The sequence below is a fragment of the Lepeophtheirus salmonis genome, chromosome 4, assembly GCF_016086655.4.
Source record: "Lepeophtheirus salmonis chromosome 4, UVic_Lsal_1.4, whole genome shotgun sequence".
NCBI classification, from domain to species: Eukaryota; Metazoa; Arthropoda; class Copepoda; order Siphonostomatoida; family Caligidae; genus Lepeophtheirus; species Lepeophtheirus salmonis.
The window spans coordinates 24495267-24639445 of record NC_052134.2 but is presented as its reverse complement, the minus strand read 5'-3'; the positions used below and the strand labels follow the sequence as shown (position 1 = coordinate 24639445).

The 144179-nt window shown below is 31.4% G+C and overlaps 2 protein-coding genes and 5 long non-coding RNA genes across 7 annotated transcripts; 3 read left to right on the top strand and 4 right to left on the bottom strand.

The window, feature by feature from the left end:
• Positions 1-32012: 32012 nt before the first annotated feature.
• LOC121117028 (uncharacterized) lies at positions 32013-104618 on the top strand. Its single transcript, XM_071887738.1, has 108 exons — positions 32013-32180; positions 35921-36362; positions 36424-36445; positions 36782-36944; positions 37008-37288; positions 37385-37727; positions 37817-37988; positions 38066-38193; positions 38255-38383; positions 38436-38750; positions 38808-39662; positions 39712-39875; positions 39941-40031; positions 40143-40163; positions 40704-41024; positions 41090-41167; positions 42020-42052; positions 42393-42425; positions 42606-42725; positions 43083-43160; positions 43239-43310; positions 43381-43557; positions 43630-43665; positions 43798-43914; positions 43976-44092; positions 45356-45430; positions 47763-47852; positions 47931-47993; positions 48057-48161; positions 48232-48423; positions 48485-48571; positions 48633-48689; positions 52866-53093; positions 53190-53417; positions 53525-53752; positions 53860-54087; positions 54194-54421; positions 54529-54756; positions 54864-55091; positions 55199-55426; positions 55534-55761; positions 55869-56096; positions 56204-56431; positions 56539-56766; positions 56874-57101; positions 57209-57436; positions 57544-57771; positions 57914-58141; positions 58217-58444; positions 58519-58746; positions 58805-59032; positions 59107-59334; positions 59407-59634; positions 59693-59923; positions 60612-60842; positions 60898-61128; positions 61189-61419; positions 61473-61703; positions 61781-62008; positions 62068-62301; positions 62360-62590; positions 62648-63112; positions 63452-64045; positions 64099-64224; positions 64284-64535; positions 64621-64899; positions 64965-65045; positions 65107-65169; positions 65279-65530; positions 65941-66048; positions 66133-66198; positions 66282-66383; positions 66475-66537; positions 66714-66842; positions 67404-67529; positions 68184-68210; positions 68595-68825; positions 73104-73337; positions 73714-73800; positions 74044-74085; positions 75416-75557; positions 75621-75860; positions 75918-76057; positions 77400-77528; positions 77584-77734; positions 77848-78135; positions 78337-78757; positions 78852-79060; positions 79258-79464; positions 79518-79826; positions 79885-80183; positions 80332-80501; positions 80562-81310; positions 81778-81989; positions 82044-82431; positions 82578-82892; positions 83045-83350; positions 83423-83707; positions 84235-84540; positions 84610-85104; positions 85997-89065; positions 89176-98949; positions 99021-99387; positions 101056-101189; positions 101247-102319; positions 102381-102558; positions 102615-102668; positions 103647-104618. Exons 2-108 carry the CDS (start codon positions 36044-36046, stop codon positions 103736-103738), a joined length of 35319 nt encoding a protein of 11772 aa, XP_071743839.1. The 5' UTR covers positions 32013-32180; positions 35921-36043; the 3' UTR covers positions 103739-104618.
• On the top strand, positions 103830-104757 carry LOC139905249 (myosin light chain kinase, smooth muscle-like). The gene is made up of 2 exons (XM_071888047.1): positions 103830-104444; positions 104515-104757. Exons 1-2 carry the CDS (start codon positions 103830-103832, stop codon positions 104755-104757), a joined length of 858 nt encoding a protein of 285 aa, XP_071744148.1.
• Positions 104758-116026: 11269 nt separating this feature from the next.
• LOC121116320 (uncharacterized) lies at positions 116027-117357 on the bottom strand. The gene is made up of 2 exons (XR_005863820.2): positions 116807-117357; positions 116027-116743 (listed from the first exon to the last, which is right to left on the bottom strand). It is a non-coding gene; the product is annotated as an uncharacterized lncRNA (long non-coding RNA).
• A 2228-nt stretch (positions 117358-119585) lies between these two features.
• LOC121115579 (uncharacterized) lies at positions 119586-120745 on the bottom strand. The gene is made up of 3 exons (XR_005863593.2): positions 120507-120745; positions 120188-120447; positions 119586-120123 (listed from the first exon to the last, which is right to left on the bottom strand). It is a non-coding gene; the product is annotated as an uncharacterized lncRNA (long non-coding RNA).
• A 592-nt stretch (positions 120746-121337) lies between these two features.
• Positions 121338-122074, bottom strand: LOC139905179 (uncharacterized). The gene is made up of 3 exons (XR_011779733.1): positions 121825-122074; positions 121540-121768; positions 121338-121473 (listed from the first exon to the last, which is right to left on the bottom strand). It is a non-coding gene; the product is annotated as an uncharacterized lncRNA (long non-coding RNA).
• An 8449-nt stretch (positions 122075-130523) lies between these two features.
• LOC139905178 (uncharacterized) lies at positions 130524-132124 on the bottom strand. Its single transcript, XR_011779732.1, has 3 exons — positions 131424-132124; positions 131231-131370; positions 130524-131168 (listed from the first exon to the last, which is right to left on the bottom strand). It is a non-coding gene; the product is annotated as an uncharacterized lncRNA (long non-coding RNA).
• A 4008-nt stretch (positions 132125-136132) lies between these two features.
• On the top strand, positions 136133-139946 carry LOC121115580 (uncharacterized). Its single transcript, XR_005863594.2, has 3 exons — positions 136133-136499; positions 136555-138424; positions 138524-139946. It is a non-coding gene; the product is annotated as an uncharacterized lncRNA (long non-coding RNA).
• Positions 139947-144179: the final 4233 nt, after the last annotated feature.

Here is a 144179-nt window from a genome sequence, read left to right as displayed (position 1 = left end):
CTTTGGCAAGAGCGTTAATCGGAGTCCTAGGAGATGACTTTAAGGAACGTTTCAGGCCTACGGGGAATATGGGAGTCCGTTTTTTGTAACTCCGGGATATGTATGATTTTCTTTTATATGCCCCTTCTCCTTCAAGCGATTATATTCGTCGTAAACTGTACTGTTTGGATATCTGAGCATATTTTACATGTAACCTGGGCTGCTTCCCGCGTAAGCATATCTAATTATGGTGTTTAAAAAAACTTGCTTTCATTGTCGTTTGAGATAGACATTGTTCTCTAATTTTATTTAATAGTGACAAGTATTGTTATATGTCTATTTATAAGAACTTTCCCCTACGATTACCAACACCCATAAATGTTGATACAATAAATTAATACTAAAATTATGGAACTTTATCTCAATTTGAAAAAAAAAAAAATCCTAGAGATACCCTAGATATTGCCCAGCCAGCTAACTTTTAATTTATTTAAACATAATTGTAAAACTCATTGTTCTTCCCAATATAAAAAAAGGTTTTATGAACAGAGGACATTTGTCTTGGGATTTGATTATTTGGATGTGATCAGAAGATTGATCATATATAACCAAAAAAAGTTCAGAAATGTGTTAAATGATTTATTAGACAAAGTAATGAGAGTATTATTAAATACAATTTCAATGGCTCTTGATGGTGATGTCATAAAAAGTTGAAGCTATCAGAAAATGGTAACTTTTGCCTAAACTATCTTTATCCTACCCATTAAAAGTTTTACTTTAGAGAGATTTGACTTTATATGATACATAGATATATATTATCAAACGATTTAAACGAGAAGTATAGTTCAGACACTCCTATTTATGTAATACCTGTGCTGAAAAGTCCCGGGCTTCGATGGGGGGTGCTATTGTAATTTACCTCATTTTTTGTTAGTACCAAACTTCAAAGTACAGCTTTCAAAATTTTATGACAATTTGATTTTCAGTTAATGAGTTATTGTGATAAGTGCGGTGCTACTTTTGTTATTTCCAAAACATTTATTCTTATTTTTACTCTACTTCTTGATGGGAAAATATACTGATATGGTATATTGTATTATTTAAAATCAATAGAATATATTTAATACATTTAAAGACTGAAAAGTGTCCTTATATATATCCACCATTGACACTAAAGTAATTGGTACATACACAATTTAAAAACTTATTAGTTAGTATACACAATATATATTAGAACCGGTACATACAGCTATGTACATTACATGGTAGCAATTATAACCACCCAGTCCCTCACCACAATCCCCATCTTGTATAAATCTATAATTATGAGTATGTGCATTACATTGTTTTAAAAAAAAATAAGAAATCAAATTACCTGATGAAATCATTAAAATTAACCTTAACCATATTTTGTTCGATATTTTAAGTTGAAAAAGTATGGGAAACCGACTTAAATTTTGGTAACGTAATTGGTAAGAAAATATTGCTATGGTAACTACAACAGTCCAAAGTTCCATATATTTGGTTTATTTTGAAACAACAGTTTATCATCATGTAGGACCATCGAAATATGGAGACATAAGGGGGGTATTGGTCCACGCAAGTCTTACAAATATGCTTTCTTTTCAAGGTCAAAAGTTCGAATTGTATGGTATCTGTAATTTGCCACAGCTCTGTAAATATATATAGTTTCCCACTTCCCAATTTGTAGAGATGATAGGATACTGAATGATTTTAAAATGCTCATAATCTACAATCAATCAAAAAAGTTATAATAAAAGTCAAATTTGTTTGAGTTTTGAAAGATCTGGTTGAAACTTTGTTGCATCATTTAATAAATATGTGGTGACATTATAAAATGATCATATTAATGTTGTAAAGAGATTATTTTAAACAAATCGGCAGCTTTTTGTTAATTTTATTTTTGTCAAAGGAAAGAATGCTATTTTGATAATATATAGGGACCACAAAATTATTTTAGTGTCTGATTAGTGATCAAGAATGTAAATATGATCCCTTCATTCCAAATTTTTCAACATTACTCTATTTAATTTATGATGGGACTAGTGGTAGTACCCGGCAATATTTGAGGTTAAGTATCGATGAACAGACTAACTTTGCTTTAATGATATAGAAGATAATTTTTCCAGAAAACATCAGTTTTACTCTCTGTTTTTCATGAGCACCCTCAGACTCAGTTACTCAATACTTAGATATTATCTCCTCAAGAATGAAATAAAAATACTAAAAATTTTAGAAACAAATGTGAAGCAGGGAATACTTTAGTCTCTAGGATGCTACCTAGCTCAGTCTTAGTTACGCAAGCTACGCTACTACAAAACCTGATTTAATGTCACATTCAAATTCTTTTATTTATTGAAATATTGTAATATACATATTTTTATTCGAGTACAATTTGTATTTTTTTTTTTTTTTGCATTTACCAACCATCATTCTGTATCAAAGATATGTAATAAGAACACATGGTTATTATATTCACTGAATAACATTTTATTTACGCATAGAAATCAATTATGTATAACGGATCTTTTTGATCAACAAAATATTATTTTTCAAACATTGCTTAGTGTATAGAAGCGAAAACAAGAATAGATACAATATACAGGCCACCTTTAATAATGTTATATTTATAAATAATTCCTTAAGATATTTGAATTACATATTGATCTTAGAGGTTAAATTATGAATCTGGTACATACCTTTGTTTCAGGTATCTATTTTATTTTCAATTAAATTAAAATTATGTTTGTGACAATAAATTAAGTGGAAAACGTTAAAAAACACATTTAAGAAAGTTATTATAAATAATAAGTCGTCTGTATGCTATCATGTGTTATTTATTGATACCAAATATATTTAGAAGAACTTCCTTTCCATGTATTTTAAACAATAAATCTATTTTTCAAAATGTCAGAATAATTATGTACAGTCATGAGCATATGTATTGGCACCCAATATACTTTTTTGTTTTTCCTAAGAAATCTTGATCTTTTAATATCCCAAGTTTTATATTGGGACAAAATAATTTCAGCTTATTATACATGCTTATTAAAAAAATACTGAATAATGTTTTAGATAGCTTTTCGTCAAGATTTATTAGCTTATTTCGATACTAGTATGTGCATAAGTATTGCCACCCTCAAAAGTTTTGGTTATTTTTATGGTCAGTTCTTGATATGGAGAAGTTTGTAATTGTAAAAGAAAAGGTCGGGCATCAAAACTATCTTCTCACTTTCAATGAAAAGTAGTGAGGGAATTCTAAATTAGCCCCTGAACATATACCAAGGTAGTTTTAGATGATTTAGAGAAGAATGGAATAGTTGTTTTAGAAAGAATGACACCTAGAATATTTCACAAATATTGGGAGACGTCCAAGAATGTTAACACGTTAGATCATGTTTAAAGTTGCCAAAGAACACTTCGAGAAGGATATGACCTACTGTTTAAGAGTATTGTGCTCAAATGAAAAAAATATCGAGCTTTTTCGTCACAGCTCTACCCTGTTCGTTCGGAGGAAATCTAGAGGGACTTTCTTTCTTCGTAACAAGATACCTACAGAAAAGTATGGTGGTAGATCATGCTTAGGGACAGCTTTTCTTCCAAAGGCACTGGAAGGTTTGTCAGAGTGAATAGAAAATTAAAAAAGAGGATTATTTAGACGAAAATTTGAAATCTTCCACAAAAAGTTTAGGCCATGCTTGTAAGATGTCTTTCCAACAGGAAAATCACCCAAAGTATTCCTGCAAGTTTGCATCCTCGTGGCTTCAAAGGAGTAAAATTAAGGTTTTGGATTGGCCTTCATTCAATCCAGACCTCAATCTTATTGAAAATCTTTGGGTGAGTTAAAAGAACGGGTTCATTGCAGAAAACCCATAAATATCCATGATCCCATGACCTGCCATTAATATTGAAGATTGTCAAAATATTCCTTCTACAACTTGTTTGAACTTATTGTAAAAAAAATTACTGCATCAATTTTTGAGTCTATAGGATGTTGATGAAACAAAGACTTAAATTTTACATACACCAGATTCCATACAAACATTTCCTGAATTTAGAAAACCTAATTATTTGTCATAATTTTTGACAAATAACTTCCTTATAAATAAAAATTCTATTTTTTTAATTTAAACAAATTCGTTTCTGCACAAAAATAACGTCTCTTGAAGAAATACTATTAGGAGGGACAGGTAACACTATTGATATGCACATATTTCTTTTTTTTAATATAAGAAAGAATTTTGCAAATGACATTTCGATGAAAGTTAATATCACCATAATTGTAATTCACCGAAAAATTCGTAATTGATAAATTCCCAATCAAAAATTGAACATTTCTTTTGCATTTCAGACAAGGCTTTAGATCAAAATGCTAGAGGTTGCCAGCGCCCATTCACTTTCTGTTCCAGAACGGCTCCCATTCCAGTATCAGACGCATCTGTTGTAATAGCTGAAGGTAACGAGTTGTCCCAGAATGAAAGTTGAATACTTGAGGATGAACTGTGTTTTATACCTTGAAAAGCTCTTTCACACTCATAGTTCAATATTCCATTTTTTCTTTAAAACTGGATATACAATCACTGTTCATTTTGACAAATTTTTGATGAATTGTGAATAGAATTGAGCCATGCCTAAAAATATCTGTAAATCATCTTTAGAATTTGGAAATGAATTTCTTGCAATGGCTTCAACTTTCAATTTAAGACGTTTAAAATCCTCCGGTGAAATAGAATGTCCAAGGAACTCAACAAAGTCCCAGAAAAACTCACATTTTTTAAGAGAAAGTACCAAGTGTTTATGAACTGCCAATGTTCATCCCTTGTCTGAGAATCAATCAATATATCATCAAGATACACGAAGGCATTTTTAATTTCCCTCAAAACAGATTCGGTGAGTAGTTGGAATACCTGGGCAGCGTGTTCATGCCTAGTCGGCATTTTCAAGTACTCATATAACGCAAATGGTGTAATGATAGCTGGTTTTACCAAAAAATTTCATCCCTTTTAGGTTGGCCACGAATTCCCTTAATTTTGGAAGAGGATATCGATCTAGATCCATCATGTTATTTAATTGATAACAATCACCAAACATTAGCCGGTTCTAGGATGTTACGCCCCGGTTTTTTCCTGGGGTGTTTCGCCCTCATACATATATTATAGCATAAACGTATCTTCCACATATAATTTAAGATTTAGAATTATTCTCCCCCTAATTGAAGTAATTTGTAAAACATTTTTGCATTCAGAAGTGTAAAATGAGTGCATTTAATTCAATTTCAATATATTTTTAAATAGAATATATAAAACAATTCCAATTCATTATAATAAGAAACAACAATTATATAATATTAATTACTCAAATGACATAATTTGATAATTAATTACAAATAACTTCAAGTTAAAGTAAAGGAAGACATTAAATTATATGAGGAAGATCCATTTACATCCTAGGGCGAAACTACAGATTTCCTTGTTGGATAGGTCAATATCAATCTTGTAGAAATGAAGAAAATCTCCCCTTAAAATAAAGCGGCTTCTGGATACAGCGATAAATTTCCCTTGGAAAGTTCCTAGATTTTCTATATGTACCCTTTGAATTCTAGTACCGAGAACTTCTACTTGATTCCCTCCATAACCAAAGATAGATAGCATTTTCACATGAAATAAATCTTTACAATTCGTCGGGAATATAACAGTTACCTGGGCACCCGTATCTACAAGAAATCTAATTGAATTTCTATTGTCTTTCCTTAATAAGAAATTGGAAGCTTTATTTTATTCCTCGGTCCCATGCAATCTAGGACAAATAGTTTTTATTGAATTAAAATGATAATCAGGACCAAAGCACACAGTTCAATCCAAATTTTGAATTATAATAACAAACTTCTTTAAATTTTTCAGATTTTGAGGACTTCGAAAAAGTTCCAGTAGGTCTCTTCTTAATCAAAGGTGCAACAGTGGAAGAAGAAGATGGATCCTCTACAGTAGAAATAGAAGTGGTTGATACTTCCTTCCCAGCCGTACAGATATCTACTAAAATCTTCGTCGTAAGTGTTGATTGTGCTCTCAAACATCCTTGTTGTTCCTTTGGAGCATTCCTTATTAGTGCCTTTTTAATCAAACTTTTATGTAAATCCTTTAGGTATGCCTCATTCAGTAGACGTTTAACCTCATCTTTGACCTCCATGCTGGAGAGTCCAGAAGTATCAACCATCATGTCGACTATTCTTTTCATTCTTGCAGAAGATTATAGCCCATATTGGACTAATATGGATTTATTCGCTCCCTCATAAGTGAGATTCTCCTCACTAATAGAAATAACATTGAACACCTCACCATGCAATGCTGACACCATAAGACTGTATTTAACTTTGGTATGACAAATCCCCTTCAACACAAAATCCAGCACCTTGTCTCAACGTCTGAAGAACGGAACTTAGGAAGAAGCGAGTTCCGCAACGGTCATTGCTAAATTCACCTCTTCCGTTTTAATTGACCATGCTGGTTTTTGGGGAGACACAGGTGGTGAAGTTAGCCTTCGGGCCATTTTTCGAATCACATTTGAAAATAACCTCACTGAAATGAGCAGACACTGAAGTGTATGTACATTTAAATATATATTTGATGTGTATAATGGGAAAATGTATTTCAAAGAAATTAGTAAAACTAGTTGATTACAAATACGATCTTCAAGGTATGCAAATAGTTATTTTTTTCTTTGTTGAATCTAAGTTATTGTAACAATAATTTTAATTTATTTTCCATATTTTAAAGTAAAATAGATAGTTGATTTATAATACCATTTTTATTTGTTTAAAATATTAATTTGTTCAAATATATTTTTGCAAAAAAATTATCTTTGTTTTAATGTCCTTATATTTATTAAAAAAATGTCTAAATTTTATGTTAAATAACGTTAGAGAGTTAAAGTCACAAAAAGACTAATGAAAACAGGTATATGATCTAGATTATTTTGAAACAAATGCATATTTGTAATCTTATGAGGGAAAAATATTAGTGGATTGAAGTAATAAATGATAATAAAAGTTTATGAAGGCACTAAAAACGTTTTGTTACACGTTCCACATTTATTCACATTTTGTTTAAATAGATTCTACAGATACGTTTAATAAATAATAAACTGCTCATAAGTTAGTATTGAATAATCGCATATTACCACATTTTACAGCATAAATTTAACATTTATAACACAAAGTTTATTAACCCCTATTGTTTTGTATTGTTCAAGGTTGTTTCAGTGGAAAGTTTTTATACATAATCCCACTGCTATACATTCTTAATTTATAAGAAAAATAAAATGCATTACTTTACTCGCCTTTGCTGGTGGACAATAAATATTTTTTCTTTTACCCAATGTACAGAAGAAAACACATCAAAATTAAATACATAGGTATGTACATTCTGCATAATATGTTTGTACTTGTGATGGTGCTCCAACGGACTGTAAAAAAATAGAATTGGATTTCTAGGATTCCATGGGTTCTGTTTCTTATGGGTTCCGTAATCTCACCCGATATGATACATTCTACCCAATTTGACTAAATCAGTACCGGAAAATAATTTATTGAGAAAAATGTTAAAACTTTTAATTTCTAATCAAGATCAAATTGAGCTTGGAACATAATTAACTACATGTTTTTATAGTTAAGATCTATCAATATAACAGCACTCCCACAAAATAAGAATTATTTAAAGGTTTTGATATATGTGTAAATAATATTTATAATTTTTTTTCTCTACATCAACAACTTGTGATTTTTTTTCGAAAACCGATTGATTGATATCTGTTGGAACTGTGGGTTGAATAACTAAAAATATCCAACCCAATGCGGGAATAACTAGGGGTTACCGAAGACTAAAAATCAACATACTCATTTATAGTTTGAAATATTTGATTATACAAGGGCTGAACAGAGGGGTATAGAAACGAAGAATGAAAGTAGAAGAAAAGAGACAGACAGAGGAATTTAAAAAGATTGGGATGTGTCAACATAAAATCAAGAAGAGGAGAAAATTCTAATTTGTTTTTTGACTAAAAAAAAATAAATATACCCAATATTTCATAGACAAGTTATAAAGTTCGTTTTCAAATTTGTGAGATGAGTAAAGATACTTGAGAGTTTTGTTAATTGTTCAAAACTTTTATTTAATTTAAATTATTTATATATGCCCCCATATGTCTTTTCAAATAAAATGTATCAATTTCTCCTTCTTTTTATTATTTGAGAATCCATTAAGTGGAACTTTTAAGGATTAATAAAAATAATTGTTGATATAAATTGACAAAAATTTGTTGAAGAATACAAATGTAATCCATACTCAGTTTTTAGAAAAATCATTTTAGGTTGCTTTTGTCTTGACTGACCACATGTCTAGTAAGGATAGTTATTGTCAATTTCTTCACTTTCCATTAAGTTGTTGTCTTCTTGAATGTTGGATATGCTGTTTTTTCCAAATAATTATTCTAATTACACCTATAACCATCTTTGGGCAATGATAGGCTTCCGTACAAAATTTTAACCATTTAGAATATATCAGTTATCTATTTGCAGTTTGGTTGCAAGGGTTTTTTGATTGTGCTACAATATACAACTTAATTCATTATTAATTTTCAACTATACGAATTTTATTCCCAGCTTACTTATAATAATAATACTTTACTATAGAGATTATGTCAATATTCCTTAGTTGTTCCTTTTTATTTATATATTTTTATAGCATTATGATAAATAATGTATATGTATGTGTCATTATGAATTTAAAAATAAATCAATGGTGTTAAAAACTTCAAAAACATACATGTATGGAAAAAAAACCTATAGATGAGAAGTCTATCTTTTAGTTTAATCAAAAAATTGCCAAACCTAAATTCGCAAGTAAAATATAAAAAAACTTTTTGCACTGGTTTTGTAAAAAAAAGTAGCAAATATCAATATTTGCTACTGTAAAGAGAAACACACTCCTACCAAGTTTTTTTTTTTCGTACGTATAAAACCAAAAAAGTTATGAATAATAATTTGGTCGAAAAAATAACCATTGATAACTAGGTCATTTTGGTAAATATTGCAAAAACCATGAAATAAAATATTCTAGATATTGAAAATAGTTTATAGTAATGTTAGAGTATAAAATTTTATGTCCAAAATCTATCGTTTTGCGGTATTTCTTCATAAAAATTGAAGTTTGATGAAAAAAAGAGGGAAAACATGAAAAATTATTCAGAAAATGACAAATATTTCAGTTAAATATCAATTTTTATGAGTTAAATTTATATCCAAACTAATTTTTTCAAACTTTATTTTATCCATTTTTTTTGCACCTAAAAAAATGAAACTGAAATTTTCACCAATTTCTTTTTCTGTCCATAACTTCTTTGATTTTGAATAAATTTAGAAGACGTCCTTTTTCGTAGAATTGTTTTTCTGATAAGCCAGTCACTTTTTGATTTATAACTCAACCCCTTATCAAGTCTACTTGAGCTGTAAAAAACAAATTTTATGTTTTGGGTATAGAATAAGCCACCTATACATGACCTCCAACTCCCCCCGCACACACACAAAAAGAAGAAAAAAAATAAAAAAAATAGGTAAAGAAAAATAATTCTTTCAAAACACGAGTCAAATTTCGTGAATTCTCGGACTGTTTAATTAGAGACAGAACATTCAATATACGTTAAAAAAAAATAGAAGGGGTCACTGACAAATGATGAAGTGGCAGACCAAATAACCCAATTCATCACAGTAAAAAGCATTAAAGTGGCCTAACCGAAGCCCATGGATACCCAAAACATGATAAATTGCCTTATATTTCAACAATTTCCCCATCTTTTAAAGCAGCCCAATTCTTCTTCAAATATTCTGTCAAAAGGAACTCCCAAAAATGTTCCTTGATTTCTTACTATAAATGGAGCTATTTATGAGTTAGAATTTGAAAGGAAGATAAAGCAATGCTCTAAATGCTTTAAATTTAGACATGGTAGAACAAAATGCAATTAATTTGCTAATGGACGAAAGGCATATTCCCATTGGATTAATAATACACTTTTCTGCCATGAAAATAGCCACACCATACATTTCACAGAAAAGGTCAACTCCAAAGATTCATCGAGTCTTCACGAATAAGACAAAGTTGATGAAACACCAGAAAAAATCCACAAAACAACACAATGAGAATGAAATTGAAATGGAGGATAAGATCCCACGAGATAAAATAAATAAAGCTACAGACAAGATTACAGCGAATACTCAAGACTACTCTGATAATGAGAAGAGGATGGACCCCTCCAATGAATGTGGGTAAGTATGTTTAAAGAGGAAGAATAGAGTAACGAGGGTGAAAGTAGTATATGAAGTCAGATGACAAATGTGTGGAAAACGATAAAGGGGAGGGTAGAAATATAAGGGAGACAAAGGAATAAGAACATACCAGACTTTTTTTTAAAGCTTGATTCGCCTTCATAGAACAAGATCAGGGGTTGTGTCTCCTAGTATAGATAGTGGGCCCAAGCCTCTGATATAATTGTAATTCGACCAGTACAGACTATAATTTATGTAAAACGCTGTTATGGTAGAAGTTTAATAATATCTATCAAAATGGGAAAAAAAAATCACTTTCGATATTAAAAGAATTTCTGACTCAACCTTCGGGGAGGAAGAGACAGGGAAATTAGATATCAAGAAGTTACTTTCCCTTAATCCAGATAAAATATGCCTGCAAGACGTTAGGTCTTCCTTGTCATCTTCATGCAAAGAAGTGTGTACAGGGTGCTTACCCAAAAATTATTGCACATTCTTCACGGGAGATGGTTCAAGTAGAGGCGTGCTATCGTTGTTGTATAAGAAACTGGGTGTACCGACTTGTGAAAAAGAATTTACGTCTGTCAGCGATTGGCATTTGACTAATATCTCTTACGGGGAGATTCAAATAGTTTATTTAATGTGTACGGCCCGAATTTAAAATGCTTAACCTTTTTTCAAGGCTATGATAAACATACAAAAATTAGATTCTACTTCATTATTATTAATAGGAGATCTGAATGTAGATTTGGAAAAGTTAGAGAACCCAAGCCCTAACCTTAATGTACTTCAAAAAATGAATGTAAAGCTAAATTTAATTGATGTTTTTAAAGTGAGAAGACCAGATAACAATATATCCTGGAGATCAGGACACAAGACATCAAGAATAGATCTGGCACTACCTCCCTGGGCGTGTACTTTAGGATATCAGGCGTGGAGTATCGTCCTGAGCCCCCCTCAAATGACAAGTTTTTGGTGATAGACTTCCAATATCCGAAAACCAAAAATAAATTTAAAGTACCTCTATGGGTTCTAAACGACAAGATATTTCATCAATAATTTGCAAACGGCTGAAATTTGTAATACTCGCTGTATTTTGTATCGATGAGTCTCACACGAATAATGAGATTAACTTATGGTAAATTCATTTAAAAAAAGAAAGGAATCAAAGGAACTTAATGTAAACTTAGATAACATGCTTTTACGGGGATATCCTTTTAGGAGGACGTTAATATCGGGAGTTATAAATCTGTATAGAGTCTTCGAAATTGCTATATCTTTTTTTGCCGAAAGATTTTTATTTTGGCAAAAAAAGAAATAGCTCCAAGTCTCCTCCCTTTGGGAAAATACAGGGAAAAATTAGGACGGTTACCAAAGTCTCTTACTAGAGGAAAAATAGTCGTATTACCGAAAAATTGGAACAGTACCGATTTCAACCATTGGAGGTCATTAACAATATTAAATGTTGCATATAGGATTCTAGCAGGTATACTATCAAAACAAATTGAGCCTATTTTGAGTGGAAAGCTTGGTATTGAATAAAAGGAAGGAAAACATAAGATATTTCATAGAATATCCAATTCGCAATTGAAGCAGTGTCTGAAAGAGGATCATATGGAGCCTTGTTCATTGTTGACTTTTCCAAAGCTTTTGACTCTATAAAACATAGACATGTCATGAGAACTGAAATAAAAAAATCTTCCAAATAAATATTTTAATTTAATAAGATCTTTATTGTATAATGGGATATCCACTGTCACGTTAGGAAATCTAGAAGTGAAGAAGATCAAAATAATGAGAAGTTTTCGTGAGGGCTGCCTTGTGTCACCGCTACTCTTCATAGCTGCTCTTAAGGAACTTACGTAAATCTAGGGGTTTTGGGACAACAGAAGTATGCTGATGATATTACATTAATGATTGAGGCAAAGTCAGAAAAACAAACTAAAAAAAGAAAAATGAAATTTTATGGAAGTTTCTCGATATTTTTGATGTCAGAACTGGTCTCAAAATAAACAAGAATAAGACTTCCATTCTTCCGTTGGGTTCATGGAGGACTTCGGAAAAATTGCATGTGGGGACTGTTTTATTACTGAAAGAGCTTTAATACTTGGATCAGAATAGAACAAAAATTGAGTTTCCGACAGACAGACTAATAAAAAGGTAGTTAGTTCCAACAAAGAAACAAGTTGATTCACACATCGAATAACAAATACGTATAAGATATAAACACAAATTATTGCAAGATAAATTACTCCCGAGGCACAGGGAGGGAAGTACAAGAGAAGGCTGGAAGCGAGCACAGCAAAATCTATAATTGTGAGAATTTAATGAAGTATGTAGATGTATTCACAAATGTATATAGACTTCCATGGACGAGGTCTCCTCCTGGATCCTGATCTATAATTCTAGTAAAATCCTTGATGCAAGTAGAGATTTCCATATCTATACACAGCCTGATGATGAAGAAATGGACTGTATACGAATGCTAATAATTTTTGTAACTGACCGTAGCAGTAGTATTCCTTGATTTATTCTCAATGACTTGGAACCTACGTATTAAAATTTGAAGAATTGTTATTGTCTAGCTTGTTTATCTTTTTTGCTTCTAATTTTTCAAAGTAGGAATAAAACGGTAAAAATTCTAGTAACTAAAAAGAAGTACCATTCCCTTTATAATTCTTTAAGGGAAAAAAAAGGTTCAAGGTGAAAACGTTGCGAGGTAAAACAGTAAAAATGCAAAAACAGCAAAAGGCAAAAATCTCATTAGGGAAAACCGTTACAAGGTGAATACTTAGAAGGCAGACACGTTCAAGGCGAATCCTCCTTACACGACTGTGACCATACATAATTTTATACCAAGTTAAATTTAAATTGCACTGTAACTCTTGCCGTAATCCTGATGACCAAAAGACAAACAAACAGGGCCAAAAACATAATCTTTGTTCAATTTCGTTGGCGGAGGTGATAAGATTAAGTAAAATAAATATATTATGTTTGTTATTAAAGGAATAAAGTAGATCTCTGAAATTATATATTCAAAATTAATTTTTAAGCGGAACCTTCCCCTTCAAAGTTTAAGACAATGTAAAAAAGAACTGTAAAAGCATTTTTTTCTTACCAAATCCATGATCAAAATATGTAGATACAATACTTCCTAATTTTCATAATAGTAGTTTTTGTTCCAGTAAGTTATATACCGTAAAATGATAATTCATTGAAAGGGTAAATATATATGACCAATTGTATTGTTTTATTCAAATTTTGTTCGAAAAGCCTTATAGCCTTTTGTTCTGGACTCAGTGTATTATTTAAGATCGACATCGGAGTAATTCTTGTTTATATCCGCGTTTATTTCCTCCTTCCCGTCATGAAATGAAAAGTCGTGAATGATAAGTTGTTCCCATATATTCTTCAAATTGTAGAGGTTACTTTAGAGATTTTCGTTTTTTATTACATAACAAAAATGAATGTTATTTACAACTCTAACTATTGAATCACAGCTCTTGTTGACATCAGCTACCTGTCAAATTCTTCTTCTTCTTCTTATTTTTTTTTTTGGGGCTATGGGGCCAAAGATTTCTTCCAAATTGTTATTTAAAAAAAAAATGTTTGTCGAAGATAAAGTTAATTATAACATTCAATTTTAGCGTCAATATGTGCATCACAGATCATAGAAAGTTATACAAAATTTGATACTGTCTTGCAAAGATAAAATACAAATCAAATTAGGGAAACGCATTAGCGTTGTTATCTTTATTTTTAAATTGTTATGTTTACAAAATTTGTCATTAAATGGGTAAATACATATATTTAATAGTTGTATGGCGTTACTTCGCTAACACAAAATTGTACATTGTATTTTGTTGTTAGCTGTTGGTATTTCTGATTTTTTTCTCCTATACATACAATGTTCTGAACGTTGATCACGTCGTTACCTTTATTGTATAACATAACCTTTCCTCAAAAAAAAAGTCCAAAATCATCGAGTTGTTTGCCAAATAAGTCAATCATACCAACACCTATATATCTATTTTGTATTCCCAGACCTTCAGCACTTTTAAAATGAATTACATATTTATATTTCGTAATATTAAAATTTATAGAGTACTTTATTCGATATGTATTATAATACTGCTTAGTATTATTGTATTGAAGGAGTAGCTATAAATTTATATTGCTATATGGTAGTAAAAATTTATTCATATAAATAATAAGATAACCAATACTTATATTATATAAACGACGAGGAATCAATAATAAGAAATTGTATTCCTGTTCTTCTGGAAACGGAGCATAAGTATAGAATAACATATTACTTCGTTATTTTTCAAAAAGAATATAACATGAAATAGCCAATATGTATCAAGCGAAATGAGGTAATCGACAACTGATAAGGAAATACATAGGGTATTTTTTTTGTTTACGAGGTAACACCGTGTGATGAGTAAAATTTCAAATTACTTACTCTTAAACTATGAAGAATTCCCAACAACTATTGAAAAAAAGGGGTATCATAAGAAGTCACATATGTTTACTTTTCTTACATCAGCAATTCCAACTAGAGTAATGATATTCAACTCTAAATGGGTGTTATTTACTAATATTAGTTTTGAAGCAAGGCTACAGTGAGTGCCGTAGTATTTAGGAAAAATAATACAATCCTTGAATAATAATTATAGTTATTCGGCCAGGGACTACTAGCTAGAGAAGGTTTAAAGACAAAATTGAGTCACTAGTTGATGAAAGTTCCTTAATTTCAATACTCATTATATTTTGAGACGTTATGGAAGTGATTTTATAAAGTTATAAGTAAATTCAAAGTATTAGTTAGTATCATTAATAAAAATCTAATTACTATTTTTATCAGAGCCCTTTGATCTCTAGTGCAATGGAAAGAAATAACTATGTTTTAATATTTTGTTGTAAATTTTCTAGCATTTTTTAATTCGATACTCCGGAATCATACGTATCAATTCGACTTTTTTTTAATGTTATTGAATACTAGCTAGAGAAAGATTTAAGGAGGATAAATGACCAAATCGAGAGCGATAAATATTATTCTTAAAAAATATACATTAAGTTTGTACTACTTTGTTTATATCAATGTTTTTTTATATCTTTTTTATATATTAGTAAATAATATTTTCGATGACATTTTAAAAGAGGAATGGTGCCTCTATAACTAAATGAGGTATAAAATACTAGATTAGGGCAAAAATTCAAATGATAACGTACTAAATAAAAAAAAATAAAAAAAAATATGGGTATCATTCTTCTTTAACAAAACCACAGATACTGGTTTAATAATACAACATTATTATTATTCTATAGAATAACCTAGGATATTATTTTATTGATCTAAAAGATGAATTATTAAATAAGTTTTGGATCGAGAACATAGGTCACAGAATGGTTCCTTTGGTTAAGGCAGTTTGAACATATTTATCATTCGTAGTCAACAGATCTGATTGGTCATGTTCGTAATGTGTTACCCTTAAAATTTCTTACGAAGATTTAAAGACCTTAAATTTGCCCATTTTCAATGTTGATCAAAGGATGATTTTCCTCAACAGGATTTTTGCTTGTTTGTGACCAAGAAAAAAAGAGATAAGATATATGTTTTTCCTCTTATTGCATATTTATAAATAATAATAATTACTAACTTACAAGTTACAAATATTGCAATTTTCAAATATGAAATATCATTAATAGATAATATTAAGAGTAAAACTATAAATTTTATAAGTCATAATAACTCACACATACAGCGGGGGCACACTCCAGTTGATGTTATCTTACGCGACACTCACGTTTCTAAGCAATGATGAATACTTAAATTATCCCAAGCTATAGTGAGTCACACGACCTTGCGGATAATATTTAAATTTTAGTTTACTCTTTCCCTATTCCCTATTGACTCTGATAATGAAGTAAAGCTATCTTCTTTCCTTTAGCTGACGTTAAAACTATAATACACATATAAACCTAGAGATAAAGTAACATACTTACAGGAGTATCTTGACTTACGAGTTTAATTTCCTTGACAAAGCTTACTATGGTGAACTGCCAATCCAAATCCATTTGTCGTCTCTATTTATGCGCAAGAAACTTTTGTAAGTTATGGCCAAAAAATAAAAATATAATTTATTCAATATTACCATTTTTTTATCAATTTGATGTCGTAGGATATGTTCTTAACGAAAATATATATTTAGTGATAATGAATGGGTGACGTAATAGAATATGAAATATAATAATGAACTTGAAAACATTAAGTAATTTAATTTCAGGAATACAGATTCTTCATTAGAAAAACAGGGACAATTGTTCAACAAATAACATTTTAATAAAAGTAAACGGTTGGTCAGCAAAAGAGTAATTGCTAATTAACCTTAATTTGATTTTCTCATTAATATAGGTGGGTTAGTGGTTATTTTTCGACATTCTGGTTGAGGCTTATTTTGTACAATAAGTATTTTGTCATCTGTTCATTATGAGTGAGCAAAAATCCAAGAGGCAGCGCATCTCAGATCTCCTAGATGCTGAGGTTCATGTTGCAATGATTATGGACATTGTGCAGAGTACAAAGAGCCTGATTTTCAAAATGGCCAATTTGAAAAATGATGTAGAAGACCTCTCCAAGAAAGCAGGAAGTAGGAGGGGAGGGCACAATTTAAAGAGGGAACCGGAGTTCCTGTCTAGGTTAGAGAAGAAGATCAAGACCTACTAAATTGATAAAACGCATCACCAATGACTTCTCCGTAGCTGCTAGGCCACTCAGGAGGGCCATGAAGGGCAACTTGGAATTGTGTTCATATACAAGGACCCAACTCCACCTTCTGATAGAGTTATGAAGACAAGGAGGCTCGAGAGGCAAAGAGATGCGGCCCCTTCCTCGCCAGATTTGAATCCACTGGACTTTGCTTGTTGGGGCACTTTTGAAAGGGGAACCAAAAAAAACTCAACCCCCAAATAAGGACTTGCTGAAAGTTTTTACAGTAGTTGTGTGGGACAACTTGTCTGAGGAGTACGTCATCAACCAAGTTTGCAAAGGCATTGTTTACATGTTATGTTATTTTGTTATTTTTATTATGGAAAATAAAAAAATATTGAAGTATTTCTAAAGCGAGTCTACGTTTTGCTGCCCAAGGTGTATATACACAAAATGGATATCAAAGTATTATGTCATGGGTACATTTGACAATATAGATATGTACTTGGTATCAAAAAAGAAAATTCCTGATATTTACATATATTGTAAATTTTACACAGAGATTCTATTTAAAAAAAATGAAAAGTTAGACAAATAAAACTAATCCTCATTTCTAAATATTACATATCACTTTGGCTTTGTAGTTTTTTTTAAATTACATTATTTATATAAAGGGAATGCCAAGATTTTTTTTTACAACTTTCCTCAGTTTACGTAAAAGAAAGCATTATCTCTTTAAACGCCATGACTAGTAGATACAACTGTACCTGAAGCTACAAATATCTACAATATTCTTCAAATGAGTAAACTAATGATGAACCAGTTCAAATCAGCTTATTTGTGATAACACCCTCTTCAGAAGAATTTGAATTTGAACTAGTACATCCCCCAAATTAGGATACTTCTTTATGCTTGTGAGAACTAATTAGTAGGCTCGAAAAATGAAAGTGAGGTGAATCATATTTTGTCGGTCTTTGTTCATTTTATGTAACTGGTCCGTGGCACATAAAAATTTTGGGGGCCCTCGTATAACTAATTTTTGGTCGGTATTGATATAAGAATAAGAGCCTTAGTTTGGTCAAATCATGTACTTGTTGCTCCCAAAATTGAAAAAAATATTTACTATCAAATATTTAATATTAGTTACCATTAGTAGTTTCTATCGAAGTAATACATAGACAAGTCAAAGTGTGTGATTGACTTCATTTGACAAAAGGAGTATGTTGAAAGTATGTTCATAGAGAAAGAAAAAACAGAGATAACACAATTAGTGATGGGACACGAGCAGGTTTGTACCTGTTCAACTTTTTTCTGTTCTTTTGTTTATTTTCAGAAATCTTTTGTTCATATTTGAATAGTGGGGAAAAGGATAGAATAAGTTCCTACTTCTTTTTTGCGAACCCATTCATGGAAATGGCCGGGTTTGCAAAAAGTGTTTGACATCTTCGAGGATTAGCTTGACTAGCCCACAGATTCAAGGATGATAATTTATGCCGGAACTATCTTTTAGACAATTACGAATGTGATACACGGTGTTCCGTTTACTCCAAGCTGTTAGACAATGTCAACTTGGATTAGGATTTTAATCACATGAAAAAACGAAACAACTTTGATGATTTCAAAAAGATTACTTGGGTTAATTTTTTTCTCTATTACTTTTCGCAGGGACTTGTGCTCCTTGTGCAGTAAAGGTTTGATTTTACTCGAATAATAAATACATCTTGATAATTATAGATCGTCATAGAAATCTCTGGGTAGAAGTGGGTTGATCATGTCATGACCCAATACATAAGAGCTTCAACACATATTATCCACGCCATTGATTAATTTGCATTATCAATTGAATCTTAATCACCACTCATTGATTGGTCAACTCTCTGGTCTTTCTTCTTTAGACATTTTTAACTTTCTAATTTATTTATTAGGGGGTTGTCATTATTTTTGTTACAACAGGACTAAAAGCGGTTCGAGGCAACTTTTGTAACATCCACATATTTGATGAATCAACACTCAATCATAACAGTTTTTGGCAAATGATTACACATTCTATGTTTTAAAATTGGTGCAGAATCATTATTACATTGATTACAGCACGAATAATAATCAAATATATTCGTTATTTTTTTCGTGGTCATTCAATAAAGAGTCTGTTCCCCAACATAGTTATTTGGCAAAGTGTCTGTTCGAGAATGTGGTCACTCGTCAAAAGGTATTTTCGCAAAATGATTTTCGGTAAAGTGGCTTTCGGCAATGTACCATAGAACAATTTATTGGATTTCAAGCAAAAGGGTACATTTTTCGTTTTTTTTCGTTTGTATCCACAAGAAATGTTTTCCTATTCAAATGTTTTTGCATCTGGGATCATTTATCTACAAATTATATTTTAGGTTTTTTACAATTATTAAGATTCATCAAGGCAAAAATAACTCTATATCATGTATATGTTGTCCTAAAATATTTTTCAAAAAATTGCTCTACAGGCCACAAAACAAAATATTTAGGATTATCAAGGTCATTTGTGTGTTTTGCGTGGTAAAAGCAAATTTTAGGGACAACATCTCATTTCTAAGATAAAAAGGTATTTATAGAATAATTTTATTTTCCATTTTTTTAAAAATTACATTAAATGTTATCATCAAGAAGATATTTCAAAGAAAGAACAAAAAAACAAAAAAATATTTTTCCTTTTCTAACTACAAGACTGTATTTAAACCTACAAAAGGAGACAATTTACTCTTACCAGGACAATTTACCACCTGTAAGACTGATAGTTATGAATCTTGAAAAAATAACGATTAATTAATTCATTCATAAGCACAACGTACATATCCTAATATGGTAAATACTTGAATTCTAAATCGCATTTTATTATCTTTCTCTTCTAGTCTAAATTATGGCTTTTTCATACTTGAAGATGATTATTAAACATAGTCAGTTTACTCAAACCTTATGGTATATTAACCAGATTTATATAAATGCTTATAAATTTTTTTTAATAATTATATATTTCAAAAAAAAAAAATGATGAATTAATAGTGAGGATAATTTTATAGAGTTATGGAAATTTATGCCATTTTAACAATAACATACCAATCTTGTCAGCCAAGTGAAGACCTTCTAAATCAAGCAGCAGGTGTGAAAGACTCTAGAAAAAATTCAAATATATATTCAAAAAGTCGTGATGGCAAAAAACAGTCTCCAATAGATGTGTTCTTCGCTTTGGCAAACAAATCGAACCACGTCTCAAAATATATATACTTTTCCGCCGTGATCTCTTCATTGACTCTGATTTTTGTTTTTGTTTGATTGTAGCGAGTATTTTTTTGACGTCTGCAAACAGTAAAAAGTCACTTGTGGTCAGACCTGGAGAATACGGTTTATAGATAAGCAATTTGTAGAGATTGAAAAGCTAAATTCATGAAAAGTTGACATCGTTTTCACTGATTTCTGAAACGGTGCATTATCTTGATGAAACAGAACTCTTTTCTACTTCAAATGGGGTCGTTTTTTCTCGATTTCTTCCTTCAAACGTTAAAACAATGCTATGTAATAATTGCAGTTGATATTATACCCTTTTTGAGGTAATCATTGAATATTATATCTGGTGTATCTCAGAACACTGATGATATAAATTTGCCAGCTGACTGTTACATCTTTCCATTCACTGGATTTGGTTTATCTCGTGCAAGTCACTGGACTGACTGTCGATTGAACTCTAGAGTGTAAGTGATCCACGTAATATTCATAGTCACGTATTGTCTACAAAATAATATTATTACAATTGAATTATACTTAAACAAATAGTTGCTTTTGATTGATTGTGAGCTTGCATGGTACCTACTTTGCACATAGCTTTCGTATATCCATATATTCATGGACGATATATCCTACACGTCCCATTGATATATGTAGAGTCGCAACTACATTATGAATTACAAAAAAAAAATCGCCCCCCCCCAACAGATTTCCAATGCAAATTCTATTGGAAGCACTGCAACATTTTCTCATTTACTAGAAGAAGTATACCAAGAAAGACAAAAGAAAGTTTATTTTGATGAGTGCATTAGCTGGGGAACTTTAACGTTAATCCCGAAGAACCGAAAAGATCCTAGATTTAAAGAAAATTTAAGACCCTACGCCATGCTTTAAAAATCTTATAAAATTGACAGTGGCATTCTCTTCAATCGACTCCGTAAAGTCTTGCCACTTATCCTCCACAAGGCACAAAAAGGATTAATAAAAGGGAGACATATGGAGGATTCAATTTGGGGAATAATGAACTCTTTGGACGGAAAAGAAAGAAAAGAAAACATAGAAGTTGACTTCTTTAAAGCCTTTGGGATGATCTCCCACCAACACATCTTGGAGTGATTGAATAGGTAAGGGTCTGGAAGTAACTTCATTCGAATGATCGCTATCTATTTATGAAATCTTCATCCCGAATGTGGATGATGGGGAAACTTTTTCTAAAATTCAGAAGGGTTGCAGACAAGGTGACCCACTAGCCCCTAGTCTTTTCATAATTTAAATAGATCAGATAATAAGGAGAATAGCATCTACGCATAAAATTAAAGATATAACCATAGAAAATATCAGCCACAAGATAGAGGCATACGCAGATGATATGACAACTTTATATTCTGGTTCAGATAGTGAAATTCTAAGTTCCATTGACGAAACGATAAATATCATCGAAGCAGCACAACACTACAATGGGCTACACATCAATATTTCGAAAACTAGCATCTTATCTAACTCTGCCCAAATCTTCAAAGGATGGACAGTAGGGATGGTTCCTGAGGTAAAAATATTTGGCACTACATAATCAATGCCCCTGTCTTATTTTGAGGATAACCTAAAAAGATCGAAAAAAATAAAAGATAATTGTGACAAGGTATACTTGCCTCATAAGAAACAATTTACCCGCTAAAATTCAAATTTGGAATGCACTTTCCAAAACACATACACTTGCTTCGGGTTACTGAGTTCAACGAAAATCTGGTGAAAAAAAATTAATGAACAATGCCAACTGTTCTTGATACCTAAAGAGGCAACACGAATCACATAGAAGATAATCTTATGTCCAAAAAAAAAATACGGTGGTCTTGGACTTCTGTCAATAGAAACATTATGGAAAAGTTTTATCTTTTCATAGTTTAAAAGACTCATAGACGTTGACTCTATCACTAATCGATCTAGTAAAAAATAAAATGAAAGCCAGGAGTAGTTTTACATTCAATGAAGTGAAAGAGAAAGGCCCTTCAAAACTAATAGAAGTCTTCGGATCTATCAATTCATTCTGGAACGGTGTAGCAAATATAAGCAAATTTTTAAGTTCGAGAATCCTTCCTCTAATGAAATTGCAAGAACCAACTAAACAATATCAAAGATTAGATTACATTCAATACACTTCAATCAAGAAGAAAATCGACTTTTTTGACTAAATTTTTAACGAATTCAACGATCTATCTTTGACTAAAGTTTTAGAGAGGAAATCTATTTTAAGGAACATTACTTTTAGAAATAGGGAATTAGGTCCTAAGGATTTTTTTTAAATGTTATGAGATTGAAATAACATATACGCTTATTACAGTTGCCAGATGAGGTGGAAGAGCATTTTTTAAAGACAGATGGAGATAAAGTGGGATGCACTTTGTGAAACAGTATCTAAACACACAACAATAAAAAGTATATCCGATACACTTTTCGATTACTCTTTGTTTTGTATGAAATGAGCGTATAACCACCTATACTCTCACAACAGGTAATATATTTGGAAGATCTCCGTAGAATAGGCTTTGCTTTTTCTGCAAGATTTATAGAGATAATCCAAGTTACTTGCTCGCAGAATGTGAAGAGAAAAGAGAGATCCATACTAAACTATCCCTCAAATTATTTCAGAAGTTCAGTGCAATATTAAAACAGAGTTACTTTTATTTAATTTATATTGGATCAGAACAGAAAAATTTACTTTAATTTTAAATAAATTTAGATCCACAATGACTTTTTATTAAACATAATGAAAAGTATTGAGGGATGCATGTAGTTTTTTTAGTTGTTGTTTTGTTTAATTATTTTTTGTTTATTAAACACATATCATATTTTATTATTCTTATCTAGGAATGACACCCAAAGCCCCCTTAAGTATCCTTAATGTTACAGTTGTATATTGAAATCCCCAAATCTTATTTTTATAATTACTATGAATGAATGTCTGTTTTTATTTCATTTACAATTCTGTATAATGCATTGGAATGGAAATATTTATATTGACGTTTTCCTTTGTAAAACCAGACCTGAATATTAATAAAGTTGTACTTCTGTAAAAAAATAAAATACTTTTTTTACCAAAAAGCAATGCTTCATTCACACAAAAAAAAAAAATATTTATCAGTTTTTTAACAATAACAAAAATCACTGAAAATCCTATATCTCACGAACCAATTGTCGGACAACTGAAAAACTTGTGCACATATCTTTTTAGCTTAATACTAACTAAATAACTATGTAGTAGCCTACGTACTTTTTAGCCAACCAAATGTGTATTAAATATTCAAATTCTATGAAGAAAAAAATATTAGTCAAATTGACGAGAAGTATTAGTCAAGCGTATTTAACTCAAAAGTGCTAGGAAATTTTTCAACAAATGATTCAAGCATCGATATTTCTTTCCATTGCACAAGGGATCAGAGGGCTTTGATAAAAATTGTATTTACATTTACATACCTTGTAGGATGATAAAGTCTTGATGGATGTTCTTCTGTTGGTGTTGCCTTTATTTAGGACCTACGAAGTTATAATTTATTAATAAAATTATCGTGACTTTCACGAGAGGAAATGTTGATTACCTTCCTCAAAGCTCTTCAAAATGAATTTCATGTAGTGTTGGGTAGGCTTAAAAGACTAAAACGGCTGCAGGGGCATACCATGTTAAGTGTAAACACTCTCACGACATCATCATCAGCGATTTTGATAACTTTTGGTGAAGGTGTTTATACCAACATTAGAAAAATATGTCCGAAATTTTTAATATATGCAAGTACAAAGGCCTATTTTGGAGTCCCTCAAAGTTTGTTCCTTTTCGGAGGATACTCAAACTTCAGTGGGAAATAAAAAAAAACGTTCAGACTGATTTTTTTTCCTTTTTTTTTTGCAAATAGATACGCAAGTGTGAGCTTTGCCATTACCATCTAAATGAGGATGAGAGGTTGTTTAAAACCAACTACGAACTATTTCTTCAAGAAAGAGGGAAAATAAGGCAAGGAGACAAATAGGTGAATTCCTCCAGACAAACAAATATTTGAATGCATTACGTAGATTCGGAAATTAAAAAGCTTCGATTAAACCGGAGCTTTGGCTTGTTTTTTATCTTAGAATGTTCAAATAAAGAAGGAATTCCATTATGTAGCAAACAACACCATTCCTTCTTGAGATCTCCAACAATACTAATTCTTCCAAGTGAGTCTCAAGCAAATAATGATTTATGTAAGTACGAAAAATTGGAATATCTTTCTAAGTCACCCATTAATTTAATTAACACATCCCTCACATAGTAAAAATTATTGATTCTATTACTTTGCAAAGTCTTGAGATTTTTGTTGGAGTCTAATTAGCACGTTTGAATTCCTTCCTTCTTTTGGAAAGATAAATATTTTTATGGCAAAAAGTATGGAGTCATTTTTTTTTGTAGCTGATCTATTTTTACAATACACTGCACTACATACTAGAAATTACTACTATGAAAAATATTCAGCAACAATTGTCTTATGATAAAATATAATTACCTAAATCAAGCCCAAAAAAGTACTAAATATAAGGCCTCCTAGACCTTTCAAATAGGAACTACGGCAGCTTACAATTTTAAGGCAATCAGCAACAAGAAGGAAAAAAATGCACATCTTTACTGAGTGCCTGCTCATTCCCTTGAGTACTTTAGGTAAATAGTTGTCAGGTTATGAATACAAGCACAGGCCTTATGAACATGAATGACTATGGTATAGATTGTGTAGAAATTGTGTTAAAACAACTCTGCATAATGTAGAATATCATTTAAATAAACATAAATCAGGATAATATCTTCCTAAAATAAAGAAAAATATGATTTTGGTTACTTTTGACAGCTCTCATAAGTAATAAAATTCTCTTTTGTCATCTACATAAAAATGTACTGATATCATTTTTATAAATAAAACACTTGTGTTTTACTTAACAAATTTTTAACATGAAGAAATGTGACATAAAAAAATGAGTGAAATGGGGTTGGTGGACGCGAATGCGCAAAAGAAAGTAAGCTTTTTTCTTCCAACATAATATAGAAAGTTAAGTGCACCATAATATACATATATAGACCAACTAGTGTAGAATTCATGTAAATACTTACATATGTATAATTTCACATGTGTTTGAAGTAATGTAAGCCTAATTTTAATGCAAAAATATATATTTACATATTTACCTTTATATATATGGAGTTAAGTTGAAATTAATACTATTAAATGTAATCTTTATGTCGTATATATATATATATATATATGTATTTATTTAAAGTAATAAAAAATCTTCTTGGCAAAAAAAAAATATATATATAATACTGTTAAATAACTTTTTCAGTTACCTTATACAAATATTTGTAAGCAATTCTATTGATAATAATTTACAAACCTTTATAAAAGATCAAAGTGAAGATTATTAATATGAAGATTTTTATTAAAAACAACGATATTTTAAATATAAATGTGGAATAATCTAATTATATTCTATCTACTGTTTATCAATAGTAATAAAGATCGTATATTTATGCATCAATCGCAGTTTTGTTCTCATCCCCTTATGCCAAGACAAAGGCCGTGCACAGTATAAACTTTCCTTGTGCTAGAAGCTTCTGTTGTGTTGGATACGATGTAAAGTTTTTTTGCTCACATTCAAGCAAGTATGTACGTTGATTTATTTAGTTAAATGCCCTTCATATTTCCAAAGGATTCTCAAGAGGTTGTGTTAGCCTTTTTCAGAGAGCTTTTTGTCATCCAATATATTAATTACGACTTTAATACTCGTTCTAGTTGTAAATAAAATTGTTTGAAACATTTTTGGTGCGGGTCAACTAAGCTGAAATTCCCGATAAAGCTTAATGTATTGTCCTTGCTCAAAAAAAGTTAGTTTCTACCATCTTTTCCTTGCTCGAGGTTGTAAAACTTTTCTTCTCTTTTTGATATATATTTGGCATTTGATAACTGACTTTGCGTTGACTGACTACACCCTACATAGATTAAGGTTCAAATTGCCAATTTTGTCCTCTACAGATTTGTAGTAAATAAATTAGTAAATATTCGTACATTATTTATTTTTGTGGATTTGCAACGTGTAAGGTATTAATACACAGTCACTAAAATAAACTTAGTTCTAAAGCTCACGCAATGTTATCAATTGGTGTGAACTGTGAACGTCATTTTTAACATATTAACCTAAATTACACAAAAATATCGATAATGGGGGAGTAGATATTATCATTTTTAATAATTTCAAAATTTGTAATTTATAATAAAAATATAGCGTTAATAATGTAACTTTCAAAAAAATATTATCATACTAGAACTACTTTATCTGTAATTTTGACGCCTAGTATTTAGCACCTATTTTGTTACAACGGATGTTATTATTTTATTTCATTTTGTGTTATTGAAAAGATATTTTCCCGCAATTGTTTGAAATAACTTTCAATAAAATAAAAGTAACAAAAACTTTATCAAAAAAAAAAAAAAAAAAATACAATGAGAACATCCATATACTATCCCAGATAAATGCCATACACTCCATGGGTTGATGATATGATAATTTAGACATTTTACTCGTAGAGCCTGAAAAAGCTTTTGATACCATTTTTGAGAAAAAAAATTTAAGCCCGCTCCAAATATATAGCATTTTAAGGGAGTTTTTGGGGAATATAAGAACTACTTTACGAAATTCGCATTCAATATTACTCATAAGGATGAAAACAGAAGGGCATGATTTAACCGATGCTCTAAATGGTTATAGTGTCATAGGGCTCAAAATTTCTAGAGAAACAGGACCCTTAAACTAATTTTAAACACGGATGACCTCACAATTATCTTCTCCAGTGATCTAAAAGTAATCATGAAGTCAATTGATTTACTAATGAAAATTCTGAAGGACTTAGAGGAAGATTCTGGAATTCGACTGGGGATAACTCAATCAATAGCTTTTTGCTTGTTTTCCTAGAAATATTAAGAAACTTGAGTAATTCTTCGTTTTAATCTCATATGTGTTTATAACACTGTTATTTTATCATATTCAAAATTAAAGAACTTTTTAGTTCTTTTTTGTATAAATTTGATTGCATTTGTGTGAATTATTTAATAAATGTTATTACTTATTTTACTATATTGTTGTATATTATAATGAAACTGTATTTTTTTGATAAAATCACTTGTATTTATAAAATAACTACTACTATCATTATGCTATTCTTTTGTTTTCTTCTGTTTAACAGTATTGTACTAATCTCGAATCATAAATGTAAAAAAAATGAACAAGTTCCTATACTAAATTTATAATGACAAAGTTAATCTTAAAACTGTCAAAATATAGTAGTCTTAATATTTGTGAAAAAATTTGTATTAATACATTTTTAAATCTTTTCTTGAGTGATAATATATTGAAAATAAGTACTAACTAAAAAATGTATAAATGATTATAAGAATGAAAGAAAAGAGGCTAAAAATGTGGGTAGCCGGACTTTATGGAGACAGTGGACTATGGAGATAACCAATCAAATCATTTTTACACTGATCTTAAAAATATTGATGAAATTGGTAGTTCGTACCGAAACTTTTTTTTTTAAAGTAAGATTTGGTCTAATCTAGCTGCAGGAAGAAAGAAAGTGAAAAGAATCAGAAAGGAAGAATACAATAATACAGTAATTTGAAATCGTATTGTTCAATTCAAATCAAATATTTTTTACGGATTCATTTGTGTAAATCGGAGCAGCCGTCATGTGGTAGGTGGATTACAGATAGAAAAGAAGCCCACTTAATTCGCTCTGTCACTTCACCAATCCCTAGATCGAGATCAATTCGTCAAGAGTTCCCTGGATGGATGGATGAATGATCATGTTTACAGTCTGCCTATGCGAGTAGTATACATTCTCAACAGATGAGTTGTGAACACGTGAGTAAGTTTCTGATCAAATAGAAAAGTTCAAAAGCAAGTTTCCCTCAAGTGAATTTCTATCTTGTGTCTCCTATTCCATTAGGATTCGTCTCCATCCGAAGATGCCTTGCTATGGATTGTTGTCAAGCAGAGTTTCTTTTAATGAACACGAACTAGTGTGGATATAATACGATGTAAATCATTTTGTTCATACCTTTTATAGGCCCTCGTGTCAAACTATACAGTGAACATAACAATCATAGCAATAAGAACTGTGGAACTGTATCATATGGACCTTCTCACTGCCTCAGGTGTCCACATGGTTTCCCATAATTTCCCCGTCGAGGTGACTTCTGAGTATGATATTGCTAAAGAGTAGATTTTTTTTGTTAAAATTGATTTACCTGACCCAGATTTTTAAATGGTATCTTTTTATTATTACGAATTATGTATATATATTAAATCAAATAGTAAAAAAATACAAATTCTAAAGTAAATAAATATATATATTTCATACTTTAATGCAAATAGCTCCAACATAAGATCATACGTAAATCATTCATTAACAGTCATATATCCTACAATTTTTATATAATTCAACAAATCATAGTTGTTGAAATCTTCGACAATAGTCTTCAATTGATCATCAAATTGAATCAATTTCCTCTTTCTAGGAGAAGGAGGTTGTCGTATAAGTTGTTGGCTATCTTATTATCTGTGAGGGCCTGTTCTAGCATACTATAATCATCTTGCACTTGTTTTCAAATGACAAAAGAGACTCAGTAGTAATAACGAAATCAGGTGTGAGATTTAAGTGTCCAGTTTATATAATTATCCGTATACTGTATATAATAAAGTCCAACTTATAAATGGAATTGATATAAATGTGATAGAGATAAGTGATTTCTGCATTATATACGGTAAGGACACTGAAGGACTCTAATTAATTGCATAGTTTTCTTATGGGACGAAGCATAGTTGATTTTCAAGAATTTCAAAGAAGGAGGTGTGGATGGAGGATGAGAACTCTCTTTGTTCCTCATTGGGTCTTTCTGTCGTTTTATGGAACTCCTTAGTTCTTATATGTAGAAGTATACGATGATTCCGTAAAAGATCTGGAGGAATTTATGTATAAGGACAATGATTAACGAGATCCAAATTCACTATCACAGACCATGTCATGAAGAGGCACTTGTACAATCAACGATACTTCCATTAAAGGTGACGAGATCCACCGAGTGAATCACTTGTTCAAGAGATCTCGCCTTAAGAGTCAAGATCCCTTGAAGAGAGTATCAGAAGACGTTTTAATTAGATATTCCTAGGAATGGGAAGGATAGATGGATGCGGATCCATATATCCGATTACTCCGGAGGAGAGATCCATCCAAATGACCATGAAAGAAATGTCTTTCCACGCAGTTCCGACTCCTCACTTCTCCCACCTGCCTCCTTCTACTGTAAGTCGCCCTTTATATAGTCTCAGGGCAAACGAGTTACAAGGTGAGAACGTCACTAGAACTAAATAAAATAATATATATATAGTCAAATATATTTGAAGACGGATCTGCTAATGTCTAAACAGTCAAAATGTTCTATAAGTTAACCTAAATTATTGGATGTATCCAATGCATCGAGAGATTTCAATATTTTGATGTTCTTGCTGTCAAACCGGATTCGGAACTCATCTTTGATCATACTTTTTATGTAAGAATTTAGATTAGAAATTTGGATAATTAATGAATTTCTAGCACTGTTTGATCAAGTTCATCTAGTTTGGTGTATTGGCATAGTGAGCGTACGTTCAAGGCGTAAACCAATCTTCTCACAATATTCATTTACTTTAGAAAATGGGAAAAGACTCGGAGTTCATTAATGGACCAAGGAATGAGCCCAAAAGTGGATAAGGATAGCTTATCATTGGTTTGAACTCATCAATAAAATGTATAACGGAATTAAAATTGTATAACTAGCATGGCCTAGTTAATTTTAACAGAATAAATAATTTAAAAATAAATATTTGTAATTTAAAGCTATTATTTTGACTAAATGATTATGTCTCAAAATAAATAATTATATATCAAAATATATTGTTTGTTTATTGAACTTCGTTTGAAGACTTCAAATAATAATAATAATGTTTCGCCTATCAAATGGTGAATGTCTTAAAATATATATCACACGTGGGAGGATAAGTTAATCCCATATTTTAAGCATCTCTAGCCCACATACCAAATATAAATTGTATACTCTGATCCCCCTTCGAGGGTGGAAATGACTCTTTTTATAGTATTCTTCCAAGGCCTTAGCCGGATTAATAAGAATATGTTGACTCTAGAAGGTTTAATAATTCAACATTATTGAAAAATTGGAAAGATTTTTTAGGATTTGGCTTAGTATTTCTGATTTTTGGATGTTGACTTTGAGGCCAGACTTTTTACTAAACTTTTCCAACACCCTTTGAACATCACTTAGAGCTTCAATAATTTTTTGTTGTGCTGGTAGTAAATACAGATACATCATTTGCAAGGAGTGACACTTATACAGATCTATTTCCCATTTTTAGACTCTTAATCTTCGTATTCGAGCTAATACTATTGTAAAGATGGTTAATTGCTATCAAAAATAGTGAAAGAACTAGTGGATCACCTTGTTTACAGCCCTTCTCTACAGAAAAGATACCACTCTCACCAGGCAGATCTATCCTGGAGAAGGATCGATCGAGAACACTTTTTATAATCTGAATCAAATGAGGAGGAAAAAATTATAAACTGATTTATAATAAAGCTGTGACTGATAGAATCAAAGGTTTTTTGGAAGTCGATTAACATCGTTGCAAAGCTCTTTTTCCTTTATTTTTCTCTTTCTATGGAATCTTGCAATGACGTCGGAATTTCTTCAATAAATCTGACCTTCATGAAACCCTTTTGCGACAGGGTTCTCAGATATGGAAGTACTTGTGTTATTTTGGAATTAAGTACTCATGTTAAAATTGTGTAAGAAGTGTCGAGTTAAGTAATATGGCCTATAATTATTGATTGATAAATTATTCAACTAAATTTTCTTTTGATAAAGTTCAACTCATTAGGTCCAGAGTTTGACAACATACTACCAGTTAAGTAGCCTTGGTCTAGAGACATCCAAATTAAGCTCTTTCTTAATGTTTGTGCATTTAGTTGTTTTATTCCAAGTATAGATAAAATTGATCTTATAATAATTATTATAGAGAGAAAGTTAAATTTTTATAACTAAATTTTAAAAAGTCAACCTTCGCCCTGATTAATTCTTCTTTTTCCTAACTCAAGGAAATTATAAAAGAAATATTCTTACATAACTTAACTAATGATATAAGTCCTTAAAATAAATTCAGGAGCCAAAAGAAGAAAATGTAGCATGTTAATATATAGCTTGTTGGATGAGAGTGTGTATTTCCGACTACGGAATTATCAAGAAAAGCATTTAAGAAAAATTGCATTTAAAATACAAAATATTTTTTTGGATAACTCTTAAAGTTTTTGCCAGAAATTTTAAAGTTAAACAATATAATAAAATATTATTGTAAATCCCTCTTTTTACAATAGTCCAATGAACCTCCATAAATTTTATGAATATTTGCAACAAAAAAATCGATTTATAAGATGTACTTTTCCTCTTATTACTTCTATAAAATCTTGAAAATAAGACTTTATTAATAGAAAGCTGGCCGAACTCCTAGAAAATTCGGAAGAAAGTTGAAATGATCAACTCCATTACCTATTCAGCTTATGGAAAGGCAAGGCATGCTTTCTACATATAAAAATAAATTAAAGCTAACCCAAGTAAACTTTTGTTATTCAATGAATTATATTTAGTCTCGTTAATTCCGTGAAAAGTGTTGGTGTAATTTTTTTTTTTTTTCCAAAAAGTTAATCTGGATTTTGGAAAAAGAAAAAGCTCTAACACAATTTGGAAATTAGCTACCTTTTTTAAATCATCCACTTTCAAAGAGGTAACCGCTCAACTATTATACTTAATTTCAAATGAAAGTGAAAAAAAAACTGTATGAATAAGGTCAATTTAGAAAGGTTATGTCCTTGTTAAGTTATTTTTTTTATTATTATTTTGAAAAATGTTAAAAAGTTGACCATGCATGAAATAGACAATGCTTAAAAGACATATAATAATGGGTTAAATTGTCTAGCTATTAATTTGATTTTTAAAATATTATGATTGCTTTACATAGGTAGGGCTATATATATATATATATATAAATATTTCAAACCCCTTAAACACAATGTATTTTTTCCAGAATAAGTTCAAAGAGCAATGTAAGAGAAAAAGTTTTTTTATTTAATAACGAACGGTAATTTAATTCTATATTTTTTTTGTATACCTTATTTATTTAATATAGTTTTTTCATTATCTGAAAGACATTCAACAAACTAGTGTAGCCTAAAAAATTAAGTAGTTAATAAGTGTTTTTATCATTACGTCACTTTTATAATATTTAAAAAATGATATCATCCATGGTCTAAAAATAATTTTAAAAGTGAGAAAAATTATTATGCAGTAATAAATGAAAAATACTGAGTTTAAATTATTTTACACATTTAATGAGTATTGTAAAAGAAAGTTGTTGCTTTAACCGTTAAAATATTTGACTTTCTCGTATTAAAACTAGTGGGTGGAGTTTTTCTCTCCAATATTGTATAACTTACATATATAAATTTTTAACAAAAAATGTCGATTCATATACGTAATTTTTATACATATTACATTTTTTTTTAAATATGAATTTATTAAATATATTCTTTTAATTTACGGAAACAAAAATACTACTGAATATATAAATGTTTTGAAAAATGATTTATAATCAAAAATTAAATAAATTTTTTGAATTAATTTATAGTTACGTAATTGATGATTAGATCATCGATGACAAAGATAGTTTAATTATGATAAACATATAAAAAGAGTTTTACCTAAAAATTCAGATTTATGATTTATTATAGAAGGACAGAATGATTTTTCATTTTATTCATAAAATCTTTCGAAATAACAATATCTAAGGAATAAAATAACTGTCGATAGATGACTAGTGTATTTAGATTATTTATAAATATTGAAATTCAATATGTTGCTTACTATTTTTAAATAAAGTTTTCCTTAATTATCATTATTATGTTCTGTGGGATTTACATATGAAAATACAGACAAAAAAAATTAATATACTTTTATTTAAAAAGACACTGACCGTTCACGCAAAACTTTATATCATTTTTTGTGGACTATTTATATTTTGAATAAGTAATCCAGTGATTAAAAGGAGTGAAGGGGAAAGGGGAGGCTTCAAAGAAAGCAATTCATCATACTATCGCATATTTTCTTTGCTATCGTTTTTATATTCATCTCTGTAAAGATTTATTATTAGTATTTTTTTGCCAACAAATAAAATATTTTTTTTTAAATAATTGACCTTTCATGGACTACTAATCCTATTTTTAGAAACATTTATAAGGCTATTGTTCATAAAATATGAAAATTATAGATGAATATTTGGGCAAGTTATATCATGGATACATCAATAATATTTTATGAAACACATTTTTTGATTTACATTACATATGGATAATGATAGTGTGGTCATGGAATTTGGAAATAATTCGAACTATGTAAATAAACAATGAATATTTTAAGCACGTACGTTAATGCATGCGAAATAAATTAAAATAAATAGAAACCCTCATTAAATACTCCCTTTTAAATAAATGACATCATTAAATCAACTATAAAATGAGAAGATCTTTCTACGAAAAATAAACATTTTCTTGGCAATATTCCAGGACATCCAAAGAAAGTTATACTTTTAACTATTATTTTCTTTTTTCTTTTTTGTTCATGAATACTCTGTTTATTAGAAAGCATCATATGTAAATAGGTATAAGGAACGAGGTAATGCAGTGAGAAAAATATTTTTAAATGCCAATTATAATGGCATATCATCCAAATAAATAATGAGACACTTATTAACAATGACGTAATTGAGCATGGGGACTGTTGATGACATTCATTACATTTCGATCTCAAAATAACTATTTAAACTTAAAAATATACAAATATATGATATGTACATTTCCATTATGAGAACTAGTGGCTGTTTGTTACATTAGTAATATGTACTAGTATATGAAGGGGTTCAAATATGACGTCAATGTGGATATTTGACATTATTGGGACCCACAACAGGAGGGTTAGTAGAACAATGCCTCTTTGGAAATTTAGTGACGTCATAACTCTCGTGTTTTAACTAGACGATATGTGTTAACATTATTCCCACTTATAAATAATGTCATGAGTTTTAAATAAAAATAAATTTCGTATGACGTCACTTGTATGAATATAATTAAGGTAAAAATTTGACGTCACAAAGTATCAAATTTGAAAAGCCCTAATTTTCTAAGCAATGTCTTGGTATTATAAATAAATAAATATAACATCTATTGATTAAGGCCTACTAGTTAGAAAATAAATGTTGTCCAAAACTTTTATTGAAATTTAAATCTACTTATTCTTGGAATATCATGATACAAAACTTTAAGTCAAATGTAGACTATCTCCTTTACTCATCACTACATTTTGATTTAATAAATCAAACAAATTAAAAATATAATTAAACCTAATTACTTTATTTCCTCTTTTAGAAAGAATGGGATTACTCAAATTGTAATCTAAATTATTATTAAGCTTGTTGCCGCTTTTTATGTAAGAAAAATTTCTGAAGATATATGACGTCAAGTTCATAAATTAGTTATTGAAATTTGTAGCTGCCTTCATTAATATATGTAATTGAAATATGTATATACCACATTGAAAGAGTTAATTTACTAGATTTATAGACAGCGGGAGCGGCTTTTTAATTGGAAATCTCAACAGTACTTTTTTAGTTTCTTAAAGCTGTTATCATTATAATTTATTTCTTGAAGAACATCTTATTATAAAGTAATAACTTATGCTTGAGCTCATGAAAGACAGTGAAATATGAAAGATGTTGTTTTCATAATGAGCGTAATTGAAATATTGATTAAGTATTAATTCATCCATTTTAAATATATAAATTACATCATTCAATGATCGTCAGAACCTAACATTGGTTCAATTATAATAAAATGGCAAAAATACAGCTGTAATTAACTTTTTGGAAATAAATAATTGAATTAGTATTTGATATTATAAAATCCTATATTGAAGCACAGGAAAATAGGATTCAGAAACCAATTTGGTTAGGTAGAATCATTTGAAATATATATCAATATCATATAAGGAAATAATATTTCAACTATTTCTTGAATAATAGTAGGAATAAATTTATAAACTGAATCATGAAAATTACGCTTTGTAATTAGTTTTTACAACTTTGGTTAATAAATTACAAAATTATTAATATTCATGTCCGTATGACAAACAACTAATGAATGAATCTTTTATGGACGACACTTATATGAAGTTTTATTTTTATACACACCAAAAGGACATTAATCAAATGTCAATAATTTATTTTTATAAAGATTGTTAACATTTGTTTACATTAGTTATCAATGAACAAATGTTGTCTTTTTGGCAGTATTAATCATATATAATACATGAATATTCAATTATGTATTACAAAAGAGTACAGTTTAGTAAAATATTAATGACTTACAAATATAAGTTCTACTATTATGTTTGATATCAATATTCATTTCCTTGCAGGTATCACGGAGCCTCTACAAAATCAAATAAAAAAATATCGTCTTTAAAGTAATGTCGAGGCATTAAGATTAAAGTTCTAGGAATCAATAAAAAAAGTATTGTAAGCTTCAATTATTTATCAAAATGGGTTCTTTACCCAAAGAAAAATTTTCGCCTCGATTCATTCGAAAGCCTCAACTTCGGCAAGAAGATGATGGAAATAGACTTATTTTTGAATGTGAATTAGCGGGGAATCCCAAACCAAATATCACTTGGTATAGAAGTGATGAAGTGATCGATGAGGATGACCGTACATTAATTAAAATTGAAGAAATAAAATCCAATGTTTTTAGCGTTGTTTTAGAGCTCAATGACGTTATTGAGTCTGATGCTGGTCTTTACAAAGTAAAAGCCAAGAACTCATATGGAGAAGTAGCAGCATCAATTAATCTTAATTTTAGCCGTAAGTTAAAAAATTATAACTGAATGAATAATTCCTTAATCACTTTTTGTAATTAATTTAGCACTCGATGCTCCTCCATTACCGTAAGTATCCATTTTTTTAAATATTCATTGATATCATTAATTATTTGTAAAGTTAAAATGCAATACATATACTTCGATATTGAATGTAGTATCGTAATTTGTATCTTTTGCCAAGGGTCAAAAGTATTTTTAAATCTAAACACATATAATCATTTGAAATGTTCTCAATGACTCACTAAATATAAAGGTTCCAAATAAATAAATCTAATAATTTAATTTTCCAAGGATTATTGAGCATGAAGGGTTAAAAATAGAATAAATATTCTTAAAACAAATTCTCTCGGTGGTCGAACATATTCATATACTTCTTTTAAATATAATATATTATATTTATAGGCAAATTGATGGTACTGCCCCAACATTTTCAGAGAAACCTACCATTCAACAAGATGCAAATGGAAAAACACTGATCTTTCATTGTGCAATCATTGCTGATCCAACACCCACGATAACTTGGTATCATAACGGCGTCAAGGTGCAAGATGACGTTAAGTTCCAAGTGAGTATTAAAATACAAAATTTAATAAATTGATTATTTTTATGACTTTTTTAATTTTTTTAGATCGTGAACAAAGTCGGCAATGAGTTCACAGTGGATTGTTCACTTTTGTTAAAAGATGTCACAGTTGAAGATGCAGGAAAATATAAAGTCACAGCAAGAAATGATTTGGGAGAGTCAAATGCAACAATCAGTCTTAATTTCGATAGCGATGAAGCACCTATTCCTTTGGGAAGTGTAAAGCCAACCTTTACAGAAAGACCAGTGATCCGACAAACTGACGATGAATCTAAAATTATCTTTGAGTGCCGACTAGTTGGTGATCCCAAGCCTGAAGTTGTTTGGTAAACTTTATTACCCAACCCCCCACCCTACGCCCATCCCCCAAAAAAAAAAAAGAACAACATATGTATGTTAATTCGTATTCATTTACTATTTAGGTATCATAATGAGAAATGGATTGATATGAAGTCAGCACGGTACAAATTCTTAATGGAGGAAAGTGATAAGCTTTATTGGATTTGTCGATTAGAGATAAATAAAATTGAAGTTGGAGATGCAGGGACTTATAAAGCACATGCCAAAAACGCTCATGGTGAAGGAACTGCCACTATCAATCTTACATTTGAAGAAAGTATGGGAAGTGTTCCAAAAGTACCAGATGGTATCCCTCCTCGATTTCCAAAGAAACCAACTATACGTCAAGAAGGAGATAATTTAGTCATGGAATGCTTCTTGGAAGCAAATCCTTTGCCAGAAATCACTTGGTACAGAGGAGATATGGTAATACGATTGATTAATCTAAAAAAAATATTAATGATATTAGTAGTTATTTTGAGCCATATATATTGACATTGACAATTTATTTACAGTCGATTAGTGAAAATAGCCGACTATCCTATGAGTCCCGAAAAGTCAAGAAACATAAATACATTCTGAGTTTAACAATAAAAAATCCCTCGCTCCAAGATGGAGGATTGTACCGTTGTAATGCCTTTAACCAATTTGGAGATTCAAACGCAAATATAGATCTTAATTTTGAAAGTAAGAGGTTTTTAGTTTATGTATAGATTATTTGTCAAAATATCTCCTACATGTTCTATTATGTTTTATATTGTTAGCTGGAGAAGCGGATGCTTCAATGGTAGCAAAAGAATCAATGGATGTTGATGGTATCGCCCCAACATTCATAGAAAAACCAAAAATAGTTCCTAACGAGACAGGAAGTATGGTGACTATGATGTTCAAAGTAAGAATTCACTAGTTTATTACATGAACGAAATTGATTTTTTATCTTTCATGTTATTTAGATCCGTGGAAAACCAAAGCCTGATATGCAGTGGTTTAAAGGATCTGAGATTATTCAAGAGAATGCAAAATTTCGATATAAATATATTGAACTAGGAAATGATCAATATGATATTCGTTTAGAGATAGAAGTAAGTGAGACCTAATTTAATTTCTACTAAATATTAAATATATATCATATAGAAACCCACTGCAAGCGATGGCGGAGACTACAAATGTGTCATAAAAAATGATTTTGGCCAACTTCAAGCGAAATTAAATTTAAATATTGAAGCAGAACCATCATCTCCAGTTTCGGCTGGAAACTCTCCAACGTTTGTGGAGAAACCTCAAATCATACAGGAAACTAGTTCATGCCAAATGATCATTCGATACAAATCTGTGGAGAAATGTACCGTACAGTGGTTTTATAAAGATACCATTGTTAAAGAAACTAATGAAATCCTCATTCGTTCTGAACAAAAATCAGCATACAATGAATGCATTCTTAACATTATTGTATGTTGTCTTTTTTTCCTCATATAAAGTCGATTAATGTATCTTTTATATTTTTAGAATCTAACACCGGATCATGCTGGAATTTATAAATGTATTGTGAAAAACCAATATGGAGAAATCAATGCAAATTTAACATTAAATGTGCAAGTTGCTCCAACACAAGTTCAAACATCAAAAACCACATCTGAACGGAAAGTTTCGGTGTCGGGAGTGCAGAAGATATCAATGTCGTCAGCTGAACAACAAATTTCTTTATCATCTGATCAGCACATATCTTCATCTTCTGAACAACAAGAACAAGTGTGTAGTAGTAGCACAACATCCACTATGCGTAAAGTGTCAAGCACAGCTACTGAACAAAAAGTATCGAGTTCAACAACAGAGCGTAAGGTTTCCTCTACTTCTGCTAGAGGTTCAGCATCGGAAGAACAACGAAAAATATCCATGGAAAAAAGTGCAACTATAGAACGTAAATTATCATCCACAACACGCAAAATTTCCAAAACGAAAGAAAGAAAGAAAAGTGTTATCCTTCAATGTGCAGTGTCTGGAGAGAAGGATCTTGACGTTCAATGGTTTAAAGAAGGAAGTGAAATCACCACAAATAAACGTGAATCTCGTTTCTCTGTCGAGAAAAAGAAATCAATTGATAATCAAATGTTGATTCAACTTGAGATTAATGAGGCAGACATGGATGACGCTGGTAGTTATGAGCTCGTTGCTAAGAATGAACAAGGTGAGACCCAGTCTCAGACTGTATCACTCAGTGAGCAACAAGTTCAAATGGCTCTTGAAGCAGAAGAAGATGGAGGAGGTGTCAAGAAAAAGAAGAAGAAAATTGTTAAAAAGAAGAAGAAAAAAGTTGTTCGAGATGTTCCAAAGCCTGAATGGTCTTCTTTCCTACGAAACTTGGTATATGATATATATTTTTTTAAATAATATAACTTTTTTTTTTAAACAGATTGTCAAAGAAGGAGAAAACTTTGAATTAAAAGCTAGACTGGAAGAAGATATAGATGAAGGAGATTGTAAAATTATCTGGTATTTTAATGACGCAGTCATTAATGAGTCTGATAAAATTATGATAACATTTGATGAAACTTTCGCTAAACTCTTTATATCGAAGTAAGAAAGTATAACAGTTTGTTTAAAAATCAATTTTTACTCATTCATGGTAAACATTATTTTAGTTGTACTATGGCTAACATGGGTCAATATAAAGTTCGAATTGAAAATGAAAAGGGATCCGATGAAAGCACTGGAAAAGTAACAGTCAAACCAGTAAGTAAAAATGATTATATTCTATGTACTTTTGAAAACTCACAAAAACTTAGAGATAAACAAAATACAGAGCAAGATATTATTACATAAAACCTATAAATGTATTTTTAGGCACCTATGGTACAAACAAAGGTAGAGTAAAAAAAATGAAGAAATGACACACATTCATTTCAATGGTTGATATTATTTTTATTTTTTAAATTTTGTGTTTCTTTTCAATTATTTTTAAATTGCCCAATTATAAAAAATTTGATTCCTTCTCTTTTAAATTTGAAAATTTTCAATTTTGTCTACGATTTTATAAATTGTTTTTTTTACGATCCATTATATATTGACACTCTTCAAATACTTTTATCGATACTGACTTTTTAATTATATATTTACCAATGAACTCATGATTCGCGAAGTATATTAAACATCTCTTGGGTAATCTGTCGCTATAAATCTATTTCAAATATAAACAATTTTTTATGCTTCTATTTACTTTCTTTAAGCAACTATCCTTTAATTCTACTTATTCTAATTATTCACTAACTATTTCACTTTTCCAATGGCTTCGAGGAAAAAAAATGTTCAACTTTCCTAACAAAAGTAACTTCTTCTATATTTACTATCTATCAAATTTTACTTGTTCAGAATATATCTTGACTCACCTGAATCTGCTTCTGACAGAGTGAAGAAAAAAAAGATCTAACTCCACCTCCTCCACCAGAGGAAAAAAAATATAAGATAGAGTTTAAAAAGAAAAAGACATCTGTACCAGAAGAACCCAAAAAAGAAGAGCCCAAACCTGAGGATATGTTTAAGCTCCGTAAAAAATCCTCTATTGCACAACGAAAGGTCCCTCCTCCAAAAGAGGAAGAGCAGGCCCCAGCTTTTGCTGGTCTCAAGCTAAAAAAGTCTGAAACGGTTAAGAGAACATGGGGAGATGATTCTCTCGAAAAAGTCGAATTAAAACATCATGAATTTGAAGTAATGCCTGAGGAAGAGGACGTAAGTTTAAATTTTACCGTTTGTTTCTAAGTAAACATTGAATTCTTTGATCATTGAAAATTTAGATTGAACTGGATACTAGTGTCATCTTAACTGATCGTATGGATACCGATGACCTGAAAAAGACAAAAAAGAAAAAAAAGGTATGGCATCATCAAAATTCCATTTTTGTATTGATATATGTTGTGTCTAATTTAATGGTATAAGCTTATATGCGTATACATTCAAACCTGTTCTAACAGTCATTTTTTTAAGCGTGCTACAGCAATAAGCGTCCATATTTCAAATTTAGAACTGTTACAAAATAAGAAAGCTAGTTTATGAGGTCATCAACACTAAGTGGTCACTTTTTCAATTTCCCTTGCCTGTTGCTAAATAACATTGAAGAAAATATAAATTAGTATTCCATAGTAAATACAAAAAATAAACTATAAATGGAACGCACACTCTTTTTTGGAGAAGACAAGTCTAATTTGAATGTTTTTTGTTAGTACAATATTTTTAAAACGAGAGAGTATTGAAATAAAATCTCTGAAGAAATTCAAAGATTTTTATTAATCTATATCTAAATTTTATATTATCAGAATTATAATTAATAAATATCATTATTATAATTTCTTAAGACGTTCATTGCACGATTGTTTTAAATTAATTCTCTTTTCATAAATATCTTAATTATAGAAAAACACAAAAAAAGTATTTTGTTGGTAAAAAAACTGAACGATTTATAGGCTAATTGTAAAAATATATGAGCCTTTTCTTTTTACAAAAAAAAAAAAAAATGATAGCTATAAGTTCTATAATTAGTACAAGCACAATATATATAAATACAGCCTTACATATTTTAAAATAGCAAGTGAATCATTTTGAAGTAAAAATTTATGTTTATTCATACTCTTGTTTGTTTTGTTTTTGTCAACTTGTTAAAGTCAATTTTATTATTATTCGTACCAATCCACAAAAATGTTTTTTTTCATTAATATCTATTTTTACAGAAATCAACAGCTGGAGACAATTTCACTGATGAGGTACGTTTTAATTTAACTTTATTAATTGCAGTAATATTTCAATACCCATATTGATCAAATTAAAACAATGTGCAAGAAAAACAACACATGTATCGGAACATTAATGTCACTTGAAACCTTAACTAGCACAAAAAAATAATTTTAATGAGGCAGAAAATTGCCCTTTCACACTTTGTATAATTACATATATTATAATAGGAAGTGATTCATTTTGGAGAAAGTGTTTTGTTTATTCATATTCTTGAATAAAAACAACTTGTGAAAGGCAATTTTTTTCGTAATTTGTACCAATATACTCCATTTTTTTAGTGTTTTTATTTATTGATATGTATTTTTACAGATTTCAACGGCTGGGGACGATGTCACTGATGAGGTAAGTCATTCATTTAACTTTATTAATTACAGCAATATTTCAGTATACATGTATTTTATCATTAATTTCATGCCAACCCACCACATTTTATAGTATCGTATATATGTGCAATTAAATATATATAAGCAAAATTTACTGGTTATTATAATTGTTATGTATCAACTGTTGTTAAACATTTAGGTTGAGAAACAAAAAAAAACAGTCAAATTCGATTTTGAACCACAAATCGAAGTATTTCATGATGTGTATGGGGATAAAAAAGCTGTGAAAATCATTAAGAAAAAAGTTCAAGTGAGGCGGGTAAGGACGGTCCTTCAACTTGATCTTATTTTGTATCATTCTTTCAAATTATTAAATGATTTCTTAATTCTACTTTTCCAATGTACCTGATTATAGGATACTATTTCTTTTGGTCTTTTTTTTTTCTTTTTTAACTTTCTTGTCTTTGTCATTTTTTTATAATTGTACATGTTTTTAACAATTAAAAAATCGAGGCATTAATCCATGCGTTGTCGAAGTTACTCCGTATATTTTAAACAAGAGTAAAGCACATGAACGCTTTGCCATTTTTATTTTTTTTTCCTTTACCCTAAAATGTAATTTGTCTTGTTCCATTCACTGTCTATTGTTCAATTTCCAAATTTTTACTACACCTAGAAAAAGTCTATAGAGGAAATTGAATTTCAAGAAGATAAGCCATTTTCACCTGAGGAGCTAATGCCAGACTCAGGAGAGGTAGGTAAAATTTTATTTACTTACTTCTGTTCTTAAATCATGTTTTTTGTCCATGTCTTACTTATCAATTATGTGTAGGGTGAAGCAAATACTATCAAAACTGTTAAACATATAGTCAGAAAGGTTTTAAGGAAAAAGGACAACGACGAAGTAATAAAATCAAATATATATTTGATAGAATTAATCAAATAATTATAAATTTATTTTATACTTAACATAGTCTGAGGAGAGTGAGATAGAAAATGAAGAGGTTCCAGGGGCTTTAAATCTTGAAGAGCTACAAATAGATGCTCAACAAGGAGATTTCAAGTCCAAACGAGTCCTTAAATCCAAAAGAGTAATTAAAAAAAGAGTTCGAAAAGCTACAGGTCCCACTGAGGATGAGGATTCTCAAATTGTAGGGAAAATTGTTCTAAAGCTTTTAAAGAAATAATATAAATATTTTTTTGTTTTCCTTTTATATACTTAGATAGGAGGCGGAAAGGATGACATTGAATTTTTTGAGGTGGGTGATAGATCCAAGATTGCATGTTTATATTTTTAAATGCATGGACATTTAGATTAAATATACATAACATATCGATTTAGTGACGTAATTGTCAAATAGATGTAATTATAACCATATTTATTTTATTAGATGGAACAGGAGGTTCAAGGTGGACAAAATGATGACGATATTAAAAAAAATGTAAAAATAACTAGAAAAATTATTACTAAAAGGGTACATCGAAATGAGGATGATGAACCATCAAAAGTAATTATTTGTATCCATATTGATTGAATGAATATGATGTGATATTTTATAACTTTTATAGGAAGGGGTACCCATCGTTGAACTTGCTACTGATGATTCCCTCTCTCTACAACAAAAAAAGACAGTTTCTAAAACCAAAAAGTTGGTTCCTACAAGTCAAATTGATGGAGATAATCAGGTAGCTTATCCTTCCATCCCACCCCCAAATACTCTTAGGTAGTGGTTCTCAAACTGTAGTACACGTAACACTATAGTCCGAGATAAAATATTGTACTTTTTGATAACGAACAAATAAGGTAAACTTTTGGAAGAAGGAAAAGAAAACAACATTGAAGCTTTATGACAGACTTCTTTATTGATACGTTTTCTTTTCTTTTTCAAAAACAATTTCCTTTTGGTACTACCATGCCCTGCAACCTGTCCCTAAAGACACTGCATCACTTCTTTATGAAGGCCTCGGACTTGGCAGTCTACTGCTACTTGACAAAGGCGCTGAGGTCATCCAAATTTCGATGAGGGGTAGCACATACTCTCTTCTCGACTACAACCTAAATGGTGTAGTCGAGGGTGGACAGTCTGGAGAGGAGATCCATTATGGTTTAACAAAGTCATCAATTTATGGCCTCTATTGACCCATTCGTCCTTGGTTGCAGTTACTGATTTCTTCTTAAATAAGAGGCCTTCCCCCAAATCCTTCGCATACCTCCTCACAGTCTAATAACAGACATTGAGAGCCTTGGGATGCTGCTTCATCAAGTTGTCCTAGTCCTCCATATTCCCGATTTACCGTTGTCTACCTCTAACAGAGGACCTCTTAAGGCTCTGACCTAAAGTCACCATGTTTTTAGTCTTATAAACAACACACTGGGAGCACCCTACGACCTTCATGATCTCCTTGAAACTCAATTGGGCCTGAAGCTAATCTGAGGCCCTTTGCCTTTTCGCCTCCATGCTGATAATACTTGATTTTTGAAAGTTTTTAAATATAGTCTATTAACTGGTATAGTCTTTATTTTTAATAAAAGAACTATGTATTTTAGAATATTTCCCTAAAGTAATCCAGTTTGATTTAAAGTCAATTCCACGATTTAACCACGCACGCTGTAGTAGTATGTGAACTCTCTATAGGGTATACGTAGACTCGTGACTATCCCATCACAAAATTTTGTCGACATACAAATTTGAGATGACAAAATTAATTCAATAAGTTATGTTACAGAAATAAATATCATATTTTTTTATTAAAAAGGTCATCCAAAAAATTATATTTTTATAAAAAGAAAATGTCATAATTTTTTTACCGTGACATTGAAACAAAAATTGTCAAATTATAAATAATACTTGGCAATTTTGATACTCTCATGAACAACGAAAAGTTTGAGAACCACTAAAAAAAAAGCTATTATTATTTCAATCAAAACCCATTTTAATGTTTTTATAGGATGCCCCATCATCAGACGATGAAACTTTACAAATCGTTGAGGATATTACTGATGATTTCGAAATACTTCCTGAGGTTAGAATAAGCTTGTTGTTTACTTCCATCTGAAACGCATGAACACATATATTTAATATATGTATTTATTTTCTATATTAATTATCCCTTTTGCTTATATATCAGATAATATATAGTTGCAAACGACAAATAAAAACAAAATAGAACTTGACAATCGTCAGGTATCACATTTGAATAAAACATAATAAATTAATGAAAACTATAGATAAGTTATTAATTTAGTCACTGAGGAATAAAGTAATAAATATTCCTCCTTTTCTTTATTTTTCTTGAAAAAATATTTGAATTTTTAAGTCAGTTCCATGCTTGAGGTATGGTTAATTTAAAGTCTTTTGCATTAAAAAAAAAGATTTTTTAGGGATCAAACAACTATATTAAAATTGACTAGGAAGTTGCTAACGCAAATCTTTTGAAAAATTAACAAGAATATAAGTAAATAACTAAAAAAATACTGCATATTTTGGCTCCATTTTTCAAATAAGGTAAAGTATACTTCTTTAAAAATGGCAGAAATTGATCCTGAAAATATATAGTCTATTAAAAGTTTATTAGACATAAACTAATTTCAAAAATAACATTTGTATGATACAGTTTACTTTGATCTATAAACTAACAAATATCTAATAAGATTTTATGTAATCAAGCTACCTTACTAAAAAAATCTTTTAATGAAGCAGGAAAGAATAAAATATTTAAATAATATAAATTAAATTTATAGGATTCATTTAAAGAAAATAGTGAGCTAACCGCAAGGGCAACAAACTTGATTTCACAAAGCATTATAAGGAAAAATGTAGAAGTAATCCTATTATTCAGAATTGCATGTGAGTGATAAAATAGATTCAATACCAGTCTCCTCGATGGTTCGTATCCCCCTTTTTTACTTTCAATATTTTCAAGGGGTAGCAAGTTGATATAATTATTTTCAAAAAAACTAGGTCATTAATTGTTAATGAAAATTCTCAGAAGGAATAAAATATCATAAATCATATCATAAATATGTTGTATAAGAGTGACAATAATACAACATCCCCCTCAGTTAAAATCGAGCCAATTGTACAAATTTAATAGTATTTTAAAGATGGAATCATACCCATTTATTATTTTTCATTAGGGTGCTTCAATTAGGGGTGTAAGATTGGATACCTTAGAAGTCATGATTGATGTAAACAAAAATCTTAAGGTAGATACATTAAAGATACGTTCTTTCAATTTTATTCAACAAATGTTGGATAGACTATTGAAAGTTACAAAAGTCCCTTTTTCTATACCATTAAAAAGCTACAGCCCCAAAATGTACGTTACAATTTTTATGATATAGTGCATATTATTTTGAAAAAAATCAACAGTTTTCAAAAAATTTCTTTCAAATATAGAATTAAAAATTGATTTTGAAGAGTAAAAGTATTTTTTTGGAGAATTTTTTTTTTGTCAAAATGCAGTTAATTTTTTAATTGTTTAAGCTGCAACTTATATCATTTCAATTATTGATCTTTTTGTTGTCAGATGATATAATTTCAAAAATCAAAACTTACTCCTTGTGAATTAATTCAAGCTCAGTAAAAATGCAACAAATGCCGTGTTATTTATTCTTCTTTAATATTTTAAAAATAAATCATAAATATTTTATTTATTTACTCCTTGCAGAAAGTATGTTTACTATTCAAAGAAGAAACTTGAAGAGTGAGAGTTAAGATACCTAATTTATAATTTTGATTACGGATCTTGGTATTATATAAATATTAATATATTTTAAATTGCTATATTACATTTGAAGTTATTAAAGTTATGGTCATTTATTTCTCCAAAAAATATTTTGCTTAATTTCAGAACTCAAACTCGATTTTTTAACTGTTACAAGCATCCCTGGCTATAAGATTTATTTAAAGGGTCACATTCAAATCCAATTATAATATTTAACTATATTAAATGATATCAGAAATATGTTGGTTTGTACTATTACACTTTGACGTGCTTGAGTCAAACCAGTTCTGGGCAATTGAGCCAAAAACAAAAAGTGTTGCAATTGTCCCCTGTCATCTTTATTGAAAATATTATATTATTGCACAATGTGAAGTTTCTATTAATTCCATGAATTTGTAATCAAGCACTAGCAATTCTAAATAAAAAGATATAACATTATATAGGTCTACCTTTCAAGCATGGAATAATTTGATTAGAAATTCAACATAAATGTCAAATAAACTTCCCCTCCTATATTTTATTAGTATAGTTTTAAAGAGTTGTTTTATGTTTTAAAAGCAAGAGACTAAATAATTAACACAACTATAGATATTTTAAATTAAAAGTAATATGACTTTTAAAAAAATAGGATACACCTATAATAGAGGAATCTGATCAAGATCAGAAAATAAGAAAAGTTCGAACCGTTAAGACTAAAATCATAAAAAAGGATAGCAAGGTGAATAAGAGCATGTTGCATGAAACTAAATTATTTGTTGATTGATATTCATTAATCTGAACGAATTACTTTTGTTAGGTTGATTTATTAGATGATAAATTGCAAATTGAAGAGATTGAGCCTACAGAACTGGAGATTCAGGTTTTTTTATAGTTGATATTAAAATAAAAATATTCACATCATCAAATTTATATATATGATTAGGACATTCCATCTGTAGAACAGCAGACATTAGATGATCAAGATGAAAATCAAAAAATTAAGAGACGTATAGTTAAAACACGAATTATAAAGAAACAAAGTCAAGAGGTAAATAAATACCTAAATAAGGCAAATTTTGATCAGTTTATGTTCTCTTTTTTGCAAAACTATTCATTAGGAAGGGAAATACTCTAAAACAGAAGATATTGATCAAGAGCTACAGATAGAACCTTTTCATCGAGATGAAAAGGAGAGTACAACTAGGATTGTTAAGAAAAAAATTATTAAGAAAAAGATTGGCTTACATGAAAAGGAGGATATTGAGGGCGAAGAAACTGAAATCACAGAAACTACAGAGAGATCTGAGCAGGTTTTATTAGAAAAAAATTAAAAATATATTTATATTTTTAAATACTATATCTAAAAATTAGGACTTTCAAATGTTTGAATCAGAGCCTAAGCATGAGGATCATCAGAAAAATACTAAAATCATTAAGAAAAGAGTTATCAAGAAAAAGGTATTTTATTGGATGTTCATAACAATCAGCAAAAACAAATATAAATATAATAAATTTCTAGCCTAGTGAATTTGGACCAAAAGAGGAAACTTTCTTAAATGAACCTTCATTAGAATCTGTGAGTTTATATTTAGTTGATCATATTGCATTCGATTCAATGTTTCAATGTGTACAGTAGTACAAAAACCAATTGATAGTTGCTTAAACTTACATACAGAAACTTGTCCATCGTTATTTTTTTGTGTTTGCCCTTATTTTTTGTTTTATTTATGCAAATTAGATTTTAAATAATCCCATATATGACATGGGAATCGTGTGCAATTACTATATTCTAAATCATGATACAATTTTGCTAAAAAAGCTGAAAATCTAAATATTAAAACTAATAATAGTTACAAACGATAGATTCGTTTGTATCATTGATACTTAAATCCAAAAATCAATTATCTTTATTAGATAAATCAATCACTTAAAATACAAAAAGCTTCAAATTTTATCTCTCGAAGACAAAACTAGATATATTTACAAAACAAAACACTTGGTCATAAGGTTAATTTCAAGGATAAGTTTTCATACGGAAATTAGAGTTTCAAAATATAAAGTGACGAGTTATAATTGGTTTTTAGAGAGGAAAATAAGGAAACAGTGATTAAAGTATTGTGAACAAAAATTAAAAAAGTGAGGTTATTTTTGATGCAATCACCAAAAATATAAAAAATAGGCATAAATAAGAATCTATGGTGGATAAGTTGTAAAAGTTTTGTTGGATTAAAAATCATTTGCTCGAAGGAGAGTTTATTGATTACTTCATATTCAAAGATATTAATAAACAGTGCATATTATTTGAGAAACCAAAAAGGTGAACACAATCAGATGTGAAGTCCATAATATCAGTCTTAGCAAAATATATGATTCAACCAATAAATATGTTTCAAACGGCATCTGTTTCTAAAAAATCGTCCAAATTACACATGGAAAGAATAGGAAATAATTTAGATTACGTCACTAATATTTATTAGTCCAATATGACTAAAAAGATTATAAATTTTTTCATTAGTTTTCATCAAACATTGAGAAAGTAACATAAATAAATCCTAGTCTTCAAGAGGAACAATAATGTGTTATATGGTACAAAAAAAAAGTTCAAAAAATTAACAACCTAAAAGAAAAGTTACTCACAAATTATAAGAGAAAACATCCAATACACTCTAACTATATATGAATCAATACTTTTGAATATAGAATCAATTAAGTATATCATTTAATCAAGATTACATTGAGAATCTCTCCTATATATCAGTATTGATAATAAGAATGCAGAGAAACTGCACAAAAAGGGAGTCAAATATCATATTTAATGAAAAGTCTCAAGAATTAAATAAATTGTTGGAGTAATGTCGCTTCATATATTATTAATTAAATCTTTTTAATGAATATCAAATTATAATTTGATTGTTGAAATAAGAAAGTTTGAGAACTAAATAGAATGTTCAATATGGAAGATAATTATCTCAACACAAACAATATATGAAGGAACACAATCTTTATATAAATAAAAAATAATATATAATAATGTTCAAGAGTATAAAAAGTAAAAATACATCAGAAAATACATAAACTAGGTTTAAAAATCCATTTTGGTTTAAAAATAGTAGTAAAAAATGGAACTTGGTCCGTAATAAAATATATAGTGAATAAATATTTACTGTATTAGCATGATCCTAGAATAAGAGCACTAAGGAATGTTAAAAACTGTTGTATTGAAAGCTGATAATTTTGTTGAAGATACTATTCCATGTGAAATCGTCCAAACCAAACATAATTTCTATTTGTCTAGAAAAATCAAATCCGACTCCAACTCAAAAATAAATTAATCCTCAATGAATAAGTACTCAAAAATGATAGCGAAGGAAGTACTTAAATTTCTACTATGTTCCGTATCATATTTAAAATACCAAACCGAAGAATAAAAAAATATATATTATATGCCTAAAGTGGTATAATATTTCCAAATTTCAAAATAGTTGATGAAACTCTCAGATTTTGCAATGTGAAAGATCACTTTAAGAGTTTTTCTCAAGTCTTAAATATATCAAGAATTTACTTAGTTTTAAAAGAGTAAATAGTGAAGATAATTGGTTATTCGAAAAAGATACAATATATTTTATATGAATTTTAATATTTCAACATAGTCTCCTTGTAACTCCACTCACTTCTTCATGCAATGTAACTCACTTCTCCGTAACCAAGAGAAATAGTACTCGGCGTTTTCATCTGTGAAATAATTGTTCACCTCTTCATTCGACGAAAATCTTTGTCATCCGAGTGCAATTTTTAAATGGGGGAACAAAAAGAAGTTACTTGAGGCTAGATCGGGCGAGTAAGGCTGATGGTCAAGCAGTTCAAACCGTAATATCTCAGCCAAAAAAAAAAAAAAAAAAAACTTTTCTGCATTTTTGGAGATGGTTCCCCCATTGCATTCCATTGTTTGGACTGTATTTTTGTTTCTTACATATAATGGTGTTTCTAAGTTTTATCTACAGTAATTAATCAGCGACAAAACAGGCAATTATTGTCCCTAAACTCTGTCAACAAAGCGTTAAAAATGTCAATTGGAACATGTTTTTGGTCTAACGAGAGCATATGTGGCACCCAAAGCGCAGACAACTTTCTCGTGACTAAAAATTGAGTTAATATGTATGACAAACACGTGCTTATGACACTCTCATTCTCAATTTGATTCGGCACTGTATGGTGAACTTTGGCGATTTTTTCGTTGGTAGTTTCAGTTTTTGGAATTCCCGAACGTTCATCGCCTACCAAGCTCATACGGAAACGGTTAAATTCAGCTGCCCAAAATTTCATGGTAGTAAATTATGGTGTAAAGTCCACATACACAGAATCCAACTCATTTTTGATTTGTGTAAGCGTATTGCCTTTCAAAAATAAATATTTAATTACAGCTTAATATTCGATTTTGTCCATTTTCACAAAAAAATATCATCAACTGACTCAAACAACTATTACATAAGAACTGGACGTCCAAAATGTCTGAAACTTTGATGAGTAACTTTCAACAGATGATAAATAGATATGACTAGCTTTTATTCAAGAGTGACACCATCTTCACATTGAGGTAGGAAACTTTTCAAACCACCCTCGTACTTACTAGAGAAAGAAAAAATCCCGATTTGAATGTAAATCCAGAAATGTAACATAAAATATGAAACAAGATCACAATTAAATTATTTCACTTACTATAGAAGACATATCAGATTTTTTCTACAGATACCTTCCAAAAAAAGAAAAAAACGTTACCGTATCAAAAAGGTAAAAGAACAAAAATTTATAGAAAAAATATATTAAATTAGTAAAAATATTGCAGTGCTTAAAAAAAAAAATTACTGATTAAAAATAAATATGTATTGTCTAAAAAATATGTTTAGTTCTATTCAAATGTAGAATAAAAAAAAGATTCGAACGAAAACTTTCAACAGTTTCACCTAGCACAAAAATGAAGTATTATCACTTGAGCTTATTTAAAACTGTTCAAATTAAATATATTTTAACTAACCTTGTTTTCAATGAGAAGCAAGAGAATGTGAAAAACCACATAAGGAATAGATGCACACACATTTAAAAAATCACAAAATATTACACCTTTTTAAGTACTGCATTTTTATCAATAAAAAAAAAACATTAATTTTCATATTAATATACAGAAATATTAGTAAATAGTAAATGCTGAAAAAACGTATAGTTTTGAGGGTAAACTCATCAATTTCACCCAATATAAAGTTAAAATGATGGGAAGATAAATGTTCTTAACTTATTTGAAAGCTCATGTATTATAAAACATATATACTAATGGAAAAACTAAAAACATAAAGACTACAAAATAGGCAGATACCCAAATTTAATTTAAACAGTATTAAAAGGTAGGAAACACTTAAAGGTAATTAATCTTAATCTTAATTAATCTTAAAATTTGGTATGTCAACCAATATATAATTGGTCTAAATACATTGATCAAACTTGAATCAATGTAAATGAGAATCATATCTGAAAGTCAAGGTCTTTTAACAACATCGACACTTACAGAAGAAGTTCGAAACATTGCAACAACAACAGAAGGAAAAGAGCACATTTTAATTGAAACAATATCACAAGATAGCAAAATGCTTGGGGTAATAAATTCTAAAACTTGGCATGTTAACCAATATTTATAAGACAACGCATAATAACAAGATAAATGGTATAAATCGATATTTACATGAAAATGAATTTATTTTAGTATAATCCAAGTGTTGAGGAAATGTCAAGTTTTGAGGGTGAAATTCTGAAAGTTTCTCCAAAAATGAAGTTAAATGATAATAAATTGACGGCTCTCAACATATGTGAAGAACAAAGTCTCTATTCAACATTGACACTATTGGAAGAAGTACAAACAATTGGGACTACAACAGAAGGCAAAGAGCCTAATTTAATTGAAACAGTTTCACAAGATAGCAAAACACTTGGGGTAATTAATTTAAAACTTGGCTTGTTAATAAGTCAACGCATGATAACAAGATAATTGGTCTAAATCAATATTTACATGTAATTGAATTTATTTTAGTATAATCCAAGTGTTGAGGAAATTTCTAGATTTGAGGGTAAGATTCCCACAGTTTTACCAAACATAAAGTTGGATGATAAAAAGTTGACTTCTCTCAACATATCAGAAAATCAAGGTCTTTTTACAACATCGATAATAGTAAAGGAAGCTCGAAACAATGAGACTACAACTGAAGGGAAAGAGCCCAATTTAATTGAAGCAGTATCTCAAGATAGCAAAACACTTGGGGTAATTAAATTTAAAACTTGGCATGTTAACCAATATTCAAAGGACAACGCATTATAACAAGATAATTTGTCTAAATTTATATATACACATTCTTGAATTTATTTTAGTATAATCCAAGTTTAGAGGAAATGTCTAGTTTTGAGGGGAAAATTCCAACAGTTTTACCAAATATAAAGTTGGATAATAAAAAGTTGACTACTCTCAACATATCTGAAAATCAAGGTATTTTTACAACATCGACACTAGTTGAAGAAGCTCGAAAAATTGAGAGTACAACTGAAGGCAAAGAGCCCTGTATAATTGAAACAGTATCACAAGATAGCAAAACACTTGGGGTAATTAACTTTAAAGCATAGCATGTAAATCAAAATGAATCATTCAATGCATGATAAGAAGATAATTGGTCTAAATTGATATTTACATGTTTATTAATTTATTTTAGTATAATCCAAGTGTTGAGGAAATGTCTAGTTTTGAAGGAAAAATTCACACAGTTTTACCAAATATAAAGTTGGATGATAAAAAGTTGACTGCTCTCAACATATTGGAAAATCAAGGTATTTTTACAACATCGACACTAGTTGAAGAAGCTCTAAAAATTGAGAATACAATTAAAGGCAAAGAACCCTGTTTAATTGAAACAGTATCACAAGATAGCAAAACACTTGGGGTAATTAACTTTAAAGCATAACTTGAAAATCAAAATGATAAGTCAATGCATGATAAGTAGATAATTGGTCTAAATTGATATCGTCATGTTTATTAATTTATTATAGTATAATCCAAGTGTTGAGGAAATGTGTAGTTTTGAGGGTAAAATTCAGACAGTTCCACCAAATATAAAATTGGATGATAAAAAGTTGACTACTCTCAACATATCGGAAAATCAAGGTATTTTTACAACATCGACACTAGTAGAAGAAGCTCAAAAAATTGAGAATACAACTGAAGGCAAGGAACCCTGTTTAATTGAAACAGTATCACAAGATAGTAAAACACTTGGGGTAATTAATTTTAAAGCATAGCAATTATATCAAAATGAAACTGTCAATGCATGATAAGAAGATTATTGGTCTATATTGATATCTACATGTTTATTAATTTATTATAGTATAATCCAAGTGTTGAGGAAATGTGTAGTTTTGAGGGTAAAATTCAGACAGTTCCACCAAATATAAAATTGGATGATAAAAAGTTGACTACTCTCAACATATTGGAAAATCAAGGTATTTTTACAACATCGACACTAGTTGAAGAAGCTCAAAAAATTGAGAATACAACTGAAGGCAAGGAACCCTGTTTAATTGAAACAGTATCACAAGATAGTAAAACACTTGGGGTAATTAATTTTAAAGCATAGCATGTAAATCAAAATGAATAAGTCAATGCATGATAAGAAGATAATTGGTCTAAATTGATATCGTCATGTTTATTAATTTATTTTAGGAGAATCCAAGTGTTGAGGTAATGTCTAGTTTTGAGGGTAAATTTCCGACAGTTTCACCAAATATAAAGTTGGATGATAAAAAGTTGACTGCTCTCAACATATCTGAAAATCAAGGTATATTTACAACATCGACACTAGTTGAAGAATTTCGAAAAACTGAGAGTACAATTGAAGGCAAAGAACCCTGTTTAATTGAAACAGTATCACAAGATAGCAAAACACTTGGGGTAATTAATTTTAAACCATAGCATTTATATCAAAATGAATTAGTCAATGCATGATAAGAAGATAATTGGTCTAAATTGATATCGTCATGTTTATTAATTTATTATAGTATAATCCAAGTGTTGAGGAAATGTCTAGTTTTGAGGGTAAATTTCCGACAGTTTCACCAAATATAAAGTTGGATGATAAAAAGTTGACTGCTCTCAACATATTGGAAAATCAAGGTATTTTTACAACATCGACACTAGTTGAAGAAGCTCGAAAAATTGAGAATACAATTAAAGGCAAAGAACCCTGTTTAATTGAAACAGTATCACAAGATAGCAAAACACTTGGGGTAATTAACTTTAAAGCATAACTTGAAAATCAAAATGAATAAGTCAATGCATGATAAGTAGATAATTGGTCTAAATTGATATCGTCATGTTTATTAATTTATTATAGTATAATCCAAGTGTTGAGGAAATGTCTAGTTTTGAGGGTAAATTTCCGACAGTTTCACCAAATATAAAGTTGTATGATAAAAAGTTGACTGCTCTCAACATATTGGAAAATCAAGGTATTTTTACAACATCGACACTAGTTGAAGAAGCTCGAAAAATTGAGAATACAATTAAAGGCAAAGAACCCTGTTTAATTGAAACAGTATCACAAGATAGCAAAACACTTGGGGTAATTAACTTTAAAGCATAACTTGAAAATCAAAATGAATAAGTCAATGCATGATAAGTAGATAATTGGTCTAAATTGATATCGTCATGTTTATTAATTTATTATAGTATAATCCAAGTGTTGAGGAAATGTGTAGTTTTGAGGGTAAAATTCAGACAGTTCCACCAAATATAAAATTGGATGATAAAAAGTTGACTACTCTCAACATATCGGAAAATCAAGGTATTTTTACAACATCAACACTAGTAGAAGAAGCTCAAAAAATTGAGAATACAACTGAAGGCAAGGAACCCTGTTTAATTGAAACAGTATCACAAGATAGTAAAACACTTGGGGTAATTAATTTTAAAGCATAGCAATTATATCAAAATGAAACTGTCAATGCATGATAAGAAGATTATTGGTCTATATTGATATCTACATGTTTATTAATTTATTATAGTATAATCCAAGTGTTGAGGAAATGTGTAGTTTTGAGGGTAAAATTCAGACAGTTCCACCAAATATAAAATTGGATGATAAAAAGTTGACTACTCTCAACATATTGGAAAATCAAGGTATTTTTACAACATCGACACTAGTTGAAGAAGCTCAAGAAATTGAGAATACAACTGAAGGCAAGGAACCCTGTTTAATTGAAACAGTATCACAAGATAGTAAAACACTTGGGGTAATTAATTTTAAAGCATAGCAATTATATCAAAATGAAACTGTCAATGCATGATAAGAAGATTATTGGTCTATATTGATATCTACATGTTTATTAATTTATTATAGTATAATCCAAGTATTGAGGAAATGTCTAGTTTTGAGGGTAAAATTCCGACAGTTCCACCAAATATAAAATTGGATGATAAAAAGTTGACTGCTCTCAACATATCTGAAAATCAAGGTATTTTTTCAACATCGACACTATTTGAAGAAGCTCGAAAAATTGAGAATACAACTGAAGGCAAAGAGCCCTGTTTAATTGAAACAGTATCACAAGATAGCAAAACACTTGGGGTAATTAATTTTAAACCATAGCATGTAAATCAAAACGAATAAATCAATGCATGATAAGTAGATAATTGGTCTAAATTGATATCTACATGTTTATAAATTTCTTTTAGTATAACCCAAGTGTTGAGGAAATGTGTAGTTTTGAGGGTAAAATTCCGACAGTTCCACCAAATATAAAATTTGATGATAAAAAGTTGACTGCTCTCAACATATCTGAAAATCAAGGTATTTTTACAACATCGACACTAGTTGAAGAAGCTCGAAAAATTGAGAATACAATTGAAGGCAAAGAGCCCTGTTTAATTGAAACAGTATCACAAGATAGCAAAACACTTGGGGTAATTAATTTTAAACCATAGCATGTAAATCAAAACGAATAAATCAATGCATGATAAGTAGATAATTGGTCTAAATTGATATCTACATGTTTATTAATTTCTTTTAGTATAACCCAAGTATTGAGGAAATGTCTAGTTTTGAGGGTAAAATTCCGACAGTTCCACCAAATATAAAATTGGATGATAAAAAGTTGACTGCTCTCAACATATCTGAAAATCAAGGTATTTTTACAACATCGACACTAGTTGAAGAAGCTCGAAAAATTGAGAGTACAACTGAAGGCAAAGAGCCCAATTTAATTGAAACAGTATCACAAGATAGCAAAACACTCGGGGTAATTAAATTTAAAAGTTAGCGTGTAAATATAAATTAATAACTCAATGCATGTTAAGATGATAATTGATCTAAATTTATATCTACATGTTTATTAATTTCTTTTAGTATAATCCAAATGTTGAGGAAATGTCTAGTTTTGAAGGTAAAATTCCGATAGTTCCACCAAATATAAAATTGGATGATAAAAAGTTGACAGCTCTCAACATATCTGAAAATCAAGGTATTTTTACAACATCGACACTAGTTGAAGAAGCTCGTAAACTTGAGACTACAACTGAAAGCAAAGAAACTAATTTAATCGAACTATTATCACAAGATAGCAAAATGCTGGGGGTAATTTATCTTTAAACATGGCATGTTTATAAATATGCGAATTAAATTAATGAATACATGTTAAGTAATATGAATTAGTCAATGCATGATAACAAGATAGTTGTTATAAATCGATATTTACATGTTTATTAATTTGTTTTAGTATAATCCGAGCATTGAAGAAATGTCATGTTTTGAGGGTAATATGCCGACAGTTTCGTCCAATGTAAAATTAGATGAAAAGAATTTAAGTTCTGTCAATGTGTCCGAGAGTTTAAGTCTTTCTAACACGGCATTATTTCACAGAGATTCCCAATCTTTTAAAAGTTCAACTGAGGGAGTGGAATCTAATGAATTGCAGACTATTTTACAAGATAGTAAAACTATTGGGGTAATATATCCTTTTAATTGCATTATTTGAATAGTATGTTTAAATACGTTATATTTTTTTATCAACTTGATTTAGTATAACCCAAACATTGAAGAAACTTCAAGTTTTGAGGGGGAAATTCCAACTGTTTCACCGAATATTAAACTTTATGAGAAGAACTTATACTCAGTAAATGTAGCTGAGAGTCAAGATATTCTAGCCCTTTCTCTTTTTAAGAAAGAAATACAACCTTTGGAAAGCTCCAGAGAGAGAAAAGAACCTAACACTCTTCAAAATGTTTCCCAAGATAGTAAAACATTCGGGGTATTTCCTTATAAAGCATGCTATTTATGAATAATTTTTGCTAAATTTTAAAATTTCTGGCTTCTTGTTTTTAGTACAATCCTTGTATTGAAGAAATGTGTTCTTTTGAGGGTAAAATACCCACTATTGAACCGAATATAAAATTAGATGATAAAAAGCTATCATCTATAAATGTCGCCGAACGTCAAGGCTTTTTAACGACTTCTACTTTACAAAAAGAATATCACTCATTCAAAAACTCTTCTGAAGGCAGAGAGCCCAATTCATTAAAAAAGATTACAAAAGATAGTAAAATAATTGGGGTAATTTAGATGCATGTGTTATTATAAAACTAAATTGATTATTGTCTATGATATGTAGTTCAATCCAAATATAGAGGAAATGTCGAGTTTCGAAGGGAAAATTCCAACTATTGTACCCAATATGTTATTGGATGAAAAAAAATTATCTACAGTTACTGTTGCAGAGAACCAAGGTCTTTTATCGACATCAAAAATTCAGAAGGAATCCTGCTCTTTTGAATACTTGACAGAATTAAAAGAACCCGATTTATTTGATACTGTTTCACAGGATAGCAAAACTTTAGGGGTAAATGTTTATTTTTGTCCATTATAACAAAACATTAAAATTGAATTATTCATGTTTATGTAATTAAACTTTAGTACAATCCAAGTGTCGAAGAAATGTTTAGTTTTGAAGGGAAAACACCAACAGTTACTCCTAATGTTAAATTGGATGATAAGAAACTAAGCTCAGTTAATATTGTTGATAGTCAAGAACTTATTTCAACCTCCTCATTTCGAAACAAAGTGCAGTCGCTCGAAAGTACTTCTGAAGGAAGACAACCTAATATTCTAAAAACTATTTCAAAAGATAGTAAAACTCTTGGGGTGTGTATTCATTTTAGCATGAAACGATTGAGATTAAAAAGTACGAATGATTATATGAAAATCAACGTTTAGTTCCAGCCAAATATTGAGGAAATGTCAAGCTTTGAAGGGAAAATACCTTCCGTTTTGCCCAATATTAAATTGGATGAAAATAATTTAGCTTCAGTTAATGTGGTACAGAATCAAGATTTTATGACAATAGCAAGATTTGAGAAAGAGCCACATACGTTTGAATGCTCAAAGGAAAGCAAAGTATCTAACATCCTTGAAACAGCATCACACGATAGCAAAACGTTAGGGGTAATTGTAAAATAATAATGCATGATTTATGTATGACAAATATTGTGCCTTAATTTAGTATAATCCAAGCTTTGAAAAGATGTCTTCCTTTGATGGAAATTTGCAAACCGTGTCACCAAATATCAAAATGGATGATAAAAAGCTTCATTCACTAACTATTGCACAAAATGATGGAATTCTATCAACACATTCACTTCAAAGAGAAAAGGAGATTTTACTTGAGAAAACTTCTCAAGTTATAGAACCTAATAATTATGAGACAATTCAAAAGGATAGTAAAATTATCGGGGTAAATCAAATTGCTGTTTTTTATTTTCCTTGCAATGGCATGGTTGTATTTATTTAAGTATGATGACAAGTTTAAAATAGAATTATTTTGCATGAATTGTTTTTTGGAAGCATCCATTGTTTTACAAAATTCCACGATATATGTGTTTATATATATATATATGAAATAATGCTTGAATATATTTAGTTCCAGATTGCTTATTTCAATTAAAATTAACGAAAAAAATATTTTTTTTAGTAAATATACTTTAATAATATTGTATTTTTTAACTTATGTTCTTTATAGAGATGCTTATGTATTGCGTATGTTATTATTTTGGTACATTATAATTATTTAATATATACTTTAATGCTTTAATTGAGCATGTATAAGTTATAAATCTCATATTTCTACACGTACAGGTTAAACTGAAATAGTATGCAAAATATAGCCATTACCTTCAAATATTTACAATACAAAAGATGAAAATAGTATTATTTGATGGATAATTGAAATGAATTAGAATTAATTATTAAATCAAATTAAAATGTTACAGTTGAATATTTTCACTAATTTTTTAGTTGTACTGCATGTAAGCATAATATAAAATTTTTTTTTTTTTGCATGTTGCTCGATAACAACTTAAACCTGTAAAAAAAACTTAATCTTTTTGAATTTATGAACCAATTATACATTTTTATTCAAATAGTATAACCCTGATGTTGAGACCACGTCAGGTATAACATCTCAATCTGAAATTTCACTATCAAGACCATCATTAAATCAAACAATATTGCCATCTCTTGAAGTTATTTCTACGGATAAATTAATTAACACAGGAGATGTGCCAAATAAGAATGAAATTTATGAAAAGAGTATCAGTGAAAATATAGAAGTCAAACAGTTTGAACAAGCAGTTAGGGCCACTCAAAGTTTAGGTGTAAGTTGAAAATTGTTATTAGATAAAACTGTTATTGCTTTATTTTTTTCGTTAGTATAATCCAAGTATTGAAGAAATGTCCAAATTAGATCAAAACATTCCAAATATATCTCCTAATGTCACGTTTGAAGATAGTTCAAATCCTACAATAAATATTGCCATGAGTGAAGATATTCATAAAGTTGAACCTCTTGATGAGTTTAAAAAGGCGGCAATGGGACAATCTGTTGAAGGTCAAGAGCCTCATATTCTTAGAACTGTTGCTCAAGATAGTAAACAATTTGGGGTAGGTGTTTATTTAAGAATATTCTAGAGAGTTTCAAATCAATATGTTATTTATTGATAGTTTCATCCAAATATTGAAGAAATAAGTTTTTTTGATAAAAGTCCAGAATCAATGCAGTCGAATTATGTAATGGAACAATCAGTTCTTCCTTCTGTTCAAATTTCTTCCAGTGAAAAAATTAACGGTATTTCTTATTTACAAAGCCAAGATGAAGTGGAAATTAAGAACATAAATGAAAATTATGAGGGCCGCGTTCTTGAACAAGTCACTAATAAAAGCCAGTTTCTTGGGGTGATAAACTTACTACTTAAAATAAGTCAAATTATTTGTAAAATTTCATTTAGTTTCAACCGACCATTGAGAAAATGTCAGACTTGGATGAAAAAATTAAGGGATTCACACCAAAAGTGATTTTTGATGACAAATCTAACCCTACTGTAAATATAACCGAGAGTCATAAAATACAGGATACTTCAGCATGGATAGGTGCAAAACCATTAAATCCAGAACAATTGATTGAAGGTCAAGAAAAAAAACAACTTGAATCGGCAGAACATGATAGTAAATTATTAGGGGTAAGTTGTAGGTTTCGGTATGATGCATGAATAAACTTACTTTAAATAATCATGATAACTATATCATATGTGTAAAGTTCATTCCACATGTTGAAAAAACCAAGACAATTGAGAAACAGTTGGAGGGTGTGTTTTCAAAACCAGTTTTAGAACAACCTCTTCCATCTGTCGAAATATCTTCCTTGGAAAAAATTATGGATATATCACACTTACAGTGTGAAAAAGGTATTGAACCCAAAAATATTCGAGAAATTTACGAAGAACAGATTTATGAACAAGCTACCAGGGAAGCAACAAACATAGGGGTTAGTTAGTATAATGAAGTTTAATTTGGCAACTCAATTCATTATTATTATTTAAATAGTACAAGCCATTAGTTGAAGCTATGGATGAATTCGAAGCAAAACAAATAACATTTACTTCTGAAAGAAAATTGGAAGAAAATTCAAATTTAGCTATTACAGTAGAACAAAACAAATCTATCATTAATGCTAAAGAATTTCAAGCTGATAGCTTCGCAGGTCTAGGAGAAAATATTCTTGAGAACCAAGAAAAACTGCAATTAGGGACTGTGTCTAAAGGAACAAAAATCATTGGAGTAAGTTTTTGTTAGGATTACTTGTTGTACAAAATTATATGAAAAAAATTGTTTTTAGTACAATCCAAACATAGAAATGACATCAGATATTGCAGAATTCACAAGTGGTGTTGTTCCCTTATTTAAGTTGGATGAAAATACACAAGAAACCATCAAGATAACTGAAAATAAAGAACTCCTCTCAGCAAAAGATTTCGAATCTGGAAAGGAGGCATTAGCAGAGAAAGCAAGTGAATCATATCAATCTGTTTTAAGTGGATCAGTAGTTAAAAAAAGTCAACAATTTGGAGTAATTAATAATGGGTTAAGTAATTTCAGTAGAATGTTTATCATTATTTTTTTTTAGTTTAATCCAAATGTGGAAATGAGTAGAACAATACAGCAGACTGAAGTAAATAGATATTCAGTTGTGCCACAGTTAGAAGACTCAAATTGTTCTTTGATTAATATAACTTCAAATCAAGAAGTTATTGATCTTCAGAATTTGCCAAAAGATTGGTGCCCAGAGGGAGAAATTATAAATCCAAATTTAGTTACAGGACAGCTTGAAACGATTCAAAATCAAACTCAAATCGTAGGTTTTGTACCAAATCAAGAAAAAATGAACCATTTAAAGGAGAAACAAAGCCCCAGCATGGAAGTGGTAGAAGAATCTGTGGATACAATGTTACCTCTTAACGTTTCAACAAATGCAGAGGTGATTGATGCTAAAGAGTTTGATGGAAAAGAAGTCTTTGGAGTGAAGCATGCGGATGAGCATTCCACTGAAAATTCTAGGAATAGAGCAACAAAAGATACAATTCAGTTTGGGGTGAGGAGTAGACAGATATTGTCATTTTTTTTATGAATGAATTGCATCTTGTTGACGAATGAAAGCGCATGCGCGTATAAGATCTGCTATTTAAAAATGCATAAGCATGATTTATATTTGTTTGATAATTATTTGATTTATTTAGAATGGTCTTCTGTTATAGATATTTGTATAAAGTAGTATTCATTATTTCACAGGAATGTCGCATGAAAAGGACTTAGCTATAATTATTAATAGACGAACTGCATGTTTTATTGCATGAAAAATGGTTAGAGTTCATTTTTTTATGCATGAATATTTGTAATCGATAGAGAGATAAATAAACTTTTATTGAAATAGTTTTCAACTAAAACAGAAGAAACCGGTAATATAGATCCCTCAAAGCCTTTTGGAGCACAACAAATTAAACCTACGGAAGAGATATGCCCCGTTGCAAATGAAAAAGCAAAGGTTAATGTTCCACGTTTGGGGAGTTGTGAGCCAGAAGATGTATCAATAAAACGAAGAAAATCAATTAAAAAGAAAATTTTCAAGGATAAAGTGTTTAAGAATACAACCATTGAGTCAGAAGAACCACAGAAAAAAAAGAAAATGTCAGTTCCGACTGTAGATGATGAGCAATTTGATAGGGAAGATGAATTTGAAGAACCTGAAAAACTTGAAAAGATTACTGATTTGTCTGAAGACGATACTTCTCCTATAAAATCACAACAAGAGTCGGAAAATGAGATATCGGATAATACATCTGTGGAAATGAAGGAAGATATTAACTCAAAGTTTGTCCAGGGAAAGTCTGTTAAATCTAGGAAACCTGAAGAACAAAGAGTAGAGACAGAAAAAGAAAACATTTCATGTGAAAAAGTTTTTGTATCTGAATTCGACATTACTTCTGAACAGTATGAACAATCCCTTCATGATAAATCCGACAAAAAGGTAATATTTGTTGCTGTTTTATACATACTACATAACTATGCATTTATACATAGACGAAAGGAGATCAGAAGGGTGAAAGGAATAAGAAAAAGTTAGTACAAAAAATTGGAGAAAATGTAGAATTTGGTACAGTAAAACTTAGAAAAGTTGAGTCTGAAAAAGTTCCAACAATAGAAGAGGTAATTTATGAATCAAATGTATCTCATTTTTAAGGTGTATTATAAAATATATATTTAAGGTGGAAAAAGAGTCAAAGGTTAAAGTAACAAAGAAAAAAGTTATTAAAAAGATAGTTAAAAAGAAGGAAATGTCTCCTGAATCGGTATTATCTGAGAAACTTGATTCTATAAAAGATGTAGAGTCAGCTATGGAAGATGAATCAGTTCAAGAGCCTTCAATTAAGAAAGAATCTGATAGTTCTGGTCCTTCAGAGAAAGAAGAAGAGTCAAAGACAGATAAACCAATGAGGGATGAGATTGCTAAAAAGGAGGTAGAAGTTGCATGTATTTTTTTTAGTATATACTGTATACTAATATACATTCCAATTTATCATTTCCATAAACAATTAAATATAGGCTGAGAAAGTAGAAAAACAGATTCTGAAGAAAAAACCGATAGCAAGGAAGTCAGTAGAAGAGGAAATTGACTTTACTAAAATTAAATTAGCATCGCATAAATTTGAAAAGAAACCAGAAATTGAAGCTCAAGAGCTAGTCTCAGATGTATCAGTTTCTGAAGAGGCTCCAAAAACTAAGAAATTGCCAAGAAAAATGCTACCTAAGGAAAAACCTAATGAGCTTCATAAAATAAAACTTAAGAAACATGAATTTGAGAAGCTACCACAGACTGAAACAGTAAATAACTTATAAATTAAATTTATTTTTATCTATGAAATTCGTTGGGTACTTATGTATTTCAGTTAGAGAATAAAACAAATGTTAGGGTGTCAAAGAAAGTCACTGATATAAAGATTGACACAAAAAAGAAGAAAAAGAAAAAGGTTGTTTATTGTTCATTAGAGTATTAAATTAACTAATTATTGTTCAAAAATAAATACATAGGTATCTATTTCTAAAGACGTTCCACCTGTCGATCAAATAGTAGAGGGAACAATAGATGATACTGTAAGTTAGTTATTTGCACGCCTTTTTTTTTTTAGTGTAGAAAATCTTTAGTTTAATACTAGGGGCATTATTAATACGAGTATTAACTTGTGTATTATTAAATGACTAGGTTGAAAAAACTAGTGATTTTATTGTACTACCTGACAAAACAGAGTATGCTCTTAAAACAAAACACGATATAGAGGACAAAATAGAACTACCAGAGTTCATTTCAATTCCTTCCACTCAAGGAGTGGAACCAAAAGTTGAAACAGTATTAGAGACAGGCAAAGATGAATATGCTTTTGAGACAGCAACTCCAAAGGATACAAATACTGAATCTCATAGGCCTGTCAGCATTCAGATAGAAAACGTTGAGGAAGTAATTTACTAATTTGATATCATTAATAGAGATGTGAAAAAGAGCAATTGACGTAGAGCTGTTATTAATTTATTTCTCCTTCCAGATGCAAGTTTTAATCAAGCATATCACTACTTTAACAAAGTAAAAAGTAAATCCCTATCAAATAAATATTTTGTACCATTTATTCACTGCAAAAGTTTAGGATCAAAGCATAATTTTAACTAATTTTTTAATGTTTACATATATTTATTTAAAAAAATGTTATAAAAAGAAAAAATATATATATATAATACAGCTTGACAAGTAATAGGATTTTGATGTCATCTACACTTGCGGGAACGGGCTCTTTTTCCCAGCTCTAATAATTAATATAGTTTATGTTTAATAATTATATTTGTGTTTAACTAATACTACAACTATATTAAAAGTTTGTCAAATTGCAAAAATTAACTCAAAAGGACAAGTTAATTCCAATAGTTTTAACACAAGAACCATTCATGGAAAATGCTGATACCAAAGATAAAATTATAGTTAAGGTATAGATAGTTTTTACAATTTATCCAGAAAAATATTCTTACTTTTTATTATTTATTTTATTCAACAATTAATTTACGATACAGAAAAATGTCAAAAAATCCATGAAATCATCTGCTATATCAAAGACTGCAGTGGATGATGAACCACAGGTGGGTTCATATTATTTATCATAAGACAAGATATATGTTATTTATTTGTTGAATTTGCTGTTTTTATTTTTATTTTGATATAGCCATTAGTAGAAGAGCCTAAAGAGGAAGATATAGCAGAAGCTATATCTGACTTAACTATAACTGAAGAAACGGAATCTAAGGATATAGCATCACCAACTCAGGTACAGAAACTAAAAAATGATGTTTTAATTTTTTTTTAATTGCTCTTCATGTGTTTTCCTCTGTACCCATCCTTTCATGACTATCTAATAGAAAAATGTAGAAATACCAATCGCAATTATCGAAGGACCGGATGAAGACAAACCCCATGAAGCGGTTAGTTGTCCCATCTAATGCATGACTTCTTAATATGATATTTTATTTGCTCAAGTTAAGATCAATAGAGCCAACATAGTCTACAGTTATTATCAAAATTCAAAAGTTCCTATTAATTTTCTTATTTTTATTAAATTCTTTTTTCCTCTGTTTCATTTCCTTACCTCTTTTTATAGCCTCAAGATGATACATTAAAAATAACAGAGTTAGATGGCGGAGTATCTTCCCCAGATGCATCCGTTGTTGCAGCACCTAGGGAAGAGAAAAAAGTTGCTAAAAAAGTTAAGAAGAAAGTGGTTAAAAAGGTAGATAAATATATCATTAGATAGAAATCAAAGTTATGTCTATAGTTGTAAAAATATGCTCTTACAATGGGTAAAAAAAATTTCCCTAGTAATTGTGAGCAGGCTTTTTTAGTTTTCAAAACTTTCAAAATCTAAGTATAATGTTACCACTAGTACGTGTTCTTATCAGGATCCGAGATTGATCAGTTTAGGACTCATTTGCAGGCCTGAACTGGACAGAACTATAGTCTTCAGTGCTAAGTAAGAATTGACATAGCATTAGTTATAAGAGTCAGTCCTTGTTAGACTCTGATTAGAATTGAATAACAACATCGTAGCCATTCCTGCCCATTTTCTTGCTAAATAGGAAGTGGTGTTTGTTTTTATTTCTTTCCTCTTGTAGTAAATCTAATAAAACATCATCACAGCAACCACTCTCCTACCAAACATTTTCCAAATTGTCTGGGTAGTTATGACATTTATATGGTGATTTTATTACAGACCAGCAGAGCATATTTTTACAACTCTAGCTAAATCGGTAATGAAATGAAAACACTATGATATATCCAAAATTACTTGTAGAAGACAAAAGAGAGTAAACCCAGTGATGATTGGCCGACAGTATCACAGGATAGTGAAGACATTAGACGTAAACCTTCAATAGCATCAGTAGACACTGTTGATGAACAGCAGTCTCTTGTGGACGATGTAAGAATTAATAGTTATACATATTTAGTAGATTTTGCAAGTAGACTAAAAATTGCACAATTGTTGAAAATAAATCTGAACTGCATGATAAAACATCTGTGTAGTACCTATACATACATACATGGTTAGAGTAAACAATATTATTTCACTGGTATATTTTAAAATAAGTGTGGTGAAGGTAAAAACACCCTCTAATCGCCCTTTTATTTTCAAATAAATTAATGGCATGAAATGTATTTTTAGCTATCCATTCTGTTTTAATAATTTAATATTTTTTTCAGCATGAATCACTAATGGTATAGTATGAATAGTTTTAATACAATATTCTTATTCATTTTCAGGCATATTTATAACTAATGCATACATTGTAGTCATAATAACAAGCATGTATGTAATATTACAGACAAAAAAATGTTATGACTCGACAAAATTTTGTTATATTTTTGGAGTATTTGACAAATTAGACTAAATATTCAATATTTTTATAATATTAGACTTAATTTTAGTGTGTGTGATCTACATATATTATGAATATAATAAATAGTTATATATTTTTTTTTAATGTATGATGTATTTACGATAAATTTGTCTTATTTTATTTCCTAAAATCTTCGATTTCGCTAAACTAATACTTCCATTTTAAATATATTTTAGGAACCTGATCCAGAAACAGAAGAAATGGTAAGTGTCCAAATTCGTAATCAATATATTAGCTATTACTCTATAATTTATATTTATCATGCGACAAATCCAATCTTCTCCCATCTTTTATTTTCAAATCTTTCTTACTTTCTTCTTTCTTTCAAATATTTTCTCTCAAAATATCGCAACCTTTCCTTCTCTTAACTCTATTTTCATCTTTTGTTTCTAAATACAGGGGCGTCGGAAGTAGGGAAAAGGGTATAGTATTTAACCTTCAGTATTTATAATTTTATAAAAAGAAAAATTATAATTCCATTTTTTTAAAACGAAAGAAATATGTATCCCCCCTCTAATGTTCGATAACTTCTGACGGCCTTGTTATATGACATCACATATATTTATTACATATTAAATCAAACATAGATACAAACTCAAGACGATGATGACACCATCGTCGATGATGTAGTTGACAATCTAGACGGTCAACAAGACTCAAAACATGTAGACGAATCTCTTCCAAAAGACTCTAAAGGTGATGATCGCCCTAGAAAGGGTTCGATTATCCCTGACATTGTTCGTTCTGAAGAACAGATGTCAGACAAGGACAAATCCGAAATGGACGTTAGTTCAATCGCGGATGATGACTCTAAAAAGGTAAGAACATTCATAAATATATGTATAAAGTTTTGGTCCTTAATTTATCTATGAATACTAAAGATAAAATATACTTACAGTTTGAGTATGTTTACAAACTGAAGCTGCCATTTCTAGTATGAAAAAAGATATAATGAGTTTTAATATAAATAACACAATTGAACAAAGCTTTATTTTTTCAAAAATCATTTAACTGCTATTGATATTTAATTCTAGTAGTACTTAACGTGCTGATTACGAATCTGGTTTTGTTGTTTCGCATCAAATCTAGTTTTTGAGAATTTTCAATATGAACTATTTAAGTATTTTAACTCTTTAATAGGATGTCACGATCAGTAATCTACATAAAATATACTTTTTCCAAGCAAAATTGATATTAATCCTAAATATAGGCTTATTTGTCAAGTATGATCGATTAATCTTGAGAATATGCAAGGTAGACAAAACTAACTTATTACTTGACAAAAAATAATGATTTTAATTTGTTTCTAAACAAAGCATTTGCTCATACCATATCTAGCTTAACAGCAATATTAACTTGATTTTATTTTTGCATAAATTGCTCGAGAATAGTATAATAATAAATAATATAATTATAAAAAATTTATAATTGTATTGATTTTTTCTTTATCTACAATAATATAATATATTTTATTTCGAATTATTTTATTTATACATACAAATACAAAATCGCTAATCCTCCACCTTTTTAATCTGTATTTAATATATATGTACGTTCTCCCTTTTTCGTTTTTTTGGATTTTTAATTTAATGCTGCATTTCGAATCTACAGCCCATCCTTTAAAAAAACTTTGAGACATGGGGAATCGATCTTGTTTTATGAAAAAAAGACAACTTTTTAGCGAAAAAAACAAACTTCCCCTCCAGAACCCAAGAATTTGGTACGAACAAAATAAAAGGTACGTAACTCAGAATTCTGAACAACTTTTTTTTTATGATTAAACTGTTTGTGATATAAATACTCAGGTTATGCGTTTTTATGACCAGATAAAAATTCATGTACTATAATATTATATTATAGTTGATGTCACTACATAAAAATACATAGAGTATATAATTCAAAAACGGAGACAGATAGTTAGACATAAAATAAAAGTTGTTCAAAATTCTGAGTTACGTACCTAAGGCTATGTCATTATGATCAAGCCATATTCCAGGGCTAAGGAAGGTAAGTTTGTTTTTCGCTATTAAGTTGATGTTTGTTCATTAATTAAGATCAATTCCTCGTCTCTCAAAGTTTTTTATCATATGAGTTTTTCATATGAAAATGTATCGAAAAAAAATTACAAATCCAAAAACGAAGTATTATACGATTGAGAAATGGGAGAACGCATATTGAATACGAATTAAAAAAGCGAATTAGATAAATGAAGAAAGAAGAGGATTATCGAGTTAAACTTATTATGTATCTTGATTATGGGTCAAGGAGGTAATTATTTATGATTATAATGTCAAAGGGATGGAAGGACTTCAAATGTTGTCTATCTACAGATTTTACTAAATTCTGGAGTTATTGAAACCATTAATAAAATCATTCGAAATAAATATGTAATCCTTCTTTAATATAATGTAATTGAATATTACGAAATTTTAAAACAGTCACCACTTGAAACTAAGAACTGTTCTGTTAAAATCATATATAATAATTTTTCCTCGATTAATTTATGTATCAAAAATATTAAAATCAATCAATAATGTTGTTGAAAAAACTAAATTTGAACTATGTATATCTTTGGTAAATTAATATTCATTATAGAATTAAAATACTCATTATAGAATTAAAATAGTCATTATGGAATTAAAATACTCATTTTGGCAATGATATTAGTTTCCAAATGAACTAAGAAAAATTTTGAAGGTCTTACTTTTCAATAGTTATATCATTTTCCCTTAAATGTAAAATGCCTACATTTACGTCATTCTAATTTATTTTTTGTTGATTAAAAGTGTAATTAAGTTGCTGTTATAATTATTTCATCGGCTATATATTTTTTTTAAATGGCATTGAGAGAACTAATAGGTTAAATATTCATATTATTTTGTACAGGGAAAGGAATTTTTTTTAATTAATAAGGAAATACAATGATATTTGTATTACACATAATAGATTATTCCTGCAGATGCAAAATGTATATACAATTTTGTTATAAGTAAAAACTCAAATATATATTGTGGTGCAAAAGTTACCATTGTTACTTTTGTTGAACTAAGGAAAATTTTTATACAAATAATGAATGAAAGACAGTTAATTTAGGGATTTACATTCTAAATTAAATTTGTGTATACTCATGAACGAGTAATTAACAAACTGAAATGGAGTTTTTTAATATACTTTCTTAAGAATTAGACAATTTTAACCCAACTATATGTATTTTTGAAAAAAAATAAGGCGTGAATAATTTTTTTTCATTAGATTTTCATTTTTTTAAGCTTTATTTAAACATATTTTTAGTTCGATTTTAAAATAACTGAAAAGTGTTTTTATCATTCTTTCTTTGATATACTCGTCGGAGTAATTTAAGATAATCATTATTATTATATATATATATCGAAATTTCAATTCATATTTATTTTTTTCTTTATTAACGTAATAATTACGTCAAAAAAAATAAATAATAGTGCTATATTTTTTTAGTTGCAAATTATACCCTAATTTCAGTGGAACGAGACAGAGTAATATTTTTATTTCAAGTTGTGGCTTACATATTGAAACATAAGTAATTTTTAATAATTGTTTGGAAATAATGATTTTCTTTTTGAAACATATAAAAAATTAAGATTCAATTTTCGTACAACCATATTAAGGTCCTTGAAACATTGTTACAATTGTTAATAATTATTTTTAAATTTAGTACGCCTTATATGCACAAATAGAGGCTGTTTTCATAAAAAGAAGGTGTGTAAAGTAATTACACCTGCAAATACTTGAGCAAGAGTAGAATATAGTCACATAACTTGGGTGGAAAGAATAATATAGATATATTTTTAATAATGAAACTCATTTCCAACGGAGGCGGAGCAAATTGACCTTTAAATTGAAAAAAATATTATATTAGTCAAAAGGGAAAAAATTAGTAGATATGATTCTGAGAGAGCAGGTCTTAGTTTCAATTTGACATTATCTCTTTAATGATAAGGTCTCTCTATTAAACTGGCTTAAATATTCATACATCTATATAACTTTGAGGATTAGTAATTGGGATATGGGTTCATTAGGGTTTTTATAAATACAAATTAGGGTAAAATAATAATGAGCTCACGTGGAGGATTTCATAAACCGGTAAGACAAATACACATTTTATTGAATGTAAATAATTTAATTGTCGAAACTGACCATTCGGATAAAGTTCGAGTAGTTTTATATCAAATACTAAACAATTCTATCACATAGTATTTGAGTTGTTTCAAATGCCAAACTTTACCAATAATTATACTTACAATACTTCTAACTTACAATAACAATTTGGTGCATGGAATCTATATTGCAAAATTATGTAGTTGTATATATATACATGGAATGTATTTCAACACATAAAAGTGAAAAATGTTTAACCCCAATCAATGCAATTTTTAAATATATATTTCATGTGTGAGAAACGCATCTTTAGCATAATTATATTTTCATAAATGTTAAGTTACACATTCAATCAATCCTATTCGTATAACCACCTGTTTTAAGAGTGTCGCTGCACAAAGCTGCCATATACAGTTTTAAATTTGGAATTGCTTGAAAAATAGGAAACCTAAGTCAAGAAGTTACTTTTATTAAGCAGATGCCTTTTCAGTTTTCCTTGCCTGACTGATTCATATAGTTTTAACTATAAAACTACTGTTTTAGCTATGATTTATCATTACTTTAATAACAAATTAGAAACACGTCAAGGAATAATGTTATAGTACTTGGCATCAAAGAATTTTTATAGAAGTAACTTCTAAATAAAAGAAAAAATGACTCAATATTTCTGAAGTATCAAAAGTAACACAAGGTTAAAGAGCTCTTTATTATAAATTTTAATCAAAATAAGCAAAATATAATATGTTGAAAGTTCTAGAGTTACTCTGAATTATGTAATACAACAAACATAGGTGTGTTTTAATTTAAAATAATGAGTTTACAATTATTTTTTTGGGTGATAAATGCACTATCTTCATATCAAGTTATAAATGTTTTTTTGTTTTGTTTTTTGGTAAAGGTGAAGGATATTTGTTAAAAAAATTAATTTAATTTTAATATAAAATATATACATCAATTTTCAGATACCACCTAAAAACCGTTCCCGTGACAACGGGAATGATCTTCTAGCTTCTAAGGGTTCAACTTGCATATGGGGAGTAACTCTCAAACCTTTTAGGAATAAACCTAGACCAAAGGAACCAGAGCCTTTGAAGGAAAATGTAAAATTAGAGTTAGCCTCTGAGAGTATTGTTATTCCTGATAGCAAAAAAGTAGTGAAAAAGGTTAAGAAAGTGAACAAATCAAAGGACAATGATGTAAGGAATTTTTTTTTAATTTGCTTGTGAATAAGTCTCAAATGAGAAGAACTAAAATAGGAGTCTAAAACAAGATCTAAAATAAAACTTGCACGATTCATAAAAAAGATACGCAGTAAAAAAGATTATAAATTATACAATGAAATTTAATTCAAGATTATGTATAAAGTCTAAATAAAGTTAAACAGAAGCATTCATGTTTAATAATGAAATAAAGATTAAAATATTTCTCTAAACTCTTTAAAATTATAAATTAGGGCTAAATTTTGCATGTTGCATCATGAAAGCGTCTATCCATATGAATCTCTATTTATTATATCCTAATGCATACGTTTTTTTTTCTTATTTTCTACCTTGCATGTAATTAAAAAAATAGGTACCTATTAGAAAGAAGTCATACAAGGAACTTCGGGATGAACAACGCGCTTTGGAAGAGGCACAAAGAAAACCAAGTGTTGAAGAGGTAAATACAAATAATAAATCATTTGAAATATTTTATTCCGATAATATGTGAGGGCCGATAGGCTTATTAATGTATGTAGTATGAGATTGGAAGTCTTGAACAAATCGAACAAGGTTTCTTTCACCTTTTTTTTTTTTTTTTTTTTAATTATCATTTGAAATGATTGGATTACCAATCTGTAATCTAAATTTCAATGCGCCTTTTAAGCAAATGAATAAATTAACTATGTATTTAATGATGTAGGGATCACTTAAAGAAAATGCTCCAGGTGGATTTCTCGATCAGGTAAAAGCAATTAAAAGTAGCCAAAATGCATGATTAGAAACTTATTTAAAAATATAAAGAACGTCATTAGGATAAATATTTATGCATGGTATACATGACTCTAATCACGAATAATTTGAGCTCATTTTCTCCCCTATTTTACACTTCATAAATTTAGTATCCCAATCTATTATATAATTCAATCTATCTACCTACTTACATATTTTAATAATTATATCATAAAACATTTAACCTCATATCTATAAATATATACCTCTGAAACTATGTAGCTAATCAATATACACCATTAACAATTTTTTTTTGCAAATAATTCTTATTTACAGGAAGCACCCAAGGGACCCAACTTTAAAATTGTTAAGAAAGGAGTGAGTTAAAAAATAAGTTTTTTATACTTACATTAAATGTTTATTTTTAATAATATAAACTTGTTTTTTTTATGGATGATATCTATAAAAAGAGTATGACATTCGACTTTTAAACTCGTACTAGTATGGATGTATTTACAAGAAGTAGTTATTGCACTTCAAGAACTATTACTTTCGACGAATTATATAAATATAAATATTTTTATCCACAAATTATCTTACAACTCTCTTTCTATTGTCTATTTGTCTGTTTTATTTATTATTATACAAGGTGGATCACAAATACTGTAAAAAAAAATTTAAAATTACACAACTTTTATAAGTTTAACCAAGCTTACTTAAAACAGTTTTTTGGTAATCCTTTATATACGAGAGAAGAGAGAGTCAACAGAAGCAAAAAGTTTCTCAATTTTGAGATTTTGAAATCTGATCCATTTTCGTGGTTAGGATCTTCAAAAAGCCGCAATCAAATTTGGATGAACTATAAACCTTCCATAATTAGGGAAAGGGGCATAATTGCCATGGATGTTGCCCTTACCTTCTGTGATGCCTCGCTTAACTGACTCAAAGCTGTAATTTCTGAAAATATGACCAATTGGATTTTTTTTTCCTTACTTATATGCACTATTTTAGGCTTTTAATTACAAATAGAAATACAAAATGGATATAAGACTCATTTTTCAGTATTTAGGGTCCTCCCTATATATATTTTATGCTTATAAAATACATTATGAAAATATTGATTTATTTACCATTAAGTCTTCAGTATACTTTGATGTGTCTTACTAATAGCATATTGCATGCAATTTACTTTATTTTCCTTTACAAAATCTCTTGACTTTCTTTACATTAACTTTATCAATATATGTCCATAGTTTTGAATTTCTATTTATCAATTTGTCAGTATGGCTTTATTTATTTATTTGTGAATTATTAATTTATACACAATTCCTTAATGTCAATAGAGACGTTCAAGTAAGGATACAGGAGAATCTGTTTCTGAGTGGGAAATGCGTTTGGAAAAGCCTTCTATTCCCCTTAAAGCCATCGGTGAGCCTGGTCCCCCAAAAATTGTCGAAATTCAAGAAAAATATAGTGCCGTGGAAGGTATGTATAAATATAAATATATACTTGTACATACAATGGATAATTTACTAATTTATACATCAGATCAAACTGCATGTTGCTACATGTTTGTGGCGGGTAATCCAGCCCCTACCTTTAAGTTCTTCAAAGGATCCCAAAACATAACAGAAGGAGGCAGATATAAACTTGTATCTGATGGGGATAATAATAATATGGTAATGATGGCTATCACTAAAGTAAAAGCTAATGATGAGGCCGAATACAAATTAGTGATTGAAAACTGTCATGGAAGTGATGAAAAAACATTTATGCTCTTTGTCTCAGGTATTAAATGTTTAAACATTGTCATGACTTAATATATAATTAAAATCATCGTTATAGATGCAAGTGGAATGGACTTTAGATCCATGTTGAAAAAGAAGAAATATGCAAAACATGGAAATGACGATGATGGTCCGGACTGGGGATCACTGAAGCATAACGAAGAGGACCCAGGTCCAGTACTTAAAAAAGTTGAAAAGGTAACGATTTTTCTTTCGATATATCATAATAATTAATTATCTTCATTAGATGTATTTGACCATTGTTAATTTATTGTCTAATCATGTACATCTACATATTATACTCATTGAACTATTATAATATTTAAAAATAACAAAAAGGATGAAGAATGGAATTATATTTCAAAGGGTGACAGAGCTCATGGAAATAAGAATTCATCGAGTAGTAATGTAGGAAGAAACTCCAAGGGGAAGTGTAATAGAAAAATAACTATTCCTAAAGATACCCCCGAGAATATATTCAATTTAAAAAATATTCTCAAGCATACTAAACTAAAATCCAGACCTCCTAGGGACTCGGTAATATTATTTTGTGTAAATTTTTGATGTGTCTCATTCATAGTTTCATAATGGTTCAAACCTTTATGTAAATAGATTTGAAATGATTATCAATTTTTCATAAACCGTTTTTAAAAGAGTGTAGAAATCTTAAACAAGACTTTAGACGATAGATGTTGGTAATTAGTATTCATTCGAATAGTGCATATAATCTTGAAATATTTTTATACTTGAAAGGGACCTATTTGTCAAGCAAAGAAGTCAAATTTCATGGAATGGCCACAATTACAATCGGTTAGGGGAAAAAAGGTTACAGTTGAGGTTAGAGGAAGTAGTTTGCATAGATGTTCTCCCTGTTAAATGTTTAAATAGATGTACTTTATTTTATTCATTATTTGGAATAAATAGATAGATATATTTGATTTATTTCTAAATTATACTTTTAAATAATATCTTAATCTTTTTTCCAAATTGATAAATTTTGTAGTTAAATGAGGGAAATGCTAGAAGATGTTCGGTTCCAAGAAGGAGGCAAAGCCTCGCAGAAGTTATTCTAGACTGGCCGGAGCTTAAACCTTTCAAAAAGAAAAAGGTTGATTAGTAAAACAGAAAAATATGATATAAACACATATTTAAAAGACCATAGTGCTTCAAATCAATGAAAAAATATTTAAAGAATTACTAACATAAAATAAAAAGGAAATATTATATTTAAAAAAGATATTTTGATATTACTTCTAGGTGAATTTAAAGTTGTTATTATGAAAAATATCATATAATATTTATTATATTTAAAAATATAAAAATATTGCATTAATTAATAGATATATGTAGTATAAATTGCATGTGTGTACTCTTAATTAAATATTCAAGAAAAAAATGTATTAATAAATATTTAAATTTAATTTTCAGGATCTTTCTGAATATTAATATTAATTGTTTCTTCTAAAATTTTAAAACGATGATACACTACTATTAGCATGTTTAAAAAATAGCATAATTGATCTTAAAATACTGTTTACAGAAATCTGATGAATGGATTGAACCGTTAAAAGATACTTCTTGTAAGGCTGGGAAGGACAAGAAGGTCATTTTGAAGTGTCGGTTCAGTAAAGAGAATTGTAAAAATGTAAAATGGTTTTTCAAAAGAGATGTATGTTATATAAAAAAAGTTTTAACTGAACAAATTCATATATGTATTTTCTCAGGAAATTTTCCAAAGTCAAAAGTACAAAATGTCCGTAGAGGAAGAAGGATTTGTTCATACTTTAGTGATCAACAATCCAAATAATAAAGATTTGGGCAAATATATATGTGATATTGGTGGAATAAATACTTCATGTTACATAGATGTTGAAGGTAAGGCATATCTAGAATACAATCGACATATATAAAAATATATATAATATTTGACAACTACTTTAAATTATGTTATTTCATCTATGTATTTCTTTCTTATTGGCAATTTTTAGAAGCCGATCCAGATTTTAAATTTACTAAGCCATTATTAAAGAAAAATGAGGCATTTAGAACAAAAGAAAAGACGCTAAAGTGCGCTGTAAATAGTACAAAAGCCAAGATTAAATGGTATAAAGGTGATAAGGAGATTATCATTGACGATGACAAATATTCCTTGAAATTCGATATCCTGGGTAATATTTCCCTCACAATAAGTAATTCTCAGAAGGAAGATATGGGCACTTATAAGTGTAAAATTGAAGGAACTAAGCAAATCACGAAAACTGTTTTATCAGTTGAAGGTATAAATTAGTTGACATCAATCCTGAGTAGTCCTGCATGACTAATTGACTTCCCCATTGAATTCAGGGTTGTATTTATAGTAACAGCATGCATTATAAGAATTTAAAAGTGAAACATATTCACATTTATTAATAAATTTTGGCAGGCTTACATAACTTAGAGAAAAATGTATTAATTTGTCTAATTTACTTTCGTTTTAGATGAAGCCTGTACATTTACTAAATGCCTTAAGAGTCGGAGAGAAGAGGAACATAGTACATTCGATATTGAATGTGCTGTAGAACATGACTATTTCGAACCAACATGGTGGTTCAATGACATTGAAATAACACCAACCACCAACAAAAACTTTGATCATTTTGAATTTATTTCTGAAGAGTTTACTCGTATTCTGCGTATCAAGGACTGTCCCATGGAAGCCGATGGTACATACAAGTGTACAACAAATGTAGATGAAACCCAATGTAAACTCATTGTGATCTATAAAAACAAGTTCATTAAAGAATTAGAAGATGTAACGGGTTATGAAACATATGATGCTACATTTCAATGTCAAATACAAGATGAACAAGCTGAAGTACAATGGTACTTTAGAAATGAACTTGTGCAAAATTCAGAGAAGTATGTATTTTAAACTATATGTATCTTATTTTCTTCAAGTTATGATATATTTTAAAACAATATGTTCTAATCAAATTGTATTTGTGTGCATAAGGTTTGAAGTTAAAGCTTTAGGTCAAGGAATTCATCAGCTAATCGTCAAAAATTGTTCGTTTGATAACAAAGGCGCTGGTGTTAATGTAACTTGTGGAGAAAGATTAAAATCTCACGCTAAGTTAGATGTCAAACATGCTGAAGAAAGACCTGATATTGATGCCCAGGATCAAGATTCAGCAGATGGTCGAGTCAAAGGAAAATATAGAGGTATTTATGTATTTGTCAAACTACTGTTGGCTTGAGGCAAACAGAGTCTATATTTATATCAGTTTTGTTTCGTTTGATATGAGTTTTAAATTGTTTTCTTAAAATACCATTATTACATATGACCCTACTTGTTTACAAAACAAATCCATGCTCTAATTTTGACTTTATTATCAAATTCAAACCTTGACAAATTCAAGTTACGGGAAGAAAATCAACCGTTGTTGCTAAAATTTTCAATGAAAATGGAATTGAAATACCAAAATCAGAATACGAATTAGAACTGGATGATGAAGAATTTGCTTTTAAACTCAATAATCACTCACGAGATCGATGTGGGAAATACAAAATTGTTTTTTCGAACGATATGGGAACATCCGAAAAAGAAATTTATGTTAATTTCTTAGGTATTTTTCCCTTTATTATTCATAATACATTATAACAATATTTAATTATTTAGATAAGCCTACACCCCCCTTAAAAGTAAAAGCAAGGGAAGTTTTCAAAGACAGTGTTACTTTGGAATGGGAGCCACCAGAGGATGATGGTGGCACTGATTTACTCTTTTATGTCATAGAAAAAATGGATTTACGAGAAAAAGGAAATTGGGTTGAGTCAGGAGAAGTTTCTGCAGAAGAATTAAGCTATAAAATTACATCTGGCCTAGAAGAAAACCAAAAATATCGATTCAGAGTAAAGGCTGTAAATAAAATTGGTCCATCAGATCCTGGAGACTTGGCTCAGCCTATCTTAATTAAGGATCCATGGGGTATATAAAATATTCTATCCTTATATTAATTATATGTGAATATGAATATGTTTTATAGATCCTCCTGGTCCGCCAATCAACGTTGAACCAACAGACTGGGATATTATGAGAGTTGATTTACAGTGGGAACCTCCTGAATGGGATGGAGGATCCCCTGTACTACAATATCTGATTGAATGTCGGGAACAATTTTCTACTCAGTGGGTTAAATGTCATTTGACCAAAAATAATGGAACCAAGACCTCAATAACTGAAGTTCAAATTACTGAAGGATTGGAAGAGAACAAAAGTTATGAATTCAGAATAAAAGCAATAAACAAGGCTGGCGAAGGAGTACCAAGTGAACCAACAAAATTGGTATATATGGCATACTGACTTATTATATTTAGTTTCGATATTCATTAAAAACTTTGCAATTAAATTAATTGTATGGAATCTAAATATATATATTTAATTTAAGTTTAAGGAAAACGTATCATAATTACTCTTTGAAAAATTTCAACAGATAACTTGTAAATCACGTTTCTTGCGTCCATTCATTTTTGGAGATGGAATGAGGGATATTGTGATTAAATGTGGTCAAACATTGAGTTGGGACATAAGCTATGGAGGTGAGCCAGACCCGGAGGCTCAATGGTTTCTCAATGATAACCCCATAGTACCTGATGATGAAAAGTAAGATTTATTATTATGGAATTAAGCATATACTAATATTATTTTTTCAATGCTTTATAGGATAACGATAGCGCAATATACAAAAAACATAGTCATAACAATTCGAAAATGCCTTAGAAAAGACCAAGGAACTTATAAACTAGTTCTAACTAATTCATCTGGTAAATGTGAAGAGGAAGCAGATGGTGTAGTATTAGGAAAGCCAGCTATGCCGTTAGGTCCTCTGATGGTCCTTGATTTAAGAGAAAAACATGCCACTTTAAATTGGAACTATCCAAAAGATGATGGTGGTACTCCAATCACACATTTTTCTATTGAAAAAATGGATATAGACACTGGTCGATGGGTTCCTTGCGGAGAAACTGGGCCAGATGATGATACTTTTAGAGTTGATGGTCTCACTAGAAATAAGAAGTATAAATTCAGAGTAAGAGCGGTAAATAAAGAAGGTGAATCTGATCCACTTGAGTGTGAGGGATGCTTTGAAGCCAAAAATCCATATAAAGAACCACATCCTCCACGTGATGTAGAGATAGATGACTATGATAATGAATCCGTTACATTAAAATGGTTAGCTCCAATATCAGACGGAGGAAGACCAATTACTCACTATGTAATTGAACAAAAGGGAAAATATGATTTGGACTTTGTTGAAGTTATGAAAACAGAAGATCCTTCGAAGTTAGAAGCAACTGTAATGGGACTAAAAGAAAAGCAAACATATGAATTTAGAATTAAGGCAGTTAATAAGGCAGGTCCAAGTCTACCTAGTGAACCTACTCCAAAACATATCTGCAAATACAAAAATAGTAAGTGATTATTTAAAATTAGGAAATTGAACAAATATAAATTTACATTATGCATGCTGATATGCTTATTTTAGTTTTATTTTATGGCCTTTTAAATCGTTAATCAATTTCTTGTACCTATGTGTACTATGTGAATTTATGTGGATATTGCTCAAATTTAATATCTTATATACAATATACATACCTATAATTGTGTTTAGCATGGTATTATAATTTCGTAAAAAGCTTTAAGAAATATTATAGAAGCATGTTATTTAAGCTAAAAGTATTATTGTTAATAACGAAAATCTTATGTTTCAGGTGCATGGAATGTAAACAAATATGAGTTTTGTGAATATTCTTGATCTGTATTTGTGTGAAATGTGTGCCATTGTTTTTTTATTTCCATTTGCTATTATTATATTTACAAATTTTGAGTAATTTATTATTTTAGTGAAATGCGAATGTAATATGTATTTATTTTCTAGGAAAGCCAAGTATTATAAGGGATAATTTGCGAATTGCTACAATTAAAGTTGGCAAATCACATATTTGGTCAGTTGATGTTATTGGTGAACCAATTACTGACAAAACATGGAGACATGAAAAAGAAACAGATGTTATAAAAGATCATGAAAGGATTGCTATCACCAATGAGGACTATAATACAACTTTTTCTATTAAAAATGCTCTCCGAAAAGTAACAAAAAATCTTAATATTTAAGTTTTTATTCTTTATATTTCTTGAATTTAGGATACGGGAAAATATTTAGTCAAAGCCGAGAATGTTAATGGATTTGATGAAGAATGGGTTGAGCTGGTAGTATTAGGCAGACCTGCTTGCCCTGAAGGTCCTCTGAAGGTTTCAAATGTTACAGCAGAAGGATGTAGACTCAGTTGGAAGCCACCTCTTGATGATGGTGGTATGCCAGTACAAGAATATGACATCGAAAAATTCTGTCCCAAAAAGAAACGCTGGATTAAGATCGGAAAAGTATCAGGAGAAAAAGATCCATTGAACTATGATGTATCTGGATTAGAAGAAGGAGAAGAATATCTCTTTAGAGTTACAGCTGTCAATGACGAAGGGGAATCTGAACCTCTAGAAGCTGATGCTGCTGTCAAAGCCAAAAATCCGTGGAGTAAGTTACTTCGTTTGAATTTAACTTGTTTATATATCCTTAAAAAGTTCATTAAAACTTTCTTGATCATGCTTTTTTATATCATAATTAATAATTTTTAGTATTCACTATATTATGTTGTATTCTATATTATCAAATTTGTTCAGACAAACCTAGTCAACCTGACACTCCTGAAATTGCTGACTACGATAACACAAGTGTTGATCTAATATGGAAAGCACCAACTAGTGACGGAGGATCTCCAATCATTCATTATATAATACAAAAGAAACTAAAAGGACAAAATGATTGGGAGAATTGTGGGGAACATAACACAGCTACCGGACAAGAACCTTTAACTTATAAGGTTGAAAGTTTAAAAGAAAAGACACAGTTACAGTTTAGGGTTATTGCAGTCAATAAGGGTGGAGAATCTCCGCCCTCAGATCCGACTGGAATGCATAAAGTTAAACATAGAAAACGTAAGAAAAATATTTGATAAGGAACTAATTAGTAATGCAAAATTGTAAAACTTGAAAGATATAACGTTGAATTCATTTTAATTTATATATATTTTTCAGCAAAAAGAGAAACTCAATAATTTATTTTTTTGTTCTTGATATTTATGAATTAGTTAAACCACGTATCGATCGAACAAACTTAGTTCGTACAGTGGTAAAAGTCGGTAAAGATATTATTCTTGATGTTGATATAATTGGAGAACCTGCACCTGAGATCAAATGGGTTTATTATGATAGTAAAATTGCAATTGACGACGATAATATTGAAATAGTAAATGAAGAGTATAATACTAAATTCGTAGTTAAAAAATCAGTTAGAAAAAATAGTAAGCGCTACAAAGTAACTGCTACTAATAAACATGGCTCTGATGAAGAAACTGTTGAGCTCGTCGTTTTAGGATGTCCTACTCCACCTATGGGTACTAAATTAAATTGAAATTCTTGTACCAACAACTTTTAGTAATACATAATGCATGATTTTAAACAATTAGGCCCACTAGAAGTAAGTGATGTGACAAGTAGTGGGTGCAAGCTAAAATGGAAGCCCTCTGAAGATGATGGAGGAAAACCCATAACAGGATATATAGTCGAAAAAATTGATAAAGCTACTGGAAAATGGACTCCTGTTTCCAGAACTGATGCAGATGTAACTGATTGTAAAGTTAAAGGGCTTCAAGAAGGGCATGAATATTTGTTTAGAGTAAAAGCTATTACGGACGAAGGAGAATCTGAACCACTTGTGGCAGATGCATATATTGTTGCCAAAGATCCATATGGTAAACAAATGTAGCTTTGTTCAACACATTGTACATAGTACCTTTGTAGGCTTTGAAATAATCATAACTGCATGCACTTTGATATCATACTATCATTTCAGCTTCGCTTACAATACTAATTCGTTCGCTTCACAGCAGAATAATTTTATTTCAGCTTCGCAAAGAATAATCTTGCTTTATTTTTATATTGATTAGTAGTTGCTTCATATGTATTATGAATCTGATAATTGCTTAATAAACATTCTTCTCAGTTTTTGGCTTATTCACCTGACTCAAATAGAGTAAAACATTGCATTACGTCTAATAATCATAATTTAAGAGTTTATTTCCCAGTGTTATTAAATATAGTTGTAGATAATTTTATATTTGTAAGTATTTCAGTGAGCTATACTTCAACAAACTTTACTTGTTATAATTACTGGTTAAGATCTTTTGCTTCTTGAATTTATTTACATACTAACTAAGTCCATGAAAAAATTAACATCACATATATTGCTGAAGAGTGATTTGTATTCTTTATTTTCAAGGCTTACCTGATCCACCAAGAAATGTACAACTTTGCGACTGGGATGCAGATCGAATGGATCTACAATGGGACTTTCCTCTGTCTGATGGAAGAGCAGCCATTCAGCATTACTTGATTGAAATGCGAGAAGGTAAGGCTGAGGGTGCATGGACTGACGTTGGTAAATCAGATGGCCCCAAAAGGTTTTTCTCAAAAGGTGGACTTGTAAAAGGAAAAAAATATCAATTCAGAGTTAGATCTGTTAACAAGGCTGGACCATCAGAGCCTTCAGAACCAACTCCTCTTGTTGCCGCTAAACCCAGAAAATGTAAGAATTGTTTATATATAGAAAACAATGCAATATTATGTTTCGTATAAATTATTATTATAATTACAGTGGCACCTATTATCAATAGAGATCAAGTTTTCAGAGATAAGATTTGGTGCCGAAAAGGCCAAGCATTAAAATTGGAAGATATAGATATTGAGGGAGAACCAGCACCAAAGGTGACTTGGACTTTCAACGGTCTTGACCAATCAAAATTAAACAATGTTACTATAACAAATCCTGAGTATAAGACATCCATAGTCATAAAAAATGCGGAAAGGAAAATGACTGGAATGTATAAAATTACAGCTGTAAATGAACATGGAAAAGACGAATGTGAAGTAGAATTTATTGTACTTGGACCTCCAGGACCACCAGAAGGGCCATTAGAAGTATCTGATGTTCATAAAGAAGGATGCAAGCTTAAGTGGAACCCACCTTTAGATGATGGAGGAAGTCCAATTGAATGCTATCTTCTTGAAAAAATGGATATAGAAACCGGAAACTGGGTGCCATGTGGCCAAAGTAAGGATTGTGAATTTGACTTACACGGGCTAGAAACTGGCAAAAGACTCAAATTTCGAGTTAAAGCTAAGAATGAAGATGGTGAATCTGAACCATTGGTTGGTCCATCTGAAGCAATACTTATAAAGGATCCATTTGATCCTCCTGGTCCTCCTGGATTGCCAGACATTACAGATTGGACAGAATCATCTGTAAAGCTAAAATGGGCCAAACCACTTAGGGAAAATGGAGCTCCTGTAACTAATTATACAATGGAGTATCGGATTTTTGGTACAGATGAATGGGTTAAGGGACCAAGAGTCAAAGCTAAAAAGTTCCCTGACGGTGAAATAACTGGATTGGAGCCTGGGAAAAAATATGAGTTCAGAGTTAAAGCAGAAAACAAGGCTGGTCTCGGTGATCCAAGTGAACATACTAATCCTCACTTCATGAAGGCAAGATTTGCTCCTCCTAAAATTGATAGAACCAATTTGGATACAAAAACTGTGAAAGTAAATCAACAAGTTGTAATTGAAGTTGATGTAACTGGAGAGCCTGCACCAGATACGGCATGGTTCTTTAATGGGGAAGAAATCAAAAATACTGACACTAAAAAATGTGCTCACAGTTCATATCATACCAAACTTATGCTTGTACCAGCAAAACGTGAAATGATCGGTAAATATACTATTACAGCAAAGAATAACTCTGGAGAGGACAAAGCTGATGTGGAGATCATTATAAAGGGAAAACCATTGCCTCCTGAAGGACCCTTAGAAATTTCTGATGTTACAAAGAACAAATGTAAACTTAAATGGAAGAAACCAAAAGATGATGGAGGAAGTCCAATTGAATATTATGAAATCGAAAAGCTAGATCCTAATTCTGGAATGTGGGTACCTGCAGGTACATCTCCAACATGTGAAGCTGAAGTAAAAGGATTAGGGGGAAGGAAAAGAATATAAATTTAGAGTTAGAGCTGTGAACAAGGACGGTGAATCAGCTCCTTTAGAAGCTGAGGACTCCATTATTGCTAAAAATCCATTTGATCCACCAGGAAAACCAGATAAGCCTGAACCATTGGATTGGGGTCCAGATTTCGTTGATCTTAAATGGAAATCACCTAAAGATGATGGAGGATCACCAATAACTGGTTATGTAATTGAAATGAGAGATAAAGATAAGAGAGCATGGAAAGAAGTTCTGAAAACTAATGGAACAACTTTAACAGGTCGAATTGAATCTCCAGCAATACAAGAAGATCATGAATATGAATTTAGAGTGATAGCTGAAAATAAAGCTGGACTTTCCGAACCTAGTGATCCTTCTTTCACAATTAAGGCACGAGTTCGATTTTTAAAGCCAAGAATTGATAGATCTACTTTAATTAAAAAGGTTCTGAGAGTTGGACAGTTGATGAGAATCGACGCTGACTATATTGGAGAACCAGAGCCAACAATAACTTGGTTCTTTCCTAATGGAGATAAAATCAAAGGAGATGACCGAAATATTTTGGAGACCGATGATTATCACACTTCATTAGTCATCAAACATGTTGAAAAGAAAGACGCGGGAATTTACAAAATTATTGCGAAAAATGATCAAGGCACCGATACTGCCGACGTTGAAGTTGCAGTTGTTTCAGTCTCTGGCAAGCCTATAGGTCCAATTGATGTTTCAAATGTAACGGCTAATTCTTGTCACCTTGAATGGAAACCTCCTAAAGATGATGGAGGTGATCCAATCAAGTATTATACAGTCGAAAAAATGGATGTCGATAAAGGAATTTGGCTACCATGTGGAGAAACTCTCGGAAAGACGCCTGAATTTGATGTTAATGGATTAACAGAAGGAAGCCTTTACATGTTCAGAGTAAGAGCAGTAAATAATGAAGGGGAATCTGAACCTCTTGAAACCGAAGCAGCTACTTTAGCTAAAAATCCATTTGATCCTCCAGGCCCTCCAGAATCAGTTAAACTTGATGATTGGGATAGAAGATGGGTAAAACTCTCATGGAGCCCACCTTTGAGTGATGGAGGTTCACGAATTACTCATTTTATTATTGAAAAGAAGGAAGAGTTCAGTTCAAAATACTTCAAGCATATGGAAACCGAAACAGACGAATGCAAAATTAAAGTAACTGATCTTACAGAAAATAGTAAATATAAGTTCAGAGTGAAAGCTGTTAATAAAGTTGGCGCTGGTCCTCCATCTGAGCCATCCGAGGAAGTGACTTGTAAAATACGCAACGCTCCACCAGTTATTGATAGAACAAATATGGATAATATTAGAGTCAGAATTGGAGAACCAATAAAACTGAATATCAAAGTAACAGGTGAACCACCAGCTGAAAAAGTATGGTTTCTTAACAATACTATTGTTAAAAATTCACCAATTTTGTCCATAACCAATGAGGATTATATGACTCGTTTCTATATAACTAATGCAAAGAGAGGAGACTCTGGTACTTACATGCTAACAGCAACAAATAAGAACGGAGAAGATGAGGCTGACCTAAATATTCTTGTCGTTGGCCCCCCTTCTAAACCCCAAGGTCCTCTTAAAATTGAAGATATTTTTGCAGATCGTTGTAAAGTTGAATGGAAAGTTCCAAAGGACGATGGAGGATGCCCCATTACTCACTATATTGTAGAAAAATGTGACATAGAAACAGGACACTGGGTTCCTTGTGGCAAATCCTCTGAATTATTCTGCAACATTGAGCCTCTTGAAGAAAATCATGAGTACATGTTCCGAGTAAAGGCAGTAAATGTTGAGGGTGAATCTGAGTCACTTGAAGGACTTGATTCAATAATAGCTAAAAACCCATTTGATCCCCCTGGTCCACCTGGTAAGCCATCAATGACAGACTGGGATTGGGATCATTTTGACTTAAAATGGGAGGAACCTAGATATGATGGTGGATCTAACATTACTTCTTACATAATTGAGAAAATGCTTTCAAATGATGATTTATGGACCAAATGTGGAGAGATCAAACCCAAATTGGAATTTGGAGCAGCCAAAGGTGTTGATTTGGGTGAAACATATAATTTTCGCATTCGGGCAGTAAATGCTGCTGGACCTGGAAATCCTGGTCCAGAAAGTGACAATCTAACATGTCGTTATAAGAAATTGAAACCTAGAATAAACAGAAAGTGTCTAATAGAGCTAACAGTAAAAGTTGGTGAAACTATTCAGTTTGATGTCGATATTCAAGGTGAGCCTCCTCCAGATGTAACATGGTGTAAAGATGGTAAAACACTTACAGATAATGAATTGCGAAGAATCATAAATAAACCTTACAAAACACATATAAATATTGATGAAGCTACCCGAAAAGATGATGGAATTTACTTACTATCGGCAGTGAATATTCACGGAAAAGATGCTGCAGAAGTTCGTGTCAATGTTATTGCACGTCCTGGTATGCCTGAAGGACCTCTAGAAGTATCTGGTGTTCATAAAAATGGTTGTAAAATTGCATGGAAACCTCCAAAAGATGATGGAGGTCTACCAATTAATCATTATATTGTAGAGAAACTTGACACTGATACTGGTGTTTGGTCTCCTGTTGGCACTACTCCAAGAACATCAATTGAATGTGATAATTTGGAACCTGGAAAAGAATATAAATTTAGAGTACGTGCTGTGAACGATGAAGGAGAGTCTGATAACTTGATGTCACTTAAGCCAATTGTAGCAAAGGATCCATTTGATGTACCTCTTCCTCCAAGTGCTCCAGATGTGTTTGATTGGAGTGAAAACCACATGGAATTGGAGTGGAAAGAGCCTATTGATGATGGTGGTGCTCCAATTACAGGCTATATCATTGAAAAAAGATCTCGAAATGATCCAGAGTGGGTTCATGTTCAACAAATTGATGGTAATCGTTGTAAGGGTACTGCAAATCATCTGATCGAGGGTGAAGAATATCAATTTCGTATCATTGCCCTCAACAAGGCTGGCCCTAGTGAGCCTGGGCAGCCATCAAGATATAAAGAAGCAAGAGCTCGATTCAGTAAGTATTAATTTCAAAGTCAGAATTGATATACGATAATTAATGCATTATCATTTTAATATCTTGATTAACAGTTCCTCTATTAAATTAAATCCTTTATATTTTTTCAGTGCCTCCTAAAATTGAACGAAAGCATCTTCATGACATTACTGTATCGGCTGGAGAAATGTTAAAATTTGAGGCTAATATTATTGGTGAGCCACCAGCTGACGTTACGTGGAAAAAAGAAGGAAAAGAAATTAAATCAAAATCAGATAAATCTTTGGTCATTACTAATGTACCTTACAACACAAAGCTCATAATAAGAAGTTGTAAAAAATCTGATGAGGGTTCCTATAATGTTATAGCTAAAAACAGTGTTGGAAAAGATTCTGTCACAGTCAATTTAAAAGTTCTTGATAAGCCAGGTCCTCCACAAGGCCCTCTTAAGGTTAATGATGTTCATGCATTAGGTTGTACATTAAAATGGAAACGACCTACAGATGATGGTGGCTGTCCAATTGATTATTATCAGGTGGAAAAACTTGATCCTGATACTGGCTTATGGATGCCTTGTGGACGAAGTCAAGATTGTTCATTAGATGTAAAAGGTCTTAAAAAGAATAAAAAATACAAATTTAGAGTTGCTGCTGTCAATGAAGAAGGCGAATCTCTACCTCTTGATGGAGATGAGGAAATTGAAGCTAAAGACCCATATGATAGTCCATCTGGTCCACAAAATCTTGAGTTGGTCGATTATGATAGAGATTCAGTCGACTTAAAGTGGATTCCACCTATTGACAATGGTGGTTCTGCGATCACTGGATATCTTATTGAAAAGAAAGACAAGTACGGAAAATGGGAACGTGCACATGAAGTACCTGGAAGTCAGAATAAATGTACAGTTCCTAACTTAGTTGAGGGAGAAACTTATGAATTTAGAGTGAGAGCAATTAATGCAGGAGGAATTGGAGATTCATCTAATGTTGTCGGTCCAGTTACTTGTAAACCAAGAAATCTTCCTCCAAGAATTGATAGAAGCACACTACTGGAAGTTCATTGCCATGCTGGAGATTCGTTCAACTTTGATGTCAATGTGTCAGGGGAACCTGCTCCAGAAACACAATGGCTGATGAATAATAAAGAAATTGAATCGTCTGAAAGTATCAAATTAGTACATCATCCAAATAATACTAAGATATTTGTTAGATCGGCAACTAGAAAAGAGAATGGAACATTACTTATCACTGCCGAAAATGTAAATGGTTTTGATTCTGCAGAAATTCTAATAACTGTGATTGATGTTCCTGGAGCTCCCATGGGACCACTAATGGTAAAGGATATGAATGCAAAGGGTTGTACACTTGAGTGGAAACCTCCAAAAGATAATGGTGGTATGCCTATTCAATATTACATCGTTGAAAAATGTGACGAATCAATGGGAGGTCGATGGACACATGCTGGTCAAACAGATGGGCCCCTTTGCGATTTTGATATTGATGGCTTAACAGAAAATCACAGATACAAATTTAGAGTCAGAGCAGTTAATAAAGAAGGAAAATCAGAGCCTTTAGTTACTTCCGGTAGCTATGTTGCTAAAAATCCTTATGAAGTCCCAAGTAAACCTGGAAGACCGGATGTCATTGACTTTGATATTGATTGGGCTGAACTTGAATGGGATAAACCTGAGTTTGACGGAGGAAATAAAATTACAGGGTATATTATTGAAAAGAGAGATAAGAATAATCCAAGATGGGAAGTTTGTGGATCAACTGAGGGTCCTGGAACAACTGGACGTGCGAAAAAAATAATTGATGGAGTTGTGTACGAATTTAGAGTAAAGGCAGTGAATAAAGCTGGCGAATCTGACCCATCCAACCCATCCTACCCACATAGAGCAAGAGCAAAAAATTCGCTACCAAAGATTGATAGAATGGCGATGATGGATATAACAATACTTGCAGGTACACCCCTTACTATTAATGTTCCCGTAGATGGGGAACCTCCACCAAAGAAGAAATGGACAAAGGATTGTAGTTCATTGGAAGACGGCATTAGAGTAACTATTGTCAATGAGGAATACAAAACGTCAATAAGAATCAGTGAAAGTAAGAGATCTGATAAAGGAATATACGAACTTGTTGCAACAAATATCAATGGAACAGACAAAGCAATTTGTAATGTAACTGTGTTAGACGTTCCTGGACCACCAGATACACTTGATGTAAAGGATGTACACAAAGACTACATGGTTGTTACATGGAAACCTCCTAAAGATAATGGAGGAAGTGAAATCAAACAATACATCTTTGAAAAACAAGATCAATCAAATATGAGATGGATTCCATGCGGAGAAACTAAAAATCTAAGGTTTAAAGTTGAAGGACTCATTGAAGATCATGAGTACAAATTTAGAATTAGAGCAGTAAATTCTCAGGGTGAAGGTGGCCCATTAATTGGTCCAAGTACTCCAGTTGTCGCTTGTGATCCATATAAATTACCTGGAAGGCCTGGGAAACCTCATACTGAAGATTGGGATTCTGACAGAGTCGATTTACATTGGCAAACTCCGAAGTATGATGGGGGAAGTCCTATTAAGAAGTGGATTATTGAAAAGAAAACAAGGTTTGGAATTTGGGATAAGGCTTGTGAGATTCATGGTTCTGAGCCCAAAGGAAGAGTCACTGGTCTGACTGAGGGTACAGAATATGAATTTAGAATTATTGCAGTTAATGAAGCAGGTCCTGGTGAACCAGGGGAACCTTCAGATCCAATTACTGCAGAAGCACGTTTTGTACACCCATCTATTGATTTAACAGCTATGCAAGATATGGTTGTTTGTGCTGGTCAATGCATTAATTACACTGTACCTATTTTGGGATCTCCAAAGCCAGAAGTCACTTGGAAAATTAATGATTCCATTGTCAAACAATCTGAACGTATGGACACACAAACTTCAAGAAGACAAACATATCTGAATATTCCATTTTCTAAAAGAACTGACGCTGGTTATTATACTCTTGAAGTAAGAAATGAAATTGGTACTTCAATGGGTAGAGCCAAAGTCACTGTCTTAGACCGTCCCTCTCCCCCTCAAGGACCTCTTAGACTAAGTGGAGTAACTGCAAATTCTTGTAAATTGAATTGGAATGAATCTTTAGATGATGGAGGATCTCCTATTACCCATTATCTAATAGAAAAAATGGACTTGAGCAGAGGATCATGGGTTGAAGTAGAAATCACGACAGATTTAAAAACAATAGTTACTGGTTTAGTTTTCAAGAAAGAATACTTAATGCGAGTTAAGGCTGTAAATGCGATTGGGGAGTCAGATCCATTACCCTTAGACAAGTCATTCATAGCACGAAATGAAAGTGATGTACCAGATCCTCCAGGTAAGCCAGAAGCATTTGATTGGGACAGAGATCACATTGACCTCAGATGGTCTAGACCAATAAGTGATGGAGGTAGCCCCATTGAAGGTTATATTATTGAAAAAAGACCCAAAGGTACGAATTCGTGGACTGATTGTAAAAACATTAATGGAGACATTAACAAAGGAACAGCTTCTAACCTATATGAAGATGAATTTTACCAATTTAGAATAATTGCTTTTAATGACGCTGGTCAGTCTGAGCCTGGTGAACCAAGTGGATATATTCAAGCAAGACCAAGATACCTTGCTCCTAAAATATTAACTCCTCTTAAAGATATTAATGTTAAGGCGGGAAATAACCTTACAATTGATGTTGAATATATTGGCTCACCTGACCCATCTGTTAATTGGTATATTGAAGGTTGTCCTTTGGTAACTGATGATGAACGAATTACGATTTCTGCAATTGCTCCAGTAACTACTTTCCATATAGTAAACTGCAAAAGAACTGATAGTGGAGAAACAACTATAAAACTAGTTAATGAGTCTGGTTCCGATAAAGGTAGCTTTTACTTTAATGTACTTGATGTTCCTGGACCACCTGTTGCCCCTATTACATATGATGAAATTACTGGATCCTCTGTAACCATTTCCTGGAAAAAACCAAAAGATAATGGAGGTAGTGATATTACAAGTTATGTAATCGAAAAAAAAGATCTTGACCACGCTGGAGGTTGGGTTCCAGCAGTCAATTTTGTTGAACCTTATACATTTACTCATCGAGTACCACGTTTACTGGAAGGTACGTCTTATGAATTCCGTGTGTTTGCTGTCAATGCTCAAGGGAGATCTATACCCTTGGCATCTGATGAACCAGTTACTGCAAGGGCTCAATATGATGTACCTGGCAAACCAGGAAGGCCACAAGCAGTTGATGCTGACATTACATTCATTAGAGTTTCATGGAGAGCACCTGCTAATAACGGTGGATCAAAAATAACAGGCTATGATGTTGAAAGGAGAGATTTACTTGGAGGAAGATGGATTCGTGTCTCCACTAGGCCAGTTTCTTCTACTGAATTTATGGATTCAGATGTTACAGAAGGGCATCAATATGAGTACAAAGTAAGAGCTCACAATGCTGCAGGACCAGGCGTTCATTCCGATCCTTCATTACCAATTACAGCTCGTCCAATGAAAGCAGCTCCCAAACTTGACTTAGATGTTTTGAATAAAAGAATTCGTGTTCATGCTGGTGAATATATTTCTGTTGATATTCCGTTCCTTGGATCTCCTGTACCAAATGTTGAATGGACAAAAGAGGGTAAAAGGATTGTTACTAATAGATTTAATTCAACAGTTTCACCAGATGCTATTACTTTTGATTTACAAAATTCAACTAGACTTGACACTGGGAAATACAAAATTAATGTAGATAATGAATTTGGTTCAGATTGTGGTTACTTAACCGTTACGGTTGTTGACCGTCCAGAGCCTCCAGTTGGACCGGTTCAATATCAAAATATTGACAGAGAAACCGTCAAAATTTTATGGAATCCGCCAGAAGACGACGGTGGGTCTGAAGTTACTGGATACATTATTGAAAAATGTGATTATGGATCTAATGATTGGATTGCTTGTCCTGGATATGCTCCAAAATGTGAATATATTGCTAGAAACCTATTTGAAGGAAGAAAATACGTGTTTCGAATTAGAGCTGAAAATGCTATTGGTGTATCCGACGCTCTTGTTGGTAAGCATATTGAGGCTAGATCACCTTATGATCCCCCAGGCCCTCCCGGTCAACCTCAAATTACATCTTATTCACCATCTAGTGCAAGTCTTTCATGGACTCCTCCTACAGAAACAGGAGGAAGAGAAATTACTGGTTATTTCGTTGAAAAAAGAGAATTAGGATCAAGTTGGGTTAGAGTGAATCAATACCCTTCAGGAAAATTAAATTATATTGTCCCTGGACTAATTGATGGAACCCGTTATGAGTTCAGAATAATTGCTTGCAATGAAGCAGGCCCAGGCCTACCTTCGAGATCATCCGAGCCTATTACTGCTAGTGTTCAAAAGTTTAGACCTGGCCCTCCTGAAGGTCTTAATCCTGATAGAATTACTAAAAATAGTGTAACTCTCTCTTGGAGACCACCAAGAGATGATGGTGGTTGTAAGATAAAAGGATATATTGTTCAGCAAAAACATAAAGATCGATCTGATTTTATCGATGTCAATACATATCCACATAACGAATTAAGTTATACAGTCAGCAGGCTATCTGAAAGACAGGAATATTCATTCAGGGTAATAGCAGTGAATGAAATGGGTCAAAGTGAACCATCTAAGGCTACACCAAATCTTAAGCTAGGTGAACAGCCAAATCAGCCAAAGATTGATTTGGGTTATACCAAGGATATAAGAGTGAAAGCTGGGGAAGATTTCTCCCTCAACCTCAACTTTACAGGATATCCTAAGCCTACTGCTCAACTATGGAATGAAGATACCGATCTTAAGGGGGATTCTAGAGTTATTATGCAGGTCACTGAAGAATTTGTTTCAATTATAGTGAAGAAGTCAACAACTTCAGACGCAGGACATTATAGATTAAAACTTGCTAATGATTCTGGTTATGATACTGCCACATTTAATGTATCTGTTTTAGATAGGCCAAGTAAACCATGGAATATTTATGCAACTGACTTTGCTGGCGAAGCATTTGACTTACACTGGTCTCCTCCTCTTAATAACGGAGGCAGTCCAATTACCAATTACATCATTGAAAAATGTGAACAAGGAAAGTCCTGGCAAAGAGTTAGTAGCTTTGCCACCTCTTGCCACTCACGAATCAGAAATCTAACAGTCAACAAGGAATATGATTTTAGAATATATGCAGAAAATCAGTATGGAATATCAGACCCAGGAGAAAATGTAGAATCAATTAGAGCGAAGCATCCATTTGATCCTCCAGGTCCACCAGGGCAACCTCAAGATATCGGTTCTACATCTGACTCTATTAGTATTCAATGGACAAGACCTAGAAATGATGGTGGCTCTTATATTACTGGATATATTGTTGAAAAGAGACAAGTTAGTGGGAGTTGGAGTAAGGCTTGTCATCAAACTGTTAGTGACATAACTCTGAAAGTTATTGGTCTTCAGGAAAATAATGACTATGAATTCCACGTTGCTGCCATCAATGCTGCAGGACAAGGTCCATGGGGACCAGTTTCAGAACCAATTCGTTGTAGCCCTGCTAAATGTGCACCTAAGATTACAAGTGATCTTAACTTAAGAGATATGACTGTCATTGCCGGGCATGATATTAGTATTACGGTACCTTTCTTTGCTATTCCTCAACCTAAAGCAAAATGGAGTATTAATGGCTATGAAGTGAGTGATGAGAGAGTTAGAATTGAAATTAATGATCATGAAGCACACTTTTACAATAAGAGAGCCAAGAGATCTGACACTGGTAACTATAATATACAACTAATCAACTCAGAAGGAAGTGATCAAGGATCATGTAGAGTTTTAGTAGTCGATAGACCCTCTCCCCCTCTAAAACCATTTGATGCATACGATATAACTCCAGATTCTTGTACTTTATCATGGAGACCTCCTTCAGATGATGGTGGTTCTTCCATCACTAATTATGTTATTGATAAATTTGATATATCAGGGGGTTATTGGACAAAGATATGCAGCTTTATCCGAGGATTACATTATGACGTTTTAGGCTTGGAAGCAAACAAGAAATATAGCTTCCAAGTCAGAGCTGAAAATCAATATGGAATATCTGATCCCTTAGAATTGGAGGAACCGATTACAGCAAAGTTCCCATTTACTGTTCCAGATCCTCCAAGTGCTCCAAAAGTATTAGGAGATAGTCCAACATCAGTGAACCTAAGCTGGGATCGACCATTTTCTGATGGCGGAAGTAAGATACAAGGATATAAGGTTGAATACAGAGAAGTTATTGAAGAGCAATGGGTTGTATGTAGTACAACACTAATCAGAAGTCAAACTCATATTGCTACAAACTTAATCACTGGCTCAGAATATGAATTCCGCGTTAAAGCAGTTAATGCAGCTGGCGAAAGCAAACCATCACCTCCAAGTCAAAGATTTAGAATTAAAGCCAAAGCTACACCTCCTGGTCCACCAGGAACACCAATTATTGCAAAGATTGGAAAGAACACAGTCGATCTGAAATGGTCTAAACCTTCTTATGACGGTGGTGCTAAAGTAACAGGATATATCGTGGAGCAAAAAGAGTATGGATCATCTATTTGGACTCGTTGTAATGATTACGAAATTCCAACTCTTGAGTATGGCGCATTTGGTCTGAACGAAAACATGGAATATGAATTCCGAGTAATAGCTGTTAATTCTGCTGGTAAGAGTGATCCTTCTACTAGCACAGGCTATGTTAGAATTGGGGAAGTGCTAGATGGTTCTGCACCAGATTTTACTAAGTATCTTCACAACGCTGGTGCAGGATTAGGGCAAAAGATTATTTTGGCATGTGTGGCTGAAGGAAAGCCAATGCCCAAGTATAAATGGATGAGAAATGGACGGGACGTATCTGAACAACCAGGACGTATCATAATGACTGAGTCAAATGGAAAATTCACTCTTACAATTACAGAATTATGGGAGATCGATGAAGGAGAATATGTTTGTCAGGCATACAATAGTTTTGGCTTTGCTACGACCAACTGTCGAGTTAAAGTCGGAGCTCCTCCAAAGATTGAACAAATTCCATCTGATTTACACCTTCCAGAGGGTGATAATTCTAAAATTAAGATAAAATGGTCTGGAGACTTCCCTGTCACAGTTGAACTTTTCTTTAATGGTTCAAAAGTTTCTGAGTCAAGTCACATCAAGATGACAACTTTTGATGAGTTCCTATTATTATTTTTGAGAGATATAAAACGAGACATGGCTGGTAAATATACCGTTAAGGTTACAAATGATAGTGGAAGCGTAGAAGGATCATTTATTGTAAACGTATCCGGTCTTCCAGGACCTCCAATTGGACCATTAGAAGTATCGGAAATCAGTAGCCATACCTGTCAACTCCATTGGCATCTTCCTGAGTATGATGGTGGATCTAAAATAACTCATTATGTTGTTGAAAGACAGGACATAAGATTCAAAGAGTGGATCATTATTGCTAGTTTCTGTAAAAGTACACATTTTGCAGTTCAAGGACTGACTGAAGGGCAAGAATATAATTTCCGAATTCTTGCTTCAAATGCCAACGGAAATGGTCCTCCATTGGATGGAATTAATCCTGTCCGTGCAAAACCTCCTTATGATGCTCCTAGTTCTCCTGGAGCACCCAAAATAACGGAAGTAGGAAGTGACTTTGTCAACTTAACATGGGAAAGACCTGAATTCGATGGAGGAAGCCGAATTAAAGGATATTGGATTGAAAAGAAAGAAATTGGAAGTGATCTTTGGCAGAAAGTAAATCAGTTTATTAATTCATCAACTCAAATTAATATTTGTAACTTAATCGAAAATCGCCGGTATGAGTTTAGAGTTTTTGCTGAAAATGAAGCAGGCTTAAGCAAGCCATCCTCTAACTCACAATCCGTTATTGTGAAGGACCCTGAAGATCCTGAAGCTCCTGAAATTCTTACACCACTCAAAAACACATCTTGCGTTGAAGAAAAAAATGCTCGATTTACTTGTAAGATCACAGGTGTACCAAAACCCAAGGTTCTTTGGTATAAGGGAGCAAGAGAACTTTTTGATAGTGGAAAGCATGAAATTACTTCATCTGGTAATACTTACGAACTAACCATTAAAGGGGTGTTCGGGGAGGATGAAGATACTTATAGTGTGAGAGCTTCTAATTCAGGAGGATCTAGTACATCTAAAGCAGATCTTAAGATAAAAACGGCTCCTCATCTAAATGTGCCCCCAAGATTTAGAGATTCAGCATTCTTTGATAAAGGCGAAAATGCTGTCATGAAAGTTCCATTCACAGGAAATCCAAAACCAAGAATAACATGGAAGCGAGATGGAGAAATAATTGAATCTGGTGGTCACTTCCAAGTTAAAACGGAAGAAAGGCATGCTTTAATCACTATAATGGACGTTAATAAATCAGACAGTGGTCCATACTCTATCACAGCTGAAAATGAATTGGGAACAGACTATGCTTTGATAAATGTTCAAGTGAGTGATCAACCCGATCCTCCACGTTGGCCAGTTACAAGTCAAATTGGTACAGATTCTCTTGTTCTTGAATGGCAAGTTCCTGCATGGGATGGTGGATCAGCCATTACGAACTACATTGTAGAAAAACAGGAACTTCCAATGACTTCTTGGACTCGTGTAGGACATACACGATTCAATTTAATACCTATAACTGATCTTGTCCCTGGAAATGAATACAAATTCAGAGTTTTTGCCGAGAATGTTTATGGAAGAAGCAACCCTAGTGATGAATCTCCTACTTGTCAAACAAAGGGTGTACTTAAAAAGAAGCAGCCGAAGACTAAATATGAAGGTAAAGTTATGCAAATAATAACAATCATTTTAACTAGTACTATATATCTCAATTTTGATTTATTCCTTTAGTTGATCCAGATACAGGCAAAAAGATTCGTGGACAAAAGTGTGAAGTCAAGGACTATGACCAATTTGTCTTTGATATTTACTCTAAATTCATCCCACAACCTGTTGAAATTAAGACACAACAAAGTGTATACGACAACTATGACATACTTGAGGAAATTGGTACGGGTGCCTTTGGAGTGGTTCATCGTTGTCGTGAAAGCAAAACTGGACAAGTTTATGCAGCTAAATTTATACCGATATCTCATGCTATGGAAAAGGCCCTGATTAGAAAGGAAATTGATATTATGAATCATCTTCATCATAATAAGTTAATTAATCTCCATGATGCCTATGAAGATGAGGAAGAAATGGTTCTGATTTTTGAATTGTAAGTCAAGCTTTTAAATATATATAATTCATATAACAATTAGTTTCCCCCACTAATATTAAAACATCTGAGATTCACAAATAAATCATCCAATTATATTTGTAGTCCAGTAAATGTTATGTGTATATATGTATGCTTTAATAATATTAAATTTTACATGAATGAAACTAAAATAAAAAATAACATGATCTGCCCCATGTTACAAAAACCAATTTGAGTCTACTCATGGTACATACAAATATTATGTTAATGCATGTTAGACGGTTTTTTCAATGTTTTCTGTGTCTTATGTTCGTATTTTATAACTCATTTACATATGTGGATGTTAATATAGAAAAGAAAATTTTGTTGATATACTATTATTATTTATGTATTATGTATACCTATACATAAATATGTTCATAGGAACACTATCATTACTAGAGATGTGAAAATTGTCAAAATGAAAGATATTTTTTTTAACAGTAAATGGTAATAATCTAATAGATGTTAGTACTTACTCTTATTTATAATGTAACTTTATTTTAAACATTCAAACGTATTAGCAAGCAGATAACACAATAGTTTATAGTGATATTTAGATTAGCAAAAATGTTATGATAAAATTGAGTTTAAGAAAAGAAAGTTAAAGAAAAGTTGTACTCGTACTATCAATCTTTCCATAAGTTTTTTTTATTATTTATTGACCATAACAGATAGAATGAGGCAAAGGAACAAAATAGCGATTCCGGGAGTACTCACTCACCTTAAAAAAACTTGCAACCCTAGTGATAACCTAGTGAAAGTATGTAATATGTTGACTCCCTAAGTTACCATGATTCTTACATCATTTTCCCATTCGACCCTTTTCACATCTCTAATAATTACTATGTATGTATATATGTACATACTAATCTGCGTATTTTCTCTTTCTTTTTTTTTGTTCTAATATTGAGTATCATTTTATAATTAACCGCTAATGCAGACACATATGAAAAGCAACCATAAGTCCTTTTAATAGATGAGTCTTTATATGTCTATTATATAGGATATTGTGTATTGATTGTCTGCTATTAGCAAGCTATTTTTTTTTTCTTTTTTGTCCGTTATATATATAAAAAAATAAACCAATTTTACGATATATAAAATATATATTTTATAAACGTATATATAGACATTCATTTCACTTCTTTTTTTTTTAAACAACAAATTATATTAACTGACATCTATTAATCAAGACCGAAAACCTCACAAAAAAACTACAACTTTTTAAAGCACTGTATTAAAAAAAAAATTATAAAAAAAGGAGATTTTATTCAAATTGAAAAAGAAATTACAGTCGGAATTAAAGCATCGCAGCTTATATAGAATATAACAATAAAATAAAAATCAATTAAACGAAGGGGATGATGAGTTCAAGTTAATTTTAAGAAACACAATTTTAAATTGAAAAAAAGATTTATTCGAGGAATTATGATGAATAACTTTCTTCATTATTTTTTTTAGACTAAAAATATTTTACTACTTTATTTACCAACAAAAAAAATTAATTCCTCGAATTACAATTGGAAAATCCCAATAATTAAACTACTATTTTTTTCTGCGCTGCCGCTGTTCCTGCTTACCTTGTTTTTCCAACTCCTTTTTTAGTGTATCGGGAGACACATTAATGTCTCGAATATATTCCAGCTTGTCCGGAGGAGAACTTTTCGAGAAGATAACTTCAGAAGGTTACACCATGTCTGAAGCTGAAGTCATTAACTACATGAGACAAATTTGTGAAGGAGTAAAATTTATGCATGAACGGAACATCATACATTTGGGTAGTTATTTTCATTCATTCTCAAGGTATTATTTTTAATTTGTTTGTTAACCTTTAGACATCAAGCCTGAAAATGTCATGTGTCAAACTTCAAAAAGCACAAATGTCAAATTAATTGACTTTGGACTTGCGACAAAACTGGATCCAAATGAACTTGTCAAAATATCAACAGGTACAGCTGAGTTTGCTGCTCCTGAAATTGTCGAGAGAGAACCAGTTGGTTTCTATACTGATATGTGGTCCATTGGTGTTCTTTCATATGTTCTTTTGTCTGGTCTTAGTCCATTTGCTGGATCTTCAGACATTGAAACTTTGAGAAATGTGAAAGCTTGTGACTGGGAATTTGATGAAGAGGCCTTTAAAAACGTGTCTGAGGAGGGTAAAGATTTCATCCGAAGATTACTCATCAAATCAAAGGAAAAGAGAATGAATGCCCATGAATGTTTACAGCATTCTTGGTTAACTGGAGATCATTCTCACAAAACTCTTGAGATTGCTCGTGCAAGATTTTTTGCTATTCGTGAGAAAATACGTCAAAAATACGCTAATTGGAATGAATTTGTTCTTCCTTTGGGCCGTTTATCTGAATTCTCATCCCTCCGTAAACTTCAAATGGAGAAATATCGAATGCAAGAAGTTCTCATTGACCGCAAGTGTGCTGCTCCTCGCTTTGTTATCAAGCCTCAGTCCACTTTCGCGATCGAGGGAAATTCTGCAAGGTTCACATGTAGAATTATTTCCCTCACATCTTGTTCCATTTCATGGTATCATAACAACGTTGAACTCAAACAGAGTGTTAAATACATGAAACGCTATATTGGAGATGACTATACATTCATCATTAATCGTGTAAAGGTCGCCGATAGAGGAGAATTTATTATACGGGCAGAGAATCATTATGGTGTAACAGAAGAACCCGTGTTCCTTAATGTACAGCCTTCTCCACAAGAACTACCTAGATATACCCCAGATCCATTGCCACAAAGGAAACGTCAGCCTAGAACATACAAACTATTTAAGCAAGAAAGAAGCACTGCACCCATGTTCACTTTTCATCTACGTCCACGTGTTATTCAAGAAGGCCAAACATGCAAACTTTTGGCTTGTCTTTCAGGACATCCTCATCCTACGGTAATCATGATGATTTCAATTATGGAATAAACTAATCAAAATTATATTTTCTTTTCTCTAGATCAAATGGATGAAAGGGGGTAAAGAATTGGATGCTGGAAAATATCCAATTACACATACAGACGGAGTGATTACAATTGAAATTATCAATGCTCAGCCCAGTGACTCAGGAAAGTATCGATGTGTAGCCAGTAATGACTTGGGATCGGATGCGTCCGAATGTGTGGTCATTTGTGAGGGTATGTATTATCTTTGATTTTAACTGAACTATATTATTATTTTATTTTATTAAAAGGTCCAAATATGAGTGACGAACAAATGTCAATGTCATCTTCTATTCTTTATTCCGGTAAATAAGACATATCTATATACATAAATACAAATAAATAATTTTCGACACAACTTCATAATAATTATGTGCCTGACCTACAGGTAGATCACATCAGCAATAAAAGCTATATAATTTTAAATGTGAAAATAAACGTATGCATCTATGTACCTTAGAGGGTCAATATATTTATTTTCTTTTTTCTTTTTTTATACTCACAGATCACAGATATATTTCTGCTTATAGCGGGAAATAGATGTTCTTTTATCCAAATTATCCTCTCATATTTTTCATTAAAAAATATTATAAAAACACAAAAAAATCACAAAAACATACACTAATGCCAAAATAGTACCTACTACCCTACTTACTCATATTTTTCCAAATACCCTTCTCTCACTCTCTCTCTCTTACTTTCCTTACTTTTGCTGCTGGAGAAACGCTTTGGAAAGCCCATCAAATTATTTTTTTAATTTCGTACATCAGTAGTATGTAAGTTTCTTGGAATCCTATTTGTTTGGGTTATAAAATTATGAAACAGCTTTTATTTATGCTGATTTATACTAACAGAGTTAATCTTGTATTTATATTGTATTAAAGTATCTTTGATCTACATAAAAAAATATTTTCTTCCTTATATAATTTTCTTAATTTGAATGGTTTCATGAATCATTTAAACAAATTATTTTTCTTAAAATATGTATCTATATTTACTTGGTCAATCTTTATTAAAAATTAACCATTAAATATTGTCCCTCAGATATGTGATAATCATTATCATTTGCAATCAAAAGACATTTGCAACAATCCCTTTAAACAAAACAAATATAAGTGCAATGAAGGAGGCAAGTCTTCAGTATGAAATTAGAAGATATTTAGCTTCATCATTGAAAGTTTATATATTGGGTTTTTTTGTTTTGTTTATCTCTTTTTTTTTCCTTTTTTAAAGGTTCCTTGTTGTACTTTGATGATATTAATAGTTTGTTTTTATTTTTCTAGATAAAAGATTCATTGATCACTCTCAGCGAGTGGTGAATAACTTGACAAATGGGCAATTTGATTCTGATGATAACAAAAAAGAAAAAGAATAAAGCGTATCGTCGAACAGATTCAACTGCAAGTGGTGGATCAAGGTCTCGTAATACAACAAGAGAACTGGCTCTGCCCCCAGATGACTCTCTCATGTGTCCTCCTTCATTCATCACAGGTCTAAAACCTGAAATGGAAATACGTGATGGGTGTAGATTCAATATATCTGTCACTGTTAAAGGAGACCCTGATCCTCAAGTAACTTGGACCAAAGATGGTAAAACTCTTTCATCTAATGCAGAGATGGAAGTAAAATATAAAAACGGAGTTGCATCATTTAGTATATCAGAATTATATCCTGAAGATGCTGGACGTTACATATGTAAAGCCACCAATACAAAAGGAGCCGTAGAAACATCTTGTAAATTAAAAGTACTTCCTATTGTAAAAGGACCAATTACGAATGGATCTCATGCCTTGGCTTCACCAAGAATAGCCAAGCATATTCAGTCCTTAGTTGTAAAAGACTCTGATCCAGTCAGATTTGAAGCCACAATGTCAGCACCTGGAGGATCCTCTAAGTTTGATGTTGTTTGGCTTCATGATGAAAAAGAAATTAAGCCTTCAAAGGATTTTGTTTATGGAAATAAGGGAAATACATACACACTCGACATAACAGAAGTATTTCCAGAGGATGCTGGAACATATACATGTGAGGCATTCAATGATGTTGGAGAATGCTTTACAACGTGTTATTTAGTTGTTCAAGTTCCTGGCGAGGATACAAAACAAAAAGGAGTCCCAATCATTAAGACCTTCCCTAAATCCTTGTCCGTAGATAAAAAAACAACCCGCAACCTTTGTTGTCGAGTTTGAATCGCCTCCAACGACAGTTTCCTGGACGAAGGATGGAAAACAGTTAAAGGAAATACCCTTGAAAAATAGAATGACCATAAATAAAAATGTGGCATGCTTAGATATTATGGAATGCTCAAACGGAGATAATGGTCAATACGCAATCATTGCTACCAATAAAAAGGGTGATACCAAAGCTGCTTTCTCCTTAAATGTTCATACATAACTACAACTCTAAAATTATACATTTAAAAGAAAAAATTACTTAAAAATGGAAAAAAGTTTAAAAAAAAAAAAATATTACGGAATACTATACCATAAAACATACCGCTTCCTCGACATTTTAACTCTTTAAAAAGCTTACATAACATAAGTTTTATTAAAAGCGTCGGCTTCACTTCTTGGATTACGTTGTTTAAAAGGAATACTTTAAAAAATTCATCGCTTTATATTTTTTAGATTGATTGTTGCAAATAAATATAGACTAAGTACACGTTCTCTACTCTCCCAGAGAGCTGTACAACCCCAAATTACTTTTTTTTTTAAATAATAATAATAAAAGAAATAAAAAAGGTGGCTAGCATGTGTCACGAATAATAATTAAACTTGCTGTGACTTTATTGACTTTAATACCATCTTTGTTTCTCGCACACATATGAAACTTGCCTTTTTTCTTTCTTATTTTATATATAAAAAGTTTTATAATTATATTTAATTTTTCTTTGTAAAATGACTTTCTTACTAAGGAATCGTCTTTTGCACTTCGGATAATGATAAATATTTTCCAAACGATTTCTTGTTGACAAAGTCATTAAAATGAAAAAATATTTTTTTTTTCTGAAATTAAAACGCACAATTTAACTATATTATTATTAATTAAAAGATACATAAATAAACTGTGATTGTTTATTGTGAGTTTTTATATAAAAAACCATTCAATTCTTTTATCTTTTATTTTTATCATGAATAGTACTTAAAAAATTAAAATTATGATGTTTAAAATTAAGAAAATGCTTTTCATTTTTATTTGTTCTTCATTAAAGAAAAAACTGATTATATGTACAAGTCAACAAATTTTTATTTTTTCAAAGATAGTATAGGATATTTATTTTCGACTCTATTCTCCTGGTTTGGCTTATTGATAAGCTCCAATCTCCATATGACTCATTCATGATTGTTTTTATATCAAAAGAAGTCATTGGTCTAAGAGGCAAGGCAGCAAAAAATGTAAGTTTAGAAAATTGGAGGGGTAGACGTTGCTAATAATTTTAAGTCGTTCATATAGACAATTAAATCATGTAATTTCATCGTTCATATAAGGTAAAAACTTGTCCATTTTGCAGAAAAAGTATCACAACATTTTAATACTAACTATTAACTTTGTTGTCTTCTTATAACAGTGTTAATTTATGAAAATGAGCAATTTAAATTTTTGCATGCTTTTTGGATGCAAGTCACTCTGGATTTTTATTTTCCACCATTTGTAGTATGCAAGAATAATAATACAAAAGTATTGGTCTACGGAATCCCCTCCTTAACAATAACAGGAGTCAAAAGACAGTGGAAACAATTTTATAGATCTAAGTATTCAAGGTGAAGGTTTTGCCCCTTAGCTACTCTTTGACTTCAAACACAAATATCTCACTGAATACTTAACCAATTATATTCTTAAAACAAAAATAATTTTATTCTTATTATATTTTATGATATTAATGGGATACCCGCATGTTCATACAAGTTGTATGTAACCGATAGATATTAATCTCCTGAGTTTGAGTGTGAATAAGCATATTATTAGTCATGAAAAATATGCAATTGCTTAGAAAATTAGGATTTTTAAAGTTAAACTTTCATACTTTCTAACGGCACATTTTTATCTTGATTATTCTCAATTTCAAACAACGAAACCAAACGCATAATATTTTTTACTTAATTCCAGCGCTTAGAAATTATTACGAATTTCTTAATATAAGGATCGTTTTCAACTTTTCAATCAATTTAAACTCCGCATGTATCAATGGATAAACTTCTTCAGGACCCCTTTTGATAATATAGTCGTAGGCAAGATCTCGTGATGGATATTTGGGGATGGATAAAAGATGGAGTTAGATACAGTGTGAGTTGTTCGGGTTCTGAGTCTTTATGGTAACGAGTTCAAATCAAATTCGAGTCCATGAAAAAATAACTCACTTTGATATATGTACATTATACATACAAAATGTTTATGAGCAGAATTTTTAAAAGTCAATGAATTGAGATTAGAAATTATTTAAATATGAAATACTTTATGAATAACTGACTCCTATATTTATTTAATTATATGATGTTTTCTTTGTTTTTGTGGAAACTCATATATTTTCGTATTAATTATAATTAACATAACTAAAAAAATTATTTTAAGACTCATCTTTTTTAGTTAAAAAATTGAATTTTTGATTTGATCTCTATTTTGAATCCAGAGAGATGCTTCTTGCCTCAGTCTTTCTCCCCGAATTCAAAGTAGAGTTTTTGGAAGAATATGAGCACAAATTCCAGGCTCAAAGTTGTCTGACTGAAGAACTCAGAGCCATGGAAGATTCAGAACCTTTGTCAACCAAACAGTGCAGAAGGAAAAAGCTTCTTGTAGACTTTTTACCTAAAGACCAAGTAAACTGACACTTTGAAACAAAAACTCAATCGATACTTTTCTGATGAATCAAGTGGCATTTGTTATATGCTGTTGTACAGAAGAATTAAGAAAGTTTCATTTAAGATGAATACCATCCTCCCAAAAAGTACCTAAAGTGACAGGCTCTTCTCTAAAGACAATTTAGTCCTTAGGACAGACGGCAAATATAGGATAAATATTTCGAGATTCAGCTACTTTTGAATACTAATGACTGTTTATAAATATAAAGGTTTATTATATAAATTAGTTCTAACCGTATTAATTTAAATATAAAATAAAATTCAAATAAAAAAATCCAGTTTAATTAAAAGAAATAGATTTTTATTAATATAAAAAAACTTAACTAAATGAACTAGTAGAAAATAATTTATATATGTCCAAGTGATTAGACAAGGAAATTTGAAAAAGGATAGTTTAGTAAAGGTTAAACCGGATTTCTTATTTTATTCCAATTATACAAAAAGGACACTTATGGTTACTTAGTGTAGTCACGGGCTTGTAACAGGTGACCATTAGACCAGGTTTGATTGAAATAACTATAACAATGGAACTATTATGGAAAGTTTTAATACTATAAATTTATACAAGGTCTGAATTTACTGGATTTGTTGACAAGTAGTCGTAAGAACATTCATTCCTACAAAAAAAAATCCTTCATGAACAAATGAACGATGTATGGCCGGAAGAGAAAAGGAAATATTATTTGAGCTTCTATTTAGTTTCACGAGTGAAATGGACGGTTACCGTAGTTTTTACTCAAACAAATGAGTCTGATGAGGCCTAATGAAGCTTAGCACCGTAACACGCCTTTTTATATTGTATTTTGAACTTATCTTAAGGATTTCTTTTGATATATTGATATGTTTAGTCAAAGGACTCAAAGGAAAGAGCAGACCCTCAATAGAAGAAGAACATGTATTTCCTTCTCCTTACTGATTGGGTTAAAATTTTCAGGCCATCATATGTATTTGAAAGGTCTTTGATAAGTTTTATTTACTGTTTTGTGGGCTTAATTTAACCATATGTTAAATTAAGAATTTACAGTATATTTTTCCAAATGTGTAGTGCAGTGTATTATAAAAAGGATCAGCTACGGATAAAAAGTATCAAGCCTTCTCATGCATGAAAATGTGTATTTTTCCAAAAAAAAACATAAATAGAAGAATTTAATTCCATAAAAATTACTAATTAGACTCCAACCAAAGACTCAAGAGTTTGTCAAGTAAATTAATCAAATAAATGAAAGATTTTTTTACTATGTGAGGGATGATTATCCTTCTTAAATTATTTGATTTATGCCATTTTGGGAATAATTTTTCTGAGGAAGTCTCCAGAAAGACGGTGGAGTATAGTCCATAATGCAATTATGTATTTGAACATTATTAGGTATAAAAATTCCAAAGCTTTCGTTTAACTGAAACTTTTTAGTTGGGAGTCTGTCTCATGTATTCAAATGTTCATTTACCTCGATGAAGTCTTTCTGTTTCTTCAGAAAGACTTCCTAGATTACTTTGGACTGGTTCTCATCCTCATTTAGATGATAATCTCAGAGAAATTCAGTCCTCAGAATCTGTCTCTTTTGTGACAAAGGACCAACATAACGAAGAGCTAATATCGTTTTGGATAAGGATTTTTTTTTAAATATCACTCAATATAGTCCATTCACTAATTACTCCTTGACACGTAGTAACGGATGATTTACTTAATTTAAGTTCTTTGTGTGACACTAATTTCAAGGAGCTTTGAGGAAAGTGACCAACTTAATTTTTAATGAAAGTCAAGATATTTTTATTTAAGAATTATTACTTTCTAGCTCCTAAATAACGACAACGACAACATACGAACATATATCAAGACTTTATCTTCATAAATTGTATATAAACAGTAATATTATATATATCAGAGCCCTGTAATCTCTTGTTCAATGAAAGGAAATATGGGTGTTTTAATAATTTATAGTAAATTTCAAAGCATTTTTGAACTACGAACTCTTGACTCATACTTTATATCAATCTGAATATTACTTTTTTGTTATAGAATGTGAATATTTAATACAAATACGATGATAGATAGTGTTTTTAAATTTATATTGAAATCTGCTTCAACTTATTAATTCGGCTTATATTCTTTTTTTTCATTAAGTTAGAATTTATTTTAGTATCCATGGGTTATAGATAATTTCAAATTAGTTGATTTAAACTTATTCCATCAATTATCTGAATATTATAATATTATAAAGATTAGGGAGAAGGATATTGACATTAAATTTGATTTCCACACCATGCATACAATTATATAATCTACGGAGATAAAGTGATGATGAGGATTTCAACAATCCTTCTTCAGTATTCTTGGCTCTTTAATTGGTTATTTGGAAATTTATCAGAGCATAATGCAGAATAAAAGGACAGTATTAAGTCCTTTCGACGGACAGCTTTTATCCAACTATCCCAATTCTCTATTGACTATTATTATACAAGAAAACAAAACTTGAAATTGAATTGTGCTTTATGATTCAATCTAAACTTTACTTGGATCTCTAGGAAACCTAGGGAAACTTCAGATGAAGTGCCCTTGTTCAAATTGGAGCAAAGGTAAGCAGCACAAATAACGTTCATAAACGTTTATGAAAGGCATACGGCTTCTCTGGAACCGGAGGTTACAGGTGTTTTTTAATACTAAAATGTAAGCCAAAAAGGTGAGCAATTTGAATGAACGTGATAAAATGTTGGTATATCAGGATAACTACAGCAACAAGTAAAGATCTTATTCAATTTACATTAGAATTATTGATCCTTTTTGATAATATTAGAACTAAACGGTTGTATATTTTATATAAATTTTATTCGTTTCTTCAAAATAGACATAAACAAAAAAACTTATTTAAATTTACTTTTCAATATCAAATGTAATGATTTAAAAATCATATTTTTGAACATACCTAATGTTTTACCTAAATATTTTTACTTAATATATTCTAAACATGAATACATTCACCAAATAAACTACTTTTGCAGTATGTTGTGATGTTATGGCATGTTCTATTACAGAGGTGTCCCTTTTTTTTGTAAATGAACTAAATTTTTTTAGTCTGTACAATTGCACAACTTAAAGCTTTGTTCATTTCCATCTGACAGAAATGATGCAGTCAGTGACATTGTAACTTCATTTTCTCTGGGAACTTCATCGACACTGAGGAATAACTCCTTGCAACACTCAAACTGCTTTCTTAAAGCTTCTTCAAAGCTGTTTTAAGATATAATTTTTTGTCCTTAATCTATATTATCCGTTCTGTACTAGATGGATCACATCCGCCAAAACGTAGTGGGGATCCATTTTTCAACGGTCTATACTTGGAACATGGGCTTTGAAGCACTGTCCTACGTCAGTCTCCTTAAACTATCTTCATAAGAGTTGCATTATCCTGTTTGCTTGTTTGTCTTGCTTATTATTAGTTCTTCTCTGTTACACTTGGCCGTCAATCATCTCCATATTCCCCCATGGCAACAGTGGAAGTTCTGAAGTGTGGCATTGAAGGCCGACAAAAATTTTCCATCACTATTTTGTTCTCAAATTGTTGATAGAATACCCATTTCTTGTCATTAACTAGCGTTCTCTCCATGCCCTTCACATCCTTTTTTTAATTAGTGAAAAATACTATGGGAAGATCTTATCTTCTCCTATGGGTGTCTAGTATGGGTACATGCAATCACTACAAAGAAATTTGCAAGGAAAATATAAAACACCATTGAAAGGAAATCACTCTTGGAAATTACTCATACATTTCGATCGACACCAACAGTAGAAATAGAGGCAGTTTTGGTTATTGCTCCTCTTGACATATACATTAAGAAACAGGCTACGAAATCAAGATGGAAAACGAAGCATTTATTACGTTGTACCTAGGTTAGAATTGGTAATCGTCCAAAACGTCGTGTGGATCGGTTCTATAGTGATAAAATACTTATACAAGTCGGAATGGATCAACCAAGTCACTACATAATAAGTAAACGCATTTGGATAGATAATAGTCCAATAAAGATTCCTTACACGATCATCTATACGGACGGGTATAAAGACAAAGACGGAAACACTGGGGCTGGACGGGCCATCCCCAAAAGGTGATGCATCAATTTTTCATTCAATGGTTTAATTGAATGAAGAGGTTTCTGTGTTTCAAGCAGAGATTTTTGCCATAACACAAGTTCTATAAGCTTTTCTAAAGTACGAAAAACACTGAACAATGTAATAATCAGTTAGACTCCTAATCAGCAATTGCTCCAATCTTTAATACACTTACTAGTAGTAAAGAAGTTTTAAAATTTAAAGAAACTATTATCAAGGAATGAGTGAGAAAAATATACATCCAGAATAGTGCAAAGGACATTCTGAGATTACAGGAAATGAATTTGCAGACCATCTTGTGAAGAGGGGTACTGAGAGCCAAAATCAGTTTACTATTGGGATGCCTCCCAGCTACATAAAGAAGGTAATGCAATACTTCTATCAATATTGGTATGACCGATATAAAAAAGATAAAAACTATGAAGCATACACATACTATGCTTAATAACCCGAAGTCGAAATGTATCCAGCTCGGAAGAGAATAACAGAGACTCATTGTACAGGCCTACACTGGGCATGGCCCTTTTCTAGCCCACTTAAGCAAGTGGAAGTAGATAAGCTCACCGTTCAATGTCTGTATGGAAGAATGGCAAGGTGCATACCATCTCATCAATAGATCCCCCACCCTATCCTACGAGAGACATCAAGGCATTAATGATGAAAACGTAGACATTTGTTTTTTTAAATTTATGAAATGTAAAAATAAATATATATTATTGATCAAAATTTTAATGTAAACTAGGTCTGCTGTAGTAGCACAAATACCCCGTTGTTTAGTCTTGTTCGTTGTTTTATATTTGTAGAATTTTATTTTGTGTACGTATGGCTAGCAGTAACAATATTTAACTAATTACAAATTAACGGGCCAGCTAAAAAATACACTAGATTTACATAACTGTTCATACATTTTCTTTGAGTTGGACTCAGAAGTTAAGACACGAGACTAGACTTGGACTCGAAAGACTCGATGCTTTATTGGATTTTTTCCTGAAGACTAGATGTTAATTAAATCATGCCAACAGTAAAGTAGAATTGATTAAAATGAATTACCCAATCTCAGTTTTGAGTAATCCATGATCATATTTATTATAAATATTGACACCTAATGTTAAATCAGTTAATAGATTTTAACTCAATTATTTTTCGATTGGATGTTCATTTTTTTTTATAAATAAAACAAACGTTTGTAAAATTTATTGGATATTATGTACAAAGAAGATTAAAAGGATTAACAGTATGTACCGCAAGACAAAATAACTGAGTCAAGAGATCTCATTTCACAACACCTTGATAATTTTCAGTAATGCTGTTGATTATGAAAGTCCTTTTAGTTCGATTTTCGTTGTAATAATACATTTTCCCATTAATATATTATATTCTTTGAGCAGAGTAGACTTGATAAAGTATAATTGAAAATAAAAGATCCTTTTCAGTTAATTTTTCATAACATAATTTTAAATAATTGAATGTTTCTATCGATATCCACTTGAAACCCACATAATAGATGATAGTTGTATTAAGTATGAAATAGATGGCTGACATAACATTTTTAAACATTTTTTTTATAAAAAGGAGCTAAAATATCTTCTCCGGCTAGAAGGGTTGAGTTGCCAACTTTAACTAATCGGAAGAAATGATATTTTTTCATCTCAAATGAATTGAACTAGCAAGAAAATGATATTTATTTAACCACCGAATGAATAATTTCATTCATTAAAATCTTAATGGTAATATTCCACATTTGAAATTTCAAGTCTCTTTGAACTAGGTTTTAATCTAAATTTAATAACTGGACAACCCGAAATGAATTAAAAATAGTTATCAATGATTTATTAAGTAAAAATTCACTAATTTTGTGTGTTGTGCAAAATACCTGAAGCCGATTTCGTTATGTAAATATTATAAATTATAATATTTTTAAAAACTTATTCTTCTATCCAATTTACTCTTATTTTTGTAAGTACACGATTGATATCTAATTTTTGTTTGTGCTCCGACAAATTTGAGTTGTCATATCTCAAATACTTTTTCTCCCTTAATTTTATTTCATCAATTTTCCGTTTACACCTTACCTTAGCCATTGGTATATATTAGTCATATTGGTTTTATTATCAAATTCTGTTCTTAATCCTAGAGATGTTATAGCATTTTTTAAGGTACGTCAATTTAGTTATCATTTGTTTATCTATTTTCTGTCGCAAAATCTTCATGTTTAAAATAAAGAGATAAAATAACTTTTTTAGAGCTATCCATGACTTGGTTTGACATTCGACCCCGGTTTCACCACCAAAATTTGGAAAATATCAGCTTTCGAATTTTTATAAGTAATATATGTTTTTTAAACCAAAATTTTATGTAAAATTTGCATCTGAAATTAGGAATACAAAATATGTAATAGTTTTTTAGATGACTTAACATCTTAATAACTTATTCTTTCAAAATCACGCAACCTCTCTATTAAAAGTATTTCTGTTTTAATTCAATATGTTATATGTATATACTATTTTATGGTCAATTAGTTATAAATAAATATTATTTTACATGGATTGATTTTTCTTGCTAGACGTGAAATAGGCCATCCAATTGTGTGGTTCCCTGTTGCCAAATTGGTAAGACATATCATTGAAAACTCAATGATAATAAAATAAGAACTTATTTTCATCAAGTTCCAACATCAAGAATGGAAATTCTTAATAAATGGAAATCAGCTGTACTAACAAATTAGATACCTCGTAAAAAATACTATATGTTTATTTTATTGATATTTGATGAGTGTTTATATGCAACTATTACTGTTTATATAGATGGTAAATCAATTGATGGCTCCAAAAAACTTATTTTTTTCTTAATCTTAAACTTGAAAATTTTAAAATAGAAACTAAATGAAAAAATGGAGAAAAAAAAGGCGTATCTTAATAAAAAGTGCTACACCATCTTTAAGATAAAAAACAAAAGTGACAATTAAACAAATTAAGAGAAGATGATACTTCAAATTTGTCGGAGGTTAAACATAAAATTAGATATCAATTGTTGCCTACAAAATAAGAGTAGATTGAATGGAAAATGAAGTTCAATTTCTGTACATAAAAAAATCAGATTCAGGTATTTTCTACAACACAAAAAATTAGTAAAATGATAACTCTCTTTTTATAAAGATAATTAATTACTATATTGATTTAATATCTCTGTTTTTATTTACTTAATGATTGAAAACTAGTTTTAATTCATTTTAGGTTGTCAAGTTTTTGGATTTAGAGTAATAATTTAAAGAGACTGGAATTGTCAAATGTGCAATATTGCAAATAAGATTTTAATCAATGAAATAAGTCAATGGTGGTTGCAGAGCGAATAAATACAAGTAGCAAAGTTTTAAGTTTACTTTATTTAACTAAGCATGAGGACGTTACCGAACAAGATGCAATAATTAGAATAAACACCTTCAATCAAACCATTTCTAATCTAATTCAATTAATTTCTGATGAAAAAATATAATTTATTTCTGAAGCAAAAGATGACAGGATTTTCAAATAAAAATAATAATTATAGAACTGAACAAGAAATAAGTTTATTTCATACTTTATAGTTGAATTACTCTACATCGAGTGATCAATGTAATCATAAGTTATTCCAATTAAAGGTGCATAGCATTAATATCTAAATATAATATAATACATAAATATCTGGAAGTAAAAGTTGAACTTGCATTCACAATTGATTATCAGAATCAATTTGAAATGAAATAAATATCAACCAAACTTCATATGTGCCGTGTCTTCTGTTTGAGTAGTGGCAATAATAACAATTTGTTGCATTAAAATACGCAAAATATGGACTAATGGAATCGCCATAGCTCAGTGACAAGGCACTCGGGATATACATAATACTTTATGTATGTATATGGATTTCCCAAACAGATTCCTAGGTTAGATGGAGTAATTGTAATACTATAAAGTTTACTTATACTTAATCAGTACTAATCCATCTAAACAATTAAAGGAATATTAAAAAATAAAAAAAATATGGACTAATTAATGCTTAACATGCTGAATAATCCTTACTTAGGTTATGTATCCATAATATAAGTTTAAAATTCCTGATGTTAGAGGTACACGTTCAATCAAGTATCGTCTATATATATATCTGTTACAGTAGAAATTGAAATCCAGTAGAATCATTGATCAATAATCAATCAATAATTCCACTAGTAGAGATTACAATCCTTTTCTCTTTTAGGACAAATCACAATTTTACTGAGGGAGATAGTAGCATTGAATATTTGAAGAGGTTGTGTGTTTTCGAAAAATATGAAGCAAAATCATTATTACCTATTATATAATTAAAAGTAAATCATTTAGGTTTAGAATTTTAACCGAAATAAGCTAGATATAAATAAAATCTTTTACGTCTTTCATCTTTAAGGGCGTATGATGGCTAGTAATAATTAACCATTTACATAATATTTCCCAGAAATTACTATAGAGACTCTTTTCTACATACTTTTTTATACACTTGTAGACATTCCCATAATATATATATATACCGTTTAAAGTTCCACATTGTCACAAAATAAAATTATTTTCAAATCTTATTCCCACTTGAATAATTTGTAGAATTTGTGTTGTAAAAACATACTAACAGTTAAGATTTACAAATTCATTCGATATCCCAACCTCTGAATCAACAAAAATAAAAACACAATACATCATTGTAATTATAAATTTATATATATCCATACATTACATAGAAACCCATGCAAAATACAAATATTGCTCTATTTTACAGCTCAAATAATCAGATGTTGAGGTCCTGCTCCCATTGATAAAATGCTGGTGAGTTTTTTTTATGTGATTTCCTGAAGGTAAAACAATTAAGACGGACGAAATTATTTGTCGAAATAAAGTCGGACTTGTTGCTTCATAACAAGGACATTCCTTGAATTAGTGGAGAATATCTCCTGCCATATGGAGTTTTTGAATTAAGGAATAGCTACTCTTGTATTAATTCAAAATGATTATTTTTTCTTTGAAGTTATTGAAGGCATCTATGATGTCCTCTAAAATTAAGTATTGTTCCGTTTCTTCTTTATAACTACTCAAATAGGAAAAAATATTGATCACATTTGAAACCAGTGATTTTTTGTTCAGGACAAATATTAATAACTTTTTGTGGTGATTTTCTTCTTTGAAATATGAATCGGCAAAATGCTGCATATTTTTAAATGTTGGCTGGGTTTCTAGTCTTTTCTTGGAATAAGGTTCAACCATTTGGTTGCAAGGTTACCATCTCTTGGAAAAGAATGAGAGGACATATTTTGATCCTCATTTTCAAGTTCATAAGCAAGAGATCCTCGCTTGAATTTGGTGCTTGAATGGCAACCCGGACAGCAGTAATACAAGATAATAAAAGATAATAGCAAGATCTAAAAAATAAAAATTGATTGTAATAATAACTAATATATATCATGAATAAATATGTATAATACATTTGGGGTTGTGTAGTCGGTGTTGTAAAAACATCATAATACTCCACAGCCATGTAATAACTATTGAAGTGTGACTCAATCATCAAAAATAGTTATCATTGTAAATATTCCATGATACTTCGTAAGTGTAGTAGTAAGTGTAGAAACATTCCATGATACTTCGTAAGTATATTAGTAAGTAAAAGGACACCATGACAGGGCCGGATTTATCATCATGAAGGGGCTGAACCCCTAGACCTCTACGCTGCACTTACAACAAAAAGTGCCTAATAGGTCCAGCGTCCCCTCAACCTCCGCAGAGAAATTGCTGAAAACCTCCAGCATTCTTCTCCCCCTACGCTATGGACCCAGGACGCCGTTAATCCGGCCCTGGAGGTTGGAGTTGACCAATTTTCTGATGCAGAAAGAACTTGATATAATAATTAAAATCTTACCCCTCTCTTTCAATTATAATCGAATCACCTCAAGTGAAAATCTCAAGATACTTTTAATAACTAAATAAAAAAGAAAAACAACGTGGATCTACAAAGGTTGTAAACAAAAACCAGTACGTTCTCTAACTCTATAGTACTCCTTGATTTGCCTCTTTGAGTACATTTCTTCTAGTAAGTAGACCTTGACTAGTGCTGTGTCGTTCGCGATCAATTCGTTCTTTTGAACGACTCTTTTTAGTGAACGTATTGAACCGATGATTTGTTCATTTATATCGTAAGCTTCCCATATATAGAATAATATCACTTAACCTCAAGCAAATATTTCTATCCACTTTGAAATTTTTATTAAGTTATTATCAATATATTCAAGAGAAGAAGCATATATTTGTGTATTGTACGGTAGTTCATTAGCTAGCTACTGTGAGTGCACCCTAATTTTCACACACGAACAATTACAAAGTCACCAACCCGACAACTGGACTATTTTTACGAAAGAACTAATCCAATAAAAGAACTGAATCCTTTACAGATTATTCGTGTTTTGTACATGGGGTCTGGTACACTTAAGTCTATTGTAACTATTGAACGAAACAAATCTTTTACAGCCTCTTCCTCGAGCATCATAATGCCATATCATATCTAAAAATACATTACAGAAGACGGGTTGTGCAGGTTTTCTTAACTAAAATGAAAGGTTATATAATATTGGATAAACTTTAATAGAACTTTTAAAATTCAGCATTATAACTTTAAAATTAAAACATCTCAATCCCTTAACTAATAGTAAATTCAATTTGACACAATTTTATTTTCAAATAGCAAGATAGGTCAAAGAAACGGTTTTTGAAGATTGAAACTTTTAAAACATCTTTTTTCCTCCATACACAATAGATCATCTAAAATATGAGATACCCTAGTACACACGTTAAGATAATTATAATTTATATAAAATCGTGACTTTAAGTATATTTTTATCCTTTATATTTACAAAAACAAGAATTAATATAATCTATTTCGATTCACTCTTTCAGAAGCAAGTTCCTTATAATTTCATAATTAACGATGTCCAATGTCCATCCTAGGCATGGACTTTCTTATTTTGAATCTGACTATTATATAAAAATTATAGTTATTATTATATTAGTAAATGATATTTCAACCTTAAACCTCAAAATGTGAAGATCTCATTATCCTATTCAATCCTCAACTCAACAGATCAATCGACTTGTTGTATTTATTAACCACTAAAAATCATGTTTTATTTCAGAAGGGTCTTGAAACAATGTTTTTACTTCCATTCGTTAATATACAAAATCCTCCCAGTAATATGAGGATGGTTAATTGCTACAAAGAATATAGTTGTTTCCCCGAAGGACAAGTGAAGGGTCGAAGTGAGCACAACACAGCCTATGGCTGTGATAAGTTAATAAAACATTTAGATATATTTATTATTATATATCATATTAAGACTTTCATGGATGAGTTTCACATCTTGATCTAGTTCTATAACTCTAGTACATTCCTCTCCATGCCCTCTTGATGAAGAAATTGACTGCATATCGTTATGTATTGTCTTTTATATACTTTTAGCTCATGACGTAGGGATTTGTTTTAAATAGATAGTAATGTACCGTTGGTTTTACGAGTTGATATATTTTAATAGTTATGTCTATCTACATCCTTTTTAAGTGTAATCCCTTATAGAATATATATTTAGTATATGATTGTACCCCCAATCAAAAGGTCTTCTTATTGGCATTACTCCGGTCGTTACTTCCGTCTGTTGGTGGTGTTCGTAGAACACTACAAGTGGCGACGAAAATGGTGAAACTACTACCGAGGTTCACGCTCGCGGAGCTGAGAATGTTCCAGGTTGGAACTTGGAAGTGAGGACGAGTTCAGGGGTAAAAAGAAAGTAGAACTCGTGGCAATGGTGAGAGAGTACATCGAGGGTTGTGGCAATGGTGAGAGAGTACATCGAGGGTTGTGGCAATGGTGAGAGAGTACATCGAGGGTTGTGGCTGTGATCCAAAGTCCTTCGATTTCAACGATGGGGCTCTTGGGGTACGGCAGCCGTCTCCATTCGTGATGGATGGTGCACGAAGGGGCCATAGATGGTCGTCATGGTGGGACGAATTCAAAATTTACGGGTCCTTGTTTGGAGAATTGTCCCCGGAACGTAAAAAGTATCTCCTGCTTCACTGTGCTGGGACAGAGGTCCAACAATGGTTCAACACTATACAGATTGTTGCATTGCCTGAGGAGGACGTCTTCACCTCGACGGTAAGGGCAATTCGGGATGCTTTCTCCCCAACGGAAAGTCTGTTGTTTGAACGCTTCCGGCTCTCTGAGATGAAACAGGGAGCCTGTAGATGATTACGTCACTCGGTTGCGTGGCCAGGCAAAGTTTCGTCGCTTTGCGCGTGGGAGCTGCAAAGTTTCGTTCGAAGACGAAATTATTCTCGACGTGGCGGTTAAGAAAACGTCGTCCCCACGGCTCCGCCAAACTGTCTTCGAGAGAGGCAGCACAAAATTGACAGACGTGTTGCCATTAGCCAGAGCATTGGAAACATCCATCAGCCACGCCAAAGAAATGGGATCGAGTGAAACTGTAATGGCATCCGAGTATAAGGGGTCAAAAGGTCTCCGTCGCTCCAAAGGGACGTGGTCGACGCAAAAGGCTAATCCAAAGATGGACATAGGGAACTGCAAGTTTTGTGGAAGAAGCCATGTCTTCCAAAAGTCAAAATGCCCTGCGATTGGCAAGGAGTGTTCCCGGTGTGGGAGGATGGGCCATTTTAGAGTATGCTGTCCATCATCAGCACCGTCTAGTTCATCCATCTCTTTCCAGCTGAATGAGTAGGGGATATGGCCTGTGCCTTCCTGAGGATAAATGGGAGAAAAGTTAAACTGTTACTTGACCTTGGATCGAACGTGAATATCTTACCGAAACATCTGGTTGATATGTCAAAGGTGATCAAGAAGACGGGTCCAATAGAGGTTTTTGATGGGGGGAAAGGTCAAGACTCTGAGCTCTATCAGGTTGTTGGCTGCATTGTTGGTTCTGACCCTGTTGCTTCGTAAGTTTATTGTATCTCCTATTGGGCAGCCAATTTTCCTGATTACATAGATTTCGGGTTGGTGAAGCTGAGCAAGTCCACCAACGCATGTACGGCTGGCACATCTACAGAATCCCGTGTGGAAATTCTAAAGAAGAAACATAACATTATATTCGACGATTCCAAGGGAAGTACAATGAAACATACACAAGCAGTGATCCACCTGCATGATAATGCTCGTCCCCGTTACATCAGAGCACGTTCAGTGCCACTCGCACTCCGTGAGAAGGTCGCTGTGGAGATCCGAGAGATGGAGAAGCGTGGTACCATTTCCAAGATTGATTCGTCAGAATTGGCCTCTCTAATCGTTTCAGTCCTCAAACCAGATGGAAGTGTTCGGGTTTGTGCCGACTTCTTCTCCAAATTGGATTTCTCGAGGTGTTGTGAACAATATTAATTGGAAGAAAAATCAAGAGTTTTTGGTTATAAATACACAGTTAGGACTTTATAGATATAACGTCTTACCATATGATCTGGCCTCAGCTCCTGCTATTGTGGAGGCAGCTCAAGAGAGGATATTGAGTGGTATTCGGGGTGTCAAGATTTACATAGACGATGTCCTCATATTCTCAAGAAGTTAGGAGGAACACTTTCGTATTTTAAATGAAGTGTTCAGTCGAATCTCGAATGCTGGAGGTCGTCTGAAGCCCGGCAAGTGTATCCTGATGGGTGAGGAGTTAACTTATTTATGGTTTCGCATATCCCAAAGTGGCCGATCCCTGGATCCAGAGTTGATTTGACCGGTTATGGACTTTCCTGTTCCTGCATCGTGTACTGAGGTGAAATCGTTCTTGGGACTTGTACAATACTATGTTTATTTTATACCACATCTATCAGAGGAAGCTTCTCTTGTTTTGTTTTGTTGACTGATGCCTTCCTTATTGGTCTTGGGGCCGTTCTAGTACAGTTGGAAAATGGTATGGAGCGCCCTTGAGAAGAAAGTTTATGGAAGAGTTGCATTTGACACATCGAGGCGTTGTAAAGATGAAGTCTGTGGCTCGAAGTGTCATTTGGTGGCCCGGCTTCGACAATGATGTTGAGGATTTTGTATCAGCGTGTCGCACCTGTCAGGAGAGTGCTCCGGCCCTGACGTCACAATTGACTCCCTTCTCGCCTACGCATGTATGGGAGAGAGTCCACGTGGATTATGGAAAGATAAAGGGCAAAGATTTTTTAATACTTTTGGATGCTGGGTCCAAGTGGATAGAAGCGGCGTACATGACGAATACATCGTCAGAGGCTACGCTTAGGCAACTTTTTGCGTGGTTTTCGCGTTTTGGATTCCCGAAGAAAATACATTCGGACAATGGATCACAATTCACAAGTGATTTTTTCAAAGCAAAGATGTCCGAATGGGGGGGAGTAGCCCATTCTTCTCTCCCCCATATCATCGCAGTCCAATGGGCAAGCTGAAAGAAGAGTAAGGATTATCAAAATGGGATAAAGAAAAATATAGGAGCATCACTTGAGGAAATCTTATTTGCCAACAGGTCAACGCCGTTAGAGCTTGAGAGCACGCGAGCTAAGCTGTTCGGCGCACGCCGTATTCGTACGCGATTGGATGGATACCTTCCGTCTTCTCCTCCTCCTCCTCATTCTCCTTCTCTTTCTTCATCACGAACTGAAAAATTTAAAATCAAAACGGCCGTGTGGTGCCGTTGGTACTGCCTTCAGCAGCCCAAGTGGGTAGCTAAAGTGATAGAAAGGAAGATTGGGGGTGTGCTGTGGTCGGTTCAGACCCCACAAGGAATGGTTAAAAGACCATTAATCAACTTCGTCCTCGAGTAGAAGTTGCCCGAGCAATTTGCTTATAGTTATTGTTTACGTAGATTTGAATTGTCTTAACAGAAGAACACTGAAATGAATATGGAACGATGTCTTCTTTTGGTGTAAACTTTTTTTACTAGAGTGAAAATGGATTTATCATATTAATAAAATAAATGCAGTAAATTGAAACTCATAAGTCATTTTTAAACTACTAAAAAATTTATTTTTTTATTGAAAACTTAATACATAATTTTAATTGAACTTAATTTTATAATGAAACAAATATAATATTTACAATATACAAATGACATTGAAGAAAAAAAGGAGCTAATTCACTATTCAATCTAACTTTAGCTTTGAAACTTTTTTAGTATTAGAAGAATTTTCCCAAGTACTTTTCCTTTTTTTTATTTACATGAAGATGGTTGTTTGCTTCAGACACAAAAAAATGACAAACATATTAAACATTTTTGATGCAATTTGATTAACGAATGTGCTGCTAAGATAATTATTACTACATTTTTTAAACCATGCTATAGTTTGATTAGAAATAAAAAATCTTCGTGCAGCTTTTACAAAAAAACTTCTTGGAGTAACCATAGATAAAATAACATTTAGCCTTTCTTTATTTGAAAAAATATGTTACAACAGTTCATAGAGATGTCTTCTAAGAAGCGGCTCCAGACCTTTAAGTGAAACTAATTCTATTGCAGAATTGGAAAATATAAGGATGATAAATGTGGAAACATCTTCTTCCCTTGTATAATTAGACTCTTTTGTATCAAATAAAATTGATGATATTGATATGAAAAGTAGGGTATTACGAATTTTTTTTCAGGCTCAAAAAACTATCGACAACTGTTAAAGTAATTTCCACCAATAAGTTGTCTATACCACCCAAAACACCTTTCTATTCGCTCTGAATTAATTTTACGAAGAAAAATACCTGGGGAGCTACGGCTAGGTGGTGGGGACAAGGCTATTTCATTTTTTTCCAGTAAATATATAGCTAAATGGGCTAGTCCTATGGATGTTTGATAGGCGGTATGAAATGTCGCGGAAGATAAACCACCTATATGCTTCTTTCAGAGTGTCTCCCATTATTTAATCCATTCTGCAAAACTTAATCTATTTGTTCCTGCTCCTTTACAGAAGTGTGTTTTTAATCGTCTCTTTTTGGACGTCCATAGTATAAGAGTTCACATTTATGCTATTCCAAAAGTGCTTAAGAATATCCATAACTTGTGCTTTTTGTTCGAAGTTTCTGAATTGGTCATCTTTTGGCACATAATGGTTAAATTCATTCAGAGTGGACTCGTGAAAAAACCTTACAGAAAGATAAACATTACACTTCTTAATTGAATGAAAAGTAATTACTTTATGATTAAGCTTGTGAGCTAATTTCAATCCCTGGTCTAGCTCCATGTAGTAGATTTGGCTCACATGCCCAAATTCAGTTTCAAGAATAACCTCATTTTCAAAAGATGGAAATGATAATTTTCCCGTGCTAGTTAAGTTGTTTTAAATTTTTTTGAAGATGTGCATCGAATCGAATTAATATTTTCTTTCGGAAGTAGAAAAAGGATTCACTATATATCTAGGAAAAGTTCAATTTCCCAGTTGATCCACATATAATCTTCTGTTTGAAGCAAGCGTATCCGTAATGGTTGCAACAGGTTCTAGGCCAAGTTTGGTAACTACTTCAAGAACTTTCATATAATATTGTTTTATAATTGAAGATTTAATATTTGTAATTGGTACCATGGTTACCATGTCACTGTATTCCCCAAGTACACTCTTCACAATAGAGCAAATTATGGTTTCATTCCTATAACATCCAAAAAAATTGCCACCCCTAAGTTCAACTATCTGTGAGGAATAGTCTTATAGAAACATACTTGTCTTTTTCATCCAATACTTTAATTCTAGATTTTAAATAATCAATTGTTAAGACTGGCACTCCTCCTTGAAATGAGAACACACTTTTTATTCTTCTTATACGCTATTCAGATGGCAAGTAAATAATTCTAGATTCTCTAATTTGATTATATAAAGCTGGATTTGTATTGTGCCAAAGTATTGTAATTCCTAAATATTTAGGAGAATATATTCGTCCTTTTGCACTTACAGAGTGAAGGTGAAGTTGTTCTATAATAAAGCTGGTATGATTGTTTTAATTAAAGCCTTGATGATGTACTGCTTCTTTCAATATCTCAATGGCATACTTTATGCGTGAAGCTAATTTGTGTTCACTCTGTTTATTTTTTTAAATATGCTAAAATGTTATTGATATCAGAATAACGGCTCTGACTCTTTGATGAACATATATGATTCACTTCGACAATAGGTATAGGAAGTCCTTTTGAAAAATTGAGAAAGAGAGGTCATTATTCACTTTTAAACTAAACAAAATGTAAGGAACAAGATCCTGTGATGATAAAGCAAAAACATGACAAAGTCTTCATTATATATTAAATTAATGCCTTTGGGTAAACACTATTTATCCAAGTTTTTTTTTTATATCTGTGAAACTTTTTATTTCATCTTCTTGAAATAAACGTTCTATTTGAAAATAAAGACGAAATCTATCTTGCTCAAATCTGAAAAATTAAAATGCACTTTAAACTACTTAAAATTGTTAAAATCCCTTTTCTAAAGGATAACCTTTTAGTAGATGTAGATAAAGTTGCTGTCCTTTCAGGAAAAGTTTTCAAGTTTTTTTAATATCTAGAAATACTGTTGGAACAGCATCAGATTTTAATTTATATCGTTTAAGTGGACTTTATAATTTTTGCCGAGTTCAATTTCTATCCGTTCTTTAATTAATCAAGGCTGCTTGCTTCAGATTCTTCAATATTGATTTGGCTCCTAGTTTTTTCTTCTGATGGAATTGACCCATGCTTAAATAAGTTCACGATCTTTTGGAAACTTATGAAGATTTTTCTTCAACAATGTCTTCCTCACTATGATTTTGATGAGTTTTTTTTTCTTATGATAACCAGTCCTACAACTTGGAAAACAGCAAATCATTCTGTCTAAAATAATAAATGCAAAATATCAATTTTTTAGATGAAATTATTAATAAATTCATTAAATAATTCCTGTGCAAATGTAATACATATATGTGATAGATATATCATATATTTTATAAATAATTAATGTCCCTGGAAGACACACTGGTTGTATATTATTGTAAAGATTTATAATTACCAAATAAAAGTAGATATATAACTTATAATTTAATACTTGTCTATTATAAAAAGTCCAACCTAAAAAAATACTCATTAATATATAAAGCCCTTTTTGTTTCGTAATACATAGAAATGAGCCTCAAGGGTGTAGCTTACAAAAATAAAAAAAAGGAAATCCCAGGAGTCTTAAAATAAAATAAAATGGTATCCAATTTCTTCAAATTGTGTTTGTTTTGTTATTTTAATATCTTCAAAGTGGAGGCAGTACTTTTATTCAAGGCAACCTTTGATTTATTTTCAAAGGCCTCCCTCCATTAAAAAATAGCTGAACCGACATATTTTTTCTGAGTTACCGTATTTAATGGAAAGGTTGACCCGTGGCATAGACAATATAGGCAAATGCTAAGTGTGCTGTTCATTCAGGGGTGCCATAATGGGTGCAAAGAAAATAAGGTGACTCCGACCCTAACCCAACTTTCGGGTCAAGCTTAATTTTTTTAACGTTGTAGTGGTACAAATTTGCGCCCATAAAACTAGGGTCTGGTCGGTCATTAATTGTCAGGCACAATCGGAGTTCATTTTTTTCTTTTCTGGTTGAATTTTTTTAGAGAAGCCTCTGATTGGTTTTTAAATGCTCCACTGATTTTTTCGAAAGGTTCTTAATTCCTCTGTGAGTTCATCTCTGATATAATCAAAGTGGTCCTAGTTTGTCTATAGTGTTTTTTTTTTATATTTCATCCAATGTCAAATTTAACAAACAAATAAAACAAAACAATTATCAAAACAAGACAAGTAGCACTGACATAAATGGAAGTGTTAACACTTCCTCGATTAGGATGAATAAAAATACAATTGGTTCCCTATCACCAATCTTAATGGTCTCTATATGTGTTCTCTAAAAGTTAATTTCTCAAAAGTTTCCAACGTCCTGATTCCCTACTACCATTAAATCTTGTCTGTAGTGTTAAAATCTCCAGACAGGTGGGTTCTGTATTTATTATTATTATTTATTGTTAGATACATTAATGCAATACTTTAGGATGGAGGGGGGTGGGAGGCTTTTAGTGTGAGAGGATAAAATTAGCCCTGAATCATTTGTTTATGTTTTCGGCTTCAACCCGACCTGAATGCATTGCTCCGACCAGTTAATAATTGCATTTCTTTGTATGAAAATAATAACATTACCGTTGATATACACTAAACACATATTTATGCAGTTGCAATATTTTTATTTTGTAAGACTTGTCTACAGTTTTCTTTTTGTACATAGATCAATTTTATATTTTGCATTGGCTATGGATATGACATTTTTTAATTATTTATTATATTCTTAGAGTTATTTATATGTTCTCAGAATATAATAAATGTCTAAGGCAATTAATATATTCAGCTTTGTATAACAGTATAATATTGAATATACATATTATTGGCTAATATTTTCAAAGCATTAGTAAGCGCTGCTCTTTATAGCACCGCTCAAAATTATTGAGTGAGAGTGCACTCATTGTTTTGAATAACGAGTGGGAGTGGGAGCGTTTGCCATTTTAGAAGAGCGAAAAAATTCCTCAAATTTCCACTCATTTGTCATTGTATTACTTTTTCAGTTTTCTGCATTTTATGAGATAACATCAAAAAATTAGAAAGTTAAAGAATAATTTTAAAGATTACAAGAAAAGACGGCTAAAGTTATCTCTCAAAAAAAAGCTAGAATATTTTATAAAGTACTATGTTCTGTAATTCATGAAAATTTCATTCAATTCTCTTGATGTTTAAGCAAGTTGTGTTATTTCATTGAAATAACATATTTGATTATATCACAGATTTTGTTGTAGGATATAACATTCCGAAGATAAACGGGTCATATTCCTTAATATTGAAGCTAGCGACATGATTTTGGTATCAAAATGTCTTTTTTATCCTTAGCTATTAGATAAAACATGTTAAAAAAGGGAAAAAATTTAATTGGATTTTTTTTGTAACATACATACATAAAGAGTTTCAAGTTCAAATACGAGCGAAAAAATGAGCGCCGCTCATTTTTCATTGAGCGGGAGTGCACTCACAAAATTAGTAATTGAGCGGGAGCGCGCTCAAGGTTTCTTGAGCGGACTAACGTTTTAAATATTTTGCGAATGGTGCCAAATTGATTCAAATTGTTCCTGTTCGATTGCATGGTTGATCACAATACCATATAAATGAAATTAAAATTCAAAAAACAAGAGTAAGTAGAAATATCAAAGTCATCCATTCGCCTTTTTTTTCAACTGGCTTTGCCTGAGGCCAAAAAATGACTAAATGAGTAACTAAATCTAACTAAGTCGAAGATGAAGATATAAAATCGACAAGAATTATGTACGTAATCAAAAACTTGCAACTTGCAACTGCGAATTATAGTTTAAGACAAATGAGTTTAATTTAATATTGCAATAATAAATCCTCCATGGCTTACTAGACTCATTCATCAAGCTGTGTATGCTACCGGGCCTTAAAAACATATGTATAAGTTTATTGAATAAGTATTGGTTGGCAACTTCCCAAATATATGACAATTTGATTTCATAGTGTTTTGGAGCTTTAGTAAATTGGATTGGAGTTAACGATGAAAATCTAAATGTAAGTATCAATTATATATAATTAATAACTTCCCCAAAACTATAGCAAATAAAGTAGATATATAACAAAATGCCGATTTAAGGAGAGAGAAAAACTTGAAGGAGGCGTGGACGGAAGTATAGAAATGTTTTGAGGATTTCCATTCATTATTTAAATGGGAGAAATCAAATTCCTGTGAATTTAAAGTATTTAAAGTAGATAAATTCTTAACATTTCACACATTCTTAAAATTTTTGAATCCATTGCTTCTTTTAATTGTACTATTTGCTGGAAAATAAGTCATCTCAAGATAGCCTTCAAAAATACAAATCGGATTTAAAGGATCCGATATAAGTTAAAGGGGATTTAAAAACATTTATTTATTTAGTATCTTGTAAAGCTTTCATTTAATCGGTTTTTGAGACGTACATCAATTTAAATCCGACATTAGCACCTTTAATCTTTATTACTGAAATTCGAGTAAACGAATATCTTCCCACGCTCTTCAGACAATAAAAGAGAATTATTGAAAAAAAAGAGATTAAAAATTCAGACAAAGTACTTTCATATTGTGCAGTGGTCTTTCATTTTATTCCTTTAGAATTGTAGTGTCTGAAAGAGGACGTATGAGAGTGATAATTTTGGTAAGAATAGAAAAGCGTGCGAGGAGAAGAGAAGAAATACTTATGGCATCATTGATTAAATAATATATATCTTCTTCTATCAATCAAGAACGTTATCATTCCCGCCTTTATTATTCAATATTAATATAATATTAGATGGTGATATTCGATAGAGAACTGAATAAAATGCCTAAAATAACGTCGCCTTCTGTCTGGATTTCTGAAAATGGAGGCCCAGCAATTTGGGAACTACTTAACGGATGAGGAACAGATGGTTAGTCGGATTTGTCGATATAAATGTGTCTTTAGTACCCTGTCTAGAATTACACGCCACTCATTATCCTCATCTCATATCAAGAGCATGGATAGTTTTTTTAGATAGACGCGTTTTTCTCTACATTATTATCAACTTTACGGTATGACTATAGTTGATAATATTGTAGAGAAAAACGCGTGCAAGGAGGAGGGGGGAAAAAAGACATATGGTATCATTGTTTAAAATACTGATGTGATTATCATCTGCCTGCTTTATTATGATTTTTGAGGGTATAACGAATGTATTTAACAGTAGATTTAAAAACGTCACACTCCATAAAATTGTAATTCATTATGAACCTTATTCTCAGAATAATAAAGGGTGATTTTTTAAGAGTTGTTTTTTTAAGAATCGAATAAAACACTTAAATTTGCAGCATAGAATCAAAAATTTTATTGAAATCAATAAATTAGCCTTTGCCATTTACGTTTTAAAGATAACTTCATTTAAATGTTGTCCGCGGCTCCGTTTCAAATGGTCCATTCGGAAGGTCCAATTTTGCGCCACTTGTTCGAGCATTTCGGGCTGTATTCTACGAATCACGCGTGTTATGTTATCCTGTAAGGCTTCAATCGTGTTCGGCTTGTCCACATAGACTAACGACTTTACATAACCCCACAAGAAATAATCAAGAGGCGTTAAATCGCACGATCTTGGTGGCCAACTTACAGGCCCATTTCGTGAGATAAGCTGCTCACCAAATTCATCCTTCAACATGTTCATTGTTTCACGAGCTGTGTGGCATGTGGCGCCGTCTTGATGAAACCACATGTTAACCAAGTTCAACTCAGCTAACTGGGGCAAAAAAAAGTCGTGTATCATGGCTCGATAGCGTTCGCCGTTGACGGTAACGTTTCTTCCACGATCATCTTTGAAGAAAAATGGACCGATGATGCCACCAGCCCATAAACCACACCAAACTGTCGTTTTTTCGGGATGCATCGGTAATTCATTTATAGCATGTGGCTGTTCATCACTCCAGATGCGACAGTTTTGCTTATTTACGTATCCGTTGAGCCAGAAATGAGCCTCATCGCTGAACACAATTTTTCGATAAAACAGCGGATTTTCATCGAGCTGTTCTAACGCCCATTCACCAAACATTAGACGTTGTGGTAGGTCATTAGGCTTCAATTCTTGCACAAGCTGAATTTTATAGGCTTTCAAACCCAAATCGACACTTAAAATTTTCCATGTGGTTGAGTAACACAAGCCCAATTGCTGAGAACGGCGACGAATTGACATTTCACGATTCTCATTAACACTGGATGCTACGGCTGCAATTTTCTCTTCAGTACGCACTGTACGCATGCGAGTCGATGGTTTAATGTCCAGCAAAGTAAATTTCGTGCGAAATTTGGTGATAACAGCACGAATTGTCGATTCACAAGGTCGATTATGACGACCATAATATGGTCGTAACAAACGATGCACATTTTTCACAGAGCACGAATTTTGATAATAAATTTCAACAATTTGCAATCGTTGCTCATTTGTAAGTCTTTCCATGATGAAATGGCAGAGTATACTGAAAACATTCCACTTTAACAGCTGACGTAAGGACGCCATTATCAAGCAGTGCTGCCAACTGAAAAACTTAACTCTTAAAAAATCACCCTTTAGCTAATGAAACGACAAAGTAGAGTATTTGAAATATATTTGAAGCTCAGTTAATTAAATATAATCTACATACTAAAAAATAAACCATTAAACATTTAAGTTAAATATACAAAATTAAACAATTAAAGTCATATAACTATTAATAATAAATTATAAATACAGAATATTGAAATAATAGATTGATCCAGATAATTTTTTCTTGTTTTAACATCGGAATTCAGTTAAATATGTCATAACTTTAGGTTGCAATACACAAGCGAGACGTGGAGTTTAATCAAAAAGATAATCACCCCTCTTCTTCATGTGGAAGTTGCTATATACAATTGTGCACAGGATAGATATATCTCTACCGATGAGATCTAACTAATTATTAATAATAAAGTAAATGTCAAAATCATAAAATTAGACAATAAATATACTAATAAAAAAATTCATCGTAAAGATTTAGAGCAAAAGCGAATTATGTAGTAATGTCCGGCGATATTACTCCCTATTAAGAGCATCAAAAAAGATTTTCCCCCGTTATTCAGGTATGCTTATATAACAACATACTATTATCATGATGGATATACACAATTGTTAATTATAATGCAACACTCAATGTAACTACCCTCGTTGTTGTGACCATTTAAACAGTTGTTTTTGCCTTTTATGAGTTTTCTGAACACCATTTCTTGGAGCCCATCAACCATAGCTAAGCCTTTAGTGATAAAAAAGTAATATTTATTGACTATGTAATATTGGAAAACCTAATTATCATACCCAAGTCTTAAAACGAAGTAAGTAGTCTCAGACAAACTAGTTGCAAACCATCCAAAGCTACTACCCCCGTTGTTGTGACCATTTAAGCAGTTATTTTTGCCCTTTACTGAGTTGTGTATCATAATTCTTGATATGTTTAGCTAAAATAGAATCATATTTTATGGTTAGATTTAAAAAAAAATTGAATACTTACTGTGAGATAGTACAAAATTCAGAGTTTCATTTCGAAATTAGTAAATATTTTACACTTTTTACTGATAACTTGATAATCATTTGGTGTGGATGACTCAAAACATTTTTATATGTATTTCTATATATGACATCAGTAACAACATCCTCCATTAATTTAATGATGGTTCCTCGGGAACCAATATGTTTACCCTTGTATTTCTCCATAAATTTTTTGAACGTACATGATTAGCAATGGATAAGGTTATATTACATGCAATAAGCATCGTTGTGAGATCAAAGTTAAAGTCTGACTTGATGTATTTATCGTCAAATTGATTTTATAGATGAATATCCATACTCTTGTTATGAGATGAGGATAATGAGTGGCGTGTAATTCTAGACAGGGGACTAAAGGCACATTTATATCGACAAATCCGACAAACCATCTGTTTCTTATCCGGTAAGTATTTTCCAAATTCCTGGGCCTCCATTTTCATAAATCCAGACAGAAGGCGACGTCATTTTGGGGATTTTATTCAGTTCTCTATCGACTATCACCATCTCATATTATATTAATATTGAATAATAAAGGCGGGAATGATAACGTTCATGATTGATAGAAGAAGATGTATATTATTTAATCAATGATGCCATAAGTAATTCTTCTTTTCTCCTCGCACGCTTTTCTATTCTTACCAAAATTATCACCCTTAGGTATGACTTAACATTGACTAATTCAACATATATATTTTATCACTTATTAATAAATCAAACATTTATCACTCTGTAAATCCTCTTTAGCAGCCATATCTTTAGTTAATAGGTTATAATTTTTTTTTTCAAATAAACATTAAGAGATTTCAGATACACTAGTAACAACACAAAATCTACTTTTTTAAAGAGTACAGCCATTTTAATATGGATATACGAATATATTTTACTGCTCTTTACTACTTGGATGTAATTTAAAGTTTATTTTAAATAAACAGGTGTAGCATTAACTTTCAAGTCTATATCTTCAACTTAATTATGATCAATATAAGGAATATGTTTTTGAAGAATATTATATATCTTTTTCTATGTTTAGAATATTTGTTATGAATCTCTAGTTTGATTATTTCTAGTCATTCACCCGAATATAATTTCAAAGCCACGATACATAGATATAAATATTTACTTTTTTTAAATAATGAGACCAAGTGGATCTCAAAGTTTTTTTAATGTATTTTTTTATTAAAAAATATTTCTAATGTTTTTTTCATTTATATTATCATGATGCCTATAAAAGTTTATACAAATGATAATTTTGGTTTTTAATTCACTAGACAAAATTCAGGCGGTAATGGTTTATTAGTTTATATTTTTTTTAATCTTTTATTTCAACTTCAATACAGTCTCTTTTTATTCTCCAGCTAATGTTTGTCATCATATCGACATCCCATTTTTCTTCACAACGTTTTTACATTACTATTGAGCCTTAATGAAATCTTTTTTCTTGTTCCTTACTTACATGACCAAGATTATTAGGAAGAAAATGAAGTTTGATACTCATTTTCTATCGCATTGCTCTGTATTCTTCCATCTTTATACGTACTAGCTCTTTGAAGTTAGTTACAATGGAATTCCCTAGATCCCCAAATCTACATATTTGAAAAAAAACCAAAAAAAACAAGCATTCCTTTCCAGATCTTTCATTTATTGATCAACTCTTCATCTCAGATGAGTTTTTGTATTTTGGGGCATCAAAAACACCGTATTGCGGGAAATTACTTTCTATTTTTGGAATTTATGAGGCATTAACTTCGGTTTAAGTAAACTTTTCTGATTAAACTGTGAAGGTAGGAGATCAGATGTTTTTTTTCATAACCCCAAATCACGTATTAAACCATGTAATTCTTGCTAATCAAATTAAATAAAGGTGACATGGTGTATCTTCTAAAATTTCAAAGTCTTGATGATTTCATTCTTCAATGTCACCTTGATTTTCTAGAGGAAGATTATATGTTGGTATAGGAATTTCATAACAATGAGGGGTGGGTCTCGTTGATGAACACATATTTGGATACACAATATAACATATATGTTATTCTTTAATACAGATAAAATTAAAATTTTACAACTGTGAAAATTAGAGTTAGTTTTTTTTATGACACAAAAACTCGAAAACTCTTCAGATATGTTCTGCAAGAGTTAGAACCGAAAACAGATACAGGAAATCGAAAGAAGATACTTCCAACTTGAGCATACATCTCTACAGATGCCCTTATTCGGAACTCGGTATTCCATGAGTGACGACAGGATGAAAATTCACCCGATGAAAACTACGACGCTTCATAAGAGAGCAGAGTCGACTCCTTCCTTGGTGTGAATATTCTAGGATTGCAACAATGAAGAGATACATTCAAGATGATTAGGAAATTTTAATATTTAAAATATAATTAGTAACAAGATTAGACTTTCCCCGCCGTTGCCCAAACATTAAGAAATGAAAATTTAATTCTGAACTCTTCTGTTGTATATAAAAGAAAAATTAAAGAATTATTCTCGCTGTATGTTTTTATGTATCTTTGCACATTAAAAAAAGACATAGTAGTTATTCTTCTGCATGATATTAACTATTATGTATCTTAGCACACTTTTTTTTGAAAGAAGAAGAGTAGGTTTGCCCACTGTTGCCCGGACATTAAGAAATTAAAATTTAATTTGAAATTTTCTGCTTCATATAAAAGAACAAATATAGGATGATTCTCTCCATATTGTTATGTATTTTTGCACACTATTTTCAAAGGATATTGTAAGGTTTAGAAAAGAAAAAGAAGAGACTGAAAAAATACTAGTAGAATCAATTGATATTTGGCAAACTGAAAAGTAACTAATAATAATCTTCATGTCTACCTGTGTAATACAGAATTTTATGAACAAAGCTGCTCCGATAGTTGAGAAAACGACAATGAATTTGATAAAATCTCATAAAATCGCTGGCCGAAAAGCTCACCTACGTAAAATTTGTCTTGGATAAAGCTGGCCAAAGGTAAAAATCACCTTCCTTTATTTAATGTAAATAATAATTATCTCAATTATACAATGACTAATGAGTTCGAACCAGAGACAAAATAGGTAATATTAATTATGAATAAGAAATATGAGATTAAAGAAAAATAGACAAACACCACAGGAATTCGAATTGAAGAATTGCTAATCACTTATCTGTTATCATTAGACTGTACACATGATGGATTATTCCTATTGAAAAAGAAATAATGGATGGACTCATCGATAATACTAGGGCGTATCCGTATTATAAGTTTTATTTCGAATTATTTTAAAAATTCTTTAAATAACTCCAAAATGTAATAAAACTTGTTGATAGACAAGATTTGAAATTCTTCCATCCCTTTGGCAATTATTATTATAAATATGTTTCTCTATCAACTATAATGAAGATTAACTTTTTAATCCTCTTCTTGCTTCATTTAAATAATGATCTTATTTAATTTGTATTCAGTATACATTCTTCCTTCTTCCGTCCATTCAATAAGTCGGTTTGTTTTTTTGTTTTTTTTCGAATCAAAAACACACTTTGAGACACTCGAAATTGATCTTGTTTCATGAAAAAAATCATTTTATTAGCAAAAAAAAAAAAAACAACAGAAGAATCTGGTTTTATCAAAATGAAAAGAGCCGTATGTACGTAATTCAGAATTCTGAACAACCTTTACTTTATATCTAAAGTCTGTATCTGTTTATGAAATAAATACCCTTCTCTCTGCGTTTTTATTTGGGGACATACGAGTACATCAAGTATAATAATATTATATTATAGACTATAATAGACTAGCGCGAATACGCTATCTTAAAGATAGCCAATAAAAAGTTATAAATATCTTATTTATATTTAGTTTGTTTATGTTAAAATTCTAAACTAAATTCCAAAAATTGTAAAAACCCCTTGTATAAACATTTTTTGTTGTTTTCTGTTAATTTAAATGGAAATATAATCAAACCTGCACCCCCTTCTCACACTTAAAAATGCAAAATATAATTGAAGATGTGAAAATTTTAATTTTGGTAAATATAAAGGAAATTTTTCAAATATTTGACCTTGTGATTGATTTATTGTCATTGACATTGCTAACTTATTTGGGAACTGTTTTCTTATATGTAAGTGAAAATGGAAACTCATTGCCACCAGAAGTAAGGGCGATTCTAGGAATAAATACGATTTTTTCTGTAATGAGGACCTTGTGCTATAATTTTAGCTAATGAAGAGAGTCGTTTTTCATCATTTTTCAGCTTAAAGATTGAAATATTTCGAGTTTAAAACCATACATCATCAATAAAAACATTTATGTAATCATAAAAAATCAATTTAAATCAATTTAATTAATCGTACTTGAATTAAAAGATTGTCTTAATAATGAAAAATGACTCCGAACGATAATAGTCTCTAATTAATATCATCCCAGATATTTCCGAAACCTGGCAACGTAGATAAAAGCTGAGATCAGTTTTTGATTTTGTGCTTTAAGATATTCTCGGTTTCAGTTCATTAGTAGTAATATTGACCCTACAATGGTTTAATATATTATATAACTTATAAGTAACATAAAATTATTAAATAAATCTACAGGGAGTAAAAAAAACAAGACAAAAAAAGGAGGGGGGGGGGGACAAAAAAATAGCGTTATACCCTGCTAAAGATCATGGGCAGGATCGGGCACGCGCAAACATGAATGAAAATACGCGTCCAACATGGGTCTATTAAAAAACAAAACAATGCAACGTGATAGATAAGATAATAAGTATTCGTTACTTTGTGGATGCCATATTTGTCGTGTTTTGTAATCCCAATCATTCCCACTAAGTGTTGTGCTCCAGGGTGTAGAACGGGATAGGACAACGAGCCACAACAGTCTGGTGTTACGATCCATCTGTGGCCAAACAAAGAGAAAAATCCTGGACTTGATACCGCCTGGCTGAGAGCCATTCCAAGAGAAACAGATATGAAGAAGACAGATTAGGTACCATTCAAAAGTGTAAAGATGTGTTCCCTGCATTTCAACGACTTTCAGACCCTTGGCAAGGCTCTAAAGAAGAGGTAAGACATCTGCTCACTTTTGATGCTTATGATTATAACTGTCCTTCTTTTACAGATACCTCAAACCAGATGTAGTACCATCCCTATGGCAAAACTATCCCAACTACCTCTCAAATCCAAAGCGTCATCAAGGCCAACTCAAGCTTCGACCACGTCATATAGGGCTCAACAGTTCAATAACCTACAACAGCATCGGAAATTTTAACTCTTGATTGAGGAGTCAGTCCTCTCTGTGGAAGAATTTGGTTACAAATTGGCCAAGAAGACACTCCCAATCAGACTTTTTCTCTCACCCTAAACCCAAGTGTTGCCCTTTTGAAGCTATCCCATGATAAGAAATTGGGCTCCCAAGTAGTAGCCAGCATCCAGTTTGAGACAAATATGCTATTCAAAATGTACCACTCTGGTGTGTTGATTGACCAAAACATAGTGTCACACATCACCTCAGAAGGCAAGATCAACACTGTGATTCAAGCCATCAATTTGGCTTCCTTTCTGGGAGCAAAAGAAGAATTGAATCAAACAAAAACCTCGGAAGACATTCTCAACAAGTTAGTGAAGTTTTTCAACTCCTCAGAGATTGAACCTACACAAGCTTCAAAGCTCTCTTTCATTCTTGAGCAAATGGCTCTCCTTTTCACCAAACCAACATCTGAAAAATATTCACCCTCTCTTCTTTCAACCGCAATCATGTGGGAGAATGTGAGCTTAGGACTCTATCTACAGAGCTGCTCATCTAATTTGGTGACCCTACCAACCCAAAGACACCTGGAAAGTGTTGCTGCTCCAGTAAGTGTTGAGTCTGGTCTACCGTCATCCTCAATCACTTATCTAAAAACCAAAATCAAAGGCCTCAGCTGACGAGAGAGGAATGTCACCCTGATGATAAATGAAGTGTACTCAGCTCAGGGAGTGGAATTCGTCAAGGGAAAGTTTATGGGTTGAGAGAACAATCAAGCCACCAAAACAGTTGTTACCTTCACCATTAAGTCAGCTGGACGCAAGTACATGGATATTGTTGCGCTGGTACCTGTGTGTCCAATTTGACAGCTCAGTTTCCTCATGTTCAGTATGAAGTTGTTATGAAAGCACTCTAGGAAGTGGGATTCACGGTAGCGTCACTTTCAGTAGATAACCATACCGCCAACCGCAAGTTCTACGAGAAACTGCTTTATAATGGCGAACTGAAGACTCATCCTCATGAAGAAACAAAGAAAATTCACCTGCTGTTTGACCCAGTGCACAACCTCAAAAACATCTACAACTGCTTCCAACGGGCGGAGGTACTCGATTGCCATCAACACTTGGAAGATCCGAGACTCTCAGACCAAATTTCCCCCACCTCAGTGAGATTTACTTCAAGGAGTCTCACTTCAAAGTCAAAGAGGGACAAAAATTTACCTTCAAAGCATTGAACCCTACAAACGTGGAGAAGATCAATGTGAAATTAGCTGATGCTGTGTTTCACGAATCACCAATTGAAGTACTACTCCAAAGAAGACAACAGACCGGAGTTTAAAGATACAGCATAATTTTCAGAGTTAGTCAGAACTATGTGGAATATCCTAAACGTCACGACACTTGGAGTTGGCTAGGAAAGGAGAGATGAGCTTCGGGAACCAATCTCTGAGAAGAACAAACTTGGCCTCTCTTTTCTGAGAGATTTTGTCGACTTTCTCATCGAGTGGCAAAACAGTAAAGTACCTGCAACAAAGCAGACGTGCCTTGCCGCAACAGATCTGTTAGAGTATCTCTCCTAGATGAAGACTTTTCCTATGTACTCCTCGTCATGTTCCAGTCTGGTCCCATCGAAAGAAGTTTCGGCTGGTACAGACAACTAAGTGGAGGTATCTACTACATCAGCGTGAAACAGATCCTGGAAGCAGAGAAAAATATTCGTATTCTGAGTCTTGTCAAATTCTCAGGTAAATAAGATATTTGTTAATAGTAAGCTTCTTTATTTAGTTATTACTTATTTTTAAAATATAATATCATTACAATATTTTACTATTTTAATTTTTCAGGTATGACTACTTCAGAAATTAAAGCTCTGCTGGAAGAAGACCTTGTAAAAGGTGAGCTCATTTTGACTAACTGTCAACCAGATGACCTCCAGGAACTAGCTTCTAAGGGAGAGTAATACTCTCTACTTTGTTGCCGGGTTTATTGGTTTTTCTTTGAAGAAGAAGATCAGCCAAGAGTTAATCAGAGACATACCTCCAGACTCAATAAGCTTCGATATCCCAACCAATCAGCATTTAGATCTGAAAGAGTTCATCGACAGAATGAGTAGAGGGGGGTTGTCGACTCCATCCGACCTTCTCTACCTCTTCTGTCTTTATGCTCACTCCATGTTCTCTTACATCACAGCTACTCCTGAAGAGAAAGACAGTTACTTGGCACCCCAAATCCTAGAGCTTCATTTGTTGCCACATTCCTTGACAAGATGCAGGACAGTTTAAACTCTGACATTATCGCTGTTGTGGGAGTAAAGTGCGAGGAAGGACACTCTTGGTCAGCTTCTCTTCAAATAATTTCATTCACTTTGTTTAATGTCATGGGTAAAAATTTAAGTGCTAGACTGAATGATGACATACGAATTTTAACAAAAAAGAGAATGGCAGCTAAGAATGTAGAAACTGATAGAAAAAAAAAACTAAATTTCAATCAAAATCTTCTGACTTGTAAACTTGGACCAACTATGTACTTTTTGATAGTCCCGGTTTTTAATGATTTTCCCTAACAAAATGTCATGATCAATATCTATTTCACTTTATGGATCCCCGTATCCATACTATTTAGCTTTTTAAGTCGTTTGAAAACTAAAAAAAATGGGGGGAATGTACACTTTATTTTTCCTGAGCTCCTTTTGTACATTTTATTCATTAAGAGCCTTCAACACAATGTAAAACGGGACATGTAGACCCATACTTTTTTTTAATGATTCATGGAAATGATACAGTTGGTCGTGAAATAATTAAAAAAAAAAGACAGGCAAATGAATGAATGAATTTGCTTTACAAAGAACGCTTCATTAGCTCATCTCTCTTTTTGAAGAGGTCATTAAAATTTAGAGACTCATTTTCACCCTACAGTAGAACAGCAGTCAACAGGAATGAATTCCAAGAAGATAACCAGTACCCACATTCTTAGGTAAAGGTAATATTTTTTATTAAAGGATTTTTGATGCTTGCTTGAAAAAGATTATGACTATAACATTACGATCAATTAGTTAGTTAAGTATTTTGGCTCAATTTTAACAGTGTTCACTGTTAAATTAAGGTTTATATTTTTGATTCATATGATATATGGAAATGATTGTTTGTTCAAATCTTCACCCTCTTTAAGTATGGATCTAAATTGATTTAGACTAAAATATACAATAAATTCTTATTTAAATCTCAATATAGGTAATATATTCTTTCATCGAAGAAAAAAAATTATAAATAATATTTGATCTATTATTATTGACAATTTAATACAATATTTTATAAGATATTCATTTGAATGTGATTTTACAGGTTTGAATTTTTGAACATATAATAATTTTCTGTAATAAAAAACATTAGGATCGAGATAACAGTGAATCAACTATTTTTTAATATTTTTATATATGATTTTTTTACACCTTCTACATATTTATTAGAAGCATTCTTTGTGTAATGTATTCGTGTCTCCTTCCCTCTGATTCTCTTTCATTGTATTTCCTTGTATGTATATATATATATTTAAAGTACTGTTTTCCTTTTTTATTATTATGAATAGTTTTGTTGTCTATGCATGTACCAGAGTAGGTTTTTGTTTAACTAAGAATATAGATGTTCCTATAAATAAGCCTTGTCTTATTCCTCCACGCCTTTCCTTCTCCTCACTTCTCTCGTTCTGGATCTCTCCTCCTTATAAATAATTGGTACCTCGGCCTCCTTCGTCAAGATGCAACACTTTGTCCTCAAAACGAATTGTCACGTCATGATGAAAAGGTCAAATATCGAACTAAGAGGTGGAAAAAAATATTATTGAACATTATTTATAACGTTTGGAAACTTAATAATAATGGTGTCTAATAGTATAATAGTTTATAATATAGAGATCATATTAATATTGTTCCTCTGGAAGTAAAGAATAGATCGGATCAACTCGCTTTATTTTTATGCAACTCCGTTCTAATAAATATATGAGGCTTTAAATATGACAAATTATATTCAAAAGGTCATAATGGAGCCAATTTGAGTCCAATCAATTTATGGAAAGCTCTAAATTATAGCTAACATTCTTGAGTATCTCATCGCATCCCTAAACTATTTTGCCGTTAATATTTATTAAGTAAATAAATAAAACGGGAATTTCTCAATAACTTGATTTTCCTAACGCGTCATTTCTAGTTGACTCACCACATATCGTGGGCTTAGGGCCAAAATGTAACAAGTCTCAATTTATCGTATATGAGTAAAAGGTAAATGATAGTTTAAGCTTATGTTCTGAACCTTTAGATCAACAGAATGGATTGGAAATTTTTGAATACTTGTTTTTATACTCATTATAAAAGAGTTACACTCTTTTATAAAGAGTCTCTTACAAGAGTTACACTAAATACAGTAAATGGTTTCGTTTAGGCAGAATGTCACTTGTTACAATTTTGAAGAAAAAAAATATTCGAAGCAAAGCGTTACCAGTAGGTATTGTTACAATTTGGCTCTAAAATAATTATCAAAGGCCAGTTCGAAATTTTTTATTTTCAGAACAGTCTTGAATTTTCCAATTTTCACATTTTAAACTGTTGTAAAATAGTATTGCCATCTGTCTGGAAGTGCAGAAGGGTAATAGTTCATGGATGTCAGCCTTTTTTTCCTTGTTCAGCGGAATGGATTCAGAACCACTTTCAGAGCATGTTTCACTCCTCTTTTTCCGTAAGAAATTTGTCTATTTCACCTCCTATTTCATTATTCATACCCACCGTTGGATCGCGTCCTGTTACTGATACTTTTTGTAGTTTGTGTGTTAATAATGCCGCTGAAAGATTCAGATTTTATAGAACGATCGTTCAACATTTTAAAGTCAAGAATATCCTCATGAGTTATCTCCGCTTCTGTGTTTGGGATATTCGAGCGAGCTGAAATAATGTGCTGAACATATCCACTGGGAAAATCAACGTTTTTGTTTTTGAAGGATCTTTCTATTGCACTATGCATTGAATCGCTCTCCATGTGAGATTGGACGGGCTTAAAATATTTATGTTCGATGGTAGTTATATAGGTGGACGCTGTTAGGAAATGAATCATGGAAGTGCAGAAGATCTTGTTGCGGTCTGTCCTCTGCACGTGTCGCTGTACATTATCAGCTTCAATGTATCTCCATTGCTGTCAATCATTAAATCTCATTGGCTCCTCGAGATGCTTCTCCCTCATAATATGTGTAGCTGAGTCCTCGTTTAGTTTGGAGCTCGTATACTGTAAGGTTGTAGCAGTTTAGTTTGCGTTTATAGTAAGCTGCTCCATAGAGTATTTGTAGGGCTGTTAGCACATGTTGGAAGAAAGTGATGGTGCATAATCTGTCTGTGCATTGTTTGTTCATTTCTTTAGTGTCTTGAGCTGATTTTTTGCGTCTAATGTGGGCTATCTGTTTTTCTTCGATTGTTTCTATTAAAAGAGCTTACACATTTGAATTTTCATCTTGCGAAATCTCCTTGATGTTTTGTACGTCATACATGTATCACACATATTCTTTGTTAGTACATGGAACCCAATATTAAAATCTTCAGTAAAAACCTTATTATAGTAGCGCTGTTTGATGATAGTATGGAAATGGTCACTGGTTTTGTACATTTGGTATAATTTCGGTATGTATAGACCAGCTTCAAAATATTTACGTTTGGTTGTGGCCCAGCAGTTATGACTTTCAATTGTGTCGATTGAACTGATGTGTGCTTTAACACTCTCTGCAGCTTCGCTTGGTATCTTGTTTGCAGGAGATTGTCTGATGATGATTTGCCTTGCACCTTTGGTAGATTTCTATAAGTTGTAGTGGATTGAACGCTTTGAAATGTTCAAAGTAGACAATAATTTTTTGTCACACACTTGGACTCGTGTGCCATTCCCCATAGTAAAGTAATATTTGATCGGGTCACCTCTGGTGAATTCATGTTTAGCTCTAGCTGACTAGATGCAGTGGCCAACAATAAAATTTTGTCTAAGAATTGTCTTTTCCAGTTTCCAATTAGCATAACCAGCAAATAAAACTAAAGACTAACTTCTTATCTTTTTTCCAATACAGTGGAACATTGCTTTTGTTCACATTCACATTCTATGACCTACTCGTCGCTGCTGCTGCTCTCCTTTCTGAGTTCGCGCTAAACCTGTTCTGTATGCAGTAGATTTCCTAACTTTTTTCCATTCGCCAGACTGACTTATGCATTTTCTGGTGCTTCTCGTTACTGTTTATGATATGCTTAAGCCTGCAAAACGAGGACAACGCGTTCTACTCTTATGGAATAAGGATCCAACGCCGCATTTGAAGCAGCCAAGACTCAACTTTGGATGAAGCTTCAAACCTCAGTTTTCCTTTAGACAATGCACCAACGTCTATTGCAACAGATGCATCAGCCGATGGTATTGGTCCAGTCTTCCAACAAAATGATGGAACATCACGGAAGCCTTTAGGCTTATTTTCAAAACTATTTATCCTGCAGAATAAAGAAAGAGTGCCCACGACAGAGATCTTCTTGCAATCTACAATGCCATTAACATTTTGCATACTTCATTTCAGACCTAGATTTTCATATTTTATCTTATTACAAGCCACTTACCACTGTTTAATTAAGGAAAAGATCTACGCATTATCCCATACAACTGCGCCACTTAGAATTTATTTTCGAATACACCACTGACCTGCACCACGTGAAGGGTAAAGACAACCTCCCTCGAGATGTGTTATCAAGAAACATCCTATATATCTCAAACATTCCTACGATTAAATACGCTGCTATATCCAAAGTTCAAGCAACGTCAACTGAACTTGAGGAAATGAAGCCAAATCCTTTGTTAAAAATGAAACAAGTAATCATTCTTTATTTTTGCTGAAATGTTTTCCACAACTCCTAAACCTTATATACCTATAGAATTTCGTGACAATATCCACGGCTTTCTCATCGTGGCATTCGTGCAACGCATAGAATGTTGACGTCAAGGTTTATTTGGCCCAACATAAATAAAGATGTCTGCCAATGGGTTAGGACCTGTATAAAGTGTCAACGCTCTATAATCAACAATCACACTGTCTCGACACCGCAAGCTGTCCAACCAACAAGTGCTCGTTTAAGCCACATTCACATTGATCTTGTTGGTCCTCTTCCTTCCTGAGATGGTTATAGATATATTCTAACGTGCTTTGACCGTTTTACTCGTTGGACAGCAGCTGTACCAATCAAAGACATAGCGGCCAAAACAGTCGCAAGTTCATTCATCAGTGGTTGGACTTCATAATTTGGTATACCATTATCACTTTTGAGTGACCGAGGAGCGCAATTTGAATCGTCACTTTGGGGAAAACTAATGAATATGTTGAGCATTGCACACCATCAGACGACAAGCTACCACTCTTGTGCCAATGGCATGGTAGAAAGATTTCACGCCAGCTCAAGTCTGCCCTCTACGCCCACTCTGATGACACTCCAAGTTGGACAAT

Coding starts and splice junctions, on each gene's coding strand:
- LOC121117028 (XM_071887738.1), top strand. CDS start 36,044: ATGGGTTCTTTACCCAAAGAAAAATTTTCGCCTCGATTCATTCGAAAG. Junction 53,418..53,524: donor AAGATAGCAAAACACTTGGG/GTAATTAAATTT, acceptor AATTTATTTTAG/TATAATCCAAGTTTAGAGGA. Junction 56,432..56,538: donor AAGATAGTAAAACACTTGGG/GTAATTAATTTT, acceptor AATTTATTATAG/TATAATCCAAGTATTGAGGA.
- LOC139905249 (XM_071888047.1), top strand. CDS start 103,830: ATGTGTCCTCCTTCATTCATCACAGGTCTAAAACCTGAAATGGAAATA. Junction 104,445..104,514: donor CGTGTTATTTAGTTGTTCAA/GTTCCTGGCGAG, acceptor CCTTGTCCGTAG/ATAAAAAAACAACCCGCAAC.